We start from the raw sequence: 142143 nt of genomic DNA, 5'->3' as shown, positions 1-142143 counted from the left end.
CTTGGTGCCCATCAAAACTGGATCTCAGGCATGTATCTTGGAAAATACAGATGGCATGATTTTAAGTCAGTGTGTTAATTCCCTCAGAGCATTTACTTTTTATAGTTTTTAATCTCTAATTGTGGAATGAAAAAAAGCTTCTCTGAGAGGTCTAGCTTTAGTATAGGAGATCCTTCAATGTGGGAAATGTGGAAACAGGATGCTTCTTGGTAGTCTTAATATAACATCACAGCTTCCATTACTTCTATAAGATTCATTATAATCTTATTTTATTGATTCTGCAATCTCATTGTCATTTGACTTCACTAGTTTTCCTATACAAAGAAAATAATATAACCCAAAGCTCTTCAATGTAATCCTTTATCCATAGTTATCTCCAGATACTGATCATTGTACTCAAGGGCCCTCATGTTCTCAGAGTGACTGCTGTGGTTTCAGCCATCATATCCATGTTCTACTTGGAACATTTATGAAGTTGCTTTCTTGGAATTCCTGTTCTTATATCTTCTTGCCACCTCGATCTTGAAAAGATTTAAAAAAAAAAACCTGGATACATTGCCATCTCTAACTATTTAGCTGTCTCCATCTTATTCTTTTTTTTTCATCTGGCTCAGGCCTTGGATTCAGTATATATTCATCTGGCTCAGGCCTTGGATTCAGTATATATTCTCTGAATATTTGTTAGTTGATGAATTTAGTCTTAAGAAAGACAATAGGTGGATTGCTAACTCCTTTGACAAATGAGCACCTGAAGTAGGGCATAGAGTTATTCTCACTCATTAGCCTAAAAGTCAAATATTCTTTTAGTGTCATGGTATTCAAAATATTGTCACCTAGAACCATTATAAATTGTGGTCTTACACTGCATAATTAAGTCAAGTTATAGATAAAGGTAAATGGATTGAACAAATGAGAGATATATACCAGTTGATCTTTTTTCTTTTCTTTATTATTTATTTATTTATTTATTTTGAGAGAAGAAGGAGGGGGAGAGAAGCATCAACTTGTTGTTCCATTGATTGCTCTGACATGTGCCCTGACCGGGGCTTGAACTGATGACCTCAGGGGTCGAGGTGGTGCCAGCACTCTTGGGAAGGGCCCAGCTACCCTGGGATCAAACTGGCCACCTGATGATGCTCTATCCACTGTGCCACTGGCCTGGGCCCTAGTAAGCTCTTTATCTCTCTAAATTAAAATGTAGCAAAGTGAGGGCCTCAGGCCATGTAATTTTTGTCCTGAAATAAAACCTATGTGAAGAAAAAATAAAAGTCGGTTGATCTTATTGCCTTTCTTCCTTAGGATTTAATGTTTCTTCATTTATCCATTCATAAAACAATTACTGAGTTCCTAATTAATCTCTCACACACTGCTATGTGCTAGAAAACTGCCATTATTTTTAGAATTACTAAGCAATAATAATTAAGCAGAGTAATGGTGGAAATAAAAGAAAGAAGCAAATTTTAATACCTTGACTTCTGAATTCATAGTGAGTGGAGAAAACGTTTTCCTAGTCTGCTTTGCACTTAACGCATCCTGTTTTTAATTTGAAGGATATCATTGAAAGGCTACTTTCTTAGAAATAGTTATAAAAATCCTGAGGATTAGTTGAGTTATGTTTTTAAGACCCCCATTGTCAACCACTTGTACTAGAGGAATAAAAATATTTTAAAGGGCTATTGTTATACTGTGGTCATTGATTACCCTTTTTTCTTATACTTCCTTTTAATCATCTACAGGTAGAAGAATGTCAGTGGAATTATCTCAAGGGCCTTTGATAATGATGCTTCCTCCTTTTCCAAAACAAGAGTGCTCATGCAGCAGGGCAGTCGGTAATATATCCAGGATTCTCACTTACCTGGCCCATTTTCTCTGTTGCTTGTTACTCATACTTCATAAGGCAGTAACCATTTACAGTAAGAGACTTCTTAAATAATTTCAATAACAATTCAAAATAAGGAGATAATGTTTATATCCACATATTCATGGATAGTTTGTCTTTATTACTGCCACATCATAAATGAACCAGCTAGAATACTCTTCCCTAGAAAGAGGCATTGGCAGAGTAGTCATTATACCTGCACATCTAAACAAGCATGAGAAAAGGGATCAGGGATCAGGCAATCCTTCTCCCCCATCTATTGGTGCTGGAGGACCTCAGTGGTCCAAGAATTTTGTGATCATTTTCTTTCAAAATCGAATTTGTGTCCGACGTCTTACTTTAGTACGAAGCATTTACTTCTTCCTCGTGTGTCAGCTGTAAGTTGTCACTCAGTGTTCTGAGACATTCCCCTTTTGGGAAATAAGAAATTTTGGACCAGAATTGAATTTGACTGAGACATGAATGCATTATTTTCTACTCTATTTTGTTTCTCTGCATGATCCCAATTTCTTGTCATTTCTCTTCTTAATTAATTTAGTTATAGGCAGTTGGAGATGTTAAAATAATTTTTCTCTTCATAATTTTTCTATTACAATAACAGATTTATTTGGGGATGAATTACCAACCTCTGTTATCCTCTTTTTTATTTCTTCTGAAATGTAAAGGAAGTAATAATCCTTTGAGTAAACCTCTGTGGACTGATCTTGGACTGTGAGAATTGCTCTCTTGTATGTCATTAACTTCAAATTTGGACTTCTCTGTGCCTACTGTATAAATTGTCTTTCCACTGGTTAGGAATGATTGCATCATGAAATTTCATCATAGAAAATAATGTTAATATTGTAATCTTGCCATATAAGACTTCTGGCAGAAAATTCTCTCATTGATGAAAGGTAGTTTCTTTTTATAAAGGAGCCTAACCAGGCGGTGGTGCAGTGGATAGAGTGTCAGACTGGGATGCGGAGGACCCAGGTTCAAGACCCCGAGGTTGCCAGCTTGAGCGTGAGCTCATCTGGTTTGAGCAAAAAGCTCACCAGCTTGAGCCCAAGCTCGCTGGCTCAAGCAAGGGGTTACTCGGTCTGCTGAAGGCCCACGGCCAAGGCACATATGAGAAAGCAATCAATGAACAACTAAAGTGTTGCAACAAAAAACTGATGATTGATGCTTCTTATCTCTCTCCATTCTTGTCTGTCTGTCCCTACCTATCCCTCTCCTGACTTTCTCTCTGTCCCTGTAAAAAAAAGAAAAAAGAAAAACAAAGTGGTACCTTCTTATCCTAGAGTACTCTTTGTTAAAAGAAGTTGAGGTCTATGATGTATAGAAATTACTTAAAGCCTGACCAGGAAGTGGCACAGTGGGTAGAGCATCGGACTGGGACGCGGAGGACCCAGGTTTGAAACCCTGAGGTCTCCTGGCTTCAGCATGGCTCATCTGGTTTGAGTAAGGCTCACCAGCTTGAGCCCAAGGTTGCTGGCTTGAGCAAGGGGTCACTCACTCTACTGTAGCCCCCTGGTCAAGGCACATATGAGAAAGCAATCAATGAATAACTAAGGTGCTGCAACGAGGAATTGATGCTTCTCATCTCTTTTCCTTCCTCTCTGTCCCTATCTGTTCCTCTTTCTGTCTCTCTGCCTTTGTCACACATACACACACAAAAAGAAATTACTTAAAGTTCACACAGGAGAAAAACCAGTTACTACATCAATTTTATATTACTTCCTTCTAAGATATTAAAGTGTTGCAACAAGAAAGCAAACATTTAATATAAAACATTACCGTAAGGCTAGATATAAAAGGGTATAGTAGAATTTAATAGTACATAATATTGAGTAATCTTGGCCCATTTTATATAGGTAGGCACGTGGGAATTACCACTGAATCAAAGCTATGATCCATTCAGCCCTGCATTTTGCTACTTTACTAATAACAGTAACCCAAGTTTATAAACAAAAACCTGCCATGTTAGTATTAGTCATGTGTGAGAATTTTACATGGAATTTGGATGGTTGGCACCAGAAAGTTGAATTCATTGAATTATTTTGTCTCAACCTATTCTATAGGTCTTAAATATATCCAACCTTCACTTTATCTCTTTTTCAATGGGGCCATGATTGGGGTGAAGATGAATTACTGCCATCTTTTTCATGGTATACTTGGTGATGAGGTGTGATCATGTAATTTAGTGCCATGTGAATGCAGCTGGAACTATTGTTCTCAGATTTTTCTTCCCTTTAGGAGTTTGAACTTAAAGTTGGACATTAGAGAAATTTGCATGAGATTTGGAGGGGGGAAGGAGCAGCCATTAAAGCAGAGTGTTGGTGCTGAGTCCCAGGCATTGCTCAACACATGCTGTGTATGTCAATGCATGAGTGCAAGTGTGAGAGTGTGTGTGTGTGTGTGTGTGTGTTTATTGGCATCCTAGCTCACCTTGTTCACTCAGAACACCACCCAGGCACAGAGCTTCTGAAATGCCAGTGGCCACCACCATCACGGCCATGCACATGCAGGTTCTCATTGGATTTGGGCAAACGGCAAAGAAACAGTGGAGCCAAAAAAATGGTGGGCCGTTCCTTTACTAAAGTCTCACATCTGCCAATGAGCAAACACACTTCCCTTCGGTTCCACAACCAGGAGAATCTCCTCTGGTCCCTACTAGAATCAAAGGCCCCACCAGTCTCAGTAGGGCTCCCAAAGCCCTCACCTCTGGTTCCCCATCTGCACACCTCCTCCTTCCCTGCCAACATGGCATCTTTCTCATCACTCTGCATTCTCTTCAAAACTTTCTGGCATGAAATCTGTCCTCCAGCAAGCATTAGCAAAACAATGGCCATTCCCAAGCTGGAAGGTAATTTGCAATTTCACAGATCACATATACCTGGCGCTGCCCAGCCCTCAATGCAAACTGTAAGTGAGCAAACATGAACATCATATTTTACAAACTTATTTGACCGACAGCTTCTCTAGCTCCCATGAAAGCTCTGCCTTTAGCTTTTCCAAATCCTGGGCCAGTAGCATATGTAACAAATGGTAAAAAAAAATCAAAACCAAAACCCAACATTATCTGCAAGTAGCCTACAGCCTTGGGGTTTGACAGGAGGAGCGACCAAGTAGGCTCCATTTGTCTTTGCGGGAGAAACACGTGTACTTGCTTGACCCAGCTTTCCTTCCAGACTGACTCTGACCTGCTGTCTTACTATGACATTAGGCCCTCCGCCATTCACAGAGGCAACAGCTTTCCCAGACTTCTTCACGGGTTTCTTTGCGGTTCCTTAGTATCGGCTTTTCTTTAATCCTCTGTTCACAGTCAGACCTTTATTTCCTCCGCTTCTATCATAATTGTGTAAGTTCTAGTACCTTTAATAAATTCTTTATTCCATACAATTTAGTGTTGTTTTCCTGATTGAACTCTGCATGACAGAATGACTACTTAGAGAAAGGATTACAAGAGTTGCCCTTAGTTACGCCTCACTGGGAGAGCTAGAAAACAACTCAAGGTGAAAGATGTTCCAGGCAAAGAAAAAGATGTGTGTTTAGCCTGGCATAAAGATGTTCTTGTGTCATATTGAAACTTGCACTGAGCTGAATTTTCCAGTAGAAAGGAAATATTTTTCTTTTTTTTAAATTTAATTTATTGTATTTATATAGATTCTAGTGTCGCCCTGATTGCATCCCTCCTCCCCTGTATTCCCCTCAACATCTCCCTTGCCCCCTCCCCCCTTCCCTCAGGTTTAATTCTGTTCCTCAGTTCACATTGTTCCTTGGATTCCTCAAATGAGTGAGGTCATATGATATTTTTCTTTTTCTGCCTGGCTTCTTTCACTTAACATAATAGTTTCCAGATCCATCCTTGTTGCAAAAGGTAAGATTTCCTTCTTTTTCATGGCCCCATAGTATTCCATTGTGTATATGTACCACTGCTTTTTAATCCACTCATCCATTGACGGACACTTGGGTTGTTTCCAAATCTTTGTTATTGTGAACAATGCTGCCATAAACATGGGGGTGCATTTCTCCTTTTGGAACAGTTCTATGGTGTTCTTAGGGTATATTCCTAAAAGTGGGATAGCTGGGTCAAAAGGCAGTTCAATTTTTAATTTCTTGAGGAATCTCCATACTGTTTTCCACAGTGGCTGCACCAGTCTGCATTCCCACCAGCAGTGCAGGAGGGTTCCCTTTTCTCCACATCCTCGCCAGCACTTATTCTGTGTTGTTTTGTTGATGAGCGCCATTCTGACTGGTGTGAGAATCTCATTGTGGTTTTAATTTGCATTTCTCTAATGATTAGTGATGTTGAACATTTTTTCATCTGTCTATTGGCCAACTGTATGTCCTCTTTGGAGAAGTTAGAAAGGAAATTTTATGATTGTGGTAAACATGTAGGTATAACACCCAAATCCCTCTTCAGGGAAGGGCATCTTGGCTCCCCTGCTGGGCACGATGTCAGGAAACAGTGTTTAGCTGTGGGCCCCTTCAAGGACTGTCTTAAGTGAAGTAGCAATTTTGTTTAAGGTCACACTCTTCCAGGGCGGTCCTTCAATGACTAACAGAGGAGAGGATGTAGGGCTGGCCAATCTGCCCCGTATGCAAATGCTGATGAACCGTTTCAGCTTCAGCACTCCCCATGCGGGTTGCTGAGGACTTCATTGGGAATGAATCACAGCTCAGCTGCACCCTCTGTCCAGTCCTGCTTTCTTCTCTTCCATTTTGCAGGAATTGATTCCAGACACTCCCTAATAACCATCCTGTCCCCAAACTGCTATCACAGAACCTGCTTCTTGGAGAAGCTCACCTGTGACAATGATCTTTAAAACTCAGAAAACAATCTATTGTACTAGTTGGAAAGAAATGTAAGGTCTAAGTTTTTCTCTGAAATTTGGAAATTATTGCCAATTTCTGAGTAAAACTAGAGGTTAAAAGATTAATATAGATCTGACTTTTACATTACCCTAAATATTTTTCTTATATATAACATTTTTTCATTACCAGGTCAGCATTTTAATCCTTTCACTATTTAAAGATTTTTATGGTCAAGAACATAAATTTATGAGGAAAATAATTATAAATAGCTCAGGTGTTTGCTTTTATTTTAGTAGTATTTTCTTTTCTTTTTTGTATTTTTCCGAAGCTGGAAACGGGGAGGCAGTCAGACAGACTCCCGCATGCGCACGACTGGGATCCGCCCGGCATGCCCACCAAGGGGCAATGCTCTGCCCATCTGGGGCGTTGCTCTGCCGCAATCAGAGCCATTCTAGTGCCTGAGGCAGAGGCCACAGAGCCATCTTCAGCGCCCAAGCAAACTTCGCTCCAGTGGAGCCTCGGCTGCGGTGGGGGGGGGGGGGGGGGAAGAGACAGAGAGGAAGGAGAGGGGGAGGGGTGGAGAAGCAGATGGGCGCTTCTCCTGTGTGCCCTGGCCGGGAATCAAACCCGGGACACCTACACACCAGGCCGACGCTCTACCACTGAGCCAACCGGCCAGGGCCTTTCGTAGTATTTTCAGAGTAGCCCATAATAATTTAGAATTTCTAGTGATTTGGATGGAGCAGTAAAGGCATAATATATAAGAAAAGCATAGGTAAAATTTTGAAATATTTTAATATGAATAAAATGTTTTATTTTTAGATCACTATTTTTATCGCAATTTCAAAATATTACAAACAAAAGAAAAAAGACACCCTAAATTTTATCATTCTGAAAAGTAAGTACTGTTTGTTTTTGTGTATATTATTTTACCCTTTGAATTAAACATTCATATCCCTTTTGATGATCTGTTTGAATATATGTGTATAGCTAATTTCAAACACTCGTTAGATACTCGATAAACATCTTTTAGGAACCTCTATTTTCAGAACTTTGCTAGACACATCTTTAAAAAGTAATAAAAAGTTATAACATTTCTTTTATACCGCTCACAAAAACTAGGGGATATTTCAAAAATGAATATGAAGCGATAAAATATCCCCTAGTATTTGTGAGCAGTATATAATAATTTATAATATAGAATTTTGACTGATTGGATATCACTCCACTTAATTCAAACTAGTGTTTAGTACAGTTAAGGAAATTGCCCAATAACCTCTATACAAGAACTTAACTGTCATGGTAGCAAACCCCAATTCCAATAAATCCCTCATGAACAAGGAATCACCTTCTTAGGCCTCAGTTTTCTTAACTTATGGAATGAGGGCTATAAAGGAGTCCTGATTAGGAGTTGCTCTTGTCAGACTGATAGAAGAAGGATACACTCTAGGTGAAAGATAAAGAACAAATAGCTGAAAACAATGGAGAATGACCAAAAGTAAGCAGATTCTGGAGGGTGGTTGATATTTGTAAAAAGGGAAGCACTCAGACTCCTGTTTCATAGTTCCTAGCCCAAGGGTAGGCCTCAGCCTATTCCTACAGGTTGACTAAAATTCTGATACAAAAACACCGGGTTTTCTGGCTTGAAGAATGGGAGAGGAGTTTTGATACAGGTACAACTGTGCCTGACTGGTGGTACAGTGGGTAGAGTATCGACCTGGGACACTGAAGACCCAGGTTTGAAACCCTGAGATCACCAGCTTGAGCATGGGGTTGCTGGCTTGAGCATGAGATCATAGACACAACCCTGAGGTTGCTGGCTTGAGCCTGAGGTCGCTGGCTTGAACCCAAAGTTGCTGGCTTGTTCAAGCTAGGGGTCTCTGGCTTGGCTAGAGAGAGCCCTGATCAAGTCAGATATAAGAAAGCAATCAATGAACAACTAAGGTGCCGCAACAAAGAATTGATGCTTCTCATCTCTCTCCCTTCCCGTCTGTTTGTCCCTATCCATCTGTTTCTCTCTTTCTGTGTGTCTCACTTTAAAATAAAAGAAAAAAAAAGAGAAAAAAGTATAGTTGCTAGAAAATAAGGGGGAAATCCAAGAAAGGAAGGATCCAGAGAAGGGAATTTTTAAATTCTTTGTATAAATCTCTTGCTGACCTCTGACCCAAGCCTGAACAGGGCAAATTTCAAGCAGCCACGCCCAGTCTAAAAGAACTGACCTAATATTTGAACTGCTGCCCATAAAGCAGCCCAGTCAGGTCAACTGCATGCTAAATCAAAACAACTAACCAAAGAAAAAAACCCTAACATTCTTTGGGAGAGTATTACAGCATCCAGAGTCCTTGTAAAATAGCATTTACAATGTTAAGGATACAATCTAAAATAACTTTATAAGCCAAGAAACATGACAATGTGACTCATTTTTAGAGAAAAGACAACAGAAATTACCCTGGAGATGCCTCAAATGTTGGAGTTAGCAGACAAAGATCTAAAACAGTTACTATATACATATAAAATATATATGTCCAACATAAATGAAATACAGGAAATCTAGCAGAGAAATAGAAACTATAAAAATGAAAAAAAAAAAAAAAAGAAAAGAAAAGAAATACCAAACAAAACCACATCAACTCAGAATTCTACATTCAATAAAAATGATCTTTTACCCTGGCCAGGTACGCAGTTGGCACATTCCAAAGCACAGAGGTTTGGTGGTTCGATCCCTGGTCAGAGCACATACAGGAACAGATATTCCTGTCTCTGTCCTGCTCTTGCCCTTTCTTCTAAAATCAATAAAATAAACATTTTTTAAAAAGCGTGAAGGTGAACTCAAATATATTTGCAGATAAAAAAAATAAAACAGTGGACATGCACTACAAGAAATTACCAAACAACTTTTTCAGGGTAAAATTGTTTTAATATATCATGTGCATTGCACCATGGGTTAATAATGTGTGTGGATATAATGCATTTGGTAACTATAGAAAAAAATGGAAGGGTTAGTAATGGAGTCATACCTTGAAAGTTTTCTACATTTTACATGATTTGACTTAATATTAAATCTAACTAGCCTATGAAAAGTTAAGGATATCTATCATGATTTTTAAAGAAACCACTGAAAAATACAAACAGGCCTAATGAGGATCCTAGAATACATGATGTTTATACACTTTCTATGTTTTAGCTAAACTAAAGACAAGCTAACGCTAAAATAAACTCATTTCTTATTGTTCTTAAAAAATGACAGGCCCTGGCCGGTTGGCTCAGCGGTAGAGCGTCGGGGGACCCAGGCGTGCAGGGGACCCAGGTTGGATTCCCGGCCAGGGCACATAGGAGAAGCGCCCATTTGCTTCTCCACCCCCCCCCCCCCCCCTCCTTCCTCTCTGTCTCTCTCTTCCCCTCCCGCAGCCAAGGCTCCATTGGAGCAAAGATGGCCTGGGCGCTGGGGATGGCTCCTTGGCCTCTGCCCCAGGCGCTAGAGTGGCTCTGGTCGCGGCAGAGCGACGCCCGGGAGGGGCAGAGCATCCCCCCTGGTGGGCGGAGCATCGCCCCTGGTGGGTGTGCCGGGTGGATCCCGGTCGGGCGCATGCGGGAGTCTGACTGTCTCTCTCCCCATTTCCAGCTTCAGAAAAATACAAAAAAAAAAAAAAAAAAAAAATTACAACAACGTATTTTATACTAATGGTCCTTTGGGGCAGGAGTAAGGATCTTTGTTCAGTTTCTCTCCTGAACTTTTCTTTTTCTGCTATCTCAGAGACAATACTTTGTACATCATTGTTCCCTGTGTTCCTGAAAAAAAAAAAGAAGCCTTCTTTTTGCTTCAATTATTCAGTAGTCAAGGAGTGCTTGTTTTTTCTGCAGGGAACTTATTTGTTTCATCTTTATTTCCTGCACTCTTTTTCCCCAAGGTCATTGAATCACACTTTGATAGATACATTGTTATTAAGGTTCACTAGAAGCAATTGCAATGGTAGATGTTTTAAATTAATGTCTTTCATTATAATGAGTCTGAAAGTCAATGACTGAACTTCTTTTCTTTCTGTAGATATTCGGCATTAGTCAACATGTTCCTGCTGTCTGTGGAGAGCTTGTCTGAATTCTGTGGGGTGTGATGATGGCATTGTTTCCTGGAGAAGCATGCTGTATAAAGGAGAAATGGGATGAACACAAGTATGACAGATCGACAACTAAGTGATTGGGACGCAGGAAAAACAGGGACAAATAAATAGGCAACTGGCCTGACTAAACCGGGCCATCTTCACAGGGAACACCAGAGTTCTGACAGACGGGTGTATCTTGTAGAAAGCTGATAAAACTTCCTAAGTGGAGAGAATATGAATATGAAGCACAATTCAGCTAAAAATGTTTATTGAGTGCCCATTGTTTTTTATGCAGTCACTAGAAAAACACGAAACAAACATAGTATTTTTATTTAATTATTTTTATTGACTTTAGAGAGGAGAGAGGGAGAGACAGAAAGGGAAGGGGGAGCGGGAAGCATCAGCTTGTACTAGTTGCTCCTCCTGTGTATCTTGATGAGGCTGGGGTTTTGAACCCATGACCTCAGCATTCCAGGTTGACACTTTATCCACCACACCACTACAGGTCAGGCCAAACATAGTATTTTTATAAACTCATATAGAACATCACATGTTTTAATGGGGGGAAAAAAGACAACATATGTAGTAGCAGATGACAAATACTGTATGAACATATAAATAGATGCCCAGTGATACAGTGAATATGGACACCTAATTGCAGAAGTATGGCTAAATTAAGTGGAAGGGACCCTGAAATGGTGTCAGAGCCGGAAGTGAAAGAAAGAAAGAATGCTCTATGACATGATTCAGGGATGAAGTCTGCGGACAATGGAAGTGTACTAGGAACAGGATGACCATGATCGGATAGTGATGAATATATTGCTTCTGGTGAAGATAAAATAACATTATATTGTGTGTGTATCAATCACATTTTCTATTTAAATTATATTTATTGTGGTAACATTGGTTAATAACACTATATATAAGTTTTAGGTATACAATTCTATAATACACCATCTATATATTGCTTTGCGCGCTTGCCATCCAAAGTCAGGTCTTCTGTCACTTCCCCAGTGATAACCACCGTGCTGTTCGTCTGTGTCTATGAGTTTGTTGCCTTCTGTTTTATAACCCACATAGGAGTGAAATCATATGGTTCTTATCATTTTCTGTCTGACTTATTTCACTTAGCTTATTCTCAAGATCCATCCAAGTTGTTGCAAATGGCAGTATTTCATCATTTTTTAAGGCTGAGTAGATTGTATTGTATTTATGTGCCATATCTTCTTTACTCATTCATCGAAGGACACTTAGGTTGTTTCCATATCTTGGCCATTGTGAATAGTGCTGAAGTGAACATAGGGGTACAGATATCTTTATGAATAAGTGTTTTCAATATTTGAGGGGGTGTAGATGCCCAGAAGAGAGATTGCTGGGTCAGATGGTAGCTCCATTGTTATTTTTTTGAGGAACCTCCATACTGTTTTCCATGATGGCTGTGCCAATTTACATTCCCACCAGCAGTGTACAGGGTTCCCTTTACTCCACATCCTCTCCAACACTTATTTCTCGTCTTATTGATAATAGCCAATCTAACAGGTATGAGGGGTTATCTCATTGTAGCAAAAAGAAGATGCTGTGAAACTCAAAAGCATACAATACATTTTTTAATAGCTATGATAGCCTGACCAGGCGGTGGCACAGTGGATAGAGCGTCAGACTGGGATGTGACGTACCGGGTTCCAAACCCTGAGGTTGCCGGTTTGAGCACTAGGGGTCGTTGGCTTGAGCGTGGGATCATAGACATGACCCCATTGTCACTAGCTTGAGCCCAAAGGTTGCTGGCTTGAGCCCTAGGTCGCTGGTTTGAGCAAGGGGTCACTCGCTCTTCTGTAGCCCCCCAATCAAGGCACACATGAGAAAGCAATCACTGAATGAGCTACAACAAAGAATTGATGCTTCTCATCTCTCTCCCTTCCTGTCTGTCTGTTGCTATCTTTTTCTCTTTCTGTCTCTCTGTCTCTGGGAAAAAAAAAAAAAAAAAAGCTATGATAAATTCATGTAGTTCAGTTTTAACTGTCGATCAAGCTAAATGATCTATCATTTTACCAAAACAAAACCATCCTAACTAAACAAATCTTTTTCCAAGCTATGCATTATTTTTTACTAAAATCATCTGAAGGAAACCATCACAAAACGAAAACGCAACCCACCAAATGGGAGAAGGTATTTATAAAAGATACCTTTGACAAGGGGCGAATACCCCCAATACATAAAGAACTCATACAACCGCAGAAACACGTTTTGAAAGTTTTTCTCTGGATAGAAGAGGGCGTGGAGGCTCGGTGGGGAGAAGGAGGCGGTAGCTTGGGTGTGTAGACTGCTGCCCTAACGGATCTTCTCAAGGAGGTTACGGAAGACTAAAGTGAGAAGGGAGAGAGAGAAAGTCTCCGAGTGGGTACGATCTTAAGAAACTCGGAGGAACAACGCCCAAGGCCGTGGTGTGTCCGTGGCTGGCCCAGCGGTCCCGGGCTGGGAAGGTGGCAAGGTGAGGGCGGGGCCTCGGGAGCCCTCACACCCTCTGCGCCCTCGCTCTGCCCCCAGAAGAGGAGCGCGGCTCTGGCTGCCGGGCTGACTCCGGAGCCCCCAGCCAACCAGCCCGGAGTCTGGCGCGGCGGCGACGGTGCAACTGGGTGAGCTCAGGGCGCCGGGTCGCGGAGCGCCCCGGGGGTGGGTCCGGCTGGTCAGGGGGTGAGAGCTCGGAGGGCCGGGGTCGCCCGGAGCCCGCGCTAACATCTCCTGTCCCCCCGAGGAGAGAGCAGCCCGCGTCCCCTCAGCGGGTGCAGCGCACGCCGGGCACCGGACGCGCGCCTTGGCGCGGACGAGAGCTACTCCGTCCCCGCGCGGCTCCCTCTTCTGTGTCCAGGTGGCCTCGCCAGGGAGGAGGGCACTGCCTGGTCCGCGAGCACCCCTTGAAAGTCAAGGAGACAATTTCCCGTCCTACCCGGTCCCTACCTTTTAGATCTTCATAACGTGGCCACTGTCAGTTTGGATAACTGTACAATTTTCGATGATGTGAAAATTAATAACCTAAATTTAAATTCGTTTCGCTTGATTTGTCTCTCCATCCTAACTTTGGGGGTGGGTTGGCAGACTTTGGGGGGGGGGAGTTGGCAGACGGCGGTGTGCGGGGCAGGCGGTGAGAGTCCTTTCCAATGCCAGCCTGGAAAAGGAGCTCTGTGGCAGCTGAAAGCCAGTTTTAGTCCTTGACTTCCACCTAGGTGCTTTGAAGCTGATGCACTGAACGATCAGCTGGCAGGGAAACCTGTGGGTCATTAGAAAACGCCAGGTCCTGGCGGTACAGCTCAGTGGGCTGCAGCACCCTCCTGGAATGTAGGGGTTATGGGTTCCATCCCCAGTCAGGGCACACACAGGAGCTGATTGATATTCCTGTATCTCTCCCTCTCTCCCTCCCTTCCTCTCTCACTAAAATCAATAAAAACTAAGAAAGAAAATGCCAAGATTTTGCAGAATATTGAGAGCCCGGCACCATGTCATATCAGCTTCTATCACCTTTATTGTCTTTGTGCTTCATGTATGTATATGTTCATCTCTCCATCCAGCTCCTTAACAACCTAAGAAAAGTCAGGGATCCACCAGACGTCAATGCATAACAAATATTTTTCAGTAAATAAAAAAATCGAAAAAAATAATCCAATTATCAGTAACATTGAAACTTAAAATGGTGCTTGAGTGTCCAACATCATTAGGGTAAACCTTATTTTCCTGGGCTGCATTTTGATCCACTTAGTTGAAATGTGTTGTGGTGGGAGACCTGAAACTTACTGAGCCATGTCACTGGGAATTGTTCTAATCTGTAAAGGGAGAAGGTTGGAGCGCACGGTTTTAAAGGTTTCTTCCAGCCCTAAAGGTGCACGATGAAATGTATCTGTAACATCTTCATAGCCTTGTGTTGGTTTCAGTGGCTCCTGAGGACTGTTTATGAGAATGTTGGTAAACGAGTTGAAATTGTAATAATCTTTCACAGGACAGTCTGAAGAGCTGGCAGTTTAAGAGGAAAACCAACAAATACATTTGTTTATAATCCAGCAAATCTGGCTGGATTATAAACAAATGCTTATTATATATAATTTTTTAGGTTTGAAAAATATAGTAATATATTGAGAAATATATTTGAGTATATATTGAGTAATATATTTTTAAAGTTGGAAATATATCTCCTCTTTTTCTCTGTGTAGAATATGGCTTTTGCCACAAGAAGATGGTTCTGCCTACAACTGGGGTGCATGGTGCTGGTCAATCTGACTCATGCGGATTTTGAATTTCAGAAGGGAGTGCTTGCCAGTGTCAGCCCAGGGATCAGGGAAGACATTGACCTCCAGTGCTGGAATGCGTGCTCTTTGACACTGATAGATCTCAAGGAACTCAAGATACAGCACAATGTGGATGCTTTCTGGAATTTCATGTTGTTCTTGCAGAAATCCCAGCGACCTAGACATTACCATGTCTTCTTAAGCATAGCTCAGGATTTCTGGGACATGTACGTAGATTGCTTGCTTTCAAGATCACATGGAATGGGCAGAAGACAGGTGATACCTCCCAAGTATAATTTCCCACAAAAGATAATAAGAGGTAATTTAAATGTTTAAATATAGCAGTTTAGTTTTCTTAAAAATTCAATATTGAATCAGTTTGATTTTTCAGGTTAATCTGATAAGCTAGGGGACTTGCCATCTTTTTCCCAGTATGATCAGTTTTGATTCCTGCTTTTACTGACTTTATATCATGTATAGAAACCATGGGAGTGCTGATTTACAAACACTTCATTCTATGTGATCTTGGAATAAATATAATACATTTTGGTAGATCATTAAAATTAACTTATTTTTTCCATTAATAATTTATAAGAATGCCATTTAACAATGTAATTATAAATATAACATTTGTTGAAGAAATTGTTAAGCATTGGACATGTATTTAGTTTTCTGAAATTAATTTTTTTGGCCCTGGCCAGTTGGCCAGTCGACGCTTTATCCACTGCGCCACCACAGGTCAGGCCAAAACGTGAATTATACATTTAAGAGAGAACACAGAAAATATCTCAAGCAAGATGACACCAACCTGAAAGTTTAACTGTCAGGTAGAGCTTTAGCCCAATGTGTGGATGTCCCAGGTTCAATTCCCGGTCAGGGCACACAGGAGAAGTGACCATCTGCTTCTCCAACTGTCCCCCTTTTCTCTCTCTCCTTCCCCCTTCCACAGTCATATCTAGGTTAGAGCAAGTTGGCCTCAGGTACTGAGGATGGCTCCATGGCCTCGCCTCAGGTGCTAAAATAGCTTGGTTGCTGAGCAACAGAGCAATGGCTCTGGATGAGGATGGGCAGAGCACTGCCCAATAGGGGGCTTGCCATGTGTATCCCAGTCGGGCGCCCTTCTCACTTAATAAAAAAAAAGAGAAATTAATTTTTTCAATAAAGTTGTTTAAGAGGAGGAAATCTTAAGAGTCATATTAGAGTAAATATTAACACTTTCTCCTCTTGTAACCTTATAGGACTGGATTTTACAAAACGTGAATTTTTTTTAAATTTTATTTATTCATTTTTTTAGAGAGGAGAGAGAGACAGAGAGGGAGAGAGAGGAGAGAGAGACAGAGAGAGAGAGAAGGTGGGAGGAGCTGGAAGCATCAACTCCCATATGTGTCTTGACCAGACAAGCCCAGGGTTTCGAACCGGCGACCTCAGCATTTCCAGGTTGATGCTTTATCCACTGTGCCACCACAGGTCAGGCCAAAACGTGAATTATACATTTAAGAGAGAACACAGAAAATATCTCAGGCAAGATGACACCAACCTGAAAGTTTAACTGTCAGTATTTTAGAGGTCATATATTTCCTGTAGTAATCAAATTTATTTCTAATTCTTTAATATTGATGAAGGTGTAATTGCTTTATGGCTATTGAATGATCATTTCTATCTTTCAGGTAATTTGTTAATAGTGTTTTGTTTTACTTAGAAGGTTTCTTTGTAAAGCATCTTTAAAGAAAACTCCACTTAAAATGCAAATGCAACATATTTTTTTTAATGCAACAGCAAATGAAGTAAAATTGTAACCAATTTTATAAGGTATCTTATACACATAATACTGACTTTAAAATTGTGCCAAAACTAATGCCAGTATTGTCCTAAACAAGCAATATTTAATTTTGATGTAGTGTACTGTGTGGTTTTGATATGTGCATTTCATCACTGAGCCATCTTATATATTAAAATATTTTTCTATGAATTAAATTTTATTTTCTCAGTTATATTGCCTTCATTTTTAAAAAGGAATAGCAAACAAAAGATAGTAAGAAACTTTATTTTAATAAAAAGCAGTTGGATAGAATTTTTGTCTTTAGGTGTTAGCTAAGTTTTTTTATATGTCCTATTTATATCACATATTATTTCAAAAAAGATATGAAGCTTTAAAGAAATATATCAAACAGTAGGGTAACATGAAGTAGAAGATGTACAGATGACCAATAGACATAGGAAAAGATGCTCAATGTCACTAATTATTAGAGACATGCAAATTAAAACCACAGTGAGTTATCACCTCACACCTGTCAGAATGGCTACCATCAATAAATCAACAAACAAGTGTTGGTGAGGATGTGGAGAAGAGAGAACTCACATGCACTATTGGTGGGAATGCAGATGGGTGCAGCCATTGTTGGAAGCAGCACAGCTACCTCAAAAATTAAAAATGGAGCCTGACCTGTGGTGGCACAGTGAACAAAGCCCCGACCTGGACTGTTGAGGTCACCGGTTTGAAACCCTGAGCTTGCCTGGTCAAGCCACATATGGGAGTTGATGCTTCCTGCTTCTCCCCTCTCTCTCTTACTCTCATTCTCTTTTGCTATCTCTCTTAACTACAGTAACTAAATAAATAATAAGTTTTAAAAATGGAATTGCCTTATGACCTAGCAATTACACTGCTTGGAATGTATCCAAAGAATTCAGAAACACTAATTTGAAAGAATATATGCACCCTATATTCACTGCAGCATTCCTCACAATGGCCAAGACTTGGAAGCAGCTCAAGTGCCCACCAGTAGATGAGTGGATAAAAAAGCTGTGGTACATTTACAGGGTGGAATACTACTTAGCCATAAAAAGCAAGGAAACCTTACCTTTTGCAAGAGCATGGATGGACCTGGAGAGGATTATGCTATGTGAAATAAGCCAGTCAGAGAAAGACAAGTACCATTATGATTTCACTTACATGTAGAATCTAATGAACAAGATAAATTAACAAACAAAATATATAGAAACAGACTCATCAATACAGACTGACAGCTGTCAGAAGGGAGAGGTATTGGGGAGCTGGGGGGAAAAGGTGAAGGGATTAAACAAAGAAAAAAACAGACACAGACAAGAGAGTGGGGGCTGCAGGAGAGAAAGGGGTGGGGGAGGGGAAGGAGGGGAGAGGGGGGATAATGGTGGTGGAGACGTGACTTGGGGTGGTGAGCACACAATGCACTATACAGATGATGTGCTGTAGAATTGTTCACCTGAAACCTGTATTATTTTATTAACCAATGTCAACCCAATAAATTCAATACAAAATTTAAAAATATAAAAATATTTTATCTTGCCAATGAAAGGTAGATTCCTAAGTTCAGAAAATAAACTGGTTGGAGGGTAGGTCTTATGTTCTCTTATAAGAATGACCAGACAGAAACCCTTGAAGACACCTAATTCATTTCCTGAGGCAGAGGCACAGGGTCATGATTTCTCTTAGAAAATGGTTCTCTTTTACAACCCATGAGCATATGATTGAAGCTCAACAGTTCAATCCATAAACCAAGACAACAAACTTTTAGCCTAATAAATTGTCCATTTGTCTTCAATCACAGTTGTCATAAAAATTTTGTTGCATCAAAGATGACGGGTAAGGCCCTGGCCGGTTGGCTCAGTGGTAGAGCGTCGGCCTGGCGTGCAGGAGTCTCGGGTTCGATTCCCAGCCAGGGCACACAGGAGAAGCGCCCATCTGCTTCTCCACCCCTCCCCCTCTCCTTCCTCTCTGTCTCTCTCTTCCCCTCCCGCAGCCGAGGCTCCACTGGAGCAAAAGATGGCCCAGGCGCTGGGGATGGCTCCTTGGCCTTTGCCCCAGGCGCTGAAGTGGCTCTGGTCACGGCAGAGCGAATCCCCGGAGGGGCAGAGCATCGCCCCCTGGTGGGCAGAGCGTTGCCCCTGGTGGGCATGCTGGGTGGATCTCGGTCAGGCGCATGCGGGAGTCTGTCTGACTGTCTCTCCCCGTTTCTAGCTTCAGAAAAATACAAAAAAAAAAAAAAAAAAGATGACGGGTAGGGGAACTCCAGCTGAGCCAGTGACCCCCTGCTCAAGCCAGTGACAACTGGGCTCAAGCCAGCGACCATGGGGTCCCATCTATGACCGCACACTCAAGCTGGTGACCCTGTGCTCAAGCCAGCGACCTCGGGGTTCTGAACCTGGGTCTTCAGCTTCTCGGCCAACGCTCTATCCACTGCACCACCGCCTGGTTGGGCATCCCGACGCATCTTATGTATTACTGTCCCATCTCTAGTACCACCCATTTCTCCAAGGAGCCCTGGTTTCTTTTATAGGAGAAGATTATTAGAAGTCAAGATCTGAGCACTGGGTCTACCTATACAATTTTGACCTGATAGCACCAGGCCAGTTTCTGGATGTCAGGGGCTGCTTCTCTCTTTCACAGAAAGTATATATCTTTGATGTTTCCCTTGACTGTAAACTAAATGCAAGCAATCGTAGCTTAGGCTATGTGAGCAGAAAGTGTGTAAAAATGAGAGGGATTAGTTTCATTACACTGCCTTCCATGAGTCTGGCTATACCTGAAAATCTTTATCTCTGCTGGTCACAGTATAGAGGAATAATAAATTGTAGCACTTCAGAGGGGCTGGCTAGATTCAGGAAGTCTGGATGGATTAAGTAAGAATGATGAGAGAAACTGGCTATTTTACCTGGAAGGACTCAGGATGCCCACCCTAGTTTTCCCTGTGATATGAAATGTACCTTGTGTTGCAGACGGCAGACCGAGGACAAGGTGAGCAAGTGACTCACCTAATTATTCACCAGTTTTCATCCAGTGAGAGACAGTAAGTGGCTAACAGTTTTACCATGGAATAGTTGTCTTGTACCATAAAAATCTCATTACTGAAGGAGGTTGAAGCTACTTCCGTTTACTAAACTTCATTTTTTTAATTCTTTTGATTTTTTTTCAATTTACTTTGTTAGCAAAAGTTTCCATTTGGGAGCGTGAAGTCCTGTCTCAGCTGACGCATGGGAGGAAGTATCCCGCCAGCCTATCCATCAGGCTGCGCAGGGGAAGCAGCACAGCCTCGGGCTCGGTGTGGCGTGGGAGCAGAGGCTGTGAGGGCAGACAGGGAGACGTCCAGTTAGTGGCACGTCAGCGCACAGGCAGGCTGACTCCCTCCCTGCGGGTGGCCAGAACTGTAACGGGCAAACTCGGGTACAGTCTGTTCAAGAGCAAGGGTCTGGATCAAGCACCATTATTACCTTCCACCCACCAACATTTATTCAGCTGTTATATGGCTGCTTGGTAACAACCCATTTTTACCTCTCCTTGTCCTGATGGGTAAGGTCTACATGGCAGGGGAAAGGGTCACAGATCTCACAGAATATTTTGATTATAGCCAGTCCTAATTGATCTGGAGCCATCAAGTATATTACAGACAAAAAACAATGATATCTAGCCAAGTGATACTGTCTATTTCCACACAAGCTTTAGTAATGTAAGAGTATTTATGCCTCATCATTTTGAGGAAGTCTATCATTGTTATGAAGTAAATACACGTGGACTACTTTAACAGGTCCGAGTTCAGCACTACTTGTATAGTGTTTTGTTGGCTGAATCTTCCCTTTGAGCTCCAGGACTCTGCTGCATTTGCAAAGCACAAGGGAAAGGCTGCCAGGAGATGAGGCCACCATCACACTTACTCCGTAATTAACTTAGTGAGGCATCGGTTACAATAATGAATAAGGTCTAGTTTCTATCTTGTCCTTAGGGAGCTTAGAGTCTGAGGAAGGAGCTTACGGTCTACGAAACGGGGAAAAGATCCACTGTGCTCAGCAGTGGACACTTGATCTTGGTTCTGTGTGTACCTGAGATGTATCTGAGGTGTATTTGGTGCTTTCTGTATGGGCATCTCATCACTGCTGCCACATCCAGCCCCGTGTCTCAGTAACTCCCCTTTACACGGGATCTTTTTGCTTAGGGTTTCCTGTGCCCTCTAATGTCTTGTTGTGGGTGGTGGTAACAGAGGAAGAGATGCAGGCGGATCAAGGTCACCAATAAGCTGATGCATACAATCCACTCCTGTGGGCCACAGGAATGGGCAGCTGGGCCAGAGGCAAGGCTGCTGGTCAGAGCTGACCCGGCAACTCATTCTACTTAGAGTAACAGCTGCCATTTCTCCCCTCATTACCGATGTTACTATTCTCACAGAGAGGACAGTGAGGACAGTGTGGGAGAGGAGGAGAAGGAAGAAGTAGAAGAGAGGCCTAGTGGGGTGTTGGGGTCCTGTTATCTGATCATGAAAGTGGAGTCTATGCATTCTTTCCCAGCTCTGCATTCAGCAGCAGCATGCTGGTAGCTGGGAACTGGTCATGATGGAATACAAACTGGCGAACACTACAAATGAGGGCTTCCCCCACTGAAGAGCCAGTTGCTACCCATTTACCAGCACACTGCTGAGTGTGCTCTATGGACGGAGAGTCTGGACAAATTCCAGTATAACTTCCTGTGTAAGAAAACAGGTGCTTTTCTCTCCCAGTCCTGGACAAGAACTCACCTTGGTGGTTTCCTGGGTGGAGGAGGGGTTTGATGGGGATGGAGACAGGCTCTGGAGTCCTCATAGTGGCACACAGGGACACAGATCTGCTCTGCATCCAGTATTAAGGCATCTACCTCCTATTCTTTGACAAGATGTCTCCACCACCAAAGGAGGGAAAACACTTCTCCCACTCTCCCTTCCCCTCCCCATTAAAAAAGAGAAGTAGCATAGAGTTTTCTTTGAATATTTGTATATTAAAAGTAAAACCATCTGGTTTTTTTTTTATTTTTATTGTTTACCTCATGACTAACATTTGCTTTTCAACAGAGATAACTTATTTTACTTCGACCAGCCTATTTGTTGCTAATATTTTTGTTGTCCAGTATTCATATATACTCATGATAACAATATCCTGAGTTCCTACTCTATTCCATCCATATGCTTTGGGTGGGGTTGGCCTGCAGAAATAGGCAGACTCAGATCTGGCCAAAGTAACAGTGGATGGCCCGGGAATGGGCATGTAGCCAGTCAGGGGCTCCAAGAGGCAGACGGAGTCGCAGAACTGCTGAGGGACAAGCATGCGCTCTTCCCTGCTGGTTATCAACCTGGGAGAACACAATCCCAGAGCAGCTAGGGAAGGAGAGGTCCTGCCCGCAGCTTCCGTCCCGTGATCCAACAATGCCTGCAGTCTTCATCGCTCCTGGATTTGATTGCCACAGCGCCTGTGAAAGCTTTCTGTACTTTTTTTTTAGGCTTAAATCAGTTGGAATAATTTATATGCACTCAAAAGTGTCTTAACTAATCCAATACATTTTACAATTTCAGTTGAGAGAATTAGTAATCTCTCCAAATATATTGATGACAACTCTTCTGATGCTATATGTTGATATTTTCAATAAAAATAAACTATATGTGCTTGCTTTTATTTTTACAGCATTTTTCTAAAATATTTATTCTAAAATATTTGCTTTACATTTGTTTATAAAGACATATTTACCTAAAAAGCTATAAGCAGAATTATCTCGAGAAGTCTCTGGCGCATGCTATGTGAGCACACTCCTCTGCGGCTCAGCCACCGCTCTTACAGCTCTCACCCTTTGTAAGGCTCCTCCTCGAACAGGAAGTCTCTGGAGAGCAATGTCTGTATCGGCCAGAGGCCCGCCCAGTAGGTGGGCGGGAGTGCTTTCCACCATCACTACCCGACCAGCGGGCACCTGGAGGAGCAGAGGGTAAATAGCTGAGAGTCCACTCACAAAATTTCTCAGTAGGAAAAAACCCTCATTCATCCTTTAGCTTAATGTGGGAAAGCATGAAATGTACATATACAGGGTGTCCTCAGATTACTACAGTCTCGACATACATTTCGAGTTTACTCCTATAAAAACTTTAAAAAACTGAGACGTGAGTGTTTCAGCTTATGCCATTAGTGTCCTACTATGGGCTATGTGGGCGAACTAGTCTGTTTGCGCGCGGCGGAACAATACACAGCACACAGTACAGTACAGTGCATTTATGTGCTTTTCCTTTTTCCGCGGCTTAGTTGTGTTTTTATGTTCTAGATTATGATTTTATAACTGTGTTAGGATAGGGAAGTGACTTAGGCTAGGGAGTGTTTCGACTTACACCACAATTCAGGTTACGTCACTGTCATAGCAAGGGAACTATGTGATAACCCAAGGACCCCGGTAAGTAACTAGGAGGTAGCATGACATATTGGAAAGATAAGAACTTTGGAGCCAGGGAAATGGATTTAAATTCTACTTTTACTGCTTATCAGCTTTGCAATCAGGGCCAAATGTGTAGAGGAGGACACTGGGGACACTGGGCATGGCACAGGCCCACTGCCAGGCAACGGGCCCTGCACTCTCTCTGTAGAGATGGAAAGGTGCAGTCTGACTGGAGTTTGCGCAGTTCCCTGGGGCTCCTGGGGGCTGGGTCCAGGCTAAACTGGCACTGAACGAGGGTGAAGGTGCTCTGAAGACAAATATGCCTTAACTATATAAAACTTGAACAGCAAAAGGGAAAAATACCAGACTAAACTCTATGGAAATGAAGCTCTGGGGAATGAAATTCAGTATCTACTAAGAAAAGTAATGGGAAAAATCATACCGTTGTGTTCAGGCCTTTAATATCTGTCTGGTGAAATATTGTATTTGGTAGTCGCTCTCTGTATCTGGAGGATTCTATAGCTTTTTCTTGAAGTCTTTTTGCTTTCTGGAAATTTTCATATTAGAAAGAAAGTAATATTGCTATTAAAGCATTAACTATGTTACTTATAATATATAAATATTTATAGTATACGAATACTATTTAATTGTGTCTGGCCTTTTTATATTAGCACTAGAATCTGCATTTATTTACTCCTTTAGGCTAAGAAGATAATTATTAGCAAATTTTATCTTTTGTACATTGTAGAGCACACCGGTCACTTAAAAACTGAGATTTCTAGCCTGACCTGGCGGGGGCGCAGTGCATAGAGCGTCGGACTGGGATGTGGAGGACCCAGGTTCGAGACCCCGAGGTCGCCAGCTTAAGCGTGGGCTCATCTGGTTTGAGCAAAGCTCACCAGCTTGGACCCAAGGTTGCTGGCTCAAGCAAGGGGTTACTCAGTCTGCTGTAGCCCCACGGTCAAGGCACGTATGAGATAGCAATCAATGAACAACTAAAGTGCCACAATGAAAAACTGATGACTGATGCTTCTCATCTCTTTCCGTTCCTGTCTGTCTGTCCCTGTCTATCCCTCTCTCTGACACTCTCTGTAAAAAACAAAACAAAAAAAACCCCCTGAAATTTCTAGAAGAAATCCATTACTGAGATTTCTAGAAGAACTGGCCATATAAAAAGGAATAAAGCAGGTCTTACAGAAATCAGGCTCAATTTTTAATGCATAATTGAATAAGCTACTGAATTTACATCAGGTGATGCATGTTTTCAAAATATTTTGCATAGATTAAATACTAATCTAGTACACTTAAATGTTTCAAGCATTTAGAATAATATAAATTCTATATTTGTTGCAGTTATATTCAAGCTCAATATCTGAGCCACCAGGACAGGTTACCAATGATGTGCTTGGAAGGGGCTGGTTCTCATTCACTATTCCTTAAGAGCGCAGTTAGTTAGGAGCATATTTCATAAGTAAAGTTGGAAAGAACTTGCAGTGAGAAGGGCAGACCTGGCATTTTGCTTTGATTTTGTTAACAGTAGCGCCCCACTATTTCCGTGGGCTAACCTAACATTTAACAACTGCATGTCTAGAGGAAGGGCTACAACGTTACGTAAATGTCTTTGCAGCTTGTAAAGGGTGTTTACTCTGAACTCCCATTTCAGCTTTACTAGAATGTTCCTTTTGTCAGAGTTAGTTACTCGTTGTGGATATCTAAATATTTTTAAAATCCCACCTTCAAAGTTTTAGCATTTGATGTTCTAGCCAAGAAGTTTTCCCATGATTTATTAGCCAGTTCTCTTTGCTTATGTGTGACTTGTATCTGAAATAAGAAAGATAATTAAGAATTTCAGTTTCTGTGAAAGAATACCAAAGGATTTAAAAGCCCTTATTTCGAACGAAAGACCTAGTTTTTGCCAAGGTAAATTTTGGGGCTGACTAGCAAAAGGATTAATTATAAAGTTCAACAACTTAAGAAACAAAAGTATTTATATTACAACGGAAAAAAAATCCTTCCTTTATTAAGTTTAGGTTGTGATTTGCTTTCCATGAAATGTAATATAAAACTGTTGTTATAAAAATATAAAATTTAACACTGGCCAGATAGCTCGGTTGGTTAGAGAATTGTCCTGAAGTACAGAGGTTGCCAGTTCGATCCCCGGTCAGGGCACATATAGGAACAGATTGATGATCCTCTCTCCCACTCTGTCCTTTCACACTAAAATCAATAAGTAAAAAATTTAAAATATATAAAATATAAAAATAACAACAATCATTCTCAGAAAGACTGACTGTTTTACAGGACTGTCACTTCTGAAGATGGATAATAATCCAGCACAAAATATGAGAATGACCCAACAACAAATTCACAGGAGAAAATATATAGATCCCTGCTGCCACTGACAACAGTTTAAGCAAGAGATTGTGTCAGTTATACCAGTTCTAATTTATGACTGCAGCAAGACAAGCAGTTTTGAGTGCTGAGTTTCTTGTGGTGAGGCACTCCGTGGAGGTAACTGCTAACAGGCTGCAAACCCTATACTTCTCAACACGCTACCCACTAAATATATAATCAGAGGACACCGTGACCTTGGGTGGTGTAAAATGTACTATTAAGTTTACATCACAAACTTGAGAGCACTTAATTAAATAACTGCTTTAAAAAAGTGGGGTCAGAGCCAGGATAACAAATCAACACTAACTAACATATGGACAATAGCTAGTCTACAGGGCAGACATTCTGTCATTCAATAGAACTAATGAGGGAGAACTTCTAATAGGGCTACCCCACTTAAGAGCAAGTAAATGGGTTAAATGGCAGCATCCACATAATAAAAAGTCTTAACAAACAAACTTTCAAGTAAGGAGGTATCTAAAACAGAGCAGAATTCACAGGTGAACGCGGAGTTCTACTAGGCTGAAGATAAACACTTCTACGTGAAAAGTCTATGTGAAAGTCTAGGTGAAAGGAGCAAGCAATAAAAAAAAACTTCGGAAATCACTTTCAAGGGTTTTAAGTATTTAATTGTAGTCAGAAAGGATCACCAAGCATCAGAGGGAATCTATGTCATCTTTGCGTCTGTGGACAAGTTAAATAGCCACTTAACCCATTTGCACAAAAGCTTGATGGGTTAGTTCCCACGAGCATAAAGCTTCAGGAAAATGGCATATCTTTTCCTGACAGGCTTTTTCTGATCAGCTAGAGTCAGAAAGCAGTTTACCTCTGGACTCACAGAATGCTCACAGAGTTTAAAGTCAGAAAGCAGTTTATCTCTGGACTCACAGAATGCTCATAGAGTTTAAAGTCAGAAAGCAGTTTATCTCTGGACTCACAGAATGCTCATAGAGTTTAAAGTCAGAAAGCAGTTTATCTCTGGACTCACAGAATGCTCATAGAGTTTAGGTACTGAAGTGAGGATGAAGCTTATCCACATCTCTGTGGCTGGCATACGGGTAAGGGCTTATCACCAAGTGAGGGGTGAGGGCCAACTTTCCAGTGAAGTTATACTTATAGACACAGGGACACATGTCAGAATTTGTTAAATGTATGCACTTAAATAGCCAACAATTTTTGAAATTCCATTTGACATTTAAAAAAAACTTTTATTGATTCTTTTTTTTTTTAGAGGGAGGAAAGTAGAGAAGGAGAAAAAGACAGAAACATTGATCTGTTCCTGCATGTGCCCTGACCGGGTATGGAACCAGCAACCTCTGTGCTTTAGGACTATGCTCCAACCAACTGAGCCATCCAGACAGGGCCCACTTGACATTTCAAAATATGGAACTCTCAGGTCTCCACCCTGTTTAAAATATAAGCCTATAGGAATCAAATTACAATGCCATAAAACATCATTGACTATAGTAATTGAATATCTTAAGTCCTTAATTCCATTGTGTCTTTAAAAACTGTACAAAGACTGTGAATGTAACATAAAACTACAAAATAACTAAGCGCTGAAACATTCACAAGTAAGGCAAATCTATCCTAGGGGGAACTTCAACTAGGTTATACAATGAAACCATTATCTTGTGCCTCGGCATCTGTGGCTTACTTTTGCATATACTTTCTGTTCATTTTGCACATCTTGGCGTGCTTGGTTTTCAATCATCTCCCTCTGCAGAGAGGCAACCATCTTTCCGATGTTCTCTGAAGCTGTTGTAATAGCTTCCAAAACATTTTTATCTGCAGTGACTGGTTTTAACTTTTCTAATTTTATTTCTTCAGATATTTCATTCCATATTTCTCCAACCTGTTATAACAAAGTTTAACAATGTTAAATTAACTGAAAATAAAAGATACAATTTTAGGTAATACTTTATTTTAATGGTTGTTCCAAAGTTAACATTTACTGAACCAGTTTTTCGTACCTTACTCCTTAGGAACAAGTGAAATGTTTTGGGAATGATTTGGAGCACCAGTTACACTTGAATATTTAGAGGTAATTTACCAAGTGTTTTCGATGATAAGGTATTTATGGATGTGGCTCCCGACCTAAGCCTAGTTCATTGCCATCCTCAATGCCCCCTTTAAATTACAGCTGCAGAAATTGCTGTTAGTCTCACCCCCTGAACTACTGTTTTCCTCTCTAAACCTTTATATTGAAGGATGAGTCAGGCTGAATTGATAGGACAATGAACATGGGAACTCCTGGGTCCCTAGAACCTGGCCACCCTGAGAAATAGGGTCCCATCCTTCACCTTCTTGCTAAAGCAGTGATTGAAACAAAAGCTCTTAACTCCACGGTTCTGTCAAACTGATAGTTCCAGTGCATATTCTGGGTTGTCTAGAAATTAATGTGCTTGAGTACATTTAAATTTAAAGAAAAATTTATCATGAGAGGGATAAAATTCAGTCTTATTTTAATATGAAAATAGAAATTTATTTATTTACAACATTCAAATACACAGTTACTGACATTAGAAGAAAATGTTTACTTGAAAAGACGTCTTTGAAATTTCAAAAGCCTTTGTTTACCAAAAATATAACCAACCAGGTAAGCAACCTAATATCCTTTAGTTGATATTTGATCGTCATATAAAGTAATGATAATACTTTAATAAATAATAACTTATTTTAATAAGCAATTATTCATTTAATTCTTGCTCCTAATTGCTCTATAAAGAGAAGAAATTATATTTTAAACATTCTGTTAGGCTTCTGAATAGCTCTAACTCAGTAACATCCACCTTCTTTCATAAACTAATAGCTGGATGAACTCTTAGCCCACAGAAAATTCACAATCAGTTTTTGGTATGCTTTTTGAATAGTATAAGATGCAAAGTAGAAAATAAAAACTGTACAGCACACATAAGCAATTGCTCACAACTACAAACAGGTCTTTTATTTCCCAATTGATTTTTTGCCATACTAGATTCTAATAACAAGGTTAAGGAGGTACTTACTTTAAAATCAAGGTATCTGTGTATAACACAAAGGGTGACAAAATCTTCAGTAGATAAGCCAGGTAAATTTTCAAAATCTAAACAAAGTTTATAAAGAGAGAATTACTTTAACAAAGCAGGTCATTAAAACACACACACACACACACACACACACACACACACACACACACACACACACCATTAAAAAAGCAAACAGTTACTTTAGAATTTATCTAGATTTATGAAAAAGTTACTTCTATGAGCTTCTGACTTCCTCCTATAACAAACCTCTCCCAGATCCCCTTTACCGAGTCATTAAAGAGGAATACTTTATGTGCTGTGTTCAGACCATGATATTGTACTTTCAAACCCTAAAGTAAGGACTTTTTCCTTAATAAGATGCAAGGAGTAAAAAATCTCAGGTGTTTCAGAATTCTAGCATTTAAGCCTAGTCCTTTAACTGCCTTTAGTCCTGGTTGCACACTGGGATTGCCTGGGGGGTTCAACAACACTGGTGTTTGGGTCCCACATCCCCTTGTGCAATGGATCAGGGGTGTAGTCTGGACACTGGGGTAACATGCATTTAGCTGGATAAAGGGACCTTTTCTCATCGTGTTTAAAATATGGGCTCCAAAGCAAAATCATTGTACACACTTAGCAAAAACAGAGAGACTCTCGTGAGTCTGATGAGCAGCTTCTTACCTAGTTTGCCCAGGACAGCATAAATTTTTGCTCTAATGTTCTCAGCAACATCCATAACTGCAAGACTCGGGCAGTTGGCAGGCAGCGGCATGATTTTTTGCTCTTCTTGAAAACTAGTAAATAGAGGTTTCTTTGTATCTAATCATTAGATGTCATGAAAACATAGAAGGGAAAGATAAAAACCATAGTAAAATAATACTTAATTTTGAGGCTTTAGTTGAGACATTGTAAAATACATAAAAATATTCTAACAGTAAAATAGTGCCTTATCCACAGTTACTCTTTTGAAAGTATAAGTAATCTGTGATTTCCTCCTTATTCGATGGCAAAATAGCTTTCATTTTTAAATATTACTTACATATGATATGAAAATTTCACAAAATTATTTTAAAAAGTGAAAGTCTTATGTAACTTTACTAATTTTGAAATCTAGATTTTTGAATAATGTCAGTTTAACAATGATGTAATCTCCTTTGCTTTTGGTTTCTATATATTATGCTACAAACACAAAAACTATTTTATTATGTTATAGTAGATCAAAACTCAGAAATAAGAAAATCAGATTGGCTGGACTAAGAAGTGGCTCAGTGGATAGAATGCTGTCCTGAGATGCGGAGGACCCAGGTTCGAAACCCTGAGGTCACCGGTTTGAGCATGGGGTCACTGGCTTGAGCATGAAATCATTCACATGACCCCATGGTCACTGGCTTGAAGCCCAAGGTTGCTGGCTTGAGCCCAAGGTTGTTGCTTTGAGCAAAGGGCCACTCTCTCTGCTGGAGCCTCCCTCACGGCCAAGGCACATATGAGAAAGCAATCAATGAACAACTAAGGTGCCACAACGAAGAATTGATGCGTCTCATCTCTCTCCTTTCCTGTCTGTCCCTATCTGTCTACTCTCTCTGTCTCTCTTGCTGAAAAAAAAAATCTGATTGAAGATAGAAATCATCAGAAGTTAAAGGGGAAGTATTTTCATTTAATATTGGCCTGGCTCAGTAGGTCAGTTGGTTAGAGTGTTGTCCCAACCTGCCAAAGTTGTAGGTCTGATCACTGGCTAGGGCACATACAGGAATCAACCAGTGAATGCATAGAGACTTGGAACAACAATTGAAGTTTCTTGCACTAAAAATTATATAAATATGAATCAACAAAAATGCACACAGCTCTATAAAAATTATTTCAAGCACTCTACATCTGTATATTGCATTGTGTGCTCATCACCGAAAGTCTAGTCTCCTTCCATCACCATATACTGGGCCCCCTTTATGCTTTATGACCCCTCACCCCTCTTCCCTGCAGTAACCACCATACTGTTATCCGTGTCTGCTACTTTCTTCATTGTTTCAGGATCTCTTTCTTAAAATGCGCTTCTAATTGCTTGTAGTAGCAGATATACATATACTTACCAATAATTATTCCGTATTTATCACGTTTTACTCCTAGTTCTTTTTCTTCCTTTCTCCACAATTTAATTAAAAGGCTAGCAGCCGTTTGGTCCTTCTTCCCTCGCCAAGCATTGACATGAGCCGTCGTTTTGGGATTATCACAAAATTCAACCATTATTCCAAGTATTAGATTACAGAATTTTTTTTGGTTCAACTTTTGCAAGGAAATAGAAAAAAAAAGTTGCAATAAATAGTAAGAACTATTATCTTAAAAAGGAGGAACATTTGTATTAATCATTACGTTTCTTCTAAATGATTGCCTTATAAAATTGAAACTCTACTTAAGTATGATGTACTAATATTCTGTTAAAATAGATGTCTATTGAAATGAACACATTTTCAAACATTAGGAGTTAAAAAGAAAAAAAAAAGATTTAACATGATTCAGATACAGTTACAAACATATATCATGATCCAAAATGTAAGTGATTTGGTTGACTAGGAAAAGTGCAGGAATAAATAAAGATGTTCATTTTAGGTGTAGCAAGGTCAAAGTGCTATAAAGAAATCACTGCAATTATAGGATCTTTCCAGTTTACAAAGGAAACAATTAACCTCTTGTTTGAATTATAAACATTATCAGTTTCCTCTTTCGTTAAATGAAGGATATTATTTACCTGTTTTAGAGAGTTATGATGAGTTATATGAGGCTGCCTGTCACATAGTGAGCTCTCAAAAATATTTCACTATTACTATTATACACTGAATAAATATTTTAACAGTTTATATTAAGTAGAACTATCAATAAAATGAATTTTTTTATTTCTAGACTTCATTTTCAGAAGTGTTGAAGTTAATATAAAAACTTCATTAAAGAATATTTATAATTTTAATTTAGCTTGATGTGTTCAAACTATATTAAGCACAATCTAACAATTATATTCATAATAGAAAACATAATAAAATGTGTTAGAAACTATTCTAACATATTTAGAATAATGTTGTGTATATATGTGCACATGTATGCATATATTCACTCATATTCCTCCCAGCAGTGCATGGGGTAAATACTGTTAAGTCTATTTTGAAGAAATTGTTTTCAAACATAATATATAACTTGCCCAAGTTATACAGCTAACAAGTACAGTGGTACCTTGAGATACGAGTTTAATTCATTCTGTAACCGAGCTCATAAGTCAGTCAACTTGTATATCAAAAAAATTTCTCCCATTTAAAATAACTGAAATAGATGTAATCCGTTCCAGCCCTGTGAAACATCCCCAAACCATCCTAAATTATGAAAAAAGATGTTTTTAATTAAGAAACACACATGTATACTTTACCAGTGCATAACAAAATATATGAAATAAAAGAAAAAAGTGTTCTTTAGTACTGTATCCTTACCTTGGAGACAGAGGAGTGCGGCTAACGGAGGTGAATGGCGGCAGAGGAGGAAGGGATGCAGGCACTGTAGACATATAAACTAAAACTGCACTTTCTTAACACTAAATGTAAACTAAAACTGCATTTTCTTTAAACAAAACTAAAACTGCACTTTCTTTACTTAAAATGAAACTACAAAAACTTAATTGTAAAAAAATGCACTTTCTTAACTTTAAACTTAACCTACGCTGAACATTACGTATTTTTCATTTAATCATAACCTGTTTTTGCCTTTTGGCTGCACTTTCAGCACTTTCACTTGCAGGACGTTTGAATAAAAATCTATCCAAAGAGGTTTGCTTTTGCCTGCCTTTTAATTACATAGACAGAGAGAGAGTCAGAGAGAGGGATAGATAGGGACAGACAGGAACGGAGAGATGAGAAGCATCAATCATCAGTTTTTCGTTGCAACACCTTAGTTGTTCATTGATTGTTTTCTCATATGTGCCTTGACCGTGGGCCTTCAGCAGACCAAGTAACCCCTTGCTGGAGCCAGTGACCTTGGGTCCAAGCTGGTGAGCTTTGCTCAAACCAGATGAGCCCGCGCTCAAGCTGGCAACCTCGGGTTTCGAACTTGGGTCCTCTGCAGCCCAGTCCCACGCTCTATCCACTGCGCCACTGCCTGGTCAGGCACTTTTGCCTGCCTTTTAAAATGTTACAAAAATGTGACAAACAAGTGTCATTAAAAAGTGCTGAAGCAGAACCAGTTGAAACTTTTTCTGGGTGTTTCTTTTCAATGAAACTTGAAAGCTTCTCCCACATTGCCAGCATGTTTTTAATTTCACTTGTAGAAATCATTTCCTCTGACTCTACCCACCCTCATTACTAATCTCTTGCAGAAGCTCCGTATGTTGCATCATCTGTAGCTCCTTCAACTCATCAGTTGAGAGTTTGTCCTCATGTTCCTCGACGAGCTCGTTTATGTCACCCTCATCTATCTCCAGACCCATTGGCTTTCCAAGGGACACAATCTCCTCCAACGCTTCTACCTTGGTCTCTGGTTCGAATCCTTCAAAGTCCCTGTCAACAACAACATCAGGCCATAACTTTTTCCATGCTGAGTTCAAGGTTCTTCTTGTAACCTCTTGCCAGGACAAGTCAATAATGCGTAAACATATCACGATGTTGTAGTGATCTTTCCAAAACTCTTGAAGGGTTAGATTTGTATTCTCAGTCACCTCAAAGCAGCAGCAGAACAAGTGCTTTGTGTAAAGCTTTTTAAAGTTGGAAATGACCTGCTGATCCATAGGTTGCAAGATAGAAGTCGTGCTGCGTGGGAGGTAGAGGACGTTCATGAATTTGAACTCAACAAGAATGTCATCTTCAAGACCAGGTGGATGGGCTGGAGCATTTTCAAGGATTAGTAATGCTTTCATTAGGAGTTTATTTTCTTGAAGATATTTCTTCACTGCAGGACCAAAGACGAGATTTACCCATTCAATAAAAAACTGCCGCATAGGCCCTGGCCGGTTGGCTCAGTGGTAGAGCGTCGGCCTGGCGTGCAGGAGTCCCGGGTTAGATTCCCGGCCAGGGCACACAGGAGAAGCGCCCATCTGCTTCTCTACCCTCCCCCTCTCCTTCCTCTCTGTCTCTCTCTTCCCCAACCGTAGCTGAGGCTCCATTGGAGCAAAGTTTGCCCGGGCGCTAAGAATGGCTCTGTGGCCTCTGCCTCAGGTGCTAGAATGGCTCTGATTGCGGCAGAGCGACGCTCCAGATGGGCAGAGCATCGCCCCCTGGTGGGCGTGCCGGGTGGATCCCAGTCAGGTGCATGCGGGAGTCTGTCTGGCTGCCTCCCCATTTCCAACTTAAGAAAAATACCAAAAAAACAAACCAAAAAACCAAAAAACTGCCGCGTAACCCATGCCCTAGCATTGGCGCGCCACATAACCTGTAGTTTTTCTTTCAGAATCTTGTGAGTCTTGCCTGACCGGGCAGTGGCGCAGTGGATGGAGCATCGGACTGGGATGCGGAGGGCCCAGGTTCGAGACCCCGAGGTCGCCAGCTTGAGTGCAGGCTCATCTGGTTTGATCAGGACTCACCAGCTTGGACCCAAGGTCGATGGCTTGAGCAAGGGGTTACTCCTTCAGGCTCGTGGTCAAGGCACATATGGGAACAACTAAGGTGTCGCAACGAGAAACTAAGGATTGAAGCTTCTCATCTCTCTCTGTTCCCGTCTGTCTGTCTCTGTTTCTCTCTGTAAAAAAAAAAAAAAAAAAAAATCAAAATCTTGTGAGTCTTAAAGACTCGAGAATTTTCTGAATGATACACTAGCAGTGGCTTTACTTTACAGTCACTGCTAGCATTTGCACACAATGCAAGGGTCAGATGGTCCTTCATGGGTTTATGGTCTGGCAGCTTCTTCTCCTCTGCGGTGATGAAAAGTCCTCTGGGGCATTTTTTTCCAAAACAATCCTGTTTTGTCACAGTTGAACGCTTGTTGGGGGATGTAGCCTTCCTTTGAGATAAGTGCAGCAAAACGTGTGATGTACTCTTCAGCTGCCTTAACGTCAGCACTCGCAGCTTCACCATGCCTCACCACCAAGTGGATGCCAGATCTCTTCTTGAAATGGTCAAACCAGCCGTGACTTGCCTTACACATTATCCTCTGCTGCCTCTTTTGAAGTTGATGGTTCTTTCAAGTCGCCATAAATAATACAGTACGTGCCTTTTCGCATATTACAGTCTGTCACTGTATCTCCTGCCAGCTCTTTCTCTTTCACCCATATCAGCAGAAGCTTCTCCATTTCTTCATGGATATTTGCTCTTAATTGGGACAGAACTGTAGTTCCTTTCGCTGGATTTGTGCTTTTGATGGCATCCTTTTGTTTAAGGATGGTACAAATTTTATCTGTATTGCGGTCGTACAGCCTTGCCAGTTCAGTCACTTGTACACAACGCTCATGTTTTTCTATTATTTCTTGCTTTACTTCTATTGACATCATTCTCTTCTTCTCACCACTGTCCTTTACACTCACTTTCTTCGGCCCCATGATAGCACACAAAAATAGTAAAAAATGCAAAAATGATGCAAGAACGAGTACAGTGCAAGAGATTTGACTTGATTCTGCGGTAACACGAGAAAGAGATGCTGGTATTGTGCTGCCGATACTGGACCCATGCGCCAACTAGTGACAGCTTCCTGAATCACAACTGTATCTCAGAATTTCGCTCGGATCTTGAACAAAAATACAGACCGAGTTGCAGCTCGTATCTTAAAAATTCCTATGTTCGTCTGCTCATATCTCAAGGTACCACCGTATTGGATTCCATTCTATGCTCTCAATTACAGTGCTATATGACTAATTTATTTATTTTTTTATAGCAAGAGACAGAGAGAGGGATACCATATTTCCCCATGTATAAGATGCTCCCATGTATAAGATGTATTTTTATTTTAGGGCCCAAAATTTGGGGAAAAACTGTATTACATAAAGTTATTGAACTCAAGTTTTATTCATCATAAAATTCACATAATTCATCACTGTCAGAAAAGCAGGAAATGCAAGTAAAAAATCTGCAACTACTATATAACTTGCACCCAATTTTTAGACCCCAAATTTTTCAGAAAAAATGCGTCTTATACATGGGGAAATATGATAGATAGGGACAGACAGGAAGGGGAAGAAATGAGAAGCATAAATTCTTTGTTGTGGCTCTTTAGTTGTTCTTTGATTGCTTTCCCATATGTGCCTTGGGGGGGGGGGGCCTGCAGCAGAGCAAGTGACCCATTGCTCAAGCCAGAGACTATGGCTCAAGCCAGCAACCTTGGGCTTCAAGCCAGCGACTATGGGGTCATGTCTATGAGCCCATGCTCAAGCCAGCGACCTTGAGGTTTTGAACCTCAGTTCTCTGTGTCCCAGGCCTGTGCTCTACTCACTGCACCACTGCCTGGTCAGGCTGTGCTATACGATTTTTCCTGCCAGTCTCTGTATCTTTCCATCAGAGAAACGCTAACAGGGAAGGAAAGTGAACACAAGTGAGAAATGTCTTTGAAGTCTTCGATATAATCTTTAATACTAATATAAAATTTAAGTATTTAATATTTGTGTACATGTTTAATGTCTCTTTGCACTTTCAAATCTTTAGGTAAAAGCAAGATTCCAGGAAGATGTGGCAAGTGAATTTTGGGACTTTGAGAATCCCCAGACATATCACCATGTGCCTCTGGGCATCCTCATACTGTATTCAGGGAAACTTGGTGAGCTATATGTCACTCAGGACTACATTAGTGGAGCTATATATACATTCTGTATATGTTCAATTTTTCTGAACTTTCCAATGGTTTCTGGTTATGACTCATTCCTGTTTAACAATGTGGGTTATTTTAATTATTGACTTATTTTTGTTTGTAGTGTTTTATATCTAATGGGTTTGCCCTCTTATCTCTAGTGCCAACTAATTTTATTTTTTAATGTATTTTTTTCCTAGTTGAGTTTTTAAAAAATATTTTCAATTACATATACATTCAACTAATTTTGCTTCAGAGAGATGAAAGGACACACATAGCTTGAGTACCTTTGCTTAACCAGAGTAAGTTTGCTATTCTGTTAATAAAATCAAGAATGGTGACAATCAACAGTGGCATAGCTAGGACTGAGAATATCTCCCAAAGTCTTATGAAAACAAAATCAGACTTTTCTCCCACATCATCTTGACTACGGACTCACTTAGAATAGATGCTAGGTGGGGGTTAGGTTGAGGATAATCCAGGGTCTTTGTCTGGAAGGTTTAGTGTGCCCACACCTGCTTATTCTGTGAAATAGTCCACGACATGCTACCTTCTTTGCAACACCTACAAATCGTACAGTCCCTAAAAATGCTGATCTGTACTCCTTTCTCTAACATGGCACTCCACTCTTAATACGTACTAAGAAAAGAAGCTGGAAGTTATTAATAAATAATTATGGGTTTTGACCTAGTCTAGCATTTCACATACTGTGTCTTTAAAGGTTGGTGGAAAAACTCCATAAAACAAATTCTCTACTGTCATGAGTTTGGGAATACTGTCCTAAATAAACTGATTTCTTCACTAATGAATTTTCAGAGCCTTTAATAGACCAATGTATATTACATTTATCATTCTTTTTTTTTTTTTTTAGAGAGGAGAGGGAGAGACAGAGAGAGAGAGATAGGAGAGACAGAAAGTGGGGAGGAGCTGGAAAGCATCAACTCCCATTTGTGCCTTGACCAGGCAAGCCCAGGGTTTCGAACCGGCGACCTCAGCATTTCCAGGTCGACGCTTTATCCACTGCGCCACCACAGGTCAGGCCAATGTATATTACATTTAATTACAGAATAATGTTTTGTGTTACTATTTGTAAAAGGCTAATAAAGACATTTATCTTTGTTTTACAATCGTTATAATCATACTTACTGCCAATAAATCCAAAAGGAGAAAAATACCTTCCTTTTCAAGAAAGTAATCCTCTGAAGAATAACAAGCCAAAACGCAGCACCTTAAATAAAAAGTTATTCATTTAACAAGGATTTATTGTTCAACTCAATCTGCCAGTTTATTTCTATAAAATAGTTTTCAAATTATTTTTCTTCATTCCCTAAAATAAGTAATTTTTTAACTTTGAAGAGACTTTGACAGTATAATTTTAACTATTTTAAAACCAATGTTGATTAATTCTTTTTCATAACTGCCTGTTTCTTTTCTGTGGATGCAATACGCTCCTTTGCTTTCATGGCATGAATTATTCTTAAAGATCTCCTCTAGTTACTCTAGTAACTGTTTCTTCAAACTTATCCATTGATGGTCTTGTTCAGTGTTGGTATGCATCGCCTTACCTTTGCAGTTGAGATTATTTGCTGGAGTGCTTGCTGCTGGGGCCCCTGCAGTTTACAGGGAGTGAGGGACTGAAGTTGCAACACCAGCTACTTTGTGTTCTCTTGGGTGGGGGATGGGTAACACTGAGCAAGCTACTGTTGCTGAGGCCATTGCAGGTGGAAAATATAGTAGTACCATGTACTACTATAATGGAGAGGCTGATCTCCATTACTCTCCCAGGCATTGTAAACTTGCTGGAATCAACTTTCTGGGTCCCTTCCCAACTTCACATGACTATTACTTAATAATTTATGGTTCAGTATTAATTTGTAATTAATAACATGGTCTTTTTTCAGGAGACACCCTGTGTCCACTGTCTGTTGTGTGTACTGTTGACGGTGGTGGGATGCATAAAGGCCGTCAGCTCGGCTGCTCGCACTCAGGGGCTACTACTTGTGGGTGCCTACCCTCATTTGCTCAGAAATTACAGAATATATTTCTAAATCTCCTAAAGGTCAAAAAGAAAATCACAACAAATATTAATAATTGGAACTCAATGTTCACAAAAACAGAACATGTTAAAACACAGTGGGAACTAAAACCATAGGATCTGAGACTTTATTGGATATGTTAGAGCAGAAGAAGGGATGAAAACCTCTGATCTGGCATCCCTCTCGAGAAACAGAAAGTAAAAGTGAACGAAAGAGAAAGAACATAAAAATTAATAAAATATGAAACAATATAAAATATGATAGAATCAACAAAACATACAAATTCATTTTTTAAAAAGACTAATAATATTAATTCCTGGTAAAACCAATCAAGGAAAAATAATAGAGACAAGAAGAAATGACTAATACCAGGAAAGAGAAAAAAAAGATAACATCTTGTATTCTACAGACATTAAAGATACTAAGAGCATATTACAATCACATGACAGTGAATTTGAAAATTTAGAAAATAAACAAATTCCCAGAAAAGTATAACTTATCAGAACCTACACAAAAATAGAAAATCTTGGCAGGTATGTTATTGTATTATATATTAAACAAATAAAATCTGTATTTCAGAACCGTTCTACAAAGTAAACTCGGGGCACAGATGACTTAACTGGTGAATTCCACTAATTATTTAAGGAAAAAACAACAACCTTGAACAAACTCTTTCTATAAAATATAAAAGAATACTTCCTAACTTGTTTCATCATGTCAATATAAACTAGATTCTAGAACTTACTTCAGTTTAAGATCCTGAGAGAAGGAAAAAAAACAGTCGCCTGGAATCACCAATAAAACACTAAACTTATTTTATTACTTATTTGTTATTTCTACCTTATCTCTTATCCAAAGGGATTTGAAGTTGCTATAATAAAGGACACAACTAAATAAAACCATAACATATTAATTTTTATCTTAGTATAACTGTGATGTATTAAATGAAGAATAAAAAAAACATCAAGATATTTTCTGCAGTAACTTCTGAATCCCAATACATTGGTAGATAGTATAGGGTGATACTTATTAGTACTCTTCTCTGAATATGTTACTGTGCCTCATACAGTGCTTCAGTCAATAAGAATTTGCCACTGAAACTTAGGATCAGGTTTTCATGTTATCACTCTTTCCTATAGAGAAAAAGAAACGAGGTAGCTGATTGGCCCCACTGCCTATGTGTATCTGGAGGAAAGGTGAGTAGTCCTGCTCTCTCTATATAAATAGTGAATTTGCAATGGGTAAACTACTTTTTTGATTTTATGAAAAGCAATATTTATCAGTAGCCCCTCACAACTTTTAGGTATAACTGGAATACAAAAACCTGCATATAGTAATATAATTTATACAATTTAGTGAGTTTAGATATATGTATACATTGACGTTACTATCACCATAATTCAGGCAATAAAAATACCTCTAAAAGTTTCCTTGTGTCCTCTGTGGGTTTTTTATGTCTGTTTTTGTAATAAGAACACTAAGCCTGACCTGTGGTGGCACGGTGGATAAAGCATTGACTTGGAACGCTGAGGTAGCCAGTTCAAAACCTCAGTCTTGCCTGGTCAAGGCACATTTGGGAGTTGGTGCTTCCTGCTCCTCCCCCTTCTCTCTCTCTCTCCCTTCTCTAAAATAAAAAAATATATATAAAAAAGAAAGAACACTGAGATCTTCCCACTTAACAAATTTTTAAGCATACAATACTTTATTGTTCACCACAGGCACTGTGCTGTACAGTAGATCTATAAGCACTATGTTATATCTGGAATTTATTCATCTTGTATAATTGTAACTTTATCATTGAACAACTCCTCATACCTCCTGAAGCCATCAATCTATTGTATACATACCACTATCTACTTCTATAGTTTTGAATATTTTAGAGAAATCATGTATAAGAGATATTCTTCTGTGACATTTCATTTGGTATCCAAGTCCAACCATATTATTGCAAACAGTAGAATTTCCATCTTTTTAAAAAGCTGAGTAATATCCCATTGTATGTTAGGTGCATTTGATCCACAGTCCTCAATATTTTTTTATTATTTTACAATGTGTTGCAGTGTGACTTTCATGAACACCACCCAAATAGAACTAAAGAAAAGTATTAAGTGTTAATGATATGTGAAACTCAAGTAATTTTCTCCAAGACAAAATTTTGTGAAGTAATATTAAGAAAAGCAGTATTTTTACCCTTAGAAATGATACAAAGTTTGGGAAACAATATTAGTTAGGAAATACATAATCAATTGTTTTTAACTCCTTGAAGAAAAGATGCATGAGGAATTCATGTTTTCAAGTATAAGAATACTACTGTGTGAGTAATAATAGATGCTAGTGTTTCCCAAATCAGACTAAGATGGAATAGCTCAAATCACACACATACACACACACAAAAAGTCCACAAGATTTTAAGTTTGGATACATGAATTGTTTTATATTTGAGTGACAGACAAGATTACCTTCCAAAGGACATTGAGAAGTGCCATTTCTGGACTACTGAAGAGAAAAAGGCATTGAAAGAGTTATCTTTCTGGTGTAATTCTGAGGAAAGAAAATTGACATACATAGCTGGGAAGGTAATTTTCTTGTACAGGGGATCCTTGGGTTACAACAGTCTCCACATACGACGTTTTGAGTTTATAATGCTCATTCCCATAAAAACCACAGGAATAAAGGTAAGGAATATTTTTTACACTCATTTTTTTTTCCTGTTACTACAGTACTGTGTACGGTACAGTATATTTATGTCCTTTTCCTTTTTCTGTGACTTAGTTGTATTTTTATGTTCTAGATGATGATTTTACAACTGTGTTAGGATAGGTAAGTGACTAAGGCTAGGGTGTGTTTCAACTTACACCACAATTTGGGTTAAATCACTGTCATAGGAACGGAACTGTGTCATTACCCGAGTACCCCCTGTACTGTGAATCCATCTAACTTGGTTAGAGTAATACTCACCAAATGCTGTCCAATGTACTAAAAAGAAGTACATTATAGCCTAATCCACTCTGAAACTTCTTGGGATCTGTTTTCAATACATGAAGAATTAAATCGACTCCTTCAGTTCCAAAAATTTCCTACGAGATTATTTAAAATTATTTCTATAAATAAATAATTCTTTCCTTTTTCATTTCATCCTGTCCACTAAAACTTTTTCTATAAAATAAATACAACATTGTCAAAAAATTATACTTTTAATATAACTTTTTGCTCCTGAATTTGTTCTTGTTCTTAGGAATTCAAGACAAACTATTGCAACAGCCCAGCTTAATGTTTTTTTTTTGTTTTTTCTCTTCCTTTTTTTTTTAGAAAAATAAACTATAATATAAGATCTGTTGCATAATTTTCTTCCATAGTGTAATGAATGTAGTAAATCATCATGTCAGATGAATACTAGACAGCAACAAGTGATTTAAGGGGTTAAAATTCTATCATGGAAACTTTTCTAATGCTCTCCAAAGGGAAAAAATATATAAATGGTAGTTAAAACTTTAATAATTTATATTTGTCCCTTACCAATTACCTTTCTCATTGCCTTAGTGTTCAGTTCTACTTCCCAAAAAGCAAGACTGAGTATTTTTCCTGAAAAGCAGAGGCCCAGAGTGGTAGAATATAAGAAGCTGCATCAAAGCTTGGAGCTAAGGATGCATTTGCTATTCCCTTCTGCCTCTCTGAAAAGTCCTTCTATCGAAACCCTCCCACCTTTTTATTTTTATCTTTCCAATTCTGTCTCTTGCTATTTAAGTTATCAACTTCAGAGACTCAGAGTTTGCTATGTTGTTAAAAAAGATCAAAGTGAACTAGTTCTTTTTCTAACTTTTAGTTTTTGCTATGAACCCGATTCAAACTGAAACTACCATTTATAATGGTACAACCCACTTAGGAAAACTATCTGCTAGTTTCTTAAAAACATACACCTACTTTATGATCCATCAATTGAGCTACTAAGTATTTACCTAAGAGATATGAAAGCATTATGTCCACAAAAAGACCAGTACAATAATATTCACTTATGAATATTATTCATAAGTAAAGAGTCCCAAATGGAAACAAATTAAAGTGTTTATTTTTTATTATTTATTTATTTTTTTTTACTAAGTGTTTATTAACAGGGAAATGGAGAAACAAATTTTGGTATATTTATACAATGAAATACTTATTCAGCAACAAAAAGGAACGAATTACTGATGCATGCAACAACATGGATGTATTTCAGAAATATGATGCTGGCCTGACCAGGTGGTGGTGCAGTGGACAGTGCGTCGGACTGGGACGCAGAGGACCCAGGTTCAAAACCCCGAGTTTGCTGGCTTGAGTGCAGGCTCATTAGGCTTGAGCATGGTCTCACCAACTTGAGCGCAGGGTCTCTGGCTAGAGCGTGGGATTATAGACATGACCCCATGGTCACTGGTTTGAGCCCAAAGGTCGCTAGCTTGAGCCCAAGGTCTCTGGCTTGAGCAAGAGGTCACTCTCTCTGCTGTAATCCCCCCACCCCACCGGTCAAGGTACATATGAGAAAGCAATCAACGATCAACTAAGGTGCTGCAATGAAAAATTGATGCTTCTCATGTCTGTCCCTTCCTGTCTGTCTGCCCCTATATTTCCCTCTCTTTAACTCTCTTGCTCTCTTTTTTTTTTTTCTTTGTATTTTTCTGAAGCTGGAAACGGGGAGAGACAGTCAGACAGACTCCCGCATGCGCCTGACCGGGGTCCACCTGGCACGCCCACCAGGGGCGAAGCTCTGCCCACCAGGGGGCGATGCTCTGCCCCTCCGGGGCGTCGCTCTGCCGCAACCAGAGCCACTCTAGCGCCTGGGGCAGAGGCCAAGGAGCCATCCCCAGTGCCCGGGCCATCTTTGCTCCAATGGAGCCTTGGCTGCGGGAGGGGAAGAGAGAGACAGAGAGGAAGGGGGAGGGGGTGGAGAAGCAAATGGGCGCTTCTCCTATGTGCCCTGGCCGGGAATCGAACCCCAGTCCCCCACACGCCAGGCCGACGCTCTACCGCTGAGCCAACCGGCCAGGGCTACTCTCTTGCTCTCTGTCACACACACACACACACACACACACACACACACACACACAATATACACACATATGATGCTGGATAACAGAACTACATATAAAGAGTAAATACTATGATTCTATTAATACAAAGTTAAAGAATAGGCAAAACTAATTTAGGGATAGAAATCATAATAGTAGTTTCCTGGAGATGAATCTTCATTCATAAGATTAAAGAACACCAACAGTTATGGACACTTACTAAGAAAAAGTTCATAGTGTTAGGTGACTGGGAGAGCTAAACAAAACTTTGATTCACAGACGTACATACCTTCCTAGAAACATTATTTTCACAGACACCAGTTAAGGTGAGCAATATATCAGACTGAATTTCCAAAACGATGGCCTCTTCTTTGTCATTACACTTGCTTATTGTGTTTTTAAAGATTCCTGGTATAAAAAAATTTAAAGAATGTAAAGTTACTGAACACTATATTTTTCTTTTGATCAATTACTGACCTGAAATAATTTCTTATACAATTTCAGCTAGAGAAGTGCTTTTTTTTTTTAATTGTTTTTATTTATTCATTTTTAGAGAGGAGAGGGAGAGACAGAGAGAGAGAAGGGGGGGAGGAGCTGGAAGCATCAACTCCCATATGTGCCTTGACCAGGCATGCCCAGGGTTTCGAACTGGCGACCTCAGCATTTCCAGGTTGACGCTTTATCCACTGTGCCACCACAGGTCAGGCCTAGAGAAGTGCTTTTAAAAGGGGCTATTTTACATAGTTGCATAGCAAATGTAGACAGAAGATGATAGGTGGATAACACACGCGGCCTTTCTATGAAATTCCCCTTTTCTTTTTTCTTTTTTCTATTTTTTCTAAAGCGAGTAGCAGGGAGGCAGAGAGACAGACTCCTGCATGTGCCTGACTGGGATCCACCCGGCATACCCACCAGGGGGCGAAGCTCTGCCCATCTGGGGCATTGCTTTGTTGCAACCAGGGCCATTCTAGCACCTGAGGCAGAGGCCATGGAGCCATCCTCAGCGGCTGGGCCAACTTTGCTCCAATGGGGCCTTGGCTGTGGGAGGGAAAGAGAGAGAAATAAGAGGGGAAGGGTGGAGAAGCAGATGGGTGCTACTCCTGTGTGCCCTGGCCGGGAATTGAACCTGGGACTTCCACATGCTGGGCTGACACTCTACCACTGAACCAACTGGCCAGGGCCTGCCTCTTCTCTTTTGTTCTCATTAGGGGCAAGGTCCCCAGTGTCCTGCTCTGTACATGTCTGGAATTCCAGTGCCTACACAAAAGGTTTACAGACATCTACATTTACAATGCAGTTACTATTTGTTAAGCACATTGCTACTACAGAGCCCTCTGTTAGATTCGGCAAGAGAAGGTCCCTGCCTCTCACAGCTCTCACACGATAAAGATGAGTTCCTTTCAAGTTAAAGGAAAAAGGTCCTAAATAAAGAATCTTGCTATCTGTTCTCCCATTTCCCTATCCCTTCCCACCGAGATAAGAGTAAGACTTCTTCCTGGACATATGGAAAATTGTATTTCCTGGACTCCAGTTAGCGAGGGTATTAAGACTGACTTTTGTACATTGCTGTGTGCACAGAAGTGAGAAAATCTACTTTTGCCTGACTAGGTGGTGGTACAGTGGATAGAGCATTGGCCCGGGATGCTGAGGACCAGGTTTGAAACCCTGAAGTCGACAGCTTGAGTGCAGGCTCACCAGCTTGAGCACAGGGTTGCTGGCTTGAGCGTGGGATCACAGACACGACTGATGATCGCTGGCTTGAGATCAAATTTCACTAACTTGAAGCCCAAGCTCGCTGGCTTGAGCAAGGGGTCACTGGCTTGGCTAGAGCCCCCCAGTCAAGGCATACATAAGAAAGCAATGAACTAAGGTGCTGCAACTGTGAGTTGATGCTTCTCATCTCTCTCCCTTCCTGTCTGTCTGTCCCAGGTTTGGTCATCCTAAGAAAACTCATCAATTAAGGGAATATTTTTGCCTCATCCCCTTTTCAACATCCTTATTTTGATTACTAGTGTTATTATTAGAGAGCACCACTCCACTCCACTAATGATGGAAGAATGGGCACTTTAATTTAATAGATATAAGAATTTTTGAGTAGGTGTCTGTAATTAATTGACATCCAGCAAACTGCATCACTTACTCATGAGGCAATCGCTGAATACAAATGATTAAAATAGCTTTTCCTTTTCAGTCAGGGAAGGTTAGGGTTGACAGACTATTTCTGACAAAAGGTAGAAAGATTTTTTACAGGGGTTCTGAATTTCCCACTGAGATTACATGTACAGTATGTATTTTGAGAATAAGGCAATTTAGCCGAGTCGATTCTGAGCTGAAAATCAAGGACATCCTGATATTTAGTATCAGAAAAGAATCCTGTGTACATTTTTGTACGTTTCAATGTACCTGTGTTCTGGTATGTCAAATGTACTGGAAAAATCTACTGTTACCCTCTTTTAAAATGTCTCCAGCCTGACCAGGTGGTGGCACAGTGGATAGAGCATCAGACTGGGATGCAGAGGACCCAGGTTTGAAACCCCGAGGTTGCAGGCTTGAGTGTGGGGTCGCTGGTTTGGTATTACGGACATGACCCCATGGTCACTGGCTTGAGCCCAAACGTTGCTGGCTTGAAGCCCAAGGTTGCTGGCTTGAGCAAGGGACTCTGCTATAAGCTCCTTCCCCCCCATTCCCCGGCAAGGCACATATGAGAAAGCAATCAATGAACAACTAAGGTGCTGTAACGAAGAATTGATGCTTCTGTCTGTCTGTCCCCATCTGTCCTTCTCTCTGTCTCTGTCATAAATAAATTAATAAATAACAATAAAACGACTCCAAATGGCTTGGTCAGAAAGTGATTATCATATTACCAGAAAAATACATCCTAACAATAGCCCATTAAAAAAAAGAAAAGAATAATCCTAAATGAAATGGTATCTGAATTGAGAAAACAAATTGATGTTTTAGTAAAGAAACTAATTTATAGCAACAATATGAAACAAAAATCAATTACGGTAAGTTTTTGAGTTTGTCATCTAGAGAAACAAAATAAATCTGTAGAAAAACACAATAAACAAAACCTCTAACCAATAAATATTAATATTCTACTCTCATCAGTACCAAATATGCTCTGTTTTACCTATCAGTTGCTGAATTGCTCCCTTTTCACAGAGGTCCTGGTTTACAGTCGCATCTCCAAGGTAGACCATGGCTCTCAGGAGTCTGAGAGTGTAACGCATGTGGGCAAACTTGTTGCCACGGCCGCCTGTACCATGAAAACTGTTACCGTGACTAAAGAAGGAATCTGTGGAGAAATGGTAATAATTTACTTTGTATCAAGAAACATAAAACATTTCAAATAACTAAACAACATATCAGGCATCTTATATATCTGTAAGTTTAAACAGGTATTAAAATTTCGTTATACTTGCTTTAGTTCTTTACAGAGAAATAAATATTATGTCTTCCCCCTCTTCCTCCTATTCCCAGAATATAAATCTGTGCTTTAAAATGTTCTTCAAAGGTCCTGGCCGGTTGGCTCAGCGGTAGAGCTTCAGCCTGGCGTGTGAAAGTCCCGGGTTCAATTCCCAGCCAGGGCACACAGGAGAAGCGCCCATCTGCTTCTCCACCCTTCCTCCAATCCTTCTTCTCTGTCTCTCTCTTCTCCTCCCACAGCCAAGGCTCCATTGGAGCAAAGTTGGCCTCAGGCACTGAGGACAGCTCCATGGCCTCCGCCTCAGGCGCTAAAATGGCTCCGGTTGCAACAGAGCAACGCCCCAGATGGGCAGAGCATCACTCCCTGGTAGGCATGCCGGGTGGATCCCAGTCAGGCACATGTGGGAGTCTGTCTGTCTGCCTTCCCACTTCTCACTTTGGAAAAATACAAAAAAAATAAAAATAGAATAAAATTTTCTTTGGATGTGTCATACTGTATGTATCTTTTGTAACTTGATTCTTTTAGTCATCATATTTTAAAATTATTCAAATTGTCAAAAGTAGACCTAGATCATTCATTTTAATTGCTTTCAGCATTTATTTTATAAATAAATCAGTTTTCCGTTAGCTAGTACAAACTGCTAAAATAAACATTCTGGTTTATGTCCTCTCGTTCCCACTGAGAGTTGTTTTGTCATGTGACCCCAGAATTATATAGGGTATACTCACACTGAATTTTACTCAAGTTGCCAAATTGTTTCCCAAAGTATAATGTATAAAACTAATAGATTCTTCCTAATCTGTTTAATGTGAAATGACAGCTCATCGTTACATTAAATTGTGTTTCTCTGATTACCAATGTGGTTGTATCTTTTACTGGTTTTTGCTGTTCTTGAAAACTTGAGATTTTCTCTTTCACTTGGCAATTTCTATTCTTTACTTACTTCTCTCCTAAGTTATTTTATTGATATGTAGGCATTCTCTATGAACTGGATTCTAATCCTTTATCAGTCACAGGAGTAGTCAATGTCTCCTCTCAATTCGTACATTGCTATTATAGTTTCTGTCACAGAGACCTGTTGGAGTTTTCAGGCAGTTAATTGCAGCCACCTTCCCCTGCAGAGTTTCAGTTCTGGTTTGTCAGTCTTTTCCACTCTGTTATCATCCAGATATTTTCCTATGTTTTTTCTAAGATTTTTACAGTTTAACTTTTCATATTTAGGGCTTTCATGTATTTTGTAATTATTTTTAACAAGGTAAAAGGATCTAATTTTTATTTTTTCGCGTGAAGGACCAACTGCCCCAGCACTGTCCTTCTCTCACTGGTTGGCAATATCATCTCCAACAAAGCTAGCCTCCCATGAGGTCCATTTCATTGGTCTATTCCTGGCTTAGTATCACACAATTCTATTGCTATAGTTTTATAATAGGTCTTGATAAATAGCAAGGCAAGTCCTTTCTTTACAATATGCATTCTTTAAAAGGTTCTTTTAGAAGTAGCTTTACGTTTAAAGTTTTTTAAAAAAGTTCAAAATCCTCTTCTGAGTACTGTGTACTGGTGAAAAGTTATTGAGCTAGACTGCCTGCATTAAATCTTGGCTCTGTCACTTACTGTGCAGCCAGGAACAAGTTATTTAACTTCCCTTATTGCATCCTACCCATCTGATGAACAGGTATGATGTAGCAGCTCCAAGTCCTAGATCTGCTGTAAGGACGAAATGAGTTAATAGCTGGAAGGTGCTTAAGGCCTACCACACAGCAGGCGCTCAGTAACTGCCAGCATCTCCCTCCTTTGCCTTACATTCTTACGTAAACACAGTGTCATGATGATAGAGCCTTCGTAAACAAATATTAAGGCTAGACAAAAGAATTATTTTATTTAACAAGACTAAATTCAGTAACTCACCACATTTGAAACTAAAGAATTAAAAAAGGTATAATTCTTTTCCTTCCTCATGGATAGATGAGTGATACTACTGAGCTCATGAAAATGTACCATACAAAATTATTTATACAGCAAAATTACTACCAGAAAAGAATATAGTGTCTCCTTATAAATTATTTTCAAAAACAATGTAGTATATCTTATTTCCTTTCTAAGAATTATGAGAATTGAAATAAAATAGTCAACAAATTGGGACTCTACTGTTTGGTGGACCACATGGGGTATCATTGCTTCTGGCTAGAGATCTGGATTTTAAGCTCCATGAAGGCAGAGATTTTATTTTGAACATAAATGTATCTTTAGCAGCTCAAACAGTAGCTGGTACCTTGTATACATTCAATAAATATTTTCTGAGTGAATAATTAAAATATTGCAGGACACAGTATAATTGTTTGATAGGCTTAATAATACAGAAATTTTAAATCAGATGATGATGATTATTACTATTATTAAGTGAGAGGTGAGAAGGCAGAGAGACAGACTCCCACATACGCCCCAGCAAGGATCCGTTGGTAAGCCCCCTTCCAGGCAATGCTCTGCCCATCTGGGGCTATTTCTCTGTTGCTCAGCAACTGAGCTATTTTAGCGCCTGAGGTGAGGCCATGGAGACATCCTCAGCGCCTGAGGTCAACTTGCTCCTCGAACTGAACTGAGCCATCGCTGCATGGGGGAAAGAGAAAGAGAGAAAGAGAGAGAGAGAGAGAGAGAGAGAGAGAGAGAAGGGGGAGGGATGGAGAAGCAGATGTCACTTCTCCTGTGTGCCCTGACTGGGAATCAAATCTAGGACTTCCACATGCTGGGCCAACACTATACCATTGAGCCAACTGGCCAGGGCCAAATCAGATTATATGTATAATTTCTTTTACTAAGATGTATGCATCAACTATAATCATGACATTTACTAATATCTGATTTTAAGTGAAATCTCAGATTGTTTTTTTCTTAAAACATGTAAATACATCACAATCACAGGTAAAAGTTTATATTTTTATTTCTTTGTGCTTTAATTTCGTAATTTTTCTATGCATATACTGTGAGTTCAGTTGAAATACGTAGATTAAGATTTTGACAGGAGCCTGAGCAGGTGGTGGCGCAGTGGATGGAGCATTGGACTGGAAAGCAGAGGACCCAAGTTCAAAACCCTGAGGTTGCTGGCTTGAGCACAGGCTCATCAGCTTGAGTGTGGGGTTACTGGCTTGAGTGTGGGACCATAAACATGACCCCATGGTCCCTGGCTTGAAGCCCAAGGTTGCTGGCTTGAGCAAGGGATCACTCGGTCTGCTGTAGCCCCCTGGTCAAGGCACATGTGAGAAAGTAATCAATGAACAACTGAGGTGCCGCAATGAAGAACTGATACTTACCTCTCTCCCTTCTGGTGTATTCCTCTCTTCATCTCTCTCTCTCTCTCTCTCTCTCTCTGTCTCTCTGTCTCTCTCTCTCTCTCTCTCTCACACACACACACACACACACACACACACACACACACACACAAATAAATAGTGTTTGACACGAATCTTTAAGGGCTGCTCACCTTCAGTTTCACACCACTCTAGAAATGCCAGGACTCGAGTATTCCCCTGGCACAACATATACTCTCCTATGACCAAAGGGGCCACTGATGACAAAGTAGCGAGTGCATGCAGTTGTAGCTCTTCATACTGGGCTGCAGACCACTCACTTATTTTGTGCTTCTCAGGCTTCTTAAGATAGGTAAACAAAGCCAGAACAAGTTTGCCACCAATGAACAGCTACAAGAAAGGGCAGGGAGTATTTTGTTAGGAACTAAAACAATTTTACTTAATCTAAGAATAGTCAATAACATGTTTCCACTCTGATGTTTTACTGATAATCATTTCAAAATGTTTCCATTATAAAGATCTCAACCTATGTTAAAGAGCCCCCAAAGGCCCTAACACCAAACTCAATAACAACAACAGGGGGCTATGATCCCCTCTGGGATATGTAGTCTCTAGTGGACAATAATAACATAAGTACAGTGTGTCCGTAAAGTCATGGTGCACTTTTGACTGGTCACAGGAAAGCAACAAAAGACGATAGAAATGTGAAATCTGGCCTGACCTGTGGTGGCGCAGTGGGATAAAGCGTCGACCTGGAACACTGAGGTCGCCGGTTCCAAACCTTGGGCTTGCCTGGTCAAGGCACATATGGGAGTTGATGCTTCCTGCTCCTCCCCCTTCTCTCTCTCTCTCTCTCTGTCACTCTCTCTCTCTCACTCCTCTCTCTCTAAAAAAAAAAAAAAAAAAAAAAAAAAAAAATCAAAAAAAAAAAAAAATCAAAAAAAAAGAAAAAAAAAAAAAAAAGAAATGTGAAATCTGCACCAAATAAAAGGAAAACTCTCCCAGTTTCATACCTATTCAGTGCAGTTCGATGTGGGCTCACGCACAGATTTTTTAGGGCTCCTTAGGTAGCTATCCCGTATAGCCTCTACAGACTCGTCACTGACTGATGGCCTACCAGAAGGGGGTTTCTCCACCAAACTGCCGGTTTCCTTCAACTGCTTATCCCACCAAGTAATGTTATTTCTATGTGGTGGCTCTTCATTATAAACGCGCCAATATTTACATTGCACTTTGGTCATGGATTCGAATTTAGTGAGCCACAGAACACACTGAACTTTCCTCTGTACCATCCACATCTCAACTGGCATGGCCGTGGGCTGCTCCGCTGTATACACGGTGTGACGTCATCATCTGCGCGTGAGCACATGCTGCCACATCATCCTACAGAAACTGGGAGGCTTTTCCTTTTATTTGGTGCAGATTTCACATTTCTATCATCTTTTGTTGCTTTCCTGTGACTGGTCAAAAGTGCACCATGACTTTACGGACATACTGTATTAATTTTTTCTTTTTGCCTCTGCTGCTTATATACTACATAGTTTAGTTCTTCCTTATGATAAAACCACAGGAGTAGAAAATTTGGGACCAATAAACTGCTGGCATTTCTCCCTTCCCTCCACTTTGTATAAAGGAAACATTTCACAGACTCAGTTGTATACTATAAAAATCAATTTTGTCTTAACATCTATGGCTTTACACACAACAGAACTTATACACACAAATATTCTGTTCAATGAATGCCAGTTAGATCACAAGCCACATTTTATTACATGCCTAGAATTTTAAAGTTGTATTGAATTCATGATTTCAATAAATATAAAAAAATGCATAGTTATTTATGACAATAAAGTTAATATTATAGCTGATCCTGATTGATTGATATTTGTAGCTCACAAGATAGTAACACACCATGTGTTATATTTTACTCAATTTTCATTTGGCATTATTCTATACAGACTTTTTCACAATAACATCTATGAATTTTCCTAAATTTTCTACTAATACACATGGAAAGAACACAAGATTTAGGACTAAGAAAACAAGAATAACAAGTAGTTCTAGCATTACCATAAGTATTGAGTGGATAATGGTTTTAAATACTCTGAACTGCAAGTAATAATATACATAATCATTATTGTTACTATAACTGGGTCACTAGTATATGACATAAAAAATTAGTTGATTCCATTGTTTATATGGTGCTTTAAGAAGCTCAGCATAGTCTTTGTGCTGACAGTTATCAATTAAAACTGACTTATAAATTGTACTGTAAATTTTATTGTCTTTATATCTATTATTTTAAAAGTTATATAACACTCCATTATAATAAAGCATATTTTATTGACTATTTTCTAGCTGGCATTTCAAAATATACATTTAGGTTATATAGAATATATATATTTGCTATAATGAATCAAGTTGTAACTGTAAAGACATTTTTCTTTTTCTGAACATTTTTTAGTGTATATATTTCTCAACGTAACATTACCAAGAAAATTCTGAGTTCTTTTCGTCCTTGTAAGAATGCCATGAAGTAGGTGCTATACTCATTTGAAGCAGAGATATGCGGGATTTAGAGGAACTACATGACCTATTCAAGATAACAGAGCTAGCAAGTGACAGCACTGGATTCTCTCTGCCTAAAGCCTTAACCACTATGCTAAACCATCTTTATATTATCATTAATGCTACTGATAGAATTAATTCCCAGTTCTTTTTCATGGTAATTCCTTGGAGCTTGAAAGAGTTTTAGGACTAAAATAAAATTTCACCTAGAGCAGGAAATAACTAAACTAATGGAATTGTTAGTAGTACATGCTTTCTGTCCCTGTAGAGTTTACGAAGCATTCATTTTAATCCTCAGTCAATGTCCCCACAGCTTCATGAGCAGGGCAGAAGCACTGTCACCCTCCTTTTGGAGGACGAGCTGAGCCTCAGAAGGTTGGGTAACTGAGCCAAGCCATAGCTAGCAGGTGATTATAGACAGCAGCGAAATTCAGTTCTAGTGGCCATCAAATTATATCATGCTGTTATACAGAATATAAAGTATTAAGATAAATTCATAGATAATAAAAAAACATAAAGATACGAGGTTTGTGTGGAGAAAAGGCAGGTTCATAAGGGTCTGAGATTAGCAACCCCGAGGTCAGACTCCTCCCACAGACTCACCCTGTTCCTATGGCCAGAGACAGACTGTTAGGCTAGATGGGCCTACATGGACCCTCTTTCATTTTATGTTCTCTGATTGAGAAGATCTAAATATATAAATCTCTAAGGTTCTCCTCGATTTCTTTGGCTTAAATTTAGGTAAGTTCACTGTTTAATTACAGATAAGCAAAGGAAATTTTAAAAAGGTTAAATTCAAGCCAATAAGAGTTTGTTACTGTCTATGATAAACATATGGGTTGATGAAATATTTGCAGCCAGGCTTTAAAAAAGTTACAATACAAAGTGAGTTAATTTTAATTTTTCTTTTGATTACTCTTTACCTGTACAGTGGGTAAATCTTTACTTAAGATCACAATTATATTGAATAGCAATTTCTTCAACTCAAAATCTTCATAGGAATTAGAAAGCTTAAGACCTTTCACCAAAGGATCTTGACTTTTAACTGTAAAGGGGGATAAAAGAGAGAGTAAAAGAAAAACTGAAATGATACATAGTCTTATCAAGATAATCACAAGTTGAAAGTTTCATGGTTTTTACCTTCATTAAAAGTTGCAAATAGTATCAGGTCCCTGGTAAAGCCACTTTCCTAATATAAATACACAAAACAGAGGAATAAATTAATTAGTGGAATTAAGTTACAGATGGCCATATTTGCCTAATATTTGAGTATCTTTATCAGATTGCCCACGTCATTCATTTGAAATCATAAAGCACTAATAATAGGAAGGGATGAAAGCAAGAAAAAAGTATATAGCCAGATAAACTTGTAATTTATTTAACATTAAACTTACTTTTGTAGGTTCTAAGAAATATTTCACTTAGGAATATATTCAATATTATTCAAGACTATTTTATAAGATGCTGTTTAAAATCTGGTCAAAATGTATTAAGACTACAAGTTACTCTGCCCTGGCCAGATAACTCGGTTGTTAACAGGGTTGGCCTGTGCAGAAAAGTTGCTGGTTCAATTCCTGGTCAGGGCACAGACAGGAACAGCTCATTGTTACTGACTCTTTCTGTCTCTCTCTCTTTTTCTTTTTCTCTCTCTGTCCCCTTCTTCTCTTTATAAAATCAATAAATCTGGTGTGAATGAGTAAAAAAAAAAAAAAAGACAAGTTACTTATGACATTATTATACTTTTAAATGACAAAAGAAGGGAAAGAAAGTTATTTTCAACAGCTTTTCTTTTTTATTTTTAAATGTTTATTCTATTAATTTTAGAGAGAAGAAAGGAGAAAGGAAGAGAGAGACAGAAACTTGATCTGTTCCTGTATGTGCCCTGACCGGGGCTCAAACCAGCAACCTCTGCACTTTGGGCCGATGCTCTAACCATTGGAGCTATCAGGCCAGGGCAACAGGTTTTCTTCTTAAACAACCCTGCTCTCCACTCCAAACCCAACCACCCTCACTATGTTAAAGGGTTTTAGTCAAGAGCTAACAAAACAGTTCCTACTTAATATGAAAAACCCTGAAGAATAACCAGAATTGCAAACATTTCACTGTGAGGGAACTCATTCCTGACAGAAATGCCCCAATTGGATTTTGTAGACTAGGTCGAACTTTTAGGGGCCAATCCTGGGCTTTTGAGCTTGCTTCTTCACATACCTACTACTTAGAATCAAGATGGTTTCTTTAAAATGTGAAGATGTTATTCCTATGAATCACAAACAGGAAATTCACTTGAATGCCTGCAAGGATGCTAATGAGAACTTACTGTGACCAGGACTTCCAGGAAAACACGCCTGTCCTCACATACACTGCAGCCTCACATACGACCAGCTATGCGGGACTGTTTCCCTGTTTGCACACTATGAATCCTATGACTTTTCTCTTTATGTTGGGATCACCTGATGCCCATTAATGCGGCTTGCGCCTTCACTGCCAAATTTCCTTTAAGTACAACATAGAAAGTATGTGGCTGATATGTGAATATTGTTGGCAAAGATCTTTACTCTAGGATGTCAGTCATCCCATGACTTTTACATTATAAAACACGGGCAAGCTCAGCTTCTGATGTAGCAGAGTAACTCCTGTAAGAAACGCTCTGGCAGTAACAATGATAAGTTCTGAACAAAATATAAAACAAACTATCTGTGACCAAAACCAAGCAGATACTGAAGAGGAGTCAGGACTCCAAGGAAGGAAGTGGCACTGGATGAGTTTTCCTTTTTTTTTTTTTTTTTTTAAAATGGCTTTGAGGGCCCTGGCCAGTTGGCTCAGTGGTAGAGCGTCGGCCTGGCGTGCAGGAGTCCCGGGTTCGATTCCCGGCCAGGGCACACAGGAGAGGTGCCCACCTGCTTCTCCACCCCTCCTCCTCTCCTTCCTCTCTGTCTCTCTCTTTCCCTCCCACAGCCAAGGCTCCACTGGAGCAAAGTTGGCCCGGGCGCTGAGGATGGCTCTATGGCCTCTGCCTCAGGTGCTAGAATGACTCTGGATGCAACAGAGCGACACCCCAGATGGGCAGAGCATCGCCCCCTGGTGGGCATGCCGGGTGGATCCCAGTCGGGTACATGCGGGAGTCTGTCTGACTGCCTCCCCGTTTCCAACTTCAGAAAAATATTAAAAAAAACAACTGGCTTTGACAATAAGCCCAGGCTCTAACCTGTACCTTGTGGGAGGCCAACCCTCAGGGTAACCTTGTGATCTAGCGGAAGAAACACAGGACAGAAGCAATCACAGGGCAGCCACTGCTCCTGGCAAGTGAGGGGAGAATCCCCCACAGAAAGAGCCAGCGGGAAGGAACCAGACTCTGTAACATCCGCAAGGGCAGGGTCTCCTCCAGCATCCCACGTGAGACTGAGAGAAATGGACTGAGATTTGAGCAGCCCTCTACCTTTGAGACGAGCAAAGTCAAACGAAATACTTGTTAATACAAAATAAGTATATAAATAAATAAATGCTTTTCAGAAGAATATACCAGATGCTCACCATGAATGGAAAGACAGCAGCTCTCAGCCAAGAAACAGAAACCATGAAAAGGAACCAAAAGGATATTCTAACATCTGAAATAAAAAGGTACTGGATGGGATTAACAGCAGAATGAAGATGAAAGGAAAAAAAGTCAGTGAATTTAAACATATAGACCAACACAAATTATCCAATCTGAGGAACAGAGAGAAAACTGATGGAAAAAAGTGGACAGAGCGTCACACACATGTGGGACAGTGTAAAACAGTGGAACATACATGTAATCAGAGTTCCACAGAAGAGGAAAGAATGGGGTTGGAAACACCTGAAGAATAATGACCAAAAATCCTTCAAATTTAGTCCAAGACCTAAATTGACATATTCAGGAAGTTCTATGAACTCCAAGCAGGACGAATACAAAGAAAATCATACCTCGGCTTTTCACAGTAAAACTGCTAAAAAGCAAAGATAAGGTGACAATCTTGAAAAACAGCCAGAAGACAAAACGAAGTGATGCATTGTACACCGGGGAACAACAATATGATATAATGACTACTTCTCACCGGAAACAGTGAAGCCAAAGGAGAGTGGAACAGTATGTGTAAAGTGCTAAAAAAGAAAAACTTTAACATAGAATTCTATATACTGTGACTACAGATTGCAAGAAGTAAGGTGAATTAAAGATATTTTCAGATAAAAGAAACTAAGAAATACGTTGCCAGCAGCCAGCAGATCGGCAACACAAGAAACAATAGAGAACAGTTCTTCAGGTGAAAGAGAAATGAAACCAGATAAAAATTCATATCCTCAGGAAGGAAAGAAGCATATCATAAATGGGAAACACGTGAGTAAATTATAACATATGAGGACCTCAAGTTCCCAAAGGCAATGAGAAGAACTGGCAGAGTGACTAAGCCGGTGACCACCCTGACTTTACAACCTAACCTGGCACTAACAAAGTACATAAATATTATGACACGGTGCCCTCTCCCCCACCCCCCACTTCTGCAATTTAAATTAACAAAATTTACTAGTACTTACAATCATTGGTGCTTCAGCATTCTGAGCTATAATTGTAGTGATCACTAATATATCGTTTCTAAGCTGACGATCGTAATGACTAAAACCTCTTATAAACAGATGGTTAAATACTTCCTTTAAAGCCCTAGAAAGTAAAATCATACTTTTAGAACCATATTCTTATGGAAATAATACTTATTTGTCTACCAACAAAATCTCCCTTTTTATATTATACTATTCATTTCAAAGTATTTCTAATCTTTTCTAGATTTCAAATCTACCTCTAATTCCCTATAGTGAGAATCCATCATTCCAATCTATGCATGGTGGTCAAAGCAACAGCTCTAGAATAAAATCACATCTCCTTCCTTTTTAAAACTACTGACAGGCTCGTCTTTGCTCTTCGGATGAAGCCCTTACCTTCCTACCAAGGCTGCTGGCCTTTCACATGGTGGTCTCTGCTAACACATCAACGTCACCTCTTGGCATTCTAGCCTGTACTTTCTGCTCTCAGCATACTGCATTTCTTCTTGTTTTTTGACTTGCTAAATTCTTGTTTCAATTCTGATCCCTTGTCTAGGATGCTCTCTGCATGCAAAACTCACCTGTGTTGCCAGTTCGTGTTTAGCGTTCAGATAGCAGATTAGGGTTCGCTGGGAAGCACGGACTGACTCCGAGTCTGGGGCAGGTTCCCTCTGCAATGGGCATTGGCTGCTTTGCTGCCCAGCACCCACTTGCCCTTCTTGTAATAAAAGTACCCTTATTTTCATTTAGGCTTCACCCTCTCCTCACTTGCGGTCTTGTGAACTGCCTGCCCTCAGCTTCTTTTTAGCCAAAGGGAAGAGCTCCTTCCTCATCGCTAGTAGTTCACTCTGGAGCAGGCACGTGGCCAACATGGATGTCAGGGCCAACAGGGACTCAACGTGAAAATCGTCTTTGTGCTTCAGAAGAGCAAGTTTTCTCTTCTGTGACTTGGATTATAATGTTGTGAACCTAGACTTCTTCGGTGTCACCATGTGGAGCTTGTGAATAAAGCCAACACAGTGGAAGACAGGAAGAGAGACAGAGGGCCAAGTCCCGACATCTGCTCAGCTTTGAAGACAGCTGCACATGAAACAAGCTTTACCCCTGACTCTGTAGTTGCATTAGCCCATAAATTTCCTACAATTGTTTAAGTCAGTTGGGCTGGGTGTTCACTTACTTGCAAACAAAACTTCACCCTCTCTTATTCCATCACATTTAGCCTGCTCTCAGTTAGTCGCCTATTTACGTATGTCCATCTCTAACACGACACAATTCCATGAAAGCAGAGAGCACGTCTGGATTGTTTTCAATTGTCTTTCTACAGCTTAATACTGAACTTCGTACAGAGCAGACGATAATTACTTGATGAGTAATTAACTTAAAGAATTACTCATATTATTGCTAATGCTTGCTGCAGTAACTGGAACAACTATTCAAAGATACATTTACTGAACAAACGAAGAAGTAGTTCTTTTAAATGTCTAATTTCTCTCTCTATATATTCAAAGACATAATTTACTTTTGTTAACAAGATGTTTTAAATGCTTGTTATTGTGCAGATGCAGTTATACCACGGCACAAAAGAGATGTCCCGAAACAGCCACGACATGAATCCAAAGCTTAATAGAACACGTATTCAAACAGAAACGTTATGTCACAAAGTTAAAAAACATTACTAGCTGACCATGAACTTACAGCAAACACTCCAAGTTACTAAGCTGTTGTATGATTTCTTCTTTTGACGATTTTTCCAATAGGTTCCAAAGTATTTCTGATGAACGAAACAGAAGCTGTCCAGAGGGATCTGGGTCATGGAGGTGAGCACAGATGCCACTGGCTGCCTGAGCTTTCATCATTGAAGTACAATTAACTTCTGGAAACAAATGTAAGGAGTCGTTATGTTGCGTCTTGACATCATTAGATAAAACAAAATAGGTTGAGGAAAAAGTGTTCCAATGTAATAATATACAAACCGGAAGTTGAGAGATGTTGCAGAACTTTAAGGACCCAAAGTTTCTCAACCAGATGATTTTTAAGCAAGGCCAATGACTGAACCATTGTTTCGGCCAAGCGTCCGACTTCAGCCATTTGAATCTTATAGGTTGAGCTAGCTTGCTGGTAACCTAACAACAATTAGTTAATAAATATATACAGTTATTTCACATAGCAATCATCTATGTTAAGACAAAAAAATGAGTAATTTATCATTAAACAACAATAACAACAAAATACTTTAAAAAAGTATATGGCATTTTAAAATGGTTTATTTAGTACAGGGATAGGCAATCTTTTTCTATAAAGGGCCAGGTAGTAAGTATTTTTGGCCTTGTAGGTCATAAGTTTCTGTTGCAAATACACAGCTCTGCGACCACAGCATGAAAGCAGGCATAAACAATAGAGAAATAAGTGGGCATGGCTGTGTTTCAATTAAACTTTATTTATAGTGGGCCGATTTTGCTCTGTGATCCATAGTTGCTGGTCCCTGGTGTAATGTTTAAAATAGGACCACAACTTTGGGGGCACATCTTAAATTCTGAAAAAGAAAAATATTTCTTATTTGTCAGTAGAAATGCCTTCCCATAAAGAAAGATGTCCTGATCACAAACCCTGAAAGTTTTCACTATTCAGTGCTTTCAAGGGACAGCAAATATGTGATGTTGGCAATGAAATAAGAGGTAATAATGTAATGCTGTCTGGTAAATGCTAGTGAATAGAAGAGTATTTTAGAGATGTTTGATTCTTGGTGACATATCCTAGAAGACTACCCTCCTGCCCTAGTGGAAGGCAGCAGAATGCTCCCTCTCCTTTGACTCAGCTGCACAGGTGCCTTTCCAACTACATCTAGTGAGACTCAATGAACATCAGATGATGCTTGAGACCAGCTAGATTCCTTGCCATGGTTCTGAGATGCCTGTCAGTTTGTTTATTTTTCTGAATTGGAGGTCTGACCTGGACAAGGCCCTGTCCCATTCATGATACACTCAGCATTTAAAAATGGGTTATGCATTTAAAAAGTAGAGAGAGGAATGGCCCTGGCCGGTTGGCTCAGTGGTAGAGCATCGGCCTGGCGTGCAGAAGTCCCGGGTTCGATTCCCGGCCAGGGCACACAGGAGAAGCGCCCATCTGCTTCTCCACCCCTCTCCCTCTCCTTCCTCTCTGTCTCTCTCTTCCCCTCCCGCAGCCAAGGCTCCATTGGAGCAAAGATGGCCCAGGCGCTGGGGATGGCTCCTTGGCCTCTGCCCCAGGCGCTAGAGTGGCTCTGGTCGGGGCAGAGCGACGCCCCGGAGGGGCAGAGCATCGCCCCCTGGTGGGCAGAGCGTCGGCCCCTGGTGGGCGTGCCGGGCGCATGCGGTAGTCTGACTGTCTCTCCCCGTTTCCAGCTTTGGAAAAATACAAAAAAAAAAACCCAAAACAAAACAAAAAAGTAGACAGAAGAAAACAAAAATTTCCTGTAATTTCACCATCCAGAGATAACAATATTTATATTCTAGTATATTTCCTGCTGATATCTTGATGTATGGATATTACTTTAACAATATACACATATATGCAGAATTTTTTATTCTGTTGCAGCCACGAAACATTTCATTGTAAACTTTTCCCCATTCTGCAACATATTGTTCCAAATCATGATTTTTATTTGCATAACAGGCTATGATAGGTACATACCAAAATATATACTCTATATTTACTGTATCTTTTTCTGTTGAGTTTACATTCCTATAAAAAGACATAGTAATACTACAAATATTAAGACTCATGGACTTGATTTCTAATCTTTAGGGCTATGTCTCTTACAATGTGGTCCCAGTTGTCCAGCCATGGCCATCACTTAAAACCGACTTTGTGACAGTGAGAACACTGCCTGAGGCTCCAAGATTTCAGAGTCTGATCAAATTAAAATCAAGCTCATGCCTCAGCACCTCTGTCGTTATCTCACACGTCATTTGTTTCCCTTTCTATCGTAAAAAAGGGGCCTGTATATTCAAGGTTAACCCCGAGCCCTGCTCTTAAGTCCATACTCTCCTGATCCCTATGGGAATCTCACCCTCCCTTCTGCTTAGTAGCTTTTTCTCCCACTGTCTACGAACTTCACTTTTAAGTAAATTACAAACAACAAAACCTAAATATTTTTCTTTGATCTTGCTACCAGTTACGCTGTTTTCCATCTTCCCTCTTTTTCTTCACCATCTGATCTTCAAATATGTCTGCACCCACGGCCCCTCACCACTCCCTCAGACGCCTCCACTTTCACAGTGCTCCCACCCCCCACTCCCTCAGAACGCCTCCACTTTCACAGTGCTCCCACCCCCACTCCCTCAGACCGCCTCCACTTTCACAGTGCTCCCGCCCCCCACTCCCTCAGACCGCCTCCACTTTCACAGTGCTCCCACCCCCCACTCCCTCAGACCGCCTCCACTTTCACAGTGCTCCCACCCCCCACTCCCTCAGACCGCCCCCCACTCCCTCAGACCGCCTCCACTTTCACAGTGCTCCCACCCCCCACTCCCTCAGACCGCCCCCCACTCCCTCAGACCGCCTCCACTCCCTCAGACCGCCTCCACTTTCAAAGTGCTCCCACCCCCCACTCCCTCAGACCGCCCCCCACTCCCTCAGACCGCCTCCACTTTCACAGTGCTTCCACCACCCACTCCCTCAGACCGCCCCCCCACTCCCTCAGACCGCCTCCACTTTCACAGTGCTCCCACCCCCCACTCCCTCAGACCGCCTCCACTTTCACAGTGCTCCCACCCCCCACTCCCTCAGACCGCCTCCACTTTCACAGTGCTCCCACCCCCCCACTCCCTCAGACCTCCTCCACTTTCACAGTGCTCCCATCCCCCCACTCCCTCAGACCTCCTCCACTTTCACAGTGCTCCCATCCCCCCACTCCCTCAGACCTCCTCCACTTTCACAGTGCTCCCATCCCCCCACTCCCTCAGACCTCCTCCACTTTCACAGTGCTCCCATCCCCCCACTCCCTCAGACCTCCTCCACTTTCACAGTGCTCCCATCCCCCCACTCCCTCAGACCTCCTCCACTTTCACAGTGCTCCCACCCCCCACTCCCTCAGACCGCCCCCCACTCCCTCAGACCGCCTCCACTTTCACAGTGCTTCCACCCCCCCACTCCCTCAGACCTCCTCCACTTTCACAGTGCTCCCATCCCCCCACTCCCTCAGACCTCCTCCACTTTCACAGTGCTCCCACCCCCCACTCCCTCAGACCGCCTCCACTTTCACAGTGCTTCCACCCCCCACTCCCTCAGACCGCCTCCACTTTCACAGTGCTCCCACCCCCCCACTCCCTCAGACCTCCTCCACTTTCACAGTGCTCCCACCCCCCCACTCCCTCAGACCTCCTCCACTTTCACAGTGCTCCCACCCCCCACTCCCTCAGACCTCCTCCACTTTCACAGTGCTCCCACCCCCCCACTCCCTCAGACCGCCCCCCACTCCCTCAGACCGCCTCCACTTTCACAGTGCTCCCACCCCCCACTCCCTCAGACCGCCCCCCACTCCCTCAGACCGCCTCCACTTTCACAGTGCTTCCACCCCCCACTCCCTCAGACCGCCCCCCACTCCCTCAGACCGCCTCCACTTTCACAGTGCTCCCACCCCCCACTCCCTCAGACCGCCCCCCACTCCCTCAGACCGCCTCCACTTTCACAGTGCTTCCACCCCCCACTCCCTCAGACCGCCCCCCACTCCCTCAGACCGCCTCCACTTTCACAGTGCTCCCACCCCCCACTCCCTCAGACCGCCCCCCACTCCCTCAGACCGCCTCCACTTTCACAGTGCTCCCATCCCCCACCCCCTCAGACTGCCTCCACTTTCACAGTGCTCTCGCCCCCCACCCCCTCAGACCGCCTCCACTTTCACAGTGCTCCCACCCCCCCACTCCCTCAGACCTCCTCCACTTTCACAGTGCTCCCACCCCCCACTCCCTCAGACCGCCTCCACTTTCACAGTGCTCCCATCCCCCACCCCCTCAGACCTCCTCCACTTTCACAGTGCTCCCGCCCCCACCCCCTCAGACCGCCTCCACTTTCACAGTGCTCCCACCCCCCCACTCCCTCAGACCTCCTCCACTTTCACAGTGCTCCCACCCCCCACTCCCTCAGACCGCCTCCACTTTCACAGTGTTCCCTCCCCCCACTCCCTCAGACCGCCTCCACTTTCACAGTGCTCCCACCCCCCACTCCCTCAGACCGCCCCCCACTCCCTCAGACCGCCTCCACTTTCACAGTGCTTCCACCCCCCACTCCCTCAGACCGCCCCCCACTCCCTCAGACCGCCTCCACTTTCACAGTGCTCCCACCCCCCACTCCCTCAGACCGCCCCCCACTCCCTCAGACCGCCTCCACTTTCACAGTGCTCCCATCCCCCACCCCCTCAGACTGCCTCCACTTTCACAGTGCTCCCGCCCCCCACCCCCTCAGACCGCCTCCACTTTCACAGTGCTCCCACCCCCCCACTCCCTCAGACCTCCTCCACTTTCACAGTGCTCCCACCCCCCACTCCCTCAGACCGCCTCCACTTTCACAGTGCTCCCATCCCCCACCCCCTCAGACCTCCTCCACTTTCACAGTGCTCCCGCCCCCACTCCCTCAGACCGCCTCCACTTTCACAGTGCTCCCACCCCCCACTCCCTCAGACTGCCTCCACTTTCACAGTGCTCCCGCCCCCACCCCCTCAGACCGCCTCCACTTTCACAGTGCTCCCACCCCCCACTCCCTCAGACTGCCTCCACTTTCACAGTGCTCCCGCCCCCACTCCCTCAGACCGCCTCCACTTTCACAGTGCTCCCACCCCCCCACTCCCTCAGACCGCCTCCACTTTCACAGTGCTCCCACCCCCCCACTCCCTCAGACCTCCTCCACTTTCACAGTGCTCCCATCCCCCACCCCCTCAGACTGCCTCCACTTTCACAGTGCTCCCGCCCCCCACTCCCTCAGACCTCCTCCACTTTCACAGTGCTCCCACCCCCCACTCCCTCAGACCGCCTCCACTTTCACAGTGCTCCCACCCCCCACCCCTCAGACCGCCTCCACTTTCACAGTGCTCCCACCCCCCCACTCCCTCAGACCTCCTCCACTTTCACAGTGCTCCCACCCCCCACTCCCTCAGACCGCCTCCACTTTCACAGTGCTCCCACCCCCCCACTCCCTCAGACCTCCTCCACTTTCACAGTGCTCCCACCCCCCACTCCCTCAGACCGCCTCCACTTTCACAGTGCTCCCACCCCCCACCCCTCAGACCGCCTCCACTTTCACAGTGCTCCCACCCCCCCACTCCCTCAGACCTCCTCCACTTTCACAGTGCTCCCACCCCCCACTCCCTCAGACCGCCTCCACTTTCACAGTGCTCCCACCCCCCCACTCCCTCAGACTGCCTCCACTTTCACAGTGCTCCCGCCCCCCCACTCCCTCAGACTGCCTCCACTTTCACAGTGCTCCCACCCCCCACTCCCTCAGACCGCCTCCACTTTCACAGTGCTCCCACCCCCCCACTCCCTCAGACTGCCTCCACTTTCACAGTGCTTCCACCCCCCACTCCCTCAGACTGCCTCCACTTTCACAGTGCTCCCGCCCCCCCACTCCCTCAGACCTCCTCCACTTTCACAGTGCTCCCACCCCCCACTCCCTCAGACCGCCTCCACTTTCACAGTGCTCCCACCCCCCCACTCCCTCAGACTGCCTCCACTTTCACAGTGCTTCCACCCCCCACTCCCTCAGACTGCCTCCACTTTCACAGTGCTCCCGCCCCCACTCCCTCAGACCGCCTCCACTTTCACAGTGCTCCTGCATCCCCCACTCCCTCAGACCGCCTCCACTTTCACAGTGCTCCCGCCCCCACTCCCTCAGACCGCCTCGACTTTCACGATGCTCCTGCCTTCACACTCCCTCAGACCACCTCCACTTTCACAGTGCTCCCATCCCCCCACTCCCTCAGACCTCCTCCACTTTCACAGTGCTCCCACCCCCCACTCCCTCAGACGCCTCCACTTTCACAGTGCTCCCATTCCCTAGTCCTGCGCCTGCCCTGACCACTCTGTGGCAGTCATCTGACAAAGATTAATCACACTTTCCAGATACAGGGGGTCCTTGGGTTACGACACAGTTCCGTTTCTACAACAGTGACATAACCGGAATTTTGGTGTAAGTTGAAACACACCCTAGCCTAAGTCACTTCCCTATCCTAACACAGTTGTAAAATCATAATCTAGAACATAAAAACACAACTAAGCCACAAAAAAGGGAAAAGGACATAAATATACTGTACTGCACAGTGTACTGTAGGAACAGAAAAAATGTCAAAAAGTGAGTGTGAAAAAAGTACAATGCTAACGGCAGATGCTGAAACACGTTTCAATTTTTTTTTTTAAAGTTTTTATGGGAGTGAGCGTCGTCAACTCAAAATGTTGTATGTCGAGACTGTTGTAACCCGAGGACCCCCAACCACGTTCACTTGGCCTTTTCACTCCTCAATAAGCCTCTGCATTATCTGCCAGAGGCCACTTCATCAGACATTTCATTCGCTGGCACACCAGACATGGTGATCCTTAGGTTTTATTCTTCCCCTTCCAACCTCCCTTCACTGCCAATCTCTTTGGGTCACTTTTTCCTAAATCTCAGCATGGGCACTCTCCACGATGTGATTCCTGCTCCCTTGCTCTTGGCAAACTCAACCATGCTGATGGCTTCAGTTTTCATCTCTATTTGAATGAATTCCAAACCTGTCTTTCTGGTCTCTGCTTTAGCAACTAATGCCTACTATTTACCACACACTTCCACTTGTCTATCACATCAGCAGTTTCAAGTTGGCACTTGGTAATCTCCTTATTCATTTCTTTCCTTCAAATGTCTTCTCATTTCCCCCTAGTCATATAAGGAATTTTTCTTTTCTACCAGAGTTTTATTTCTACCTATCTTAAGGAATATATAGCTTAAAATGTATAATTTATATCTTCTCTTCCTTCCTAGATTGATTATAAATTACAGAAACCATGAAGGTTGGAAGTGTGCCCTAAATGACATTATATCCTCCACAGAGCAAGTGCCCTTTGCCTTAAAATCCCACTTCAGTGTGGTTCACTTTATCATTATATATTAAGATCCCTTAGTTGTAACCTGCAGAAATGTTTCCTGAACATAAACAGAATTCTTTTTTTTTTTTTTTTTTTAAAGTACATTTTATTTTATTATTATTATTTTTAACAGAGGCAGAGATAGACAGGGACAGACAGACAGAAACAGAGAGAGATGAGAAGCATCAATCATCAGTTTCTCGTTGCGCGTTGCGACTTCTTAATTGTTCATTGATTGCTTTCTCACATGTGCCTTGACCGTGGGCCTTCAGCAGACCGAGTAACTCCCTGCTGGAGCCAGTGACCTTGGATCCAAACTGGTGAGCTCTTTGCTCAAGCCAGATGAGCCCGCGCTCAAGCTGGCGACCTCGGGGTCTCGAACCTGGGTCCTTTCGCATCCCAGTCCAGCGCTCTATCCACTGCGCCACCACCTGATCAGGCTAAACAGAATTCTTAATGTTATTATTAAGAATGTTTAACGTCTGCCTGACCAGGAGGTGGTGCAGCGGGTATAGTGTTGACCTAGGATATTGACGACCCAGGTTCCAAACCCTGAGGACCCACAGCTTGAGCGCAGGCTCATCACCTTGAGTGCAGAGTTGCAGGTGTGAGTGAGCATGGGATTATAGACATGACCCCATGGTCGCTGGCTTGAGCCCAAAGGTTGCTGGCTTGAAGCCCAAGGTCACTGGCTTGAGCCCAAGGTCACTGGCTCAGCTGGAGTTCCCTAGTAAAGGCACATATGAGAAGCAATTAATAAACAACTAAGGTGCTGCAAATACAAGTTGATGCTTCTCATCTCTCTCCCTTCCTGTCTTTCTGCCTTTCTCTCTAAAAAACAAAACAAAAATAAAACTAAACAAAAAACACTTAACCATTAATTGGGTGGGACAGATATTATAAATAATTATGTTAGAAAATAATAAATAATATTATCAGTACTATTAACATTAGCTATAGTAATAAATATAATATTTTATCATAAATATTTAGCATCAGAATAAAAATATTATGCAAATTTAAAGTTGAAAACAATATATTTTTTTGTTGAAAATGACCAAAGAGCTTGAGACTACAAAAAAATAAAATCTTTGTTTTTGATATATGTATTGTATGTATAATCCCACTCTCTTTCTAAGTTAAACAAAATGGGACAGAATATTCTGTTTTATAAAGACATAAGTATTACTGAAAGGTCATTGAAAACTTCACCTGGAATATGCTTCTTGGGTGGTTCTGCATGATAAAAGTCAACAATACACTTACAAATCTGTATTCTTAATTCAGAACTTGGTATTTTCATTAAGTCACCTGCCAGAAAGATAAATGAATACAATTTAATACAAACACTGTAATAAGTTTATTTGCAAATTTTAGCATAAAGTGTTAGTATTATAATTATTAAAAATATCCTCATCAGAGATCCAATGCAGCATTATTTACAGTACCCCAAGATTTGGGAGCAGCCCAAGTGCCCATCAGTAGACGAGTGAATTAAAAAGCTGTGGTACATGTACACAATGGAATACTACTCAGTTGTAAAAAAAAAAAAGAAAAAAAAAGGACATCTTAGCTTTTGCAACAGCAAGGGTGGACCTGAAGAGCATTATGCTAAGTGAAATAAACCAGTTAGAGAAGACAAGTATCATATGATTTCACTTACGTGTGGGGAACTAATGAACAAGATAAACTAATGAACAAGATAAACTAATGAACAAAATAGAAACAGACTCATAGATACAGAGAACAGATGACAGCTGTCAGAAAGGAGGGTGGTTGGGAGACTGATGGAAAGAGGTGAAGGGATTAAGCAAAGAAAAAGCAAACTGAGACACAGGCAATGGTATGGCGATCACAGGAGGGAAAGGGAGTGGGGGAGAGCAGAGTAGGGTCAAGGGGGTAAATGAGGATGGAAGGAGACTGCACTTGGGTGGTGAACACACAATACAATATACAGATGACATAGTACAGAACTGTGCACCTGAGACCTAGATAATATTATTAACCAATATCACCACAATAAATTCAATAAAAAAATTTTAAAAGAGAAATTTAAACCAGATAATATAAATTTACACACACACAAACACACACCTATCCTGGATCTAACTTTATAACATTTGGGTCCTCAATTAGTTCAGCCTCTCCTTCCCAGAAGAAAAAAATGACAATTAATAGCATATATGCTGGAATCAGACTGTCTAAGTTTAAATCCTGGCTCTGCCAAATTATCAGCTGTATAAAATTTGTTTTAGTTTTGTCATCTATACAACTCTTATAACAATAGATAGTACCTTTAAGATTGTTAGGAAGATTAAATGAGTTAATGTGAAAATAGGACAGGGAACTGTTTCTGGCGTGTAGTAAGTTACTATTATTATTTTGGCAAGATGTGCATTAGCAGCATTTTCCTTCCAGAGAATGAGTAATCTGTTGCCTATAATAATGTATCCTTTGCTTGGAGAAGAAATTCCAAATGAGTTCTGCTCTTCAATTGGCTGACAGACTGGAAGCCAGTAAGTTTCTAGGCAGTCTTTGCCCTACAAGTAATAGTTTTTTTTGTTTGTTTGTTTTTAGTTTATTCATTTTAGAGAGAGAGAGAGAAGGGAGGATGAACAGGAAGCATCAACTCCCATATGTGCCTTGACCAGGCAAGCCAGGGTTTCAAACTGGAGACCTCAGCGTTCCAGGCTGACACTTAATCCACTGCACCACCACAGGCCAGGCTCTATAGGAAATAGTTTTATGTTCAAGTTATTTGGGTGGGAATGGACAGGGAGGGTTTCTTCTTGGTCATATCTAAACTACTTCTGAATTGGCTTTGGGCGATATTTCAAACTGGATTGCATTTCCTCTGGTGAAGTTCTACAAGTACGATCCTCGAAAGAATTTGAAAATGATCTGTGAGATTCTAAACTGATCCATGCCCTCTGTGTGCCTGAGGACAACTGGAGTCAGTAGTGTGTGCTCTGGTACCGAATCAGATCTCAGGGAAAAGGGAGTCTCAGGGAAAAGAGGCTTATATACTGTTCACTTCTGGGGGTGGACAGTGAATGTGGATGCATTTGGACAGAAGGAGGGAGCACAGAGGAAAGCCTCATCCTTGTTTTACTAGAATCTAAGTGCAAAAGACACCACAAGAAAAAAAAGGACAGTTTCAAGATTATTTTCTTTTAAAAAAAATAATTTTAGAGGGAGAGGAGCGAGAGAAAGAGAGAGAGAAAGAGAGACAGGAACATTGTCTGTCCCTGTATGTGTCCCAATTGGGGATTGAACCCGCAACTTCTGCACTTTGGGATGATGCTCTAACCAACTGAGCTATCCGGCAAAGGCAAGATTATTTTCTTAATTTTATATTTTTGAACCCTTCCTTTGGAATTGAAAAATCATGTTTTAAAAAATGTAGGCAACAGGAAGAACTAAACATTTCCAACAAAACTAACCAAATGTTCAAGTTTATGGGAAATTCTAAGGTTCATCGTCGGCTTTTCTACTCTTTTAGTTCCTGTAAGTTTAGATCATTCCTCACAGTTCCTTGTTTTATAATCTCAAGGCAGAGAACCAATTCTTCATGTTTCTGGAATCATTTGAAACTCTGAGGTCGCTGGCTTGAGCATGGGTTCATTTGGCTTGAGCGTGGGATCAATGACTCCATGGTCATTGGCTTGAGCCCAAAGGTCGCTGGCTTGAGCAGGGGGTAGCTTGCTCTGCTGTAGCCCCCCCACCCCCCTGTCAAGGCACATATGAGAGAGCAATCAATGAACAACTAAGGAGACTGAGGAGCCACAATGAAGAATTGATGCTTCTCATCTCTCTCCCTTCCTGTATGTCTGTCCCTGTCTGTCCCTCTGTCTCTTTCACCAAAAAAAAAAAAGGGGGGGGGGAGAAATATCAATCATTTTAGAAGTAATACAATTTACTAAGCACATAATATATATTGGAAATTATCAGTAAAAATAAATAGCTTTTGTTCAACAGTTTATACTATCTATAATTATTTTAAACTCAGGTGTCCAGCAACGGAAAAATAAGGGGCAGAACGGCAGCACCTTTAGTCAATAATAAGTAAAGGGAGCTTGTCTTAAACAGAGAATTCACACTGCCCTCAAGTGAGACAGTAGTGTGTTCTGTAGGCGGGAAGGCATTCAGAAAAGAGAGACTGACACAGTAAGAAACGGGCCATGTATTTATCATACAAATGTCTGCCAACACTCTTGGAGACAATTTAAAATAATAAGGGCAACAGAGGCATTTAAAAGTGTTATCAGCCTGACCAGGAGGTGGCGCAGTGGATAGAGCGTCGGATTGGGATGCGGAAGACCCAGGTTCAAGACCCGGAGGTTGCCAGCTTGAGCGCCAGCTCATCTGGTTTGAGCAAAAGCTCACCAGCTTGGCCCCAAGGTCACTGGCTCAAGCAAGGGGTTACTCGATCTGCTGAAGGCCCACGGTCAAGGCATATATGAGAAAGCAATCAATGAACAACTAAGGTGTTGCAACAAAAAACTGATGATTGATGCTTCTCATCTCTCTCTGTTCCTGTCTGTCTGTCCCTATCTATCCCTCTCTCTGACTCTCTCTCTGTCCCTGTAAAATAAAATAAAAAAAATAAAAAATAAAATTTAAAAATTAAAAAAAAAAAAATTTAAAAAAGTGTTATCAGTCAAACCTTTTTTTTTTAATTGATCTGAGAGAGAAGAAGAGAGAGACAGAAACATGGGTTTGTTCCTGTACATGCCCTGACTGGGGATCAAATCGGCAACCTCTGTGCTTCAGGACAGTGCTCCAACCAACCGAGCTATCCAGCCAGGATGCAACCAAACTTTTTTGTTTTTTTAACCTATTATTCAATGTGGGTTCTTTTGGATTGGCTTCCTGTTATAAATCTCCACTCATGATAGAGGTCAGTTTCCCATCAGTTTTCAGCCTCTCTACTCCTTAAAGTCATCTTATTTAAGTCCCCATTTTTCTCTAATTTCCTTGATACCTCCTCCTACTCTAGGCCATAATAACTTTTCTCAAGGTATTTACAGGTAAGAACTATAAAATGTATTTAGCTATACAAGGGTTAGTATCCATGTTAAGAATTAAAAATGCATTTTACTTATTCTAGTTGATCCTCTAACATCTTTCAGAATGGAGTATAATTCTGGTAACATAATTCACTTAATACTTAGTTTTTATTTCTTAGGCCAGTTCTCTATCTTTTAGTTCTTTTATACAAACAAATATCTAAATTAATAAGCATAAATTTAATGTAGGATTTGTTTGGGAACATGCTGTCATGTACTCCAGGGTTGATGGATCTCATTTCCTGGGAAATTATTGTCTTCAATAACCAAAATGCAAAAAACCTGGTTTTATGATAAATTTTCATAGTTTGAATACAAAACACAGGCACCTTCATGTTTATGTATATCATGCTCAAGTTCTTAATATTCCACCATTTTATGATTTTATTTAAAATTTAGATTATTTACTCAAGAATTTGGCTCTGGATTCTAGCAATTAGATTCTAGCAATCAATAGAGTGCTAATTTTGTGATTTCTGAGAGGAACACATGCTTCTAATTTACAAAAAGAAGTTAACCATTTAAACAACTAAATAACATCAAGACAAATAAGCACACAGAATGATCTGCTAGTCCTTACACTTAAGGAACACAGAATTTTGTTGGTCTCATAAAACACCTGAGGGGGAAAACAATACAAAAATGATCACCAAGCATCCTATAATCAATTACCAACTAGAAAACAAGAAAAGAGCTAAAACTTAGTGAAAGAGACATTTCTTTCTTTCTTTTTTTTTTTGTATTTTTCTGAAGCTGGAAACGGGGAGAGACAGTCAGACAGACTCCCGCATGCGCCCGACCGGGATCCACCTGGCACGCCCACCAGGGGGCGATGCTCTGCCCCTCCAGGGCATGGATCTGCCGTGACCAGAGCCACTCTAGCACCTGGGGCAGAGGCCAAGGAGCCATCCCCAGCGCCCAGGCCATCTTTGCTCCAATGGAGCCTTGGCTGCGGGAGGGGAAGAGAGAGACAGAGAGGAAGGAGGGGGGGTGGAGAAGCAAATGGGCGCTTCTCCTGTGTGCCCTGACCGGGAATTGAACCCGGGTCCCCCCGCACGCCAGGCCGACGCTCTACCGCTGAGCCAACCGGCCAGGGCGAGACATTTCTTTCTTGTCAGGCCTGTTACATGTCACAATAATCTATCTTAAAATCTTAACTTGCCTGATTAGGCGGTGGCGCAGTGGATAGAGCGTCGGACTGGGATGCGGAGGACCCAGGTTCAAGACCCTGAGGGCACCAGCTTGAGTGTGGGCTCATCTGGTTTGAGCAAAGCTCACCGGGTTGGACCCAAGGTCACTGGCTCGAGCAAGGGGTTACTTGGTCCACGGTCAAGGCACATATGAGAAAGCAATCAATGAACAACTAAGGTGTCTCAACGAAAAACTGATGATTGATGCTTCTCATCTCTCTCCATTCCTGTCTGTTCCTATCTATCCCTCTCTCTGACTCTCTCTGTCTCTGTAAAAAAACAAAACAAAAAAACTTAACTTACCCAGCACTGCAATTGAATTCGCGGTATCTTCAGCATATGTTATTTCATCTGAAACTTTCTTTTTCAAAAATGGTAAGCTTCAATAAAAATAAAGAATGTACAAGTTATGTTTCATAAAGTCCTTAATTGAAACATCATTTGCAAATCAGTGAAAATATTCTTTCCTAAAGAATAAATGAGAATAATATTCTGCAGCCCTAGGGAATTGACAAGCATCAAAAACACTTTTGTATTTCTAACTAACTGACAAAAAATAAATAAAATAGACTTGTAAAAATGAAGAGAGATGGACATAAGACAACGGTTCAGAAAGTCATCTGCATAAATAAAAAACTAAAGAAAACCCCACCTCTTTCTCACACACAATACAATATACAGATGATGTATTAAAGATTTGTACACCTAGCCTGACCTGTGGTGGCGCAGTGGGATAAAGCTTCAACCTGGAACGCTGAGGTCAACTGTTCGAAACCCTGGGCTTGCCTGGTCAAGGCACATATGGGAGTTGATGCTTCCTGCTCCTCCCCTTTCTCTCTCTCTCTCTCTCTCTCTCTCTCTCTCTCTCTCTCTCTCTCCTCTCCTCTCTGAAAATTGAATAAAATCTTTAAAAAAAAAAAGATTTGTACACCTGACACCTAATACAATTTTATTAATCAATGTCACCCCAATAAATTCAATAAAAAATAAACAAATAAAAATCCTCTTTACCTCTGAGAGAAATAACAAGGGATTATAGGTGTACTTCTATCAAAATTAGAAAGACATTGGATAATCTGATAGAAATCAGAGATCTAGGCTTGCATATAACTTAAAATCTATTCAAGGGTTTTTTTTGAAATTTTTGAAACTCTAAATAATAGATCAATGGTCTATTTGTTCTTAAATAACAGTGACTTTTTCCTTATTAACTGGATAAAATACTATCCACCAAAATAAAAGATAAACTTTTTTTTCTTTTTCTTTTTTCGAGAGAAGGACAGACAGAAAGGGAGAGATATGAGATGAGAAGTATTAATTCTTTGTTGTGGCATCTTAGCTGTTCATTGATTGCGCTCCCATGTGTTCCTTGACTGGGGGGCTCCAGCAGACCGAGTAACCCCATGCTCAAGCCAGTGACCTTGGACTCAAGCCAGCGACCTTGGGCTTCAAGCCAGCGACCCAGTGCTCAAGCTGGACGAGCCCGCGCTCCAGCTGGTGACCTTGGGGTTTCAAACCTAGGTCCTCAGCATCCCAGGCCAGCACTCTATCCACTGCACCACCACCTGGTCAGGCCAGATAAACTTTTTGAGACACTAATAAATTAAAGTTAAAAATTATTAATTATATTAGAATCACATTTCAGTCACTATACCCAAAGTTATTTGAAAATCACTTATTTACAAATCATAAAAGATAAGGCAATTGAACCTAGGTCATTAGTCTAAATCAGTGGTCCCCAACCCACGAGCCGCAGACTGGTACCGGTCCGCAGAGAAAGAATAAATAACTTACATTATTTCCATTTTATTTATATTTAAGTCTGAACGATGTTTTATTTTTAAAAAATGACCGATTCCCTCTGTGACATCCATCTAAGACTCACTCTTGATGCTTGTCTCGGTCATGTGATACATTTATTTGTCCCACCCTAAAGGCCGGTCCGTGAAAATATTTTCTGACATTAAACCGGTGCATGGCCCAAAAAAGGTTGGGGACCACTGGTCTAAATGTCAAAGTAGATATAAAAGTTCTTACATACAAAATATCATATAAACTATTTTGGCATTTCATGAGTTTATAATTTGAAGCTTCTATATTATTTATTTAAAGTATGATATATGTTTATATGACTTTTAATTGTTTTTCAAGAACAATTAACCAAGTAGTTGAAAAAGAGCAGTTAAAACTAGTACACATGGAGATACATATGACATTTGAAATTGAAAGATATTTCAAGGGCAAGGTATGAAAAGGACAATTTTAGAAATGCCACAAGGATTTGTTTCAAGTATTTGTTAAGATTTTTCATTAGAGCCTGATTAGGCAGTGGAGCAGTGGATAGAGTGTCAGACTGGGACGCAGAAGACCCAGGTTCAAAACCCTGAGGTTGCCAGCTTGAGCGCGGGCTCACTAGCTTGAGTGTGGGGTTGCTGGCTTGAGCCGAAGGTCACTGGCTTGAGCAATGGGTCACTTGCTCTGCTGGAGCTCCCCTCCCCCCAGTCAAGGCACATATGAGAAAGCAATCATTGAACGACTAGCAGTGGTGGTCAACCTGGTCCCTACTGCCCACTAGTGGGCGTTCCAGCTTTCATGGTGGGCGGTTCTGGAGCAACCAGAGTATAAATAAAAAGATAGATTTAACTATAGTAAGTTGTTTTATAAAGATTTACTCTGCCAAACTTAGCGAAAATCCGACATAAAGGACTTGGTAAGTAATTATTATTATATGTTTTAACTTGCTGTAACTCTGCTTTATAAATTTTATAAAGTAAAGTTACTTCCCTACTTTATAAATCACCATTACTCTGGAACTGGTGGGTGGTTAGAAAATTTTACTACTAACAGAGATACAAAAGTGGGCGGTAGGTATAAAAAGGTTGACTACCCCTGGACTAAGGTGTTGCAACAAAGAATGGATGCTTCTCATCTCTCTTCCTTCCTGTCTGTCTCTCTCTGTCAAAAAAAAAAAATAGATTTTTCATAGGAAACAAATAACTTATTAAAATCTAAAACCTAGTTCTACTTGTCCTCAAACTTTTCCTTTTGTTACCAAAAGAAACAACATAAAAGATAAAGCATCATGAAAAAACATAAGCATTATATTCTGATGCAGTGAAAAAACCATATTATTTAAAGGCCAAAATAGGCCCTGGTTGGTTGGCTCAGTGGCAGAGCGTGGGCCTGGCATGTGGAAAGTTTGGGTTCAATTCCCAGCCAGGGCACACAGGAGAAGCCCCCCATCTGCTTCTCCACACCTCCCCCTCACTTCTATCTCTCTCTTTCCCTCCTACAGCCATGGCTTAGTTGAAGCGAGTTGGCCCTGGCACTGAGGATGGCTCCATGGCCCCACCTCAGGTGCTAGAAAGAGTTTGGTTGCTAAGCAATGGAGGAACACCCCAGAAGGGCAGAGCATCGCCCCTTAGTGGGCTTGCTGGGTGGATCCTGGTCGGGGTGCGTGTGGGAGTCTGTCTCCCTGCCTCTCTTCCTCTCACTGAATAAAATAAAAGCTAACTAACTATATAAAGACCAATACAGAAAGGCTTTATTTTATTTTTCTATTTTCAATGTTTTTATCTTCCAAAAATGTCTTGAAAAGGGAATCAAGTGAGGGTGAGATATGGAGAAATGCAGGACAAAGGCAGAAGTTGGGAAAGTAGAAAAAAATAAAATAATATGAATAATTATGAAATATGACGGAAAGCAGAGTGTAATTCAAAAAATTTGTCAAATTATGCAGTGATACATTTAGTCATAGCTTTCATAGAAAACCAGTTTTTTTGTTTTTTTTTCCCGAGAGGGAGGCAGGCAGTGAAGGAGAGAGAGAAAGAGAGAATGAGAAAGAGGAAAAGAGAGAGAGAGAGAGAGAGAGAGAGGTGTATCAAGTCATTGTTCCATTTAGTTGTGCCATTGATGCTTCTAATATGTGCCCTGACCTGGGCTGGAGCTGATGCCCTGAGGATTGAGCTGGCGATCCTGGGATCAAACTGCAACCCCGGCACTGCGGGAGGATGCTCTACCCAGCGAACGACTGGCCAGGGCAAGAGGCAGTGCTTGATGGAGCTCTGTGGGAGCACTGCGGGAGGATGCTCTACCCAGCGCACGACTGGCCAGGGCAAGAGGCAGTGCTTGATGGAGCTCTGTGGGAGCACCGCGGGAGGATGCTCTGTCCAGCGCACGACTGGCCAGGGCAAGAGGCAGTGCTTGATGGAGCTCTGTGGGAGCACCACGGGAGGATGCTCTACCCAGCACACGACTGGCCAGGGCAAGAGGCAGTGCTTGATGGAGCTCTGTGGGAGCACCGCGGGAGGATGCTCTACCCAGCACACGACTGGCCAGGGCAAGAGGCAGTGCTTGATGGAGCTCTGTGGGAGCACCGCGGGAGGATGCTCTACCCAGCACACGACTGGCCAGGGCAAGAGGCAGTGCTTGATGGAGCTCTGTGGGAGCACTGCTGTTGAGCCACAGTTTTGAACCTGGTGTTCTAGGACTTGTACAGTCTCAAAATTTAAAAATGTTTTATATACATAATCTCACATCAATAAATTTCCAATTTGTACATGAAAATTCCTTGAAAGCACCGAGCAATAATTTATGTCTTTATTTTTGATGGTCTGTATTAAAAAGTAAGGCACTCAATAAGTTATTTTTGACTATTTTGTTCAGGTATCAAAAAAGTAAAAATATTTACAAAATTTTAAATATTATTGTGCTAAACCTAAAAATGACTTAAAACCCACCACATATACCACATATACAATCTTACTAATATTATTGTTTGCACATTAAAAGAAACACAATATTTAAAAGCTAAATTGGGAGAAAGGTTTAGAAGGTTAAATTGTTAGGAAGGTTTAGTTCTACTTTAGGAAATTTCCTCCACTGTATTATATTGAAAACTAGAAACAGATTTTCACATGTACCTTGACTAGCCACTAAGTGGCAGTAAGGAGCAGACGCTACCCTACTTCCCACAATGGTTGGAGAAACAGTACAGAGAATAGGCCATATTAATTTTATAATTCTGACCTCTAATTAACATTAAAAAACATATATAAAAATAAATTGAGATTTTATTCTTCATTCAAATTTGGAAAATCAAAGAAACATGAATCAGAACCTAATATGTCTTTGAAAGTCAAATTTTCTAAAGAGAGAAAAAAAACTAGACTGACACTAGTAAGTTTGTCCATAAATTTTCTCAAGGATTTACTAAAAACTTTTTACAACTTGGTGGTTTCATCTCGTATTTATCACTGTAACTTAATATGAAAAAGCATTTTAATATATTTCCGGTTAGACTACAATGAAGCTGACTGCCTCTGGGATGCCAACTGCTCAAGTGACCAGACGAGGTTTTCTAAGTTCTGCATCACTTTGGTACACCACAATGCATAATATAATTGTAATACAAAATAAAACAGAATAAAATACTGAATAATATAAAATAAAGTGAAACAACTTACCCACACAGTTTTACGATATCCTGTATAGGTTCTATAAAACTGGGCCAGTTTTTAATTTTTCCTGCGCACAGATTCAGAATTTTAAATATCTGTGCTATATCCCTTAGGGGCTTAAATATTTTTAGTTAAGAAATAAAGTTAAGATTAATATTTCTATTGACATATTCTTTTTTTTTTTTTTTGTATTTTTCCGAAGTTAGAAGCAGGGAGGCAGGCAGACTCCCGCATGCGCCTGACCAGGATCCACCCGGCATGCCCACCAGGGGGCGATGCTCTGCCCACCTGGGGCGTTGCTCCATTACGGCCAGAGCTATTTTAGTGCGTGAGGCGGAGGCCATGGAGTCGTCCTCAGTGCCTGGGCCAACTTTGCTCCAGTGGAGCCTTGGCTGTGGGAGGGGAAGAGAGAAATAGAGAGAAAGGAGAGGAGGAAGGGTGGAGAAGCAGATGGGGGCTTCTCCTGTGTGCCCTGGCCAGGAATTGAACCCAGGACTTCCACACACCAGGCCGATGCTCTACCATTGAGCCAATCATCCAGGGCTCTATTGACATATTCTTTATAGTACTTGTGTCAGGAAACCCTATAGAATCTCTATTTTGTTAAATGTGGTTGACATTATTTTAATTATACTTATTTTGAAGACTAAATAGGAAAAGTTAGAACCATGTTTTAAGGAATATTATTTAATTTTTGTCTCAGTAACCTCTTAATATATATTTTTTTCTCCTGTCACAACACCTTTAGAATTTGATCACCAACTACTACACCACGGATTCAGTTGATCAATAACTTACTACTGGCAATAAGTAATGACACGTTGAAAAAAATTAACTTAATAGCTCCATCGTATCCTTCATCCCCACCCGCTCACACGGAACAGGAACTGCTGTGGAATGAGCAGCTCAAGCCCACCTTCCTTTTCTGCACCACTTTATTCACATTACTCAGATGCAATTTCTTGTTTTTAAGGTTTAAAATGGTTGAGATTTTATTTCATTTAAAGCCTGCAGATCTTCACATAAAAGCACCTTTTTTATTTCCTATTTTAAAAATCCAGTTGGTACAAAAACAAATTTCCTAGATTTGGTTTTCCAGCTAAGGGAACATGGTGGCCGTGACTGGCACTTCTAGATGGAATCTTGTCACTTCTAGTCTCTTTCTAGGAGTGGAGAAAAAGATGGGAGAGCTAGATCTACCAGAAATACAAACCTCTGTTAAATTCCTACAGCAGTGACCAAGACACTTCTCTAACATGTTAGAGATTTTGGACTTCTGACCTCTAGAACTATTTATAAGACAAAAAATATTTATGTTGTTTTAAAGCACTCTGTGGTAACTTGTTACAGCAGCAATAGGAAATGAATACATTTTCTAATAAAAACTCTCCCATTTCAGAATAAATGGTACAAACATACATATATATGTAAAGGATACAAATCCATTCTGATAATATTGCACCAGTTTCTTGACACACAGGAGTTGTTTTTCTTTTAAATCAACCTAAAACAAATTATCCTTTTTAGTTCTTTTGTGCTGAGATTTAAAACTTTTCATTAATATAAAAAGAAACTAAACATTAAAATTATCAAGAAATTCTTAAATTACTATATTATAAGGCAAGGATTATAAACTATTTCCTGAAACAGTGGAGGTAAAAATAAACTAGCATTTAAATTTGATTAGGAAATTGAAAATTAAAACTACACTTACATGAGTAGCAATTGTTTCCAGAAATAATATTAATAGTATCTGAAGCCTGTTGAGCATTTTTTTTTATGCCATAGAACATTTAGGCACCATATATACATAGCAATCTTCAAAACAACCCTATTGGGAAAATACTATTATTTTCCCTCTTTTCCAGAATAAGAACCTCTTGCTGAAATAAGTAATTTGTCCAAACTCAGACAGATAATAAGTGGTGGTGTTAGGACTTAAATTTGGCAACCCAACTCCAGAAATTGTATTTTTAACTTCTAAAATATACCCAGTGCACTGGTGCAAACCAAACAGCTTCAGTCAATTAAAACAAAACTATAAAGTGATATCTTTTTATGACTGTATCACTTCTGTCCTTTTAATCTTTTTAAATTGGTCATAAGAGGCTGTGCCATTTTCTATATAATCGTCCCTCGCCATATTACGGTTCACTTTTCGCAATCTCACTGTATTGTGGATTTTTAAATTGTACATATCTTATTTTGTATTGCGGATTTTTTGATATATTGCGGGATTTTGCAGTATATAGGTATTTTTATATATTTATTATTTTAATTATTTTTGCGGTAAAATAAGCAAAATAAGTGTGGGAAAGGTTAATAACAGTGTGGAAAAGGTTTATAAGAGTGTGGGGAGGGTTTATAAAGCCTTAAAATACAGTGGTACCTTGGGATATGAACAGACCAACATGTGAATTTTTTAAGATATGAGCTGCGACTCGGTCCATATTTTTTGTTCAAGATCTGAGTGAAATTCTGAAATAAGAGTCATGATTCGGGAAGCTGCCGTTAGTTGGCACACGGGTCCAGTATTGGCAGTTTGATATACGAGTTGACTGACTTACAAGCTCGGTTACAGAACGAATTAAATTCGTATCGCAAGGTACCACTGTATATATAAATAATAAAATAAATATAAGTTTGCTACTTGCCGGATTTTCGACTATCGCGGGGGGTTCTGGAACCTAGCCCCCGCGATAGCTGAGGGACCACTGTACCTTTTTTTTTTTTTTTAGGCTATCCTTACTGACAACTAGTAGCAGATTAATGTAGTTGAGGTTTCTTTTCATTAAAATGCACATATATTCACAATTAGAAAATAACTTGCATAACAAACAGAGCCAGCAATAAAAAATTCTTATAAAACCATTATTTTTCTTTTTTCTATGTAATAATGTAGACCAAAAAAAAAGTCAAAACAATGTCTAAATTTTTGTGCCTATTAATCATTAGCACATTTCGTTTTGCTCGGCTCTACCACTGTCAGCCCATTTTCCACTGACTGAAAGCCTGCAGTCAAGTCTTGAGTAACATCAGCAGACGTGGTGTGTGAGTGTGTACGCATATGCATTTACTGTCCTTTTCCCCAATGTTTGAACTCTCAATTTTGAGTCTTTATCTAAAATAATTTTATTTTCATTACATTCTAAATAAGATTTCTCTCAAAACATATTACCTATGAGTATGTACGAGTATATATATATTCATACATCCTGATTCCATATCAGAGAAACTTAAGGAATACATCATGACAGTTTCTCTGCGCCTGCTCCCCACGCTGCACTTGGCAACAAGCAATACAGAGGCCGGGTGAGTATTTCTCCACTTTTACGCTTCTTTTTAAATCCACCATGGATTTGTTCATCCCCCAAAACCAAATCTATCCCCCCCCCCATCCTCATTACCAAGTTAAACATATTCATATTAAACTTAAACAGTCTTCGAATATAAGACAAACACTATTGAAATGTTTCAAGAGGTGAGAAATGAGACTTCTGCTGGAGGAATACATGTTACTTTTCAGGGAAATCAATTTATATGGCAGAGAAATTTTCTCTCAAAGCTTACTTTTTTAGTCTCTTCAAGGAGTCTGATGACACGGTTTAGGTCCATAGGCTTTAAAGCACCCTAAAAAACAGACAACTCTTAGATTTCTATATCATGATAATCAAGAAATATATCAAACACACTATTTTCATACAATATTGTTTATTCCTTGGCAATTTAAAGGTATCTTACGACAAAAAGATAGTGAGGGGAGAATGAAAGCAGATGAGACCTTATAGGAGTAAATAAATTCTGGAGTTATAAAAAAACAAACTTCTTGAATCCTAGTTTTATCTTATAATCTTAATGTCTTTAAATTTCACTAGTGTCAAAAGGCCCAAGAGCATCTGGAATAATAGCAATTCCATGCTTTGGAAAATAAAATGATCTCCTTCAGACATACTGCATATCTCACGCATTCATATTACACTGAGTTTATCTACGCAGATATTCACAAGACTAACTTCTAAACTATGGGGGGGATCGCCTTCCTGGACGAGGTATCCCCTCTCACTGTAAGTTGGTACTTACAGTCATCCACATTGGAAAACAGGAAACTCCAAGTTCTACAGATTTTCCAGCTTGTATATTTCTTGAGCCCATTTCATTTTACTGATTTATTCAGTTCTCATCTCTCAATTGCTTTCTTGTGTTCTCCCTGCCTCCACCCACTCTTGTACTTTTCAACATCAATCTCTACATGGTAAGAATAATAAAACTCAAACCTGAACATAACTAGTCTGAATCATTCAGTGACTCTCCATTAATGCCCCACCCCTCCTCTATTTTCATTTATGTCGTTGTAATCGTATTCTTCTCCTTGGTTAACTCCCAAGGGTCAATCTTTCAAGACACAGGTCAAGTGTCACCACCCGAGGGATGAAAAAGGACAGAACAAATGTCCCTCCTCTGTGCTCCTATTGTCCCTAAACGTATAACCAGTACAATTCCCATCAGTGTTCTAAATAGTTTACAAGGTCGTCCCCCCACACCCTGCCCCAGAGTTCACCGGAGGGCAAAGAACGGTCTTCTGGGCCCAGCACCAGACGCAGGGCCTCCAGGGCGAGGTCACCACAGTGAGTGGGAAAGGAAGCAGGAGGCGCTATCCTCCCCAGTTTAAGTTTCTAACTCTAGTCTGGGCTATATTTAACTTGGGGATTAATGCTTTGTTGTATAACATTTTCTTTTTAATTCAAATGTTGTATCAAAAGTGATTACTTCTCTCAGATGAGCTAAGCTGTCCCATCTCCTTTGTTTCCTTCCGCTGGTCAGTCCTCCTTGGACACTGACCTCTTACAGCAACAATTTTCAGAGATGATGTAATTAATGTGTATTCAAAAGGGAAAAAATCCTACTTATTTCTCTCATCTAAATACACCTATTGTTATTTTTATATATTATTTTGTTTTTATTGACATGAATAAATACTTTACATAATTTTACTTAGTGCTAACACCACTGTACTTTCTGCTTTTTAAATCTATAATACAAACATTTCCATATTTCTACACAGTCATTATTCCTTGTACTCTTAAGTCTAGAATTTTCTTTCCTTTTGATAGGGTATCAATGTAGTATACAATCAATAATACACACACACACACACACACACACACGGCATATATTATATACTTAGGATTTCTCCTTTACTTATCCTTTGCCTCTTCCCACAAATATTTATAAGCAGCTTCTGTGTTTTAGTAAACAGGTGTGGGGAACACACGGCCCTGACCTCAAGTAGGTACCAGTCCGGCATGAGATGCAGGTAATGCAGGCAATATGCTATCCACTGCTCCATGGATGCTAGAAGGTGTGCTCTGGAAGCATCCAGAAGAGGCACAGGTGGCCTAGGGAGGAGGAAAAGGGGAAACAGGGAAGAAGGGGCTATGTGAAGGACCTTTGGAAACTACTGAATGGTTTGAGGGACTAAATATATAAACAGATAACAGCCAGACTGTGTGTGTGTGTGTGTGTGTGTGTATGTATATATATATATATTGCAATAGAACTATGGCCGACAACCTCTGCAGCAACCAGCTTGGGGAGCCAAACCATTTCTGTGGCAGTTGGCTTAGCAAAGTCAGGATGTGGTCGCTGAAAAGTCAGAATTTGGCTAAAGACTGCCAGATTCCTTCCTATCTTCTGTTCCCTCATTTGCCAATCAGGACCCAGAAAAAGCCAAATACGCTTCCCAAGTCAATCGCACAGGGTGCCTGCTTCTGTTAGCTCACTTCCCGCTTCCCCATGGCAACCAGGGGCAAACAGAGCACGCCCTTTTCCAGAAGCCTTCCCTTTTCCCTTTTCACCAGAAAGCTTCCCGGCCTGCCCTGGAGTCTCCAGCAGATGGGAGTAATGCTGCTGACACTATTTCTAAAGATAAGCTCTGAATAAATAGCTCTGTTATTTTTGGAGAAGAGAATCCTAGACCCTGGAAGGAGAGGTAGTAATGAAAGAAAAGGACAAAAGAGAAAGGGAAGGGAGGAAACACACACACAGATTCACAGGTATACTTGTTGTGGACTATTCTGGCAATGACCTATTAAAAGTATTTCCTCTTTTTTCTTTTCAACCCATGCTTGCCTGCCTCATATACCCTTGTTCACCCTGACCCCTTTACACCAAGTAAAAGGAGAATGAATGAGAATTGTAAGATACCGAATTCACCTGCTTCCCAGTCTTGCCCGGTGCTTGGGAGAACAGCAGTAGTGGGCAGTGTTGAGCCCCCTTGCAGCCTTGGAGCACCCCTGCAGTCTTGGGAGTGCACAGCTACTGTATCTCAAAGTTCCCAGCCCAGTTGGGACACTGCCACAACTCTGATGAGAGAAATACTCCTCTTCTCCTCATGCAAAACTGCTGTTGCTCTGCAGGTTACTGTGTAAATATCTGACCATCCTCAGAGAGCTCAACCCTATTCCCACAGTAAACGAGTTCCCCAGTCAACTAGCCACTCCCAAGGAATTCTCCAAGGCTCCAGGAGGTGGACACAGGAGACAGGGCTCCTTACGCAGCCTGAGACTTGCAAAGTCCCCAAAGTAAATCCCAGAGTGGTCCGAGCCATTAGTGTGAGGAGGCGGTGCCGGGTTCCTCCATAGAATTCCTGTTTTAGTGTTTACCGTGGCTCTCTGGGGGAGGAGCAATGGAACCCTGCATGAAACACAGGACCCCCACGGGGGCACCACAATGGTGATCCCAGCGAGTATTGGGAAGTAAAATCTCCCAACAAACAAGCTTGAAAGAATTAATTTCGTATAACAAAAGTAAATTCATAACCAAATACAGGCACAATATAATAAATCAATTATAAGTACCATATGTTGTCACGTCTATGTGGAATCTAATGAACAAAATTAACAAAATAGAAATCAACTCAGAGTTAGGGAGAACAGACTGACAGCTGTCAGAGGGGAGGAGGTTGGGGAGGCTGGAGGGAAAAGGTGAAGGTTTTAAGAAAAAACAACAATAACAACGAAAAACTCATAGACCGACAACAGTGTGGTGATTACCAGAGGGAAAGGGAGGTGGGGGAGGGAGAAGAGGGTATGGGAGGATAAATGGTGTGGAAAGAAACTTCAGTTGGGACGGTGAAAACAGAATACAATAAAGATATGATGTATTATAGAATTGTACACCTGAAACCCATATAATTTTATTAACCAACGTCATCCCAATAAATTCAATTTAAAAATCAATGAAATACAAAGGGAGAAACAAACAAAATCAATTCTCTGACCCGTCCCATGATCAGCTTCAAATTCACATTAAAACGATGCTTCATTTCTAAACTTAATAGCAGTTTCCTCCCCTCTGGGTGCAGGTTTTACTAGCGGCAAATTTAAACGCGGGAGAATGTATAGATTCTAACAAGAACGTCACTAGAGGAAAGGGATCCACCTACAAAAGCACAGTGTAAACAAAGTGGTCAAATTCATGTTTTCTCTGAGAATGCGTCCTTCTCCCAAGCCCTTGGTAGTCACGCTTCTGCAATTAAAGCTGCAAAGCCTGGCCCGCTCAGTTTGGCGGGACGCTCGGGGCGGACCTCGTGGCCCGAGTCCCCAGGCAAGCGGGTTGACGACAGCCAAACCCGCTTGCAAGCAGCGCAGTTCTCGGAGGGATCAGCTTTGCGCTTGGAACCTTCGTCCCAAGGGTCCCCCTTGTTTCCACGTGGGCCCCCATTTCCGCCCTTGCTGCCCCGGCCACTGCCCGGGCCTCGCCCCGGCTTCCAGATCTCAACCTACCCACTCCACACCCCCACCACCCGGACACGGGACCATACCTGCGCGTCTTCGTCCTCCGTCACCACTCCAATTACCGGGATCGGGCGAGGGCTGCGGGACTTGCTGCTGCCCCCGGGCCCCGGGCCCTCTGCGGCCGCTGGAGCCTCCGCTGTCGCCATGGCTGCGGCGGAGGAGTGTGGGATATGGGGGTCTTCCGTCCTACACGGGACCCAAAGACGCCCTGCCACCGAAAAGCGAAGGCCACATGAGAGCCACTAGAGTCCAGAAAAGCGGCGGGGGTCCGAAAGTGGCCTCGGCCACCGCGACGCCCCAGTCATCGCGCCGACGCAGCCCAGCCGCGGCCCTGGGCTCCCGGTAGTCCACAGGTTGTTAACACAGCCAGCGCGTTGCTAAGGGCGGGGCCAGAGGTGGCGGCCGCGCCCGCTCCTACGGAAGCCCGGGGTTCCAAACCACCCCAAACTCCCCACGCTCGGTCCCGCTGGTTTTGCGCGCTAGACACCCACACGTGGCCGTGGAGGGTTACCTAGGCGCAGTGTCTCAGTTTTGGTCATTCGCGCTGGGCCTGCTTCAACCCCGCACGAGTTGGTGGAGGTGTGAGGTGTGGATGCGGGATGTGTAAGTGATGGATGATGGACGCGTAATGTTGGAAGTGGATCAGTTTATCGCACCCCGGAGTGCTGACCAGTGTCATCTACGTTTCCCAGCCGATTATTACCTCGACTGTACTTGAGTGGCCCTACGGGGCAGTTAAATAAACAAACAGAGCATTTTACAGAATGTTAGAAGACTTCTGAGTCAAATCTTTGAATCTAGAACCAAATTCCCAGAAGCCTTACTTTTCTTATCTGTCAAGTAAGATAGCTGTGAGAGGCTACAATGAGATGATAATTTTGTAAAGAACTGCTTGGCATATAATAAGCACTCAGTGAATGGTCAAGGTTATCATTATCTTTACTATTACTGTGTTATCTTTTCAATGCATCCTGAGGAATAGTCCAAGAATGGTGAAGACTTTTAATGGAAAGCTTCTCATGTTAATTATCAGTATAACTTAATCACTCCAAACATCTTGGCTGTGAAAATTTATTTAAGAACCCTTTAAAACTTTTAATATATTTTAAACTCCAAAAATTTAAGCGTGAGTTTTTATATCTTCTATAAAATTTATGGACTAAAAAATTGCACAGAAACTCCATAAAAATAAATTTCACTGCTCAGGGTTTCTCTCATTTGTAGAATAAGCAAGTTGATCAGTGATTCCTAAGGTTCCTTAACCAGTGCAGACACTGAGTGACATTTTTGGTCCCACAAATAAAAAGAAATAGAAAAACTACATTGAGCCTGGTAGTACTTAATGTAGATGACACCCAAAACAAACAGAAAAAAACCCCAAGCTTCTAACCAAAGGTGTACAGATACACACACACACACACACACACACACACACACACACACATTTTGTCTCATATCCAGAATACCAGTTTCCAATTTATTAGCATAATTCCCATGAACTCCCCCTTTCCAGTAGTGGATGTAAGTTTAATCATTATTCATTGAGCACTCTTAATATAGATTTTTGAAGCCTCTAAGATAACAGCACAGGACACATCTTTATGACACCTAAACACAGAAAGACGAAAGATGTAAGGGCAAAATGACTATTAAAATGGTAAACTGTTTCAGCAAAAAGTTAAATTAACAATAGAGAAACAACATGCATAGAGAATAAAGATGTTTCAATCTGATAACAATTCTGCAGATTTAACATGTCTATTAAGTTACTGTAGGTCAAATAAGTGTGTAAACATGATGTATACATTTGCGCACTTATAGTTTGCAGTGGGTGTGGGAGACAGGCTGTAAGCTGCCAAGGTTTTTATAGCCTAAGGCTTAGTTTTAAGACTAAGCCTTTGCCACCCTTTTAATACTAAGATCTTTTCAAAACTAAGCTTTTCCCCACACCGTTGACTGTTGCATGATGTGGGGTGGTTCACTCTTATGAGGAGTCCCATTTATGCCTCCGATGAGTGGCTTTGTATCAGAGACTTCCTTATTTGTATATTGGCTTAAAGACTTTAATTTCTACATCAGGGGTCGGGAACCTATGGCTCGCAAGCCAGATGTGGCTCTTTTGATAGCTGCATCTGGCTTGCAGACAAATCTTTAATAAAAAAGTAATAATGTTAAAAATATGAAACATTCTCATGTATGTATTTCAATCCATTCATTTCCTACCGCTCATGTTCATGGTTGTGAGTGGCTGGAGCCAATCACAGCTGTCCTCCGGGACAACACCAAATTTTTATTGGATAATACATAACGTACACAGGTTGTTGTATGGCTCTCACAGAATTACATTTTAAAATATATGGCATTCATGGCTCTCTCAGCCAAAAAGGTTCCCGACCCCTGTTCTACACTATAAAATATAGCCAACTGAGAGCTCTCTTACTCAGATCTTGTCATCAGCATTGCAGAGGAGAGGCAGCTAAATGGCGAAGTGCTGAAGGAGAAGCCAGTTTGTGCAGAGAGAAGGAGATGGGGAACAGAGGTGAATATGGCTGGTGAGGTAGAAACCTTTGATTCTAGGAATACTGGGATGAGTCAGTGGCTTTGGGAGCCCTGAATGGAAAAGGAAGTGTTTTCCCACTGTGTGTATTTCTCACCCACTGAGTGCAAGCTAGGATTAAAGGTAATGGCCCACCAGTTCCTGGCTCTGTTGTTTCATTACCGTCTGTCAGAATCAAATGCAAACCTGCACGGTCCAGGCAGCTGTGATGGTGGCCGTAGCTACTGGCTTTACAGTTACAAATAGCAATTTCTTTTAAAAAGCAGCCGTAGATTTAAAGATTACCTAGACATTTTAGTAGGTTGACCTACATACAATATTAAAATTTTTTTTTTTTTGTATTTTTCTGAAGTTGGAAATGGGGAGGCAGTCAGACAGACTCCCACATGTGCCCGACTGGGATCCACCCGGCACGCCCACCAGGGGGCGATGCTCTGCCCATCTGGGGCATCGCTCTGTTGCAACCAGAGCCATTCTAGCTTCTGAGGCAGAGGCCACAGAGCCATCCTCAGCGCCCGGGCCAACTTTGCTCCAATGGAGCTTTGGTTGCAGGAGGGGAAGAGAGAGACAGAGAGGAAGGAGAGGGGGAGGGGTGGAGAAGCAGATGGGCGCCTCTCCTGTGTGCCCTGGCTGGGAATCGAACCCGGGACTCCTTCATGCCAGACCGATGCTCTACCACTGAGCCAACCAGCCAGGGCCATAATATTTAATTTTTAAAGTTACAAAATTAAATGTTTTTAACATAAATGTAATATTAAGAAATATTGTTCTGTTGATTTTTTTCTGATACTTCTTTGCACATTGCCTAATTAGCAATGTTTAGTAAAATATAATTATTCATTGGCATAAATTAGGAACATTTTTAATAAGTATTTTATAATACATATGAATTTGGTAGTCTCTAAACTAATGCCAGATGGGTTTTTTTGTTTTGTTTTGTTTTGTTTTTGTATTTTTCCGAAGTTGGAAATGAGGAGGCAGTCAGACAGACTCCCACATGTGCCTGACCGGGATCCACCCGGCACGCCCACCAGGGGGCGATGCTCTGCCCATCTTGGGGCCTCGCTCTGCCGCAATCAGAGCCATTCTAGCGCCCGAGGCAGAGGCCACAGAGCCATCCTCAGTGCCTGGGCCAACTTTGCTCCAGTGAAGTCTCGGCTGCGGGAGGGGAAGAGAGAGACAGAGAGGAAGGAGAGGGGGAGGGCTGAAGAAGCAGATGGGCACTTCTCCTGTGTGCCCTGGCTGGGAATCCAACCCGGGACTCCTGCATGCCAGGCCAACGCTCTACCACTGAGCCAACCGGCAAATATTCCTTTCTGAGTCAGAGTAATTTAAACAGAATTTTAAAGCGCATACAAAATGTAGAGTATAGGTTTGGGGAATTATGTATGAGAAGAAATACATACATATAAAGCTCGAATTTGATCTACTTTAGTGGTTTAACTTTTTTTTTTTCAGGTTGTGACAGAAACAAAGCCTAAAAAACAAAACAAAAAAAACCCCTAATTACCTCTTTCCAACAGAATCATACTGCAAATTTGGTAATATTAAGAAAAGAACAGCTACCCCTGAAGTCAATCATTCTAATAAAAACGCTACTGATAATCCAAATTGTGAGTGATATTTGAATAGGAAGCTGGAGAAGCTCTTCATGTTTAGTGGAGAAACTAAATGAATCATAATAAATAAAATGAATTTATAGAGTGATGTTTACCTGATCAAAGCTTCACTTCTATGATATAGGAATATTTCTGTGAAACGAAAATGATCTCGAGCATTCAAAACAAGAAACTATTGACAGTGTTGGCACTGACTGGGTGGATCAGTTGATTACAGTGTTGTTCTGATATGCCAAGGTTGCAAGGTTGATCCCCAGTCAGGGCATATACAAGTATCAACCAGTAAATGTATAAATATGTGGAACAACAAATTGATGTTTCTCTCTCTCTCTAAAATCAATAAATTAAAAATTAAAAAAGAATCTATTTACTGTGTTTACCTGGTGGGAGGTTATAGTGGAAGTACCCATCCAGATATAACTAACTGTCTTTATTGTGAAGCAGGAGTAATCAGACAAGTTTTATTCCAATGACATTTACTCAAGTTCTATAACTTGACTTGGTCTGATTCCACAACCCTGTGTTTGCCTGGGCTGCCAGAACCACAAACTGACTGGCTTATGCAACCTCTTTTATTTCCTCACAGCCAGTAGGTTAGAAGTCCAAGATCAAGGTGTCCAGGATTGTTTCTGAAGCCTCTCTCCTTGGCTGGAAGATGGCCCCCTTTGCCTTTGTCATCACATGGTCTTCCCTCTGTCTTAATCCCTTCTTGTAAGGATGCCAGTCATACTGGATTAGGGCCCACTCACATGGCCTCATTTTACCTTAAGTACAGCCATTCTGAGGTAATGGGGGTTAGGGCTTCAACCTGTGAACTTTAGGGGAATACAATTCAGCCCATAATCGATTCCAACATCCTTTGGGTTATAACTTGAGTTCTCAGAAAGAACAGATTCAAGAACAGAATATGCTAGTCAAGGCAATACTGGTACTCTTCCCTAAAGGACATTGATGTTTCTCACAGTAGAGATAAATTACTGTTCTAAGAGTTTACCACTGTGCATTTGATCCATGCAAGTCTGTCCCTGAAAGATATTATTTCCTTACAGCGCTCCTAACGAATCTGAATTCTGAGCCCGCTTTGTCAAAATCATCATTTATCTCATGTTGCATTTTCCAATTGAAGGATAGACTACCAAACCTACTGTGCCGGCCTAGGCTCCCTAGAGCCTGTCATAAACAAACAACAGCAGACATTCAACTGCTGCCACTTTACTGGCGTACTATTTCTGCGGAGCAGAATTTAGGAAAAGATGGAAGAAGTGAGCACCAGTATAGGTTTTACTGAGCTGGCCAGAGCTTTGGAAAGAGTGCAGTTAATTCTTCGGTCTTTTAGGATATGTTCATGGAGGCCACTGGATGACTGCACTTTGGAACAGCCCATCTCTGAGAAGGGAAGGATTTATCCACCAGCTCCCTCATGTGCTGCATCTCTTTGATCAAAGTTCACCCTTGAAGTTGGGTTGCCATATTTAGCAAATACAAAAATTAATAATAAATATTTCCGTGCAATATTAGTAACAGAATTATACTAAAATTGTTCACTGATTTCCTGCAATTCAATTTAACTCAGTGTCCTGTATTTTACCTGGCAAATCTACTCTCAGAACATTAACACCCACGCGTGGCCAGGCAGTTTCAGGGGAAGCCTGAGCCTCCACAGACATTGTGCACAGGCACCAAACTCGGCTTCTCCTCCTCAGTACAGCAGGTGACAGCGCTGGTGGTAGAGAAGCAGCAGCAGTGACTCACTCTGGCATCACAGGGCAGCTCCAAGCCCCTGGCCAGGAGGCAGTGTGGGGGAGGGGTGTGGGCAGGAGGATTGCAGGCACGGCCATATGGATGTGTGGTGATAACATAATTTTCTGTAAAGATGAATCAATATTCATTATAATATCTTGTTAGTATCTGTAGGACCATACTGTACTAGTCACTGGAAATACAGTAGCGAGTAAGACAGAGTTCCTGCTATCATAGAGCTTACAGAATATAACTTGAATACTGTGTTGAGTACTGTTTAAAAAGAAAGAAACGTAATTAATGCTAGTGAAAAGAAATAATTTTGACCTGTGGTAGCACAGTGGATAAAGCATCAAAACCCTGGATTCAAACCCTGGGCTTGCCCCAGTTAAGACACATATGACAAGTAACTACTATGAGTTGATGCTTCCTGTTCCCCCCCCCCACACACACACATACACCTTTCTCTCTAAATATCTTCTCTCAAAAATCAATAAATAAAATATATATAAAGAATTAATTTTAAGAATGCCAACTCATTAGATGGATGTTTTTCTAAATGACTACTTTGGCAAAACCAAATACAATTCCCAAGAAATATACATGCATTTCCCTTTGGATGCTTCTAAAAAGAAACAGAAAAGTCTTAGATGGCTTCCATTAAATATTAGAATTAATATTCACTAAGAAAGAAAAATTTATTTGTATACAGTACAACATCTCAAGAAGAAGTTTAAACACATTAAATAGTATTTTTATTTAGATGTTTATAAGGCAGATCTATGAGAATGATATAAAAACATGGCATGTAATTTGACAGTGATAATTTGGAGATTACAGCATTTTAGCAAATGTCTATTACACAGTTATAAAGAAGATTATTTTCTAAGCAGATACAAAATATCTAATCAAGGCAAGAAGATGAGTTATAATTAATTAACAATGGAAAATCAATTCTAATGTGAATTGTACATTGTCCTTTAAAAACTTTTAAAGGTAAGAATTATTGCATTCTAGTTTATTCAAACAGTGTTAAACGGTATCGTGACAAAAAAGCTGAAGGCCAGAATGGATTGATTTTTGACTTCATATAAAGAAACCCAAATTTACAATGGCTTGAAAAGGCAGTCCAAGTAGTAAAGTCAAGATCCTTTTAGTCTCTATCATGTCTTCCTTAGGGTGTGGCCTTGGTCCTCTTGGAAAATTCCAGCAGCAAGATGGAAGAATAAGATAAAGAACCCATGCAGCTTTCCTTGGAAGAGACTTCCATTCCAGGAAGTCACTCATACATTCTCACGTAGTCCATCCATCTCACTGTGGACAACGGTCGGTCACATGGGAACATCCAACGCAAGGGCAGTTGAGGAATTGATAGACAGCTTTTAAAGAAGTAGGGTAACTAGACATTGAGATAACTTTCAGTCCCTATTCAGGTTGGATAGCTGAAAAACTACACTGCTCACAAAAATTAGAGGATATTTTATAGCTTCTTCTTCATTTTGAAATATCCCCTAAATTTTGTGAGCAGTATATGTAAAACTTTTAAAGAAACTCTTAAGGAATATTTCCCAGAGGTTGGCATGTTGGAAATCATACAGGAGCACCTGCTTTGGAGATTTAACGTAGGCCCGTCTAGTCACGAGGAACATCCATGTAGTCTGCCCTAATTTTGAATGGCTGCATGATGGCCATCCAATGATCTGGAAAGCTAAAGATCTCACTATGTACATGTGTTAGATGGAACTAAACATATTTTGGTGCTATATGAGAAGAATCTCTGAATATTAGCACTTAATAATTTTTCACATTAAAAAAATTGAAGAACCTTTTCATTTCTGTAAAATTCACTGTTCAAAGGTAAGACTAGATGGTATTTCCATTAAAATTATTACAGTTCCATTTAGAACAATTATATATACTGAATATATACCAGAATTTGTTTTACTGACTTACTGACTTATGAACATTTGAAAATGGAGCATCTCCTTTTCTGGATGACACATCAATCACATTGGACCAAAGTCTGTTGTGTTATGTGTAGCAATGCTTTAAGTCATGAATTTACAAAATAATTTCAAAATGACATTTTAAGCTGTTTAAATACTTATTTCAAAAACAAATTTTATAGACTGACATAGGTTCACTGTTTATAATGTTCCTAAAGTCATACTTATGAATTACACATGGTACTTTATTTAAAATTTCACATAAGAAACCTTAAATTTCACAAATAAGCCTCTTTCAGGGGGAACTTTCTATACAGGATTTATTATGAAATAGATTAATGTAAAAAAGCAATTAAAAAGAATTAAGGTTTTATCATATTAGATAGATGAACAATACAAAAATTGGATATGATATATTCTTGAAGTCCTTTTACACAAATAATTTTCATAATTTGACTGTATGAATATACCTTATGTTACCATTACCAAATTATTTTTCAAAGTAAAATTCCTAAATCAAGTCAGGATTATGCCAATTTATATGAAAATAACCAGTTAGTTTAACACTGGAGCTCATTAGTCAATCCCATATGTAGCACAAAATAATAATTTTCAATAAATACCTATAAATATAATTTATTCGTACTTTAAAATTTAAATTAAAATCTCTACATGTAGGCAATCTCAGCTAAATTTTCACATACACTTTTAAAAATATATGTTAGCATGAATATATTCATATTGAAATATGATTTTAAAAAAGTATTAATAGAGGAGACATATGACTTCTGCACAAAAAAAGCTAAATAGCATGATTCAGTCCAGGATTATTTTCTTCTTAGGAAAAAAATTACTTAACTTTTTTGCATAGGACTAAGACTGGATATATTTTCTACATTGTTATAATTTTTTCAGGGGCACTTCTCAAAATACAGATTAGGAAACAAATCCCTGTTACTTTCAACTACCCAGCACTTTCTCACATCTAGCAAGAACAGAATTCAGTCATATTTCTGAGGCCAGAGTAATGATTTTAAAAAAATGATTACTAGGTACTAAACTCATGGACCTGGGTTTTAAAGAGCATTTTATGAATTTGACTCCAATGGCAAGAGAAGTGAAGGCAAAAATTAATGAATGGGACTACATCAGACTAAGAAGTTTTTGCTCAGCAAGAGAAACTGATAACAAAATAAACAGACAGCCAACTAAATGGGAAATGATATTTTCAAACAACAGCTCAGATAAGGGCCTAATATCCAAAATATACAAAGAACTCATAAAACTCAACAACAAACAAACAAACAATCCAATAAAAAAATGGGAAGAGGACATGAACAGACACTTCTCCCAGGAAGAAATACAAATGGCCAACAGATATATGAAAAGATGCTCATCTTCTTTAGTTATTAGAGAAATGCAAATCAAAACTGCAATGAGATACCACCTCACACCTGTTAGATTAGCTATTATTAACAAGACAGGTAATAGCAAATGTTGGAGAGGCTGTGGAGAAAAAGGAACCCTCATACACTGGTGGTGGGAATGTAAAGTAGTACAACCATTATGGAGGAAAGTATGGTGGTTCCTCAAAAAACTGAAAATAGAATTACCTTATGACCCAGCAATCCCTCTACTGGGTATATACCCCAAAAACTCAGAAACATTGATACGTAAAGACGCATGCAGCCCCATGTTCATTGCAGCATTGTTCACAGTGGCCAGGACATGGAAACAACCAAAAAGCCCATCAATAGATGACTGGATAAAGAAGATGTGGCACATATACACTATGGAATACTACTCAGCCATAAGAAATGATGACATCAGATCATTTACAGCAAAATGGTGGGATCTTGATAACTATACGAAGTGAAATAAGTAAATCAGAAAAAACCAGGAACTGCATTATTCCATACGTAGGTGGGACATAAAAGTGAAACTAAGAGACATTGATAAGAGTGTGGTGGTTACGGGGGGAGAGGGGAGAGGGAGAGGAAAAGGGGGAGGGGGAGGGGCACAAAGAAAACTAGATAGAAGGTGACAGAGGACAATCTGACTTTGGGTGATGGGTATGCAACGTAAGTGAACGACAAGATAACCTGGACTTGTTATCTTTGAATATATGTATCCTGATTTATTGATGTCGCCCCATTAAAAATAAAATTATTTAAAAAAATAAAAAATAAAAAAATGATTACAAAAAATAGTGATGAAGAAAAATTATGAGGTAAGAAACAGTAAAATAAAGCAATTAAAAGTCAATTAGATAAAGCAATTAACTTAATATTTTTGCATTTCAGAAAATGTTTTTAAATATTTAGGATTATAATGAATATATTAATTTATTCTAAACTTCAAAATTAATTTCATCTTTGCAATGGCGAAAAGGAGATACTATTTGAAACAGCAGTTACATCTTATATACATTTTCATAAACTTTTTTTTTCATATTTTTAAAGGCCCCATTTATCTCTAATAGTGATAATTTTATTTATATCATTGGCTACTTAATATACATGTGCAACAATACATAATAGTTATCTAACTTTTAAAAGTATTTCATTGTATTTTCACATTAAATGAACATATGGTCTTAAGACAGTGAAGTTGAAAGAACAAGAGTTACTGAAAAATGCTGTTAATTTCACTAGTCCACTACAGTAGTTTATCGGTGGTTACCTTTAAAAATTATCACCCAGCTGAATTCCTACTAAGAACTAACAAGTAAGTGATTATCAAGAAGGGGAAGACAATAATTAAAATAAAGAAAATGGAGAGTTCAGTTAAAAAGTAAAAGATATTACAATTTACCAAGAGAACATTGGAGAATCATGAGTTATTTCTCAAACTGACATAATGCTTAATAGGGAAAGAGCCATTGGTGGGAAAGGCAGCCTCCACTAAGCAAAATCCTTTTATTTTTGGCAGTTGGATTCAGTAGTACCACAGAGGGTAAGTTTAGAAATCTTGTAATTTCAGAGGAATGCATATAATTGCATCCTGCGTGCAATTTTTTATTTTACTAGGAAAGAGCATATAGGAAAATATGTAGGGCATTTTAAGCAAAGTTTGAATAAAATGCAATTTCAATGTGGAATGTCAGCACTGAAAAATTTTATGAGTAATTTGTATGATTATATGTCTCCGGAGTAGAGTTATAATTAACCACTTATCCTAATATCCTTCATGCTTGCAAACTGCCCCCAAATGAATGGCTGAGCAGGCAGGAGGACTTCCCAGGAAGAGAAAAGGAGATAACTAACCTACAGGGACTTTTTAAGACTCTGAAGGACTTCAGCCCTTTATTAAAACTGCCATGGTCCCATCTCCGCTGGAGTCCCTCACTGCGTTGAGTGGTGTATGGACTGCCATGGTTCTTCGGGGTCAAGTTCCAGGCAAGAGCCTCCCTCAAGGTAAGTAACTGTGGATTATTTCACAATTTGATAATCACAACTCACTCTCAAGAATGCCAACACCCTTATACAAAAAGGGAAGCACATAGGTTGGCATCATGACTATAAATCATAACCACTGGAAATCATAACCTCTGGAAATCATAACCTCTGGAAAAGACTGTCTGGACTTGAATGCTGGCTCTGCCACTCACTCCATGACCTTGGAAAAGTTATTTAACTTTTCTATCCTTCAGTTTCCTCATATGTAAAATGAAGATAATAACCACTTCTGTCATGGACTGTTTTTAAGTATTAAACGGGATAGTACAAGTAAAGTGCTCAGAACAGTACGTGGCATGTTATATTTCCTCAATGAACTTCTGTGAAATAACCATACCACAGAGAGTGGTGACTAGCTTAAGGTGCAACAACCTAGATCAGTTGACAACTACCTGAGTAAACATAATATTTTCCCTCTAACTAGAAACAGTGACAAGATTTCCAGGACTGGTACTGTATTAGAAAAACCCAAGTTGGAGGCCATGTATTACTCTTCTCCCTGACAGCATATTAATATTCAAAGGGAACTGTTCTGTAACAATGTACCAAAGAAAATGCTACATGAGGTACCCGTTATCAGTATCTCTTTTGTGTCTCTAATGCATTTTAAATATAATTTCAGGTTCAATTTGTCTTTTCAGTTTGTTCACATAATCACATTGATTCACAAAACTAATGAATTCTTCAAATCCTATCTTATGAGAGAAATATAGAAATATTACCATGCACCCTTACCTAGATGTTAATTAATGTGTCCTTTCTTAAAAAAATATACGATTATGCATTTCTATTTCTTATACTGGATAATAATTAAAACCTTACTTGAGCTTCAGGGAAAAAAAACTTATCAATTGAATTATATTAAAACTTAAAATTCTGCTGGTTTGCCAAGTTTTTAACATTATATTGTATCTATTTCATTAACTGTAGATGTTTTTGCCTGACTGTGGAATATAGCTTTTTAAAACAACAATATCACAGTTGTGCAAAACATAAAATCCATATCTGTTTCAACAATAAGTTAACCACAAAAATTCATATTGACAAAGAAAAATGACATTTGAAGAAAATTCTACTACTACTTGGCTGAGAGGGCACTGAACAAGGTCCAGCCCACAGCGTCTGACAGCGCACTGGCACTGGACACGGATGAAGTCGCACAAGTAACGGCATGAGCAAATAGGGGCTCTCCACGGCATCGGGGAGCGCCCGGCGCCATCACATCACCGTGACCCTCTCTGGTGAGAGGTGAGGGACTGCTCCCCCAATCCCTTCTTCTACAACTTGGCTCTTTTCCCAGCCTTTTTTAATTCTCTTTAGCTTTTGGCTTATGCATGGAAGAAGTAAAATGCTCTTACCCACAATGACAATTGAAGGCAAAACAAGAGCAAGAACAAAGTTTGGCGGTGTGTAAAACCTGTAGTACTCTTCTTCGAAAGCTCGTTTCCACCCATAAATTAAAACGTGGAATGTGCTGATGAGCAGAGCGACGTAGCCAAGTGTAGACTTCAGGCAGGGGAGGAAGAAAAAGAAATAAAGAATAAGAAACACATTATTCAAACTCAAAAATATGCCTACCCAGCTATACCATGTTTATTTTTTGATAAAACTATTTTATCTTAAATCAGGCGTTCCCAAACTACGGCCCGCGGGCCACAATGCGGCACCCTGAGGCCATTTATCCGGCCCCCACTGCACTTCTGGAAGGGGCACCTCTTTCATTGGTGGTCAGTGAGAGGACCACTGTATTTGGCAGCCCTCCAATGGTCTGAGGGACAGTGAACTGGCCCCCTGTGTAAAAAGTTTGGAGACCCCTGTGGGCTACTGTTTTGTTCTCTACCAAACTAAACAATTCAGGCCTGACCTGTGGTGGCACAGTGGATAAAGCGTCGACCTGGAAATGGTGAGGTCGCCGGTTCGAAACCCTGGGCTTGCCTGGTCAAGGCACATATGGGAGTTGATGCTTCCTGCTCCTCCCCCCTTCTCTCTCTCTCTCTCGGTCTTTCTCTCTCTCTGTCTCTCTCCCTCTCTCTCTCCTTTCTAAAATAATAAAAACAAACAAAAAAAACTCAGCCCTCTCCCCATCATTGCCAAGTGATTACCCTGCCTTGGGGTAGTCGTGATGTCCATGGCGGAGTTGGCACAGAACAAACTAAACAATTCAAAATTTTCATGTGTATTTCTATCATGCTTTATTTTACACAAATAAGGCCACATTGCATATAATTTAACATCCTAGTTAGTTCCTTTGCTATATGAAGAGCTATTTCCTCATGTCATTATGAAAACATGACTTTGGCTCTGGCTGGTTGGCTCATTGGTTGAGCGTCAGCCTGGCGTGCGAAAGTCCCAGGTTCGATTCCTGGCCAAAGCACACAGGAGAGGCGCCCATCTGCTTCTCCACCCCTCCTCTTCTCCTTCCTCTCTGTCTCTCTCTTCCCCTCCCACAGCCGAGGCTCCATTGGAGCAAAAGATGGCCTGGGCGCTGGGGATGGCTCCTTGGCCTCTGCCCCAGGCGCTAGAGTGGCTCTGGTCGCAAAAGAGCGACGCCCCGGAGGGGCAGAGCATCGCCCCCTGGTGGGCATGCCGGGTGGATCACGGTCAGGCGCATGTGGGAGTCTGTCTGACTGCCTCCCCGTTTCCAGCTTCGGAAAAATACAAAACAAAACAAAAAAAACAAAAAAAAGAAAAAGAAAACATGACTTTAATGCTGTATAACAGTCCATTGAATGGATGTGCTATAATTTATTTAACCATTTCTTTTGTTGCTCATTCACTGTTTCCAACTTTTTAACTATAGAAATGTCACTTTAAACCCTTTTCCATATTTTGGCTTATATCTTTAGAACTGATTTCTTATAGTGGGATTGCTAGTCAAACACCTGGTTTTACCTTAAGGGTGTTGATAACTGCTAAACTTCTTTATAAAGGTTACCCACATTCCTGCCAGTTGTGTGTATTAGAAAAAAATGAGTGTGTTTATATCTGTATACATACATAATATATACATATATATAATAAAATTAAGTGCTGAAGAGCATTCTCATGGGGTATACACACATCTGTATTAATTGAAAGTAAATATGAAAAATTTCATATATTAATATGTAATATAAATAGCATTGCAAACATGTGGCTTTACTGACCTTATTAAATGAGATTATTTTAGTTAACCAGGAGACAGGTTCAAATCTAAAAGGTCAGCATTCTTGGCTCCCTGAATTATTATGTTCACTTGCTTACTTTGAGAAATAGTCTGTTACATAAACGTGATTTTACATCCGTAGAATGCTGTAACATCTAACTTTACTGGGAAAGGATCAAAACTCTAGCAGAAAATTGTTCTGTTTGTAACTACTCGATTAAATTTATAATGATAATTTGCACTCATCCAGCACCTTTAGTTGGAAAAGTATTCATTTTCTTTCTTTCAAAAAAAAAAAAAAAGAATTTAGACAAGGGATATGCCCTTAATTTGAATGAGATTTTTCTTTTTTATTAAAAAAAAGAAAGCTTAAGCAAATAGGCAAAACCCCCCAAATTTAGTGAACCACCAAGTGGATCATCAACATTATAGTGCTGTAACCACCTGAATACGGCCAATACTGATTTTATGAAAATATAGGTGGGGGTCTATGTTTGAGTTATATATACTGCTCACAAAAGTGAGGGGTATTTTATCACTTCATATGAAGAAGCAATAAAATATCCCCTCATTTTTGTGAGCAGTATATTTTTAAATATGCAAATTAATTAGATAACAATAAATGGACGTGGATATTCGATTTATTAAAGAATAATGGTGTTCTGAAACTCCTTTGAAGATACCATAAACATACGTATATAACTTACATGATAAATGCCTACAAACAAGTTCGTAAGGCTGGTTGCTTGTGCTAATTCATCAACCTAGTTATCCGGTTTGCCACTACTTGTGTTTGTGTGTACACATGCATTTCTTTACAAATATTAGACTGACCTTCTTTGCACTTGAATTCAAATTAGTGAGATTTTTCTGGACATATCAAGATAATTCAAAATATAAAATAATTCTGCATTCCTTTGGTTCATAATACACTGACTTTTGGCATTAAACTTGTCCTAAGCTCACACATCCCCAACTTCATTTTTTTTTTCCACAATAACTTTTATCTGTAGCAAAGCAGGCAATGCTATTCAGTAGACTCCTGTACTGGTCTTTCAGTCACTAAACCAGCATGGTCTTTCGGTAGCCTCCAACAGTATGTGTTCTCCAAGCTTATAATGCAGAAATGCAGCCCCCAAAGGCACTCTGGTTATAAGATGCATTTTTTTTTTTTTTTGTATTTTTCTGAAGCTGGAAATGGGGAGAGACAGTCAGACAGACTCCCGCATGCGCCCGACCAGGATCCACCCGGCACACCCAACAGGGGCGACGCTCTGCCCACCAGGGGGCGATGCTCTGCCCCTCCGGGGCGTCGCTCTGCCACCACCAGAGCCACTCTAGCGCCTGGGGCAGAGGCCAAGGAGCCACCCAGCGCCTGGGCCATCTTTACTCCAATGGAGCCTTGGCTGCGGGAGGGGAAGAGAGAGACAGAGAGGAAGGAGGGGGGTGGTGGTGGAGAAGCAAATGGGCGCTTCTCCTGTGTGCCCTGGCTGGGAATCGAACCCGGGTCCCCCGCACGCCAGGCCGACGCTCTACCGCTGAGCCAACTGGCCAGGGCAAGACGCATTTTTTTAATTCTTTTATTTACAAGCCCTTGTGTCGAGGGCTGACTTTCAACAGATCGCAGCGAGGGAGCTGCTCTGCTACGTACAAAACCCCGACCCAGAAGCAGGTCGGCAATGGTTTAGCACCAGGTTCCCCAGGAACGTGGAACGTGCGTTGCGTGACGGGCGAGGGGGCGGCCCCCTTTCCGTATAAGACGCATTTTTAAAATTTAAGTATGCGTAACACTTAAATTGTATGCAGCTTATTCTCCCATCAAACAAAACCTCACATACCTGAATAAAACTGAATTCCCTCCAGTTTAAAGCATTGTTCACTGAAGGGATGGATGTGACTGCCAGGAGAGAGAGTAAGCCCAGGCTCATTATGCCAAAGGAGATATACATTTCAATTCTCCAGACCTCCTCCTCATTCCAAGAGTTTTCAATGTTTGCATGAACCTAATAAGAGAGCAAATTTGATTTCCTTTATTTGGTAGGACATTAACTGACTCAGCACAGAGTTCATTCTTGGCATAAAAAAAGTCACATATGGACATATTTAAGTTGTATTAATTCAAGTTAACAAACTATTACGGAGAGCCTATTACTGGATGGTACTGTTCTAGGCGTGAAATAAAGAGAATGCAGAGTTAAACACAAAGGGAACCCAGATGTTCTCCTTCCCTTCATCCATGTGAGAAGAGTGGGCAAACCCGCCATCACATTCGTAAAGCATCATGGTTACAAGGGCTCTGGCATCCTAAGACCACGAAATGCCTAGTGGTTGGTTCTAGGGTGACATGAAGTATTGGCAGTTAGACTTAGTTTTGAGGTAGTTTTACAGGCTGGCTTAAACTTGCTTGAATATTTTGGGTACATTCTGGAGTTAGTTCAACTTAAAATCCAGGAAGGGAATTTCTAAACTACTTCTGTGTGTTCTTTTCTGACGTCAAGAATATTTATATATTGATTTACGTCTTTCTTCTCACCTTCCTTTCCACAGGAAGCAGAGATTTCCCTGAGGATAATGCCCTACTGAATGCAAATATTGATCCACTTGAATTGCCTCATTGTTTAATATACTTTTCCAACTGTCCATCTGCCTCATTCCTATACAGCACTTTCCCAAATGTCTCCCCTTCCATTAATAATGTATATTTAATCAAGTCAAGTCAGGCTTGATTAACTCTGAATGTGTGGTATTCTGCATAGGGACTACTTTTAGCATAGTCTATTTACATGCAAATAATAGCAGAGTATAAGTCAAGGATTTGGACTCCTTGGGCTAAGCTTTGATTTAAGTAAGTATCAGGGAGAACAGACTCTAATTTAATGCCAACTTAATATTGTCCAGTTCCAGTTAACCAAACATACTTGAAATTAAAACAAAGAAAAGCTATATCTTAGCCCTTAGGTCCAGAGAGGTCCTCTGTGGATAAAAGCTCTTATCATCTTGTCTGATGTCTGTACAACACAGAACAGCATACCTTGGTATACCCCGAGGTTACAGCTTGGGTCTACCTGCCCACCTACTTCATTCCACAAATATGCTTTCAGACTGTCCACTATGGGCCAGGCACGGTTCTAGGCACGAGGCATATATCAGTGAACAAAATGGACAGATCCCTCCTCTCATAAACTTACTGAGGAAAGAATAAAGATAGGAAATACATAAAATGGAGTCCTTTTAAGCAAGCTGCTACAATTATTAATATATATTATGAAGGCTGAGGTATGAGGAAACACTCCGTTCTTGTTCTAACTAGCCTGGAAAGTTAAACTTTCTTTAACTTTCCAGAGTATTAATGCCTACATATACTGTACATCTGGACCTCCAGGAAACCCTCTAATTACTCCCTGAAGGACTCATGTATACATCCACCTGACATCCATTATTCAGACCATTGGGACCTGACCGAACCTCCTGTTGTCCATCTTCTTGAACACCTGACCTCCATCATCCTGACTGCCTGACATCTAACTGTTAACTGTCCTGGACCTATGCCCAGGCTAAGAATGCAGGACTGATCATTTTTCAAGAATACACTTTTTAATTAAGACTTCTTAACTTTTCTTTCTTCTTTGCGTTTTTGCCTAGCTGCATTACAAGTTGGCACACTCCAAGAGCCTTGTATAAATCTTTATCATTTATTTCTAGCAAAGCCTCCAGGTTCCTTGAGTTTGTTTAGTAGTACATTTTGATGAGAGAAGGCAGACAACAGTAAGTATAATAAACAAAGAAAATACAAAGGGTGTTAGAGGTGGTAAATTGTTATTGACAGGAGAGAAAGTGGAGCAGAGGGAGAAGGACTGAGAGTACCAGGGTTGAGTCAGAAGCTGGTAGCAGAATTTATAGTGTCCAATGTCAGCCTCATTGAGGAGGTGAGATCTAAGCGAATGACTTGAAGGAGGGAGGAAGCTGGGAGAGCAGACATCAAAGCCTCGGTATTCAGTTAAGAGAAATAGTATTTTTAGGGAAAGACCAGCTTAGAAAACATTGATGTATTAATTAAAAAAAAAAATTATTTTACAGTGTCATTTTTGAAACACATGTAAGTACTAAATGCCAGATACTTGGACCAGGATGCCTTGGTTCCCTATAAAAGGAAAAGCTTTTACACATTTGTTCTGGTGCAGTGTCCTCAGCTTTCACTGAGAAATGTTACATCAAAGGCTTCAATGACATCCTTTATGGAACATTCGCTGAATGGGAGTTACGGAGGAAATCCTAGTCGACTCCATCATTACGCTCCTCCCATGAGGTTCTCCTTGGGATGTTCTTGAGACAAGGGCTAGAAAAGCTTCACTCAAGGAACTAGGATCTTTCTTGCATTTTGGTAACAAAAACCTTGTAAGTGCACATCTCCTGTTTGGCCTTTTGTTTTCACTGGTCCTGATTTGATTGTATACATTTAATAAGAATTGCTTTAACATTTCATGGAACATAACCAATTACAAAACACTCAACTAATGAGCTTGTCAGTACTGAAAGCAATCATTGCAGTAATAACTTAAAAAAAAGAAAAAACCCAATTCTTTATTTCTCTGCTTCTATTCTGCAAAGAAAGGAATGGTTGCAGCTCTCCCCCTAAATGATTTTGCATTAGCCGCATAATTGTTATGCAGAAAGATTGTTTAAAAACAATACTTTCCCTGCCCCATATATACCAAGGTATGCAAAGTTGTACCCTGTTTTTAATCTTATGTTTTACAAATTATATTAAGCATTAGATAAGTAACAGACATGCTCCATACCTGCTGATAAGCCATGTTGAGAAACAAATATCTCTCTGACCTTCTCATTGGTAAGCAGAGGCTGTAGGCAACATGGACCGAAGCGAAGAAAAAGCTTAGTAATCCAAGCTGCTTTCTGCACTGTAGCCAGGTCTCCAACCAAGGTGGAAACCTCCTGTACTTAGTGCCGTAATAAAGTTGATAAGCAGCTGCCAGAAGACCTGCCAGGTACACCAGGGACAGCAAAGTAATGGCAACTATGGGCAAGGTTTTATTCACAATCTCAATAGGAATCTTGTAGAAGTCACTCTGCTGGTTTCTAGCATATGGATGTATCACATCTCTGACAAAGGAATAAAGAAAGAAAAATGTGGCCAGGCTTATGGCTACCACCACTGGCCCTCTCCAGAGAGTAAACAGTCGCAGAGGTAAATTTTCAATCTCTCTGGCTGATGATAATGATCCCAAGTCAACGGGCGTAAAATTCAACTGCCGGGCAAGTTCAATAACCTGTTGTCGAGCTGGAATATTGTTGCTGCAAATATAAACCTTCAGGAAAAACAAAAGACACACCATTACTATTGTTGCTTTTGAAAATGGGAATAATCCTACGCTCCACTTAATCTCTGGAACATCACTTGTGATGACCCTGAGTGATGCAAGACGTTAAGGAGAGAAAAGTTATTAATTTTGTATTTATCAATAGATTAAAATAGCATCGTTAAAAACAACAAAGTCCCTACTACCTGAGATGACATGGAAATAAAATGCAGAAAAATCAAGCTAGAACCAGAGATCAGGAAGTCCTCGGGGAAAGGAAGGCAGGAGAAAAGAAAGGTTTCTAGACCTCATGGTTCAGTGGCACTGGTGATTTAAGGCCTTCCTGTCAGTGGGGGCTGGGTGGAGTTTGGGCTGCGGGTCGTGTCCCTCACCTCTAGCTCTCCCCCACCCCACAGGGAGTAGGGTGAGGCTGGCTGGCTGTCTAAGCTTTCCTGGGTAATATTTAGTTGTAGGACTAACTGATTCCGTCTAGTAGAGTGATTGTAAGCACTGCCCTTTACAGATATTCTTAAAGAGAGAAGTTGGGCATGGATTCTGGACTGAATTTGCAATGAAAGCCTCTAAAATTATATCATTTTGCTGCTGTATTACTTATAACATTTAATTTTGGGGCTTAGAAACCAATTCGCCAAATACCTCTGAAAAACATGGATTATCTCAAGGATATTATTTCATTGGTCAGAATATGGGATTCTTTCATCTTTAAACGATGATAATCTACCTGGAGAGGGGGAAATGGTATTATAAGGCTTAGCTAGTTTAAAAAAGTAAATCAACTGCCTTTTTCTAACAAACACTAAGGTGTTAGCTCTATAGGAACAGTGATGACATAATGGGTGAGGGTGACCACGGGCTTTCAAACTATCAAAACCTCTTAGATATACTACTGTGGATGAGAGTTCAACAAATTTTTGTTGAACACTAAGTCCATTGCTAGAGCGAGCCACTATTATTTAAGGATAGGTCATTTCACTTAGGGCTAGAAAAATACTGCTATTATGTCTCTGAGTAATGTTTGGGAAAAACAAATTCCTAAATCTATCTAACCCTGAAGATTTTTAGATAAGGGTTCTGGAACAGACCATATTGAAACATTTGCATGCTAAACCTTTTTACATTATGCTGACAATATAAAGCTCTTTGGATTTGTGTGTGTGTGTGTGTGTGTGTGTATGTGTGTGTGTGTGTGTGTGTGACAGAGACAGAGAGAGGGACAGAGAGAGGGACAGATAGGGACAGACAGACAGGAGGGGAGAGAGATGAGAAGCATTAATTGTTCCTTGCGGCTCCTTAGTTGTTCTTTTATTGCTTTCCATATGTGCCTTGATGGGGGGCGGCTACAGCAGAGCAAGTGACCCCTTGCTCAAGCCAGTGACCTTGAGCTCAAGCCAGTGACCTTGAGCTTCAAGCCAGCAACCTTTAGGCTCAAGTGAGCCCATGTTCAAGCCGGATGAGCCCACGCTCAAGCTGGTGACTTCAGCAGGCGTCCCCAAACTACGGCCCGCTGGCCACATGCGGCCCCCTGAGGCCATTTATCCGCCCCCCCACCTCGCTTTCGGAAGGGGCACCTCTTTCATTGGTGGTCAGTGAGAGGAGCACTGTATGTGGTGGCCCTCCAATGGTCTGAGGGACAGTGAACTGGCCCCCCATGTAAAAAGTTTGGGACCCCTGCTTCAGAGTTTCGAACCTGGGTACTCCATGTCCCAGTCCAAAGTTCTATGCACTGCCTGATCAGGCAAAGCCCTTTGGATTATTAATTTGACCTAATATTAGGCAAATAAGTGACAAAGTCTGTATTATTATACAAACGTTCATGAATCTCTAAAATGGAGTGGGCAACAATACCTATAAAATAAAGAAATAAGGAAAAGCATTCTAAATTAATGTATTATAGTTGTGACAATAGTGAAGTAAACTTTTTTATTCATTGGAAAAAACCCTATAAATTATGATATTTTATAATAAACTTAAAAGTATAAACCAAACATTCATAAATAGGACATGAGGACTATGAAATACAAATGAAAGTATTTTTGTAGTTCACTTTGAGTAAATCGTTCCACAAAATTTTTTGTTGTTAAAGAATTAAAATGATCAGAAACATTGGCAAAGGATTAAATTCAAGTTTATCCCTAATTTAATCTACTGCTAAACTTTGGTGGATATGCAAATGGAAAAAAGAATTCAGAAATAGCCTCTAGGAAAGTTGGAAAACATATACTCTTTTACTAGCCTTCTAAATTAAAGGCCTGAAAGAGAATGGTTCTAGTGACTGATATGCAGCATACAGTGATACTATACTTGAATTTATTTATTTATTTATTTATTTTTGTATTTTTCTGAAGCTGGAAATGGGGAGACAGTCAGACTCCCGCATGCGCCCGACCGTGATCCACTTGGCATGCCCACCAGGGGGCGATGCTCTGCCCACCAGGGGGCGTCGCTCTGTCTCTACCAGAGCCACTCTGGCCCCTGGGGCAGAGGCCAAGGAGCCATCCCCAGCGCCTGGGCCATCTTTATGCTCCAATGGAGCCTCAGCTGTGGGAGGGGAAGAGAGAGACAGAGAGGAAGGAGAGGGGGAGGGGTGGAGAAGCAGATGGGCGCCTCTCCTGTGTGCCCTGGCCGGGAATCGAACCCGGGACTTGCGCATGCCAGGCCGACGCTCTACCACTGAGCCAACCGGCCAGGGCGAATTTATTTTTTAAGATACCTAATCAACTGTCTTTATGGACAAAAATAATAAAATAATGCTATCATCATGGTTAATTATAATGCATAACCACACATTTAAGAGATTTTTAAGGTACACTATTTTAGGTTTACTAATAAACACTCATTCCACAAAGGCATTGATGGAGTTCCCTGCCTGCTTTTATTTTCAAGTTAAACTTGACAGAACCCCTTGACCAAAAGAGAACTTAAGAAACCCAATCTGCCTCCATCTTCCCCATATGGAGTAAAATCTTCACTTTAACAACCTGTACTACTAAGTTCTATGAATAATCTACGTAAAAGAAAAAGGTATTTCTAAAGCATTCTCCTTGAGGATCACATTAAATTGTATTTCATACAGAGACAGAATACTGTCACCAAATAGCTGCAAGGAAAAAAGAGGGAAGAAAAAAGAGAAAGGAAAGAAGGTTGGGAGGGAAGGAGGGAAAGAAAGAGGTCATGTCTTCTGTTGTTTCTGTTTCTGAGGAAGCAAGGAGAGAGTCAATGCAATGTGTCTCATTAGTCAATGAATTTGCTGGTCCGAGTTATTTTCTCAGCTGTCCACATGGTTTTGAGAATGGAAATGTGCCCCTACAATGCCAGGACAGGAACTTTCAGGTGTTCTTACATAGTTTCAAAATGATAATCATTGAAGGGTGTCAGAATTTGGTTTTCAAATGTATGATATCTGTTTAACTACGTAACTACAAAATACAAGATAAACAAGAATAAAATTTTAAAAAACATACCTGCCGGCTGGCATCCTTAGGTCCTAGCTGAAGTGCCCACGCTGAAATAACATTAAATCCTTTGACAATCAGTGAATCTGGGAACAAGGAAGCCAGATACTCAGCATTGGATTCTGGGTATTGGTTTATCCTCATGTTATTGCTCACGTCAATCAGGATTTTCCCCACAAGCAGATGTCTCAGGTCCCACAAGGAAGTGTAATGTTCTCTATGTATAGCAATAAATATTATATTTGTTTTTGTCAGTGCATCTTCATGATGAGTGACATCTACCACATGAGGAAAAAATTCAGAAGCAAATTTAGGATTTCTGCTTCCTATGACCACATGATAGCCACATCTAATAAGTCGGATGGTCAGGGATTTGGCAAAATCCCCACTTCCAATTACACCCACAGTGACCTTCCTGGCGTCTTTGATACCATTTATGCCATTAGGCAAAAAAGTTTCACCAAGGCTCTTAGGGCTTCCCATCACAGAGATCGATTCCATGGTACAGACTCTTCCAAGATCACCAGGGATACCCTAGGGGATGGAAAATAAAATGTTTGTCAATTACCTCTTCCCAAACATTAATGCACTTCAGCATCATGATATATATGTTCCTGGCTTCTAGAGGTAAAACATTTCAGCAAGCTATAAAACCCAGAACACAGCCAGACCAAGTTAGCTAAAAAAGGGTCGTAAAACATAAAAATGAACCGACACAAAGTTGATGTACTACAGTGGGGCCTCTCGAATTTTAACGTGCTCATGAATTACCTGAGAATCCTGTTAAAACGTCGATTCTGATTCAGTAATTCTGGAGTGAGGCCCAAGATTCTGCTTTACTAGTAAGGTGAGCTGACTGGCTGGTCTGCAGACTCTTAGTTGAGTGGCAAGGCACTTAGGCACGAAAGGAAGAGATTGATGCTTCACCTAGAACTTGCTTGATTTGCTCAGTTTCTTGACAGATCAGAGGCAGCAAACCAGAGAAGCTGCTAGAGGTAGAAAGGACTATGATAGGACACGCTTGCACACAGGACCACAGAAGACAGAAAAACCATAAAAAACCCAACTATTTAAATCCAACTGTCTGGAGTCATTTGGGGTAGAGTCTATAAACTATCCTACAAACCACAGTAGCTAGTGAGTGACTTTATTAAATGAGACTAAGATAAATCAGTACTAAAAATGAATGTTGGCACCTAAATAATATCTTAAGAAAAATAGGCATCAAAATGCCTGGCCGGTTGGCTCAGCGGTAGAGCGTCGGCCTAGCGTGCGGAGGACCCGGGTTCGATTCCCGGCCAGGGCACACAGGAGAAGCGCCCATTTGCTTCTCCACCCCTCCGCGGCGCTTTCCTCTCTGTCTCTCTCTTCCCCTCCCGCAGCCGAGGCTCCATTGGAACAAAGATGGCCCGGGCGCTGGGGATGGCTCTGTGGCCTCTGCCCCAGGCGCTAGAGTGGCTCTGGTCGCAATATGGCGACGCCCAGGATGGGCAGAGCATCGCCCCCTGGTGGGCAGAGCGTCGCCCCCTGGTGGGCGTGCCGGGTGGATCCCGGTCGGGCGCATGCGGGAGTCTGTCTGACTGTCTCTCCCTGTTTCCAGCTTCAGAAAAATGAAAAAAAAACAAAACAAAAAAAAAAAACAAAACAAAGAGTTAATTAAATATCATTGGCTTCTCTCATTCACTACAGCCTGTAACTTATCATTGAGAAAGATAGTTTCTCTGTGAAAAGGATGTTAGTAGTGTGTTCATGGTCTTAAATTGCACAATAATTATGAAATCTTTTTCTTCTTTTATTCCTTGGTGGAATAGAATATGGTGCAATTACTCTTTCTGAAAAAAACTGTCAACTTCTTCTTTATTTAAATGACTAACATTTGAAATGCTCATAATAACTTGTTCAAAAATACCAATCAGATTACCATGAATCAGTCACGAATGAGAATGAATGAAAAATACTCTTTTTTTCTTTCTCCATTGCACAATTTCTTTTATGCTAAAAACAGATGTGGATCACTTCAGAGGATTTAATGAATTTTACAGAAATAGGTGGAATGTTTCAAAAACATGGTTTTGAGTTTTTACTAAATAAAATGTGAAATAACTGGAGCCAGGAATATTCAATATTTTACCCTAGAAACAGATCACATTCAATGACTCCCAAATAACCCAGTAAATTAATCTTTAGAAAGACAGTATAATATTACCTAATATTCATTACAGCACATTCTTTGCCAGCTTTGTTTGTGCTTTATTTATTAACTGATTGGATTTCTACACTCACCCTGGGCACAGGTATGCTAATATTGTCATGCCCATTTTGAAGATGAAGAAATTGAGACACGCAGAGGATAATTTGTTCAAGGTCATGAGAGAGAAAGTTGGGGGAGCCAGGACTAGAATCCAGGCAGTTCAAGGCATGTATCATTTGGGCACATGTAAGGAATTTAAGAAAATGTTTTTCTTTGGGCATGGGGGGAACAGGGAAGAGTTGTGGTCATATTATTATACTCCTCTTCGATGGTCGTATCATTACTCCTCAGCATTACGTAGTGGTCTTCATGTCTAACTCAGATGCTGGGAAGAAGAAACTCACTATTTTTAATCTCTTACACATGCTTCTCTTCACATTTTTCAAGAGAGAAGGGATGGTAATTATCTGCTTCCCCTTGGAGTGATTCCAGGCATCCAGAAGGTTAGGAGGGTAGTAACAAAACCATCAACTTCCTCTTGGAGAAATTGTGGGCTACCTTGATTGTTCAGGAGCAGTTAAAAGAACCAGAAGTAATGTAATAAATGATCATTTCATTTGCCAATTCATAGTGAGCTGATCAACTGAATCCTAGTCATATATGTAATCTAAGGGTAAGAGGGTTACCAGACTCACACACAGGAACCCACGTCCTATACCACAGTCCTAACTCCTTCTGAATAGAGATTGTAGCATCTCGCAAAATGTAAGAATTGCAAAAATCTTTAAATCTAAGAAATTATGACGATCAAAGCCTTTTCAAACTAAAATCAAAACAAAAGTGAAACAATGTCAGTTATCTGCTCATTTTACAAAGCAAATTCAAATCCCTTCAGAAAATCAGGATATGAACAGGTAAAAATACATTAGGACATAATAATGTCACCTATGAGCCTCATTATACCATGTATTTTTATACATATTTATGGCAATTTCTTCTAACATGTTTGAGCCTTATTCACATTATATTTCTAGTGGCAAGTTCCAACTGAACCTTTTAATGGTGTGACTGTGACTGCAAATAAATGTTGGTCTAATAAATGAGACTCTTCTCTCTCTCCCTCCCTCTAAGAATTGATTTATTGATTTTAGAGGGAGGATAGAGAAAGGCAGGGGAAAGAATGGAAGCATCAACTCATAGTAGTTGCTTCTCACATGTACCTTGACCCGGGAAGCCCAAGATTTCAAACCAGCAAACTCAGCGTTCCAGGTCGACACTATATCCACTGAAACACCACGGGTCAGGCAATGAGACTCTTTTCATTATAGTTTTAAGGAATATAAAAGTAACTCCGAGAAAGAGAAAGATAATCTGCAAAGGATCTGAGAGATGGATTGTGTACTGTTGAAAGCATTTAACACTAAAATATGCTGGTGAGCTATTTAATAGTGCACATTTTCATATGTAATATTATCTTATTGAATTCTCAATGGCCGTGCAGTGCATATTACCCCCATCTTAAAGATGAGGAAACAGGGTGAGAGAATTTTAGTGATTTGCTGAAGTTTTTAGTGACCCAACTAGAATATAAATACGAGTCTTCCCACCTCTGCTCACTGTAAAACTGCAGAGCAAACATTTTTTGAGGCATCTTAAAATTGTTGAGATCTCATAATATCATCTGCAAATATACAGTGTGTCCATAAAGTCCTGGTGCACTTTTGACTGGTCACAGGAAAGCAACAAAAGACGATAGAAATGTGAAATCTGCACCAAATAAAAGGAAAAGCCTCCCAGTTTCTGTAGGATGATGTGGCAGCATGTGCGCATGCACAGATGATGACATAACACCGTGTATACAGCGGAGCAGCCCACGGCCATGCCAGTCGAGATGTGGACGGTACAGAGGAAAGTTCAGTGTGTTCTGTGGCTCGCTAAATTAGAATCCATGACCAAAGTGCAACGTGAATATCAGCGTGTTTATAATGAAGAGCCACCACATAGGAATAACATTACTCGGTGGGATAAGAAGTTGAAAGAAACCAGCAGTTTGGTAGAGAAACCCCGTTCTGGTAGGCCATCAGTCAGTGACGAGTCTGTAGAGGCTATATGGGATAGCTACCTAAGGAGCCCTAAAAAATCTGTGCATGAGCCCACATCGAACTGCACTGAATAGGTATAAAACTGGGAGAGTTTTCCTTTTATTTGGTGCAGATTTCACATTTCTTTCGTCTTTTGTTGCTTTCCTGTGACCAGTCAAAAGTGCACCATGATTTTACGGACACAGTGTATTCTCTAAAATCAGTACTAACTTTAAATAGTTACAACAAGAGTCTCAGCTGAGGACTGTTTTAGGTAAATCCAGAGCTAAAGGCTTAGGAATTTTAGCTACAAAACAGATAAAATGTTGAAATAATTCCAATTTTTGGATCAAAACCAACCAAAGAACTAGATGTATTAATACAAACAAAATGTGAATGGTGGCTGGGTCCCTTTTAAAGAACCCAGGCTAGCAACCTATTTGTCTTCTGGGGACTACACAGACCGCCCTCCTTTTAGAGGGAGGGAAGAAGAAAGGACCAAGGAGAGTCCTACAGAACTCACCCATACACAGACCTAAGACCCACTCATGGCCACAAGCTGTGGGGAACATTTGGTGCTGAGACTCTGGAGCAAAATCTCATCAATCAATTTCTAGTTTGCCAAGCTACCACTTGAATTAACAGCTTGGTTAATAGCTGAGCTAAAGCTAATGAACACTTGTGATATCCATAAAAATGAATAATGTTCATAGCTGAAGGAAGTTAGCCTAGCATTTACAAAAAGAATACTAAAAAACTTACATTGTGCCTGACCAGGCAGTGGCGCAGTGTATAGAGCATCGGACTGGGATGCGGAAGGACCCAGGTTCGAGACCCCTAGGTCGCCAGCTTGAGTACAGGCTCAACTGGTTTGAGCAAAAGCTCACCAGCTTGGACCCAAGGTCGCTGACTTGAGCAAGGGGTTACTCCGTCTGCTGAAAGCTCACAGTCAAGGCACATATGAGAAAGCAATCAATGAACAACTAAGGTGTTGCAACGAAAAACTGATGATTGATGCTTCTCATCTCTCTCTGTTCCTGTCTGTCTGTCTCTATCTATCCCTCTCTCTGACTCTCTGTAAAACAAAAACAAAAACAAAAAAAATTTTACATTGTATATTCCCATTGGCAAGAAATGATGCTACTGTAATCTCAAGACAGATCTAACCTGCTGTGACCCAGTATGAATTTCTTGAGACCACTGTGTATCTTGCACAGAGAGATAAAGGACAAAAGAAGCATGGTGCTTACCCTCAAGAAATTTACATTCTAGGTAAAAAGAGACAAGTTGTACCTAGAATAAAAACTCAGAAAAAAATCTCACCTCATCGTATAATTAAAAACTAGATTGTACAGTGTAGATACTCTAGAAAATCTGGGAATGCAAATAGCACGTGGTATTCTCTTACCTCAAGTCATTCATATATATAAAATTGTACTTACAAAATAATCTCTAAATTACATAATACCGCTTTCAGCCATGTTTATGACAGTACACTACAGGTTCACTGAAGCTTAAAACTGTAAGGACACAAAGTTAAATTTGGTTTTCTGCAACCTTACCTTAAAATTGCCAGGGCACTGGTTTCCAACCCCAATATAAAGTTATCACTGATCTACAGCAATTTTTTAAAAAGTGTATGGACACAACACAAACAACAGTTTGAATGAGATAGAAATGTTTAGCTGAAACCTATGTACTCTTATTGATTGATGTCATGCCATTAAATTTCATTTTTAAATAAAAATATGGGGAAAAGTATATGGAACCAAAACAAACAATCTGGCTTAAAAATGGGCAGAAGATCTTAATAGACATTTTCCTATTGTCTGTGAAGACACACAGATGGCCAACAGGCATAAGAGACATTGCTCAACATCACAATGAGATACCACTTCACACCCATCAGATGACTATTAGCAAAAACCCCAAAAATAACAAGTGTTGGCAAGGATATAGAGAAAAAGGAGCCCTTCTGCACTGTTGTGGGAATGTAAACTGGTATAGCCACTGTGGAGACAGTATGGAGGTTCTTCAAAAAGTTAAAAACAGAACTACCATAGGACCCAGTGATTCTACTCCCGGGTATTCATCTGAAGAAGCTAAAAACACTAGCTTGAAAAGAAATATGTACCCTATTTTCACTGTGGCATTATTTACAATAGCCAAGATTTGAAAACAACCTAAGTGTCCATCAATAAACAAATGAATTTATAGATACATATAAATATCTACAATATATAAATATATATGTGATAGAATATTACTCAACCATAAAAGAGAACAAAATCTTGCCATTTGCAACAACATAGATGGACCTAGAAGGTATTGTGCTAAGTGAAATACTGTATAATTTCACTGACATGGCAATGTAAAGAAATAAAACAGAAACAGATTCATACATACAGAGAACAAACTGGTGGTTGCCAGATGAAATGAGGGGTAGATGGAAAATACAGGTCAAGTGGGATTAAGGGGCACTTCCAGTTATAAAATAAGGAAGCCACAGAGATATAGCAAACAGCACAGAGTACATACTCAATAATATTGTATTAATAACTTTGTATGATGACAGAAGGTAAATAGATTTATCGTAGGATCAATTTGGAATGCATAAAAATGTTGAATCATGAAGTTGTACATCTAAAACTAAAATAATATTGTAATTGGATTGGGGAACAATTTTTTTGTTTTGTTTTCTGTTGCATGAGGTTTTAGAACTGTTTCTATATATTTCTGCATTGCTGATTCCAAATCTGAAATCCGTTTTTTGGTGCATGCTCTAGTTTTTATACAAATTTAATCTCTTTTTGTTACAGTTAATGGCATGCATTGGTTTTTAAACTGGAGTTAAAGGGCAACGGACTCTTGGATTGAACATAACCACAAGGCAATTAATGTTTTACAAACATCACTTTTACATAATTGTAGTTGTTTTTAAATGTAAAAAGTTATTATCTGATAAAAAACACCCTATTATTTTGTTTTAAGATTGAATCATGGCTTCTTTGAGTAGGCGTAAATGTAAGAATAGTCCTGACACCTTCTGTTATATATGTGGCTGTTGCACACTTCAACATCAAAGGCGCAGTATTTCATCATTTGTGACACGTGCATATATTGCCTGTTTTCAGCAGTTCCAATTGGTTATTCAACTCATTTGTGAGAAGATTATAATGACATAAAAATTGTCCTCGACTTTCTGAAGTATGAGGAGCATAACTGGATCATTTGTGTGGATCTTAAAATGGTAAATTTCCTGCTAGGACAACAGAGAGGTTTCACAAAGTATCCTTGCTTTCTGTGTTTGTGGGGCAGCCGAGCTCAGGAGAAACATTGGACACAGAAGGAGTGGCGAAATGTGAAGCTCTGGAAGTAGGGATGTAAAATATTGTGAATGAACCTGTAGTTAATTGAGACAGGATCATTTTTCCCCCACTTCACATCAAACTTGGCTTAATGAAGCAGTTTGTTCAGGCTTTGAATAGATAAAGTGAATGCTTTCAACATATTATTTCTGCTTTTCCTGCCTTGTCTTTCAAGAATATAAAAGCAGGTGTATTTGATGGACCTCAAATTCAAACCCTCATACACGACAAATAATTAGCCAGGAAGATGAATAAGGAGGAGAAAGCAGCATGGCAGTCTTTTGTGGCAGTTACAAAGAACTTCCTTAGCAACAAAAAAGCAGAAAACTGTGAAATTCTGGTTCAAAGGATGCTGTTGGCTTTCCTCAACATTGGATGTAACATGAGTGTTAAGATTTACTTCCTGAACAGTCACCTTGATAAGTTTCCTGAAAATCTTGGAACTGTTAGTGATGAGCAGACTACTGCTGGAGCATCAAATGAGATTGTCCTCAACAAGAACACAAATGCAAGAGCTACAAACTCAAATTTTTGCCTGACTAGAATTTAAATAAGTTTTGCGCAAATTTTATGATTAAAATAAGTGTTTTAATATGTTCTATTTTGAAATTGTAGACAAATTCTGATGCAAACATATCTTTTAATGTATTAGTGTATTTACTGCATTATATATATATTTTTTTCACAAAGATGATGATATCCAAGAAGACATTCTACTTCATTATGTTAAACTAAATGTTGAAAATTTTACAATAAGATGAAAACCTAAAATCTTGAATTGCAAACAAACTGTAGCTTACAGAGAAAAACTAATGTCAGATTTGAGGTCAGCACATTCGAATTAGGTAAGAACAAGTGTTTTTGTGGATGCAACCAAAATTTTGTTCCCCAGTGTTATACTTCCACAAAATTTTAAGTATATGGGCACAGGAGGGAGTTTTTCATAAAATTATTCAACTTAAAGAATTGTCTTTTACTCTGATGTCTCTCCTACTTTTTGTGGTCAAAATGTCCTCCTTTCACAAAAGGATAGTGATATAGTAATAATTAAGGTGAACAACTTTTTTACAATAAAAAGGACAAAAATAAATTGAAGAAAACAATATTGTAAATAAAAGAAACATTTTATTCATTGCAACAATACACTATAATGATAAATGAATAAAACATTTGTAATATTTTATATTGTAATTATGCTTATATGCCTATTAATTTTTAATAATTGTAAGAAAAAGTACTCATTTAGATACAAATACGTCACACACACGCGCAATGGATTGACTGCATTGATCGAATACGAACATAGATTAGTTTTCCAATATCAAAAAGGAGGGCATGTAGGAGCACACTTTTCGAGGGAGGATGGAACTTACAAAAGAAGGACTGTCCTCCCTAAAGGAGGACAATTGGTCACCTTATGATAATAACAGCTGCTTGAGTTGGCAGTCTGCATGGCCAGCAGTCGCGGCCGCTGTCACAGTCAGGCACATGCAGGTTTACGTTAGATTTGGACAGACAGTAAAGAAATGTGGAGCCGAAATCTAGTGGGCTATGACTTTATTCTAGCCTTGCACCCGGACAGCGGACAGCGAGTAAACACAAACACACAGGGCTCCCAAACCCACTCATTCAGCGCTCACAAAGCTGCTGACACATCCGAGTTTTCCTAGAATCAACGGCCCCCACCAGCTCAGTCCCCTCTAGTTCCCCATCTCCTCCTCTCTGCACAAATTGGCTTCTCCTTCAGCACCCTGACATCTTGGCTGCCTTCTCTTACCCTGCAAAAACATGGCTTCCTTCTTCTCCTTCTCCTTAAAACTTTTTGGTGGGAAACCCCTCCTCCAGCACACATTAGCATAACAAAGCCCCTTCCCAAGCAGGAAGGTAATTAGCCATTTCACGTGAGCAGTGGCCATTTTTAACAATAAAAGTGAGCAAAATCAAATAACACAAATTTTACAAACTTATTTGCCAAATACAGTCCTATAAAGCTTCTCTCTCCCTTTTATTTTACTCATCTGTAAAATCTGTGTCTGAGGCCCTGACCTAGCAGACATTAGGAAGCTTTCTATGTGAAAGGGCTCTTTAAACCGGTTGGATAGAAAAGCTTTCTGGAGAGGGGAGATAAGGTCCCGCAGCTGGAGATGTCTGCTTAATACTCCGGTGAACACATTCTGCAGATAAAATAGCAAATATCCCAACTGAATTTTCTACAGCTAAGTGGTGATTTTTAGTATATCCAAATTCTCTTGGTATTTAAATAAACAAAATCCAACTGTTAATATCCATGACAATATAGAATTTCTTTGGGGGAAGAGGTGGGGTTTTTCTTTTTCTTAGGTTTTTTGTGTTTTGTAAGATCTTAAGTCCTTTAGAAAACCCCAGAAGCAAAGCTGCAGTTCTTCTTGACAGGTTAGAATGTGATTTGCTAAGCAGCAGTGGCCCCGGTGTGATGGTGTGATTCCTCCAATTGCTGCATTGGTGTCTCCTGGGTTGGACGGTAAATCCTCACCCCCCCCAACCTCGGTCCTGAATCAGAAATTCTGGTGGGCCGGAGCCCAGCAAACTGTTTTAAGAAACCCTCAGGTGATTCGGATGCTTATTAAAGTTTGAGAATATCTGCCCTAATATAATGCAGTCCATATTATTCATTGTTTGTTTGAATAATAAAAATCACCTTGAGTTAGATTATTAAATTCTTTCCCTCAGCTGAAGCTCTCAGGTAAATGGTAGGCATCTTGACTTGAAAATCATTTTCCAAAAATTGTGAAATAGTAATTTTATTAAAACTATGTAGATTTATTCTTTGAAATTCTGTTCATAAACTACCACAATTGTAAATGATTTATTCATGTCTCATGTTGGGATCTGAGTGTATTTTGTGTTCATGCTTTACAGAACAAACCAAAGGATTTTCAGAAAAGAAATATGATAGCATTCTATCTAGAGCCTGACTATAAGCTTTCCAGACTCTTCAAATAATCAGAAATTTAATGAGACAATTTCAAAATAACCAGTAATTTCTAAGATATTTCCTAGGCTCAGTATGTATTCCACATATATAGGTATGATTTTTATGACATTTCTATGTCCCAGATCAGCAAAACAAAACTTCATATATTTATTACATCACAATTACTAGGGCAGGAAAGCAGTCTAATTCATAGTAGGAAGATTTTCAATAAAAAAGCTTTCGGTTAAATTTAGGTTTATAAATTTAATTTAAAAAATGTATTTCCAAGGATTTTAGTTAATAAAATTTTAGGATTCTCTCCAATAAATTAAAGCAACACCCTCCCCATATACTTCCCCACGCATTTCTCCCCTGTGTATAGGACAGCAGAGAAGGCTATACCTATCCCTCCATCCAGCTATGCCAACCAGAGCCACGTGCCCTTGTCCATGCCCAGGATTTCATAACCCTGCAAGGTAACATGATTGAGGGGTATGTCTAAAATAAAGCTGGCAGTAGTGGGTCATAACATGACTGCAATAACTTCCTCATCTGATAACCTTGTTGCAGATGGTACTTTGATATAAAAATATTTGTTTATCGGCTAGCAAATATAATGTTTTTTGCATTGCAGTTGTCACTTGTAAATTAAAAAAAAATTCTATGTAAGGCCTGACAATCTAGCTTCTACACAAACCCATTTCCCTAATTTCTATGCATACCACAAAACAGGTTACAAATGGCATCAATGCCCAGTGGGTGCTATGAACTTTAGGGCTCTCTGGTGATTATCATCAATTTAGAAATCAGTCCATAACCCAAGATTATAATGATAATTCATCCATCCATCCATCCATCCATCCATCCCCAACCATTCACTCATCTAATATCATATTCAGCTCTATCCACTAGGCATTTGGCTAGGTGCTGACACTCCAATTAGAAATGTCTCCAGTTAGACAACTCTGCTCTGGCTGGTCTGCTTTGCCCTGTGCTAGCCTGCCCCATACTGTGCCAGCCTGTTCTGGCCTGTTGCGTTGCGCGTTGCGCCGCGCTGCTCAGCTCTGCTCATTGGCCGAAAGGGAAAGAGCATTCTCAGAATCAGAGGGGAGCTGAATTATATAGACAGAAGTCCCTACTCTTAGTCCCTTATTGGTCTGTCTTCATGCAAATGAGGACCCCAAATCCTCGCAGTTTGATTGCTCCAAAGACACTGTCCTGATTGGTCAGAATGGAACCACTCTGATTGGTCATGAAGAAGCTGATGGGATACAGCTGTGCAGTTCCAAATGGACGGGGAAAGCCTCCATTCTATTGGTCGAAATAGGATTCCAGGAACTGTTTTATAAGGAAAGCCTGGCTCACAGGGCAGGAACACAGCAGGCAGGTAGTTCAGTGCAGGCTTCTCCTTGAAGGGTAGTTTGCAGGAGAGGCCCCTAGGTAGTAATTGTCTGCTAGGCTGTTTGTTTTGTTTTTCAATTTGAGCCCAGTTTGTTTTGTTTTTCAATTTGAGCCCAGTTAGCCACTGGGAGCCCTTTTCCAGTGGCTGGAAGTATTTTCTTTCTCAGGGTCCACATTTGTAATCAGAAAAAGAACACTGGAAGGAGACTAACAGTTGCCGTGAAGGGGGGGGGGGGTGAGGAATTGGCACGCAGTCCCTTCCCTTTCCCACTGGGGCAGTAATGGTCTCCATAGTCCACTCACTGTTTTGTAATTTCCTCTCTTCACTTTCTGGAAAGGGCAGAGCCCTTCCTTAAAATGTGTCATCCCCACTGCAGAGCATACTTTGTTCCTATTGTTTCACAACCTTTGAAATTCCGAATGTTCCAGTGAGGTGTCCCTTCCCCCCATCTGACCAGATAAGGGACTCCTCAGTTCTCTGGACATCACAGGTTCCGCTGACCTGGGCACAGGGTGTTTCCACGTGGACAGGCTGGCCTTGGAATAGCACCTCTCAAATTTTAACATTAACATGATCACCTGACTCTTGTTAAAAGGCACATTCTGATTCTCTCGGTCTGGAATGAGGCTGGAGATGCAGCATTTCCCTCAGGCTCCCAGGGGATGCCTGTGATTCTGGTCCATGGGCCACACTTTGACTAGTTGTAGGGCAGCTGTGTTGTTAGGCTTGGTCCTTGGTTACCAGCTGCAAGCACTTTGCTTGATTAGTGCATGAGCACGTGGCAGAGGCAAGTGTGCACAGCCTATATAAGGGTATGGGTGCTTGTGCGCGGGATACATGGGAGGTTGCGGATGGCAGATTTCCTGCCGGCCACTGTGAGAGGCAGTTTCCCTTGCCTGTGTGCTTGTCCACCATTGTGAGACTTTATTAAATGGAACAGCCCAACCCTTCTGATTCTGCAGTTTTTCTACCATCTGCCAGAATCCAGTGTGAACCTGCCTCCAATGTGAACAGTGCCTTGGCCACTGGCATTACACTAGACTTGTAACCTTTTCCTTTGATGTTATTCACAGGTAATACTAATGAAATAATTGAGAAGCTACTACGGCAATTATGGAAGTTTTGTCTATGTGGTGTTGAGAAAAGGACAGGTCTAGGCTTCTGAAATTAACCTGTTTTTTGAGTCTGTTTCCTTTGTATAGTGGAAAAGGAAGAGGTTTCATTTGACTCCTGTGGTCCTTTCCAACACTAAAATTCTTTTGTTTCCAAGTCTGAAAGTTATATAATAATGGTAATACCACTGTCTTATATTTAACACAATGACACTTCAACTTTATAAGCTCAATCTAAAAGTGTGATTTAGGCAGCACACGGGCTTCTTTAAATACCAAGGTGACAGTCTTCCTGAGTCGATATTTGACTCCCTGTATGCGTTTGGTACTTGAAGCATATTATCAAGGTAAGAGAGTCTGATTACACTCATCTACATGGCCTCCTAAGATTTTCATTTTAGAAAGATTTCTTGACATTCCTCTGGCCAAAATGACAAATGTGGTGCTTATTAATCTTGAAATATGGAACCTAATTTGTTTCACATATAAACATCTAGGGCAGAATTACTGGATGACAGTAACTCTGAAAGAGCTGTCCTCAGAGATCTCTTTTCATTTTTCAATTATAGTTTACATTCAATACTATTTTGTATTAGCTTAGGGTATACAGCATAGTGCTTATACAGTCATAGACTTTACAAAGTGGTCCCCCTGATTTTTCAAGCACTCACCTGGGCCATACATAGTTATTACAATATCATTTACTATATTGCCTATGCTGTACTTTACAGCCTTGTGACAACTCTGTCCTCAGAGATCTTGATGACATTCACAACTTGCTGATTTGCATATGCTATCAAGAAAATATAATTCTCCAGGGTCATGAGAAGGGGTAGATGAATTTTTAACTTTGCAAGGCGACAAATAGCCCTTTGTCTAGCCCTCTCTTCTTTTTCTCTCCTGGAAACACCCAGCTCCCTTGAGGCTCGTGGCACCTCATAATAACATCTCTGATACTCACTGATGTCATCTACTGACTGTAGCTTATTTTTTATCGCTGGTGACTATGCCCCCAGTACATACACAGTCTTCCTCTTTGCCAACAGTTGTCATCCTTTTCCAGTACTTCGTCATCTACATGGATGAAACATTCAATCCCATGGCCTCTTGTTTACTTATCCATCAAAGGCAATGAATCTTTGCCTCTAACCAATCTCAGAGTCTTACTTTCTGGTATCTCCGAACATTATTTCCTAGCCTTTCAATAGTCTTAGTCAAATATTCAGACTGTTAAACAGCAAACGACACCTGATTCATTGACCCAATATTTTCTCACTCTCCACTGACATACTTGTTTCCCTTTACCCATCTGAGACTCTATAGTGTATATATCTTCACTTGCTTAAAAAAAATGACTTTTTTTTTTGACAGAGACACAGAGAGAGTCAGAGAGAGGGACAGACAGACAGGAAGGGAGAGAGATGAGAAGCATCAATTTCTCATTGCGACACCTTAATTGTTCATCAGTTGCTTTTTCATAAGTGCCTTGACTGGGGGGTGGGCTATAGCAGAGTGAGTGACCCCCTTGCTCAAGCTAGCAATCTTTGGGCTCAAGCCAGCGACCATGGGATGATCCCATGCTCAAGCTGGTGACCCCGTGCTCAACTGGTGAGCCTGCGCTCAAGTCGGCAAACCTTGGGGTTTCGAACCTGGGACCTCTGTGTCCCAGTCTGATGCTCTATCCACTGCGCCACTGCCTGGTCAAGTGAATGACTCTTGTTATGGACTAAATGTTTGTATCCCACCCCCCCACCCCCAATTCATATGCTGAAATTCTAACTCCCAATGTGAAGGCATTTGAAGATGTGGCCTTTTGTAGGTTATGAGATCATGAGAGTGGAACCTTAATGAATAGAAACAGTGCCGTTAGAAACCAGAGAGCTTTCTCTCCCCTTCTGCCCTGTGAGGACACAGCAAGTGGATGGCAGTCTAGGAACCAGGAAGAACGCTCGCACCAGATACTGAATCTTCTGGTGCCTCGATCTTGGACTTCCCAGTCTCCAGAACTGTGAGAGATAAATGCTTGTTGTTGGTATTCCATTATAGCTTCCTGAATAGACTAGGACAACTCTTGCATTTCATCACATCCACTGGCAATATCCTAGTCCTAGAAGACCCAGCTACCCATTTTCTGTCTGATTTTGCTGAAAAAAAAAATCAGACAATGGAGCTCATTAGCTTCACCACCTTCAGCTATCAAAGAACAGTCTGTCCACTCTGGAGACCACCACTTTCCTCCTTCCGAGGGGCTGTGGTAAAGATCCCCTTAGAGACAGCTCTCAGTCAATAGGCTCAAAATGGAACTTGTTTTCCATCCAGACATATTCCCATTCATAAAAATTTTCTCATTGCAGTAAATGGTACAATTATTCACAAGTTGCTCAAGTTAAAAATCTGGGAGTCATTCATGAGTCCTTGCTTTCCCTCACCCTTGACATAAAATTCACACCAACACCTGTTGTCCAAAATATTTCTTTCTTTTTTTTTTAAGGTGTGAGGGAGACTGACAGTGAGACAGACTCCTGCATGTGGCCCAACCCAGCAGATGCTCAAATCAATTGAGCTATTTTTAGTGCCTGAGGCTGAGGCACTGGGACCAAGGGAGCTATCCTCAGTGCCCCAGGAAACACTTGAATCAATCAAGCCACCGGCTGTGGAGGGGGGGGGGGAGAGGGAAGGAAGGGGGAGAGGAGAGGAAGAGGGAGAGAAGCAGATGGTTGCTTCTCCTGTGTGCCCTGACCAGGAATCAAACCCAGCACATCTATACACCAGCCTGACACTCTATCCACTAAGCAATCCCATCAGGGCCCAAAATATTTCTTAAACCACTCTCTACCAACACCAGTTTAATCCAAGTCTACATCATCTGTCATCTAAACTCCGGAAGCACTTCCTAATGGATCTCTCTATTTTCTCCATTGCCTCTTTCCAGATAATTTTCCACATAGCAACTAAGATCATTTTAAAATGTAAATAAGATGATGTCTCTCTTCATCTTAAAATTCAATGGTTTTCGCCTGACCAGGCAGTGGCACAGTGGATAGAGCGTCGGACTGGGAAGCCAAGGACCCAGTTTCAAGACCCCAAGGTTGCCAGCTTGAGTGCGGGGCTCATCTGGTTTGAGGAAAAACTCACCAGCTTGGACCCAAGGTCGCTGGCTTGAGCAAGGGGTTACTCTGTCTGCTGAAGGCCCGTGGTCAAGGCACATATGAGAAAGCAATCAATGAACAACTAAGGTGTCACAACGAAAAACTGATGATTGATGCTTCTCATCTCTCCATTCCTGTCTGTCTGTTCCTATCTATCCCTCTCTCTGACTCTCTCTCTGTCTCTGTAAAAAACAAACAAACAAACAAACAAAAAAAACTGCGGTTTTCTGTGGCACTCAAAAACTAAAGCTACCTTCCTGACCATGACCGAAAAGGCCCTCCATGAGCTCCAGAGCCCTTGTACACCTCTCTCAATCCCATCCTGTATGACTGTTATTCTCTATGGCCCAGACACAGCTTCCTTTTCTGGAAGTGGAAAAGGCAAACTCATTCCCTTGTTGGGAAGTCTGCACATGCTGTTATATCTCTTGAATAGAATGAGTCACTTCAGTTGTGTTTTGTTTTCCTTTCAGCTCTTAAGTTTCCTTTGTAATTATCTCACACAATTGTTTCTTTCCTCACTATAATTTCTCCCACAAGACAAAAAGCTCCCTGAGAGCAGAACCAGGTTTATCTTGTCCATCACTGACTACACAATGCCTGGTACATAGTAAATAAGAATCCAATGAATATTCTTTGTTGTTGAATGCATCAAAAATGCCAGGACCAAAAGATGTAATAGTTCTCTAGGTAAGATCCCTCTTTTTTGCTGATCAGGACACTTTAGGCCCAAAGGGGATAAGTGATGTGTCAATGTCATGGTTACTGGCTGAGTACAGAATAAATGTATGTCCTGGTTGGGTCCTGAAGTCCTAGTTTCTCAAACACCTAGTGTGCCTTCTTCCTCACTTTTGTAACTCATTTATGATCCTTTCTTTAAACATTTGTTTGCTTTTATCTATGCTACTTTTCTGTATTAAAATATAATTTGCTTGCTCACTACAAGCATATTTTCAATGTCATCAGTGCAATAAAAAGTGCCTTGGATACAGCTTTTCATTTCCTTTTTTGCAAAATTCACTCAATTTATCACGATTGATATTGTCTCATTCCCTCACCCCCCCCCCCCAAAAAAAAGACTGACTAGCTATGAGAAAGTAACTGCAAACTGTTTCTAAATACATACTCTGAAAAATATCTGGAATGGGTAGTTTTAATTTATTTATTTTTAGCAAGAAAGAGAGAAAGAGAGAGTGAGACAGGGACACACAGGAAGGGAGAAGCATCAATTTGTAATTGCAGCACTTTAGTTATTCATTGATTGCTTTCTCATATGTGCCTTGATGTGGGGAGAGGCTCCAGCTTAGCCGGCAAACTCGAGCTGCAAGCCAGCAACCATGGAGTCATATCTATGATCCCACACTCAAGTAAGCAACTCGTGCTCAAGCCGGTGAGCCTGTGCTCTAGCCAGAAGAGCCCCTGCTCAAGCTGGCGACCTCAGGGTTTCCAACCTGGGTCCTCGGAGTTCCAGGTCTACACCCTATCAACTGCACCATCGCCTGGTCAGGCTAGCTTTAATTTTTGAAACAACAGAGGGATGGGTGCAGAGTAGAAAACTTACCTTAGAGAACGAAAAAATAAATGGAGATTAAAACAGCAGAGAAATAATAAAGATGGAGAAAATGTATGGGTGTGTGTGTGTGTGTGGGGGGGGGGATGGCAGAAATGGTTTGGAGAGAATTTAAAAGGCTCCCAGTAGAGGGGCTGCTACCTGGACTATAATCAAAGTCATTAGGGTGGGGGTAGGGGCATGAGTTCCAATTCCATTTCTTTCAATTTCACCCATAGTGATGAGTGATAATTAACCAAGGCCCATAATAAGTTTTCCCATCTAAAAAACGAACTGCCTGAGGAGTAAAAACTGACACCAATTCTTCTCCAATGGGTGGGAAAGATAATACATGGAATTCTCTTGACAAAAATTCTCTTGATCTCTCTGCCCTATTTTAAGAGCAAGATTTTTAGGGCATAGTTTTCAACAAGTTTTGGCTGAGGCTGAACACAGGGCTCACTTATAATTTAGGCCACTTCAAGACGAAGCCACATATGTACACTGCTCACAGAAATTAGGGAGTCAGGGAACGTGCAGATCCTCCAGTACTTTCAGCCTTTTGTATAGTGCATTTGCACCAATTAAATAAAAGTTGGTTTTGCATCTCATTTGCATAATCAAACTTTGACTTGTTTGCTTTTCTGATGTTCTTGTTTTATAAAAAAAATAGCAAGTGCTTCTTTTTTTTTACTGCTTCATATTCATTTAGAAATATCCTCTAATTTTGGTGAGCAGAATACTTCCTAACATACATATAACGGCCTACACACACCACGGTCACATAATTGGGTAATAAACAAAACGACTACTAGAAATACTCCCTCGTTCGCAAAGCAGTGATGTGTGATTTTCAATGAATCACGCTGCATCCACCCCCAAAGTGGTAGCTAGATAGGTCATCAGGGAGGCTAAGGTAATCTGCCCGTCCTTTCCCTCTGGGGCACATCCTACCTGGGTCGAAGTCGCTCTGGCCTCCTTTCTCCTGGGCCCGACCGCCAGGTTATCTAGGAGCTAGGGGAAGACCCAGAGGAGTAAGGGGCGAAATCGGAATCGGTAATAAACAGACACACCCCTCCGTACCCTTCCCACCTGGCGCTGCCACGCGATCAGGAACCTACAAGCTCAGGACACACGCCCGCAGAGAGCGCGGGATCCCGCGAGGACGGACGCAGCGCGTGGCGCCGCCCGCATCTTGACCTCCACCCCTCGGCCGCCACCTCATCCCACGCCCTTCCCCGACGCGCTCACCTCCGCGCCCTCCGCGCCCTCCGCGCCGGGCAGAGGCCAGCGTGCCAGGTCTCCCGCGGCGGCGCGCCTCCCCGGGGCGGCCCGGGCGCTGGGGCCTACCGACCGCGCCTGCGAGCGGCGGCTGCAGGGCGGCTGCGGCGGCGGCGGCGGTGGCGGCTTCCCCGCCTCCCGAGCTGGCTCGGCGGAGCCGGGGAGGTGGAGGGAGGGGCGCGCGCCGCGGCCGCCGGGTGGTGACGCGCTGCCGGGGGCTGCGCCCGGGCGGGGGCCGGGCGCGGGGCGGTCGGGGAGCGCCGACCGCAGGGCCCTGCGGGCCGGGACGGAGAGCGGTGGGGCGCGGGGAGGAGTCGCGGAGTCCTGGGAGTCCGGCGAGGGCTTGGGGCGCTGGGGAGCGCCGAGTGCGGCGAGCAGTGCAGCGCTGCACCCCCTTCCCCCAAACTGGGAGCAGCTGAACATCTGCTGGCCTCTGCCCCCCTGTAGGGCTCCCCCAGGACACCCTTTGAAACAGCTTTAGAAAAATCGAGTCGCTTTTCTACTTCACTGCTTTTGTGCTTTGTAGTCGCCTGTCCCCGCCAGACTTTGCTTTTTATTACGCCCAACCCCAAATACCTCTTTCCAACTCTGAGTTCCTGTCTAGTCTCCAGTAGTGTTCTTTCTCTTCTTTCTAATCGTCTTTGGCTGGACAGTGATCTGGGAATAAAATGCTCAGAAATGCCCTTTCGCGAATCACATTTTACAGCTCCCTCACAGCCAGCGGACGGGAGATCAGTGTGTGGACTGACCCTCACTCTAGCTGGTTACACTGGAACTTTGGTGTTGGGGAAAAGAGGGTCAAGCAGGGGGAGTTAGGAGACCTGTGTTCCTGACAAAGCCTCTTAAACCCCAGGGATCACAGTGACCTTGAGTGTTCAGGGGGATCTTTGAGCTGTAAAGGCACCTTTCGTTCTGGGATTTTATGAACATTTCCCCTGCAGATTATCAAGTAGTCAGGTAGCCTTTATCTTTTGTGTAGGTGTCAGTAGAAGAAACAGATCTTTATTCTCAAATATAAGATCAACTTGCGAAAAATTCTCAAATTTGGGGAATTTTTTTATACGTTAGTAAATTTCCATTTCAACAAATTAAGTTTAAAGATTATCTCTCTCTGTGGTTTATTAACCAGGGTAGAAGTCAAGAAGGGGGTCTTAGATGGTCACTGGACACTGAACTTTCCCCTCTGAGGCCCATAAACAGATTAACCTTTGTAAATGCTGCTTTGAAAATATATCTCTTGTTTGACTAGACGTATGCCCCTCCCTCACTGCCAACATTATTAAGATTTAAAGTTTAGGCATAAGCTAAGTTTTCCTTGATGTGTTAGGATATAGCGCATTGACAGCTGGTAAAATTCTTTCCATTTTGGTAACTGGAAAATTAATTATATTTCATCTGGAAAATGAGACACGAGGAGACCAGGTAAATAGGACAAACCAGAAGAGACAACTTGGAAGGTGGGAGTGTGTTTGTGTGCTGGAGACGAGAATATGTAAGTTCTCTGTATTTTTTGAAAGTGTTGATTTTTGTTTCGATTTCTCCTCTAAAGCAGAATCCTGTGGTTGTCTCACACCTAAAGCTTCAACACCAACCAGGCACTCTTGCAAATAAGATCTACTTGTCAAAATCTGTAATTCACAGACGAGAAATGCTTATTTGGTCTTTTTTTCCTTAGTACAATACTTCAATATGATTATTCCCATGGAGAAAAGCAAGTTTCTTTTTTTTTAATTAAAAATTTAGTGATTGATTTCTGGGAGAGAGGAAGGGAGAGAGAGAGACAACAAGAACACTGAGCTGTTCCTGTATGTGCCCTGATCAGGGATAAAACCTGCAACCTCTGTGCTTCTCTATGATGCGCTAATTAACCAAGCTATCTAGCCAGGGCTGTAGTCTATATCAGTTTTTATTATTTCACATCAACACTACTCTCAGATAATGAAACTATCTGTTTTATTTATTTATTTTTCTTCCTAGCACTTCTGGAAGACAATTGGAAGAAATTTATGAATCTTAGCAGTTGATGAAAGAGTGAAGCTTTTAAAAAACAATAGTGTTATAGCCTGTCCAGGTAGTGGTGCAGTGGATAGAGCATCGGACTGGGACTCAGAGGACCCAGGTTCAAAACCCCAAGGTTGCCGGCTTGAGCTTGTGGTCGCTGGCTTCAGGTGGAATCATAGACATGACCCCATGGATGCTGGCTTGAGCCCGAAGGTCACTGGCTTGAGCAACGGGTCATGCACGAAAGAATTGGTCCTTCTCATCTCTCTCCTTCCTGTTTGTCCCTCTCTCTGTCTCTCTCGCTAAAAAAAAAAGAAAAAAAGAAAAAAAAAAGAAAAAAATCAATAGTGTTAAAAATTTCACAAAGGATCATTACAAAATATACCACTTTTTAATTATCCTAGAACCATAAATTATTGTATAAAACTTGTAGGTTAACCATGTAGTTTAATTATTTTTAAAAGTTGTCTAAATATGGACTCTGACTATTCAAAAGTAAAAATGCTTGACCGGTGGTGGCACAGCGCATAGAGCATCGACCTGGGATGCTGAGATCCAGGTTTTAAACCCAAATGTTGCTGGCTTGAGGGTGGACTCACCAGCTTTAGGATGGGGTTGCTGGTTTGAACATGGGATTATCCACATGATTTCATTGGTCACTGGCTTGAGCTTAATGTCACTGGCTTGAGCATGGGGTTACTGGCTCAGCTGGAACCACCCCTCAGTCAAGACACCAATGAGAAGCAATCTATGAGAAACTAAAGCAGCGGTTCTCAACCTGTGGGTCGCGACCTCGGTGAAGGTGCGACCCACAGGTTGAGAACCGCTGAACTAAAGTGATGCAGTTACAAGTTGATGCTTCTCATCTCTCTCTCTTCCTCTCTCTGTCTCCAATAAATAAATAAGTAAATAAATAAATATAAAATGGAAGTAGTATGTGAAATCAAAAAAGAGAATCAATGAGTAGTTTCCGGAAGAAATAGTTGCATTTTATACTTAAACTATAAAAATCAGAAACTATCCTTGGTGGACTATCTCAGGGAGTAAAATGTGTTCCAAAAAACAGTTGGCATTAATGCACAGCATGATGTCTTTCGACCTTATTTCATGGTAACTATAATTTTTACTACTGCTTGTCAGTGGCATTTGAGTGTAAAATTGATTTCACAAGATTTTTTCAGGTCATGACGTGCTCTCTGAGCAATTTCTTCAGTTTCCTGAAGTATTAATCGACTCCACAGAATTATTTATTAATGCACCTCTAGTAGTCTAGAGGTGTAAACATGATTTCTTCTTTGAAATTATTCTATAACTGATAACTTCAGAGTGGTAGTTGCCAAAATGTGTAACTTCAAGCACTAGTCCTTCCAGATGCTTCTTCGGTATTCTTTCACTAGGATATATTGATTTAGCTTCTGCTGTATGCCCTGACTGGGGCACGAGAAACAATGGTGAAGAACCCAGATATACTTACCTGTCCTGATAGAATTTATAGTCTCGTTGGGAAGATAAATTAGCAAACAAATATAAATAAGGTGCACACAAGTAAAATAAGTGTACATCATGGTGAAAATAACTTTGAGATAAATAATAATAGGGATTATTTTAGAGATTTCTTTTTAGAGAGCTACAATGCATATCAATAGGTTATAAAGACTTAAACTTTCTACAGTAAAAACATTTAACCTATTTCCAATAAATATCCGAATTTGTTTTGAGGACTGAAGCTTTTTGAGAGCAATACTTATTAATAAAATAAAACCATTTTTGTAGAACACTGCTTTTCTGAAACCAAAGAATTGAATAAACATAAAATTCTGTTAACATTACCTTACTTTTACTTATCGATCTACATTCATGTATTTTTTTTCTTTTTTATAAGCGAGAGGAGTGGAGATAGTGAGACAGACTCCCACATTTGCCCCGACTGGGATCCACCCGGCAATTCTCTTCTGGAGCCAATGCTTGAATCAACTGAGCTATCCTTAGTGCCCGGGTCTGATGCTCAAATCAATCGAGCCACTGACTGCCTGAGAGGAAGAGACAGAGAAGGAGGGAACAAAGGGGGAGAGAAGCAGATGGTCGCTTCTTCTATGTACCCTGAGAATCGAACCCAGGACCTCCATATATTAGGCTGGTGCTCTATCCACTGAGCAAGCTGGCCAGGGTCTACATTCATATATTTTAATAGATTTATAAATATACCTATAATTTTTTTAAAATAGATTTTGTTTGAAAACAAATTATATAGAAACAATTATAAATACCTACATTCACATATTTTAACATTTATAAGAATGCATATATTTTTATAGACTTTGGACAAAATGTCAGAAATATTTATAACTCTATTAAAGTATATCAATGTACATCTGTACAAAACAAATGTTTTATAGTTAACATTGTTTCACGAACATATTTCCACATGTCACCATGGTTGAGGTATGTATAGTTTTTAATTCTATACCCATAACATACATATAGAATAGTTTTCTTAACCCCAAACTTTAGGAAAATACATTTTCTGATTCTTTTACTATTATAACTAACACTGCTTTGAACAAATTATTCTTTGGGGTAATAAGTAAAGGGAATATTTCTGATATTAGTTTTCTATCAAACATTTAAAATGTGTATTTTTTTGGCCCTGGCTGGTTGGCTCAGTGGTAGAGCATCGGCCTGGTGTGTGGAAGTCCCAGTTCGACTCCCAAGCAGGGCACACAGGTGAGGTGCACATATGCTTCTCCTCTCTACCTCCCTCGCTTTTGTTTCTGTCTCTGCCTCTGTCACTCTGTCTCTCTCTTCTCCTCCCATCCTGTAGCCATGCCTTGATTAGAACTATGTTGGCCCCCGGCGCTGAGGATGGCTCATGGCCTCAAGCACTAAAAAATGGTTCTGGTTGTCACAGAGCAAGGGCCCCAGATGAGCAGAGCATTGCTCCCTAGTGGGCTTGCCGGGTGGATCCGGTTGGGGTGCATGCAGAGGTCTGTCTCTGCCTCTCCTCCTCTCACTAAAAAATAAAAATAAATAAATAACGTGTATTTTTTTTAAACAATAATCTTAAAAATTTCAGTATATACATATGTCATTATGGGTCTCTTGGTTGATCAACTTATAACTCAGTACAGTACAACCATGCAATTTCAGAGTCCATGTTTTTCACATTTAATATTGCATTGGTGCCTAGCTGTATCACTCTGTCAGACCTCAATGAGAGAATGCTTACAACTGAACAATAAAGAAAACCCAATTATAAAATGGTCATAAAAATTGAATGAGCATTTCTCCAAAGAAGATATGCAAATGTCCAATCATTATGTCATGGTTTCATATTATTTCATCTTTTTTTTTTTTTTTTTTTTAGCGAGAGGGAGAGAGAGACAAACAGGGACAGAGAGACAGGAAGGAAGAGAAATGAGAAACATCAGTTCTTTGTTGCTTCATCTTAGTTGTACATTGATTGCTTTCTCATATGTGCCTTGATGGGGGAGGGCGACTCCAGCCCAGCCAGTGACCCTTGCTCAAGCAAGTGACTTTGTACTTTAAGCGAGTGACCTTTGGGCTCAAGCTAGCGAGCATGGGGTCATATCTATGATCCCACGCTCAAGCTGGCAACCTCAGGGTTTCCAACCTCGGTTCTTAGTATCCCAGGCCATAGCTCTATCTACTGCGCCACTGCCTGGTCAGGCTATTTTATATATATATTTTTTGATGCCTGGTTTAGGATGTTTGTTCTGGGAATAATTGAATTATCTCCAACGTTAAAAATCTTCTTAATACTCAACAAATAAAACGACTTTAAGAAATAAAACTGAAACAAATAAAAAGACAAAATTCAACTGCTATTTTTATAAACGTAAATGTTTGGCTCTCAAAGGGATTAGAGAAGTTTAGAAATGGAAAAGATATTAAGTAAGAGTTTATTTTAATCTATTTTATAATTTAAAAATTGTATTTAACATTATTTATTTAAAAACACATTGAAAAACTGAAATGTTCATTAAAATGATATAATTTTATGACTATAAATCAAACTATTTCTGAGGGGAGATTTCACTTATTTTTACACAAAAGTTATAAGAATTGATTACAGTGGTTATAAGTAACAAAGTACTTTGTAATACTTAATTCTATAATGCATCAAAATAAATTTTATTTAGGTCAAAGTGTTAAAACTTAAAAGTAACCTGATAAAATAATTAGAAAAACTAGAAATGAATGTTTTGCCCTAATTCTAGAAGAGAAAGGACTTTTAAAGTTTGAATAGATGGAAGCAGTCTTAAAGATAAAAATTTATAATTTTGACTGAATAAAATTTAAAGTTCTACATGGTTTTTTAAACACATAAAGTGAAGGAAAATGTTTGCTGTAAATTTGACACAAAGTTAACATGAAATATTTAAAATATGTCACACAAATTCAGAGGAGCAGCAGAAGTCTAAGCTCCAATAAATGGGCAAAATAACAATGAATATTTTAATGAAGAGTAAATAAAACTATTTAATAAGCAGAAACATTGAGAAAGATAGCCTCTACAGGCTTTCTATAATCTCTAGTCTTTTCCTGTTTATTAATATTTAGCTATCAAGTTTTTCCCTCTTTAAGCAAATCACCAAAGGTTTTACCTCTTAAAATTTTGCAGTGTATCTTTGTCAAGGCAAAAACGGAAATGTAGGCCATTGGTCTACAAATGCGAAGAACAAGATTTCTCCTGTTCTTATTTTCATTATGCAATTGTATAATAAAGTAATTCCCAGACTTTTCAATATTCAATGTATGTACTGGGGTTTCTCTTATTTCCCAGATTATTTTATAGCAGTAAATTTACCCATTTTATGAGAATCATTAAATTTTTTTAATGGCTCATCTCTTTTTTTAGTTGAATTGATTGGGGTGACATTGGTTAATAAAATTATACAGGTTTCAGGCGTACAATTCTATAGTACATCATCTGTATATCGTATTGTGCGTTCACCACCCCAAGTCACGTCTCCTTCCATTAGAATCATTAATGTTTTGAGGCTCTATTTTCCAGGATTATGTCATTTAATTAAAAGGGTGTATTTTCTATTTTTAAAACTGTAACTAATAACTTTCATTTTTTTGTGTTTTGTTAAGCTATTAATTTATTCTACAAATACTTATTGGGTGTTACTTGTGCACCACTGTCTAAGGGGCTGGGGACACAAAAAGCAAAACAGATCCCTGCCACCATGAAGTATTTCCCTTGGGGCTGTCAGTCGTATGTGTGATAATGTACTGTCCAAAGACACCTGTCTGAGGATTTAAATGGGGGTGACTACAATTCATCATGCACTCTGCTCCCACTTATGCCTTTTTTTTTTTTTTTTACGCAGCGGTGGTTGCTAACCAAACTGTGCTTGGGTAGGAAGCGTGTGTATGTGTTTGTGTATGTAGGTAAATACGCACTTGCCTGAATCTTCTAATTTGCACCAAAGTGCCAAAGCTGAGGCTCTAGTTCTACTGGGGAAAGACAGACAATAAACAAACTACATAAAGATATGGAGTATGTCTCATGATAATAGATGCCCTTAGGAAAAATAAACTGAGAAAGGGAAATAAGGAGTGCGGTCAGGAAAGGCCTCCAAGGTGACCTTTTAAAAGTAAAAGACAAGTCAGTGAGCCATGCAGACAGCAGGGGAAAGCGTCCCATCAGGGGGTAATCAAGTGGAAAGGCCCCAAGGCCTGTCAGCAGCCGTGTCCAGAGAACAGGCAGCTTGTCTGGAACCGACTGAGACCAGCAGTGGAGGTAAGGTCGGAAGTCGGAAAGGGAGGGTAGATGTGGAAACGTGGGTGGGCCTAGTTGTGTAGGATAATGTAAGGAATTTAGTTTCTATGAAGAGTGATATGAGAAACCTTGGCAGATTCTAAATAGGCATGATAGGATCAGATGTACATTTTAACAGACTAACTGTAGCTATGGTGTTGAAAATAGACTGAAGCGAGGCAAGGGTGGAAGCTGGGAAGTCAATTAGGGGACTATTATAGTAGTCCAGGTTGATGGTGGTATTGATAAGGGTGGTAGAATAGAGTTGGGAGAAATGTAGAGTTCTTGATACATTCTAAAGGCAGAGCTAAGAGAACTTGATGGTAGGTTGGATGTAGGTTTGAAAAAAGAACAAAATCAAGGGTAATGTCAAGTTTTAGGCCTGACAAACAGGAGCCATGGTGTTTATTCAGTGAGAAGGGGGAGAGTTTGTCTCAATCAGATTAGGAAGGAGGAAAGATCAGGAGTTCAGGCTGAGGAATGTTACATTAGAGATGACAAATGTGGAGCTGAGGTTCATATGTGAGTCTGGGATTCAGGCAGGTCTGGCCTAGAGATGTTAATTTGGTAATTATTATAATTTTCTTTTTTTAAAATTAATTTTAAAGGGTGACTGATAAATCAGGGTACATATGTTCAGAGAAAACATCTTTAGGTTATACTGACATTTGATTTTGCTGCATTCTCATCACCCAGAGTCCAATTGTCTTCCGTCACCTTCTAACTGGCTTTCTTTGAACCCCTCCCCTGCCCGAACCCCCTCCCTCCCCTCCCCTCCGTAACCACCACACTCTTGTCCATGTCTCTGAATCTCATTTTTATGTCCCACCTATGTATGGAATCATATAGTTCTTAGTTTTTTCTAATTTACTTATTTCGCTAAGTATAATGTTATCAAGGTCCATCCATGTTGTTGTAAATGATCCGATGTCATCATGTTTTATGGCTGAGTAGTATTCCATAGTATATTGTGTACCAAAGCTTTTTATTTTTATTTTTTATTTATTTTATTTTTTTTTTCATTTTTCTGAAGCTGGAAACAGGGAGAGACAGTCAGACAGACTCCCGCATGCGCCCGACTGGGATCCACCCGGCACGCCCACCAGGGGGCGACGCTCTGCCCACCAGGGGGCAATGCTCTGCCCATCCTGGGCGTCGCCATATTGCGACCAGAGCCACTCTAGCGCCTGGGGAAGAGGCCACAGAGCCATCCCCAGCGCCCGGGCCATCTTTGCTCCAATGGAGCCTCGGCTGCGGGAGGGGAAGAGAGAGACAGAGGAAAGTGCGGCGGAGGGGTGGAGAAGCAAATGGGAGCTTCTCCTGTGTGCCCTGGCCAGGAATCGAACCTGGGTCCTCTGCACGCTAGGCCGACGCTCTACCGCTGAGCCAACCGGCCAGGGCCTCCAAAGCTTTTTAATCCACTTGTCCTCTGACGGACACTTGGGCTGTTTCCAAATCTGGCTATTGTGAACAATGCTGCCGTAAACATGGGGGTGCATTTCTCCTTTTAAAACAGTGCTGTGGTGTTCTTGGGGTATATTCCTAAAAGTGGGATAGCTGGGGCAAAAGGCAGTTCAATTTTAAATTCTTTGAGGAATCTCCATACTGTTTTCCACAGAGGCTGCACCAGTCTGCATTCCCACCAGCAGTGCAGGAGGGTCCCCTTTTCTCCACATCCTCGCCTGTACTTATTCTGTGGTGTTTTATTGATGAGCACCATTCTGACTAGTGTAAGGTGATATCTCATTGTGGTTTTAATTTGCATTTCTCTAATGATTAGTGATGTTGAGCATTTTTTCATATGCCTATTGGGCATCTGTATGTCCTCTTTGGAGAAGTGTCTATTCATTTTATTCATTTCTTTTCCCCATTTTTTTGATTGGACTGTTTGTCTTTCTGGTGTTGAGATTTACAAGTTTTTTATAAATTTTGGTTTTTAACCCCTTATAAGATGTACTGTCAAATATGTTCTCCCATTGTGTAGTTTGTCTTTTTATTCTGTTCTTATTGTCTTTGGCTGTGCAAAAGCTTTTTAGTTTGATATAGTCCCATTTGTTTATCCTGTCTTTTATTTCCCTTGCCCGTGGAGATAAATCAGCAAATATATTGCTGCAAGAGATGTCGGAGAGCTTATTGCCTATGTTTTCTTCTAAGATACTTATGGTTTCACGCCTTACACTTAAGTCCTTTATCCATTTTGAGTTTATTTTTGTGAATGGTGTAAGTTGGTGGTCTAGTTTCATTTTTTTTGCAGGTTGCTGTTCAATTTTCCCAACACCATTTGTTGAAGAGGCTGTCTTTACTCCATTGTATGCCCTTACCTCCTTTGTCAAATATCAGTTGTCCATAGAGCTGTGGGTTTATTTCTGGGTTCTCTGTTTTGTTCCATTGATTTATGTGCCTGTTCTTATGCCAGTACCAGGCTGTTTTGAGTACAATGGCCTTGTATACTACACTTGATATCCGGAAGTGTGATACCTCCCACTTTATTCTTTTTTTTCAAGATTACTGAGGCTATTTGTGTTCTCTTTTGGTTCCATATAAATTTTTGGAATATGTGTTCTATATCTTTGAAGTATGTCATTGGTATTTTAATTGGTATTGCATTGAATTTATAAATTGCTTTGGGTAATATAGACATTTTAATGATGTTTATTCTTCCTAACCATGAGCACGGTATATGCTTCCACTTGTTTGTATCTTCCCTGATTTTTTTTTTATCAATGTTATATAATTTTTCGAGTACAAGTCTTTAATCTCCCTGGTTAAATTTATTCCTACATACTTTATTTTTTTTATTGCAATAGTGAAGAGGATTGCTTCCTTAATTTCTCTTTCTGACAGTTGTTAGTGTATAAAAATGCCTCTGATTTCTGAGTATTAATTTTATATCCTGCCACCCTGCTGAATTTATTTATCAGGTAAAGTGGTTTTTTGACTGAGACTTTAGGGTTTTTTATATACAATATCATATCATCTGCAAATAGTGATAGTTTTACTTCTTCTTTTCCAATTCGGATGCCTTTTATTTCTTTTTCTTGTCTGATTGCTGTGGCTAGGACTTCCAGAACTGTGTTGAATAAGAGAGATGAAAGGGGGCACCCTTGCCTTGTTCCTGATCTTAAGGGGATTGCTTTTAATTTTTGCCCATTGAGTATGATGTTGGCTGTGGGTTTGTCATAGATGGCCTTTATTGTGTTGAGGTATGTTCCCTGTATTCCCACTTTGCTGAGAGTTTTGATCATGAATGGGTGCGGGATTTTATCAAATGCTTTTTCTGCATCTATTGAAATTATCATGTGGTTTTCCTCCTTTCTTTTGTTTATATGGTGAATCACATTGATTGATTTGTGAATATTGTACCAGCCTTGCCTCCCCAGAATAAATCCCACTTGATCATGGTGTATGATTTTTTTCATATATTTCTGGATCCAGATTCCTAATATTTTGTTGAGAATTTTAGCATCTAAATTTATCAGGGATATTGCCCTTAATTTTCTTTCTCTGTGTTGTCTTTGCCTGGTTTTGGAATCAGAATTATGCTCACCTCATTAAAGGAGCTTGGAAGTCTTCCCTCCTCCTGAATTTTTTGAAATAAAGTGTGTCTGTAAAGTCATGGTGCAATTTTGACTGGTCACAGAAATGCAACAAAGAAGATAGAAATGTGAAATCTGCACCAAATAAAAGAGAAAACCCTCATAGTTTCTGTAGGATGATGTAGCAGCATGTGTGCATGTGCAGATGATGACGTAACACCATGTATACAGTGGAGCAGCCCATGGCCATGCCAGTAGAGATGTGGATGGTACAGAGGAAAGTTCAGTGTTTTCTGTGGCTCCCTAAATTCGAATCTGTGACCAAAGTGCAACATGAGTATCGGCGCGTTTATAATGAAGTGCTACCACATAGGGATAACATTACTCGGTGGGATAAGCAGTTGAAGGAAACCGGCAATTTGGTGGAGAAACCCAGTTCTGGTAGGCCATCAGTCAGTGACGAGTCTATAGAGGCTATATGGGATAGCTACCTAAGGAGCCCTTAAAAAATCTGTGCATGAGTGTACATCGAACTGCACTGAATAGGTATGAAACTGGGAGAGTTTTCCTTTTATTTGGTGCAGATTTCACATTTCTATCAACTTTTTTTGCTTTCCTGTGACCAGTCAAAAGTGCACCATGACTTTACAGACACACTGTAGCTTGAGAAGGATCGGAGTTAGTTCTTCTTTAAATATTTGGTAGAATTCACTTGTGAAGCCATCAGGCCCAGGACTTTTCTTTTTTAGGAGTTTTTTGATAACTGTTTCAATCTCATTTGTTGTAATCAGTCTGTTTAGGTTTTCTGATTCTTCCAGAATAATTTTTGGAAGATTATGTTTTAACAAATTTGTCCATTTTATCTAGGTTGTCTAGTTTTTTGGCATATAGTTCTTCATAGTATTTTCTAACAATATTTTGTATTTCTGTTTTATCAGTTGTTATTTTTCCACTCTCATTTCTAATTTTATTTATTTGAGTCCTCTCTCTTTTTTTCTTGGTGAGTCTGGTTAAAGGTTCATCGATCTTGTTTACCTTTTCAAAAAACTACCTCCTGGTTTCACTGATCCTCTGTATTGTTTCTTTAGCCTCTATGTCATTTATTTCCACTCTGATCTTTATTATTCCTTCCTTCTACTACCTTTGTGCTTTACTTACTGTTCTTTTTCTAGTTCTTTTAGATGCAGGGTCAAGTTGTTTATTTGAGCTTTTTCTAGCTTCTTAAGATATGCTTGTAATGCTATGAACTTCCCTCTTAGGACTGCTTTTGCTGTGTCCCATAAATTTTGAGTTGATGTATGCTCATTATCGTTTGTTTCTAGGAATTTTTTTATTTCTTCTTTGATCTCATTGTTAACTCATTCGTTATTTAACAACCTGCTATTTAGTTTCCATGTGTTTGAGAATTTTTGAGCTTTTCTGTTGTGGTTGATTTCTAGTTTCATGCCATTGTGATCAGAGAAAGTGCTCAATATGATTTCAATCTTCTTAAATTTGTTGAGACCACTCTTGTGCCCTAACATGTTGTCTATTCTAGAGAATGTACCATGAGCACTTGAAAAGAATGTATATTCTGCTGCTTTAGGGTGAAAAGTTCTGAAGATATCTATTAAATCGAGTTGATCTAGTGTGTCCTTTAAGTCTGCTTTTTTTTGTTAATTTTCTTTCTTGAGGATCTATCCAGTGATGTTAGTGGGATATTGAAATCCCCTACTATTATAGTATTGCTGTTGATCTCTCCCTTTAAATCCATCGAAGTCTGTTTTCTATATTTAGGTGCTCCTATATTAGGTGCGCAGATATTTATAACGGTTATATCTTCCTGTTGGATTGCTCCCTTTATCATTATGTAATGATCTTTTTTATCTCTTACTATAGCCTTTGTATTAAAGTCCATTTTGTCTGATATCAGTATTGCTACCCCAGCTTTTTTTTCATTTCCATTTGCGTGGAATATTTTTTCATCCTTTTATCTTTAGTCTATGTGCATCTTTTGTTTTAAGGTGTGTCTCTTGAAGACAGCATATGTATGGGTCCTGTTTTCTTATCCACGCAGCTACCCTATGTCTTTTGATTGGATCATTTAATCCATTTACATTTAAGGTTATTATTGATATGTAGTTGTTTATTGTCATTTTATTCTTTAAAACTGTATTCCTCTTTTGCTATATTCTTTTTCCCCTTTTGATCTGTTTACAACAGGCCCCTTAGCATTTCTTGGAGCATTGGTTTGGTTGTAGTGAATTTCTTGAGTTTTTTTTTTGTCTGGAAAGCTTTTTATTTCTTCTTAAATTTTAAACGATAGCCTTGCTGAATAAAGTAGTCTTGGTTGTAGGCTCTTGTTCTGCATTACTTTGAATATTTCTTGCCGTTCCCTTCTGGCCTCAAGTGTTTCTGTTGAGAAGTTGGAAGTCATCCTTATAGGGGCTCCTTTGGGATAGCCTTTTTTTTTCCTAGCAGCTTTTAATATTTTCTCCTTATCACTTAGCTTTGGTATTTTAATTATGATGTGTCTTGGTGTAGCTTTCTTTGGGTTTCTCTTTAATGGAGTTCTCTGTGCTTCTTGA

The 142143-nt window shown here is 40.5% G+C and overlaps 3 protein-coding genes across 8 annotated transcripts; 1 reads left to right on the top strand and 2 right to left on the bottom strand.

Moving 5' to 3' along the window:
* The first annotated feature begins 13309 nt into the window (after nucleotides 1-13309).
* On the top strand, nucleotides 13310-15405 carry FAM237B (family with sequence similarity 237 member B). Its single transcript, XM_066354240.1, has 2 exons — nucleotides 13310-13409; nucleotides 14976-15405. The coding sequence occupies exon 2, from the start codon at nucleotides 14979-14981 to the stop codon at nucleotides 15384-15386; it is 408 nt and encodes a 135-aa protein (XP_066210337.1). The 5' UTR covers nucleotides 13310-13409; nucleotides 14976-14978; the 3' UTR covers nucleotides 15387-15405.
* A 6495-nt stretch (nucleotides 15406-21900) lies between these two features.
* CFAP69 (cilia and flagella associated protein 69) lies at nucleotides 21901-86252 on the bottom strand. Of its 2 annotated transcripts, none has more exons than XM_066354172.1 (23): nucleotides 85936-86252; nucleotides 81684-81743; nucleotides 79552-79617; nucleotides 78120-78229; nucleotides 72958-73034; nucleotides 67608-67706; nucleotides 59280-59429; nucleotides 59002-59179; nucleotides 57304-57427; nucleotides 53893-53941; nucleotides 53676-53797; nucleotides 50358-50574; nucleotides 46586-46750; nucleotides 43742-43860; nucleotides 41369-41487; nucleotides 37521-37602; nucleotides 30725-30917; nucleotides 29322-29459; nucleotides 28641-28717; nucleotides 27290-27487; nucleotides 24973-25059; nucleotides 23681-23785; nucleotides 21901-22785 (listed from the first exon to the last, which is right to left on the bottom strand). In XM_066354172.1, the coding sequence occupies exons 1-23, from the start codon at nucleotides 86053-86055 to the stop codon at nucleotides 22615-22617; spliced, it is 2826 nt and encodes a 941-aa protein (XP_066210269.1). In that variant the 5' UTR covers nucleotides 86056-86252; the 3' UTR covers nucleotides 21901-22614. The 2 variants fall into 2 exon arrangements, with proteins under 2 accessions (XP_066210269.1, XP_066210270.1); XM_066354173.1 differs by lacking the exon at nucleotides 85936-86252 and adding an exon at nucleotides 84327-84449.
* A 10821-nt stretch (nucleotides 86253-97073) lies between these two features.
* STEAP2 (STEAP2 metalloreductase) lies at nucleotides 97074-128560 on the bottom strand. Of its 5 annotated transcripts, none has more exons than XM_066354104.1 (6): nucleotides 128222-128560; nucleotides 127925-127984; nucleotides 109175-109699; nucleotides 105174-105701; nucleotides 102213-102377; nucleotides 97074-98735 (listed from the first exon to the last, which is right to left on the bottom strand). In XM_066354104.1, the coding sequence occupies exons 3-6, from the start codon at nucleotides 109664-109666 to the stop codon at nucleotides 98448-98450; spliced, it is 1473 nt and encodes a 490-aa protein (XP_066210201.1). In that variant the 5' UTR covers nucleotides 109667-109699; nucleotides 127925-127984; nucleotides 128222-128560; the 3' UTR covers nucleotides 97074-98447. The 5 variants fall into 5 exon arrangements, with proteins under 5 accessions (XP_066210201.1, XP_066210196.1, XP_066210197.1 ...); XM_066354099.1 differs by lacking the exon at nucleotides 128222-128560 and adding an exon at nucleotides 128063-128170; XM_066354100.1 differs by lacking the exon at nucleotides 127925-127984 and having other exon boundaries at nucleotides 128222-128335.
* Nucleotides 128561-142143: the final 13583 nt, after the last annotated feature.

The sequence above is a fragment of the Saccopteryx leptura genome, chromosome 12 (assembly GCF_036850995.1).
Source record: "Saccopteryx leptura isolate mSacLep1 chromosome 12, mSacLep1_pri_phased_curated, whole genome shotgun sequence".
Taxonomy (NCBI): domain Eukaryota; kingdom Metazoa; phylum Chordata; class Mammalia; order Chiroptera; family Emballonuridae; genus Saccopteryx; species Saccopteryx leptura.
The sequence above is the reverse complement of the archived record's forward strand: the minus strand, read 5'-3'. Positions and strand labels throughout refer to the sequence as shown.

Coding starts and splice junctions, on each gene's coding strand:
- FAM237B (XM_066354240.1), top strand. CDS start 14,979: ATGGCTTTTGCCACAAGAAGATGGTTCTGCCTACAACTGGGGTGCATG.
- CFAP69 (XM_066354172.1), bottom strand. CDS start 86,055: ATGGCGACAGCGGAGGCTCCAGCGGCCGCAGAGGGCCCGGGGCCCGGG. Junction 57,428..59,001: donor AGTAACTTGGAGTGTTTGCT/GTAAGTTCATGG, acceptor TTTACTTTCTAG/GGCTTTAAAGGAAGTATTTA. Junction 29,460..30,724: donor TAAATACGGAATAATTATTG/GTAAGTATATGT, acceptor TCTAATGATTAG/ATACAAAGAAACCTCTATTT.
- STEAP2 (XM_066354104.1), bottom strand. CDS start 109,666: ATGGAATCGATCTCTGTGATGGGAAGCCCTAAGAGCCTTGGTGAAACT. Junction 105,702..109,174: donor CTAAGGATGCCAGCCGGCAG/GTATGTTTTTTA, acceptor TTTTTCCTGAAG/GTTTATATTTGCAGCAACAA. Junction 98,736..102,212: donor GGGAATTCAGTTTTATTCAG/GTATGTGAGGTT, acceptor CCCTGCCTGAAG/TCTACACTTGGCTACGTCGC.